At 44.2% G+C, this 144,179-nt stretch overlaps 1 protein-coding gene across 4 annotated transcripts; it reads right to left on the reverse strand.

Annotated features, from left to right (window-relative positions):
* Window positions 1-1,692: 1,692 nt before the first annotated feature.
* On the reverse strand, window positions 1,693-86,344 carry CAB39 (calcium binding protein 39). 4 transcript variants are annotated; one of them, XM_064286567.1, is made up of 9 exons: window positions 86,252-86,344; window positions 46,165-46,322; window positions 26,086-26,250; window positions 23,417-23,535; window positions 18,001-18,169; window positions 10,355-10,414; window positions 6,141-6,206; window positions 5,052-5,195; window positions 1,693-4,232 (listed from the first exon to the last, which is right to left on the reverse strand). In XM_064286567.1, the coding sequence occupies exons 2-9, from the start codon at window positions 46,276-46,278 to the stop codon at window positions 4,044-4,046; spliced, it is 1,026 nt and encodes a 341-aa protein (XP_064142637.1). In that variant the 5' UTR covers window positions 46,279-46,322; window positions 86,252-86,344; the 3' UTR covers window positions 1,693-4,043. The 4 variants fall into 4 exon arrangements, with proteins under 4 accessions (XP_064142637.1, XP_003417966.1, XP_023413537.1 ...); XM_003417918.4 differs by lacking the exon at window positions 86,252-86,344 and adding an exon at window positions 85,710-85,925; XM_023557769.2 differs by lacking the exon at window positions 86,252-86,344 and adding an exon at window positions 85,407-85,688.
* Between the last annotated feature and the right edge of the window lie 57,835 nt (window positions 86,345-144,179).

Here is a 144,179-nt window from a genome sequence, read left to right on the forward strand (position 1 = left end):
TCCAAGGTACAATCATTGGTCTCTATTTGCCTGGAGAAACAGAGGAAGGAGAGGCAGGAATAGGAGGAAGAAATGGACTGTGTGACTCATTGCTTCCATGAACACTTACCTCCTTTGCCATGAGACCAGAGACCAGAGCTGGATGGTACCCAGCTACCCTTATGTTTTGCTCAAAGATTCTATAGAAGAATCCTGATCAAAAGGGGGAAAATGCAGAATAGAATTCAAGTTCTCTTGGAATCCAGATTTTCTGGAGCCATGGAGGCTGCATGAATCCCCACAGCTTTTACCCTGAGATAATCTTTCAACCTTAAACCAAAAATATCTCCTGAAGCCTTCTTAAAGCCAAATAATAGTTGAGCTTAATTAGTAAAGAATGTCTGCCTTGAGCACTATGATCTTCTAAGAACTACCTATATGGGATCAAATTGATAACAACTCGAAAAATGAGATAGGAAGCTTAGGGGGCAGTGAGTTTATGTTAACGGAGGAAGAACAATTAGTAAAAGGAGGATGGGAATAGTTGCCCAACTTGAAGAATGTAATCAATGTTGCCAAATTGTACATGTAGAAATCGTTAAACTGGTGTATGTTCTACCGTGTATATTTTCGACAACAACTAAAAAAATATATATTTATTTTTACCAGGGAACAAAGCTCATCTACAAAAGCTGTCCATCTTGTGAATGCTGAAAAGGTAAACCTTTCCCCAAAGTCTCCGGTGCCTGTCTTACTGTCTAGAAAAAACATTGAACACATTCCAGAGGACACGACCTCCTGCACAGAGGGCTCAAGGTCACCTGCACATGGAGCTTTGAGCTCTCAGGACAGCTCCAGGCTCTGGCCCTCAGTGTCTGCACCGAGTCTGTCCCACAGGGAAGGGCCCAGGGCTGCTCACGGTTTGCAATTCTCAACTTGATGACCACCTGGGGAACTGCACGTTAGTGAGGCTCCAGGGGTCCCTGTGAACAAGCACACAAGATGAAGCCTCAAGCGGACTGGGGGGTGGCAGGGCATTGGTGACCGCTACCTTTGGTCAGCGTGAACACTGGGAGATGGGGACCCCGATGAGGGTCTGAAATCTTAAGGTCCCTGTTAACTATTCTTTTGGATTGTAAGTGGTTAGAATTTCCGGTTGATACAAATGGTTAATGTGCTCGACCAGTAAACAAAAGGTTGGAGGGTTGCATCCACTCACAGGTGCCTCGGAAGAAAGGCCTGGTGATCTCCTTCCAAAACTCTTCACATTGAAAACCCTATGGAGCAGTTTACTCTGACACACGTGGGGCTGCCGTGAGTCAGAATCGATTTGCGGGCAACTGGTTTGGTTAACTTATAAATACTCCTGCCCAAGTACTTACTCTAGTTTTACCTTCTGTTAGTGGTAAGAGGTCACAGAACCACAGAGAAAGGATCTAGACCCTAGATGGTACAGTCTAAAAAGTGATGCTGTGAAGAGGTGTGATTAACACCCAACTGTGAAACATGGGTGCGTGAGCAACTCATGAGCAAGGTGGAAAGATAAATAAGCAGCGAAAGCCTTAGAAACCCGGACAGGGACCGAGACTTGGAGAGGCGTGTACGACAGCTTCCTGTCTCAGTCTGTGCCGAGAATCACGCCCGTGTCTGCTGTGGGGGCGCTCCTCAGGGATGCACATGCAACCATTTACGAGACATCACAAACACGGACCATGCTGTTTCTCCAAAATTTTATTTTAATTTAAATTACAGGGCCAGCCAGATTTTCTGAAAAGAAACTCACTTTTCCTTAGGGGAAACGAATGGCATTGTTACAACTGAATACATCTCCACTTTTTTTTTTAAGGGTTAAAAAATCACATGAGATAACTGCCTTCTGTAAAATTAAACCTTTCTAACAGGAAAAGAAACCACTTCCAGTATAACAGTTTTGGTACTATGAATATATTCAACGATCTTAACCTCAAACGCAACTTCTCAACACTGAATGTTTTCACATTGTTTTGTTTAAAAACAAAAGGCCCTAACTGTCGGTTCGAAGCCACAGTACCTAGTCACTGTTTTCTTTGACACACTGCGCCCTCCCTGTCTTCATATAAATGGCTCTAGAGCCAGAGAGGAAGCTATTCTGTTGTTTAAAAGTTCTAAGAACCTAGCTTGGCAAGGAAACATTTCTTCCACTCGGTGTCATTAATGTTCACTGAATCCAAATACACAGCATCAGGCCACCAAAACCAGGACGTGCACTGTGACCAAGCCTGCCTTTCTAAACGTCTTAGGTGTTTTCTTCCCACGGAGATTAAACTGCTTTCCCTACTTCCAACAGAAAAACAGGAATTACTTTACACAGATTCTTGTGAAGACAGCCTCAGGAAAACCAGCTGTAATGCAGGCTGCCATTTTAATCAAGTAGGACAACACAGCCGTATTTTCTGGAGCTATTTTTGTAACTGGAGTTCCTCGAAGGAGGCTTTAAAACCTGCCGAAACATCACTTGGGAGTCTCATTTTACTGGCTGATAAGTAATTCAATTAGTAAGAGAGGCTAGCAAAGAATAATCATATCAATTTCTTAATCAGCTACAGCCATGCTGAATTCGAACAGGCAAACTCTGATCTGTAAGTTGTTAGTTGTGATCTTAGTATCGCTGGATGAACAGATACCATCCTGAGGCCTTCACACAGGTATGTTCTAGGAGATGCTGCTCTGCCGTGGTCACAGTAACATGAAAGTGGTGCAAGATCAGTTACTGTATAAATACTGACGGTTTGCAGCAGTGAGGAAAGGGACGTTAAAAAAAATAAATTTCCCCATAGGGCACCTGTGACTAGGAACGCTTCTTTCTTCTAAGAGGAGTCAAAATTTTAATCAGTTTTACAACTATTGTGCTGGATTACTTAATCTAGGAAAGACAAGGGGCTCTGCAGAGGTCTCTCCACACACACACAGTCAGCAGTGATGCAGCACAGTCTGTCCCAGGCATTGATCTGGCGAAGTCACGACTGACCATAAATGGATCAGGCCAATGTCACGCAGGCAAAAGGAGCGGGCTGAGTTCCAGGGCTGTAGCTCAGCCTGTGAATGGCACCCCATTGGTTCCTTTTTTTTTCTTTTAATGCTGCGATACTTAAATGTTAAATCAGCATTTTCATGTGATCTGAAGTATTTCAATTACATATGAGCATTCATTTTTCTTTTTTTTTGCAAAAACTCAATATTAGGTAATAGTTACATACTAATACAATAACATCCCTCTGCTGTACAAATTAAATCATTTAAAAGAAATGAGCATTCTAAGAATTATATACAAAAGAAACCTGTAGGCATCGTTGAAACGAAATGCGAGGTGGCGTCGCTAGCTCTACCGTTTTAAAATACCTTCAAAAAGTAAAACGAACAAATACCCTTCAACATATCCAAGTTTACAAGTCAAGTCTCAAGAAAATCAAATGTCAAAAAATTCTAGAAAGCTGTGAAAAGCATATATACATTTTCCTTATGACCTCATGAAGCTTCACACTTTTGAGAAGTTGCTAAGTTTCAGTATCAATTTATATGCGTGTCAACTTTATCCCCCCCAAAGCTCCCATCTTGGATCCAGCCCCCCTCTGATTTCCCACAAAGCTCTGCGTGATCTTCCTCGCACGACGGCGGACAATCTCACCGAGAAGGCCAGGTGTGCTCGGGTCTTTAACAAAGGTGAACGCAAACACAGAGGTTCAGTCCCCTCCTGCCAGCGCCCTCTCCCCTAAACCACACTATCATCTATTTGTTTGCCTCCGCGAACCTAGCCGTTTTCAGAACTCCTATAGCAAACAGAGTCTTTGAATTCTGAAATGACACAAAATCAAGAAAAAGTCCACGTGTGCTCTAGAGTGCAAGAAAGCAGCAGCTACGTTCTCCAACTTGGACTAAAAAAACGAAAAAGGTAAAATGAAAAACCGTTCACTTAACAGCAGACTAGCAGTAATGTTCCTCATGAATCGGTAAGAGCGCCTGATGCCGAGGAGCGAACAGCGAGCGAACGCTGAATGCGGATTTAACGTTTAGGTGTTTATCGGGGATCAGGCTTCCTGCTGGGCTGGTCTCTTCAAATCCCTGATCTGTTTCACTAAATAGGTCTTCTCATCGTTAAACTGTTCATCCTCGGTCCTGTCATTCTGAAACTTGCTGAGGAACTCGATGAGTTTGGCCTGGTTCTTCAGGAGGATATCTAAGATGGGCTGTGTCTTGTTGGGGTTGGCCACAAACACCTGCGTGCAGAGAGAGCCACATCAGTCCGCAGCGACGCAAGAAGACCCAGCGACATGTGCACCACAGCCACCACCACATACCAAGAACACACCCAGTGCCTTCCCGGGGGTCTGGCGCGTCAGGGACATTAGCTCAGATGTTTGTGTTAGAAGATTCTCTGCTTTTACAATTTGGAAAAGGAATTAGATTAATTACATGTCTGAGCACAAAAAGGACTGAATCTCATTCTGCCAGCCCTGAAACACAACAGTTACCATTTGATTTTAGAATAAAATGGGCAGAAAGTATTTCTGGGCACAGGCGGTCTGACTGAATTTTAAGAACAAAAACGTCACGGGAAGCATTAAGAAAGTGGATTATCTTTCACTCTGTGATCAAAAATCTTCTATGCCAAAGAGCCCTGGTGGCACAGTGGTTAAGAGCTATGGCAAGCTACAGCTGCTAACCAAAAGGTCAGCAGTTTGAATCCCCCAGCTGCTCCTTGGAAACTCTCTGTGCAATTCCACTTTGTCCTACAGGGTCAATGTGAGTCAGAATGGACTTGATGGCAGTGCGTTTGGCCTTTTTTTTTTTTTTTGGTATGCCAAAGAAAAATGACCATTCTCCATAAACAAGTGTTTCTTGTCCCCAAATTTCAATGGGTACACCCTATTTCCAGGTCTTTCTGTTGAAATGTTCTGCCACATGAATAGGAAAACTGAACTGAATTCAACCTTTTGGATTATTACAAAGAGGTTAAAACCTTTCAGTAACTTGTAAACGGAACGAGATGAACTACTCTGGAGGAAATGTCGTTGTATGTGACTTTCGTACTCTACCTTAAAAACGTGAAAGGCCTCAAACTGGATGTTGCGGCTTTTGTCTCGTAGAAGGTTCATCATTAACTTGAGGTTCTCAGGTTTACTGATGTACTTTGTCATAATTGTGAAGTTGTGTCTATCTAATAGCAGCTCACCGAGAAGCTGAGAAGACAAACAGTCACTCTTATGTATCATTAGGATTTAAGGAAAAACCAAAGTTTTAGAAAGAATTCATGTGATAATATAATGATCACTGTTAAGCACAGGATATTAACAAGCATCCAGAAGACTGAGGAACTGAGCTGAATTATGACCTAAAAGCTGTCAAGGTCCTACAGGTCACGCCACTTGCTATGTGAACGCCCACTTTTCCCTCAGGAGTTGAACACCTGCAGTAAGCCTGGCCGCGCCTTCTGAAGGAGACACTCAAGGCCTGAGACAGCCAGAGCCTACTCTGTAAACGTGCATTCGTGTTATCTCTGGACATAAACACGTGGAAAATTTGAAGTCTTGCATAGGGAATACAAATTTGCTGATAAAATACAGTACAACATAAACTCCAATACGACAGCAAAAAAACTGCACGTTAAAAATCCATCTTTAGAGTATCGCTGGGCCTCAAAACTGCTCCGTGTGTTCACGAGCCAGTCCGCGTGGGCCAGTGCTAGAATAATCTGCAGAGACGCGTGATGTGCGTCACAGCCATCACAGGTCTTACAAGTGGCAGTCTTATTCTTCCTTCGCAAGTTGGCAACTCTGAAGTGGCAAGAGGGGGGTCTCTACAGCCTTATCCAAGCAGTGTGAGGGTCCAGAACTTGGTCAAATGCTATTAATTTGCCAATAAAAAAAAGTTTTTCCTGTGAAGAGGTACTGGCCCCAGGTCATCCTGCCCACCCGCCCACATTTGTGTAACACTGGGGAAAGGAGTCCATCCTTGACCTCAGCAAGAGACTCCTGGCATAGGACCACTTCTCTTCAAGGGTCACAGGGAAGACCCCTCACCCCAAAGTCTATGACCCATACCAGCAAATCTCCCTTTTCCCAGTTCCCAATTTCAAACCCAGGGTGAAGAGAAATAAACCACACAGAACAAGTAAACTGTCGTACCTTGAGTGACTGTCTTTTTGTCACATAATTTTCTGAATGAAGTAACTTCTCATATTCACTGAAGAACTAAGAGACAAGAAAACACCTATTAGGGTTACTTTAGAGAAGACTGGCAGAATCACGTTATAGAGCTTGAGTATGAATTTCTAACTCCACAGAGGCAACAGTCGCCCAAGCTTTCCTCTTCTCCTGTGTCTGCCTGATACGCTCAAGGGCCTCCCCAGCTGACACATCACAGCATCACCTGTCCTCGCTACCTCCAAGGGGCCCCTCCCCGCTCTGGCCAGGCCCACACACCGTTCAAATCTGGTCCTCTCCTGCCACCCCAAACTCCATACATACAAAACATAACTCTACTTCCCCCTCTGTTGTCAGTTTTCACTTCCTGGGGTTCGATTAGAAAAGTCATAGTTTTTACTGATGAAAACTCCACTAGTTTGAAGGACACCCATGAAAAGACCAGTTATCTGTCCTTTCAATGTATCAAGCAAGAAACAGAAGTTAAGAGTGGAGAAACTAAGCACTGTGTTAAACATTAGATGTCCTACAGAAGGGGGGACTGAGGCTCCAACTTGAAGGATGGGACGGAGTTGGTTTAGAAAGGGGAAGAGAAAAGATATTCTCGGGGCATAAAGAGGGTAGGACACAGCCTGAGAGAGACCTAGAGAGAATGAGAAATGGCACAGATTTGAGAACTGACAAGTGTCCCCTAGATTTACAAAGTGGTTGGTCCCTGACAAGAACAGTGTCACTGCAGTGGTCGGAGTAGAAGCCAGATCAAAGTAGGGAGGAGCAAATGGGCAATGAGGGACACGAAAAGGCCAAGGCTATGCTTTCTCAAAGTGTGAGGGTGAGAAGGGAGGGAAAGCCAGTTAGCTTTATACTGGTTTATGTTTTAACAATGGAAGGCTGAAAACCTCCCCGGACTCTGCAGTGTGAGCTGGCTGTGCTGGCTCCTGGCGCGCTCCTGAGACTTTCTACCGGCTGTGCTGGATCCTGGAGGACGCGTGCTACTATGATCTGTGCCTGTGCTCTGTGACTGGCCCTCGTCAGCTTCGTCTGTGGCTGAGAGCAGGCTCGGCCAAATCCCGCCTGCTGTCTGTTTTCGTAAGTGAAGTTTTACTGGAACACAGTCACACTCACTCATTTATGGATTGTCTATGGCTGTTTTTGCGCGAAAACAAGAGACCACGTGGACTGTAAAGTCTCAAATATTTACAATCTGGCTCTTGATAGGAAAGCCTGCAACCCTCCCCTTAGGTCAAAGCCAGAGCTGCTCAAGGCAGAGGTGGATGGTCATCTGCTTAGTAAGCAAGCAGGCTAGGCTTCTCTCTCTTCAGAAATGCCTGTTAACCCTAGCTTCTCCCCAAATGGTCATCAAACTGATCATCAAAACAACTGGCTAGGACTGTGTTCAGTAACCCAGAATATTTACACCTCAACTTCTTGGCAGAAAGTAAAATCCTTGTCACGGAGAGCTGCCTGCAGAGCATGCTATAGCTGGTGAGGTCCTCGGGGAGGTCCTCCGTGGCGTCAGGCTTTACCCTGGATTGGGACAGAGGATGAGGGCAGAGGACAGGCCACACACCCAAGGCCTCTGTGTGGCTCCTCAAAGACGTGCTTTAGGGAACTGCACTTTAGTTCAGCACTCCGTTCACTGAGGGGCCACCCCGAGGACAGCGGTCACACTACACGGTGGTGGAACTCTCCCTTAAGGATGCCAACGGTTATCTCTGGTCCCAGGGCTAGAAAAGGCTATGTTTCTTTTGAGCAGCTAGCATATATTTTACTTTATAGATACTGTGATCCTTTAATTGATTGTTTCCCTTTATGCTTTGGCTGTGAGAAAGCTCAGAGCCCATGAACAACTGGACCATGGCTGCCTACCATGACTGGACATTTTGATCAAAGATTCCATACAAGAACCCTGATCAAAATGGGGACAATACAGATCAGAATTTCAAATTCTCATGGAATCCCAAATATACCCTGAGGTCTTCTGAAAACCCAATAACAGGGTAGCTTAACTGATAAAGAAGGCCTGCCTTGAGCATCATGCTGTCTTCAAAACTAGCTATATGGGATCAAACTGACAACAGCAACTTGAAAGATGAGATAGGAACCTCAGGGGGCAGTGAGTTTATGTTAATGGAAGAGGAACAACTCAGAGAAGGAGGGTGAGAAGAGTTGTACAACTTGAAGAATGTGGTCAATGTCACTGAATTGTACATGTAGGAACTGGTGAATTGGAGTGTGTTTCGCTGTGTATATTCTCGACAATAAAATTAATGAAGATTTAAAAAGAAAAAAAAAAAAAGCTCAGAGCCAAAATGTACAAGATTTTAGAGCACAAAATCAAAACTTTTTACTTTGTGTAGTAACCTCGCCCTTGGCTTTATTGAAATTATTCCATCTTCCTTGCCCCTCCCCAAGATTTAATGGCACTGTATGCGCTTCTGTTAGATGCCTCTTGTAAATTTCCCTGAACTTCGGTTAACCAATATCATCAGTTAATAACATGGAAGAGAAAGGTAGGAAAATATAGCAAAATTAAACAGATTCTACTCCCCATAGTCAATTTCTTGGAAATCAGTTAGTCTGCCATTTCTGGTCTGACTTAAATGAAGACATTAATATGTTGAAAATGTTTGAAACCATGTGGCAATAATAGCCAACGTTTATTAAAGGCTTACTACGTTGCACGCTTCACACACACTTTACACACACGTTCTCATTTAATCCTCACAACAACCCTTGCAGCAAGTGCTCTCATGAGTCCCTTTAGGACCGAGGATGCCAAGGCGCAGAGAGAATGAAGGCACCTGCCCCAGCTTTGTTAGCACGTGGGGGGACTGCAGGAAGCCAGACTCCAGGCAGGCTGGTGCCAAAGCCTGAGGTCCTAACTACTGTACAAAGGCACTGAAGAGAACGGCAGTGCTGCCACGTTAAAACTACAAACACAAAAACGGAAACAGACTCATGTCCAACTATGCATGGGTGGAAATAAATGACCAGCAATGGTTAAGCTGGAGCCCTGATGGCACAGTGGTTAAGGGCTCGGCTACTAACCAAAAGGTCAGCAGTTCGAATCCACCAGCCACTGCTTGGGAAACCCTTTGGGGCAGCTCTACTCTGTCCTATAGGGTTGCTGAGTCAGGATCGACTCGATGTCAAGGGGTTTCGTTCGGTTTAATGGTTAAGCCATCTATGAGGCAGTTTATGAGGGATTTACTACGTACGCAGCATTGTGTCACGGTGTTATTGGGAATGGAGGGGAAAACAGGGAAAAAGGAACACCAAAGAATTACAAGGCATAGATTTTGCCTCCATGAATCTTATAATCTCGTTGAACAGCAAAGTGAAGAATGAAGTATTAACGATACGTAGGACTTCAAAAATTTAAACAATTAAAACCTAAGCCAAATTTTGTGGGATAGATCGGGATTTTAAGTACATTTTTATCATCACAAGTTCTCTAACAGCATCCATCAAATCTTGGACAACTTGTAAATTAAGCCGCTGTGGCACAAAAGAGCTCTTGTGGGCATCCTAGGAACCTTCCTGAAGGTTGTTATGAGGATCAATGGGAGCCACGTCTGTCAGCACACTCAGGGTCATCGACAACTCTCTGGGGCATCGCCATCACCACGAAGTCCAACATCGACTCAGTGCTGGAAGGGACCTTACCATGAGCTAGTCCAATTCCCTCATCTTACAAATAAGGACTGACTTCTAAGTCCCCAAGCGGTTAACTGCCTTGGTCATGGCCACAAGGAGTTAGCAGCAGAGCAGGAGCAGGACCCGGAGTCCTGCCTCCTCTAGTCTAGAGGGCTTCTCATCCTATCAGCTGCTGCCTCCCTTTCTCTCTACTGTAAGCAGCAGGAATGTGGAGCAACTGATGGAAAAGGAAGGAAAAGTTACACGTCAGATAAGAAGTTTCCTTTTATCTTAACTATTATCTATCATTCAGCAGCAAAAATGCCCATTTTATGCTTCTCAAGTAAGAAAAGGTGCAAAGATGCAAAGGGCAACATGTCATCACAAAGACCCAATTCCTCTTCTGACTAACGCTCTGTATGCTGTTCCAGTAGGAAAGCAACTACACCGTTATAAACGGTACACACACAAAATAAATACTCTGCTATGGAATTTAAATCTTTCATTTCTGCTAACAAAAAACTGTGCGGTGTTTGGATAATATCTCATATACTTACCCTATCATAATGCTGCTCCAAAAATTCTGCACTGAGCAATTTGTGCCTCGTAAGTAAATCCTACGGCGAGAAAAGTTTCATAGTTATTCTCAAGTTTTTTTTTCCAAAAAAGAGAATTCTACAATATTCCACTCCATTTTACCTGATAAAAACTGCTGTTAAAATGACTATCCTTAAAAAAAAGTGGGCATGAATTTTACTCAAATATTGGTTCTATATAAGAGTAAACAAAATTATTAATAATTTCAAATTGTGATTTTAATGCTGCATGATTAGCCACAGGTCTATAGCTCATAAAACCAAAAATGAAAAACAAAACAAATGACACCAGACATACAAGGCAATGGAGATTCACACTTAAAAGAAGGGGATGAAGACGTAAAAAGAAATGCAAGTCAATGATGGTGGGAAAACGTCAACTAGAATACTGCGCCCATTCAGTGCTCCTGGTGGAGAAAGAGGAAATTTCTTTGGGTAGAAAAAGCACTGGAGGTTTCATTTTCTTCTTCCTAAATAAAGTTACAATTAGTATCATATCTAATGCAACTTTTTTTCGGATGTAAAACATTTTTCAAAAGCCCCACCATATTATAAACACCGGCTCCTAAGTAAGCAGGATAATGCTGCAAAAACGTGGAATTCCACATTACTTTGACCCGCAAGCAAATTCTGCACCCCTTTCTGCACCCCTAGAAGTAGGGCTTACGCCTCATCTGCGGCCTCCCGAGAGAACAACTCAAAGACCATTCGTTCAGAGAGCACCTACTATGTGCCAGGAAAAGTTTTAGTGTTGGGGCTACGAAGACAAAAATGTATGGTCCCTGCTTTCAAGGACCCAGAAGTTGGCAATGGCCTTGCCTTGCTCTCAATAGATGGGGAAGAGAATGGGAACACGTGACAGCAGGAACGGCCGGTCAGTATTCGGCAAATGAATGAATGAAGCCCCCTCTAGGCCACTTACTAGAGAGGTGGACGAATCAACCCCTTTCTCTAAAGAAAAAAAAAAAAAAATTTTTTTTTTTTCTGAACCAGCTCTGCTTCAGGTTACAATGAATTCATGTTTCCTGAAGTGTGTGCCAGTGTAACACTGGCCTGGAGAAACGCTCCAAGCAAGGTTCTGTGGGCATATGGATGTGGAAAGCCACAGCGCGAGTTGCCTCTCTCAGAGCCACCAGGTATCTGAGCAGTTCTGCATGGAGCTCTTTTGTCACCTGTCTTCTGGTAACATCCTTCCGGAAAGCCTTTCACGAGGACTCTCCTCTCTGCCTAACTCCTACGGCTCACCCTTCAGATCTCCACACAGCGTCACGGCACAGGGAACCCTTCTGACTGGCCACCCGCATCAAAGCACTGGTCACAGCTGTGGCTCTGTGGGATCATTTGAATAATGTCTCTCTCTCACTGGCCTGAAGTCCCGTAAATGCAAGGGTTGTATCCATTTTTACTCCCTTTGAATCCTCAGCACCTGTGCAGTGCCCAGCACATGGTAAGAGCCTGATGAACAGCAAGTAAACGAGGGAGCCAATAAAAGTCAGAGACACGTTTGGAAAACATCACACTAACCAATCTTCAAAGTCTGCCTTTAAGAAAGCTTGTCACCTCATCTCAAAGATTTACAGTTACTCAAACTGCTGGATGGGGTATGTACCGTATTTCCTGATTATAACAGGAATAGCCAGGCAGGACACTGCCAATTTTTTCAAAATTCCATTTGGGGACTCAACAGGCAAACTTAGAAAACCTGGAGTTTATTTTAAGTACCCTTAAGAATTTGGCAAGGCGTAGCTACAAGGTTTCCCCATATGGAAAAAGAGATGGAAGTGGTAGAAGAACAGATATTATCCTAGCATACTGGTACGTTTTCAGTCGCCACGTATCCATGTGACAGATGGAGAGCGAATAAGGAAGACCGAAGAAGAACGGACACCTTTGAATTGTGGTGTTGGCGAAGAATATTGAATGCACCATGGACTATCAGAGGAATGAACAGGTCTGTCTGGGAAGAAGTACAACCAGAATGCTCCTCAGAGGCAAGAATGGTGAGACTATGTCTCACATACTTTGGACATGTTGTCAGGAGGGATCAGTCCCTGGGGAAAGACATCATGCTTGGTAAAGTAGAGGGTCAGCGGAAAAGAGGGACGCGCTCAACGAGATGGACTGACACAGTGGCTCTGACAGTGGGCTCAAGCACAGCACTGATTCTGAGGGTGATGCAGAATCGGGCAGTGTTTTGTTCTGCTGTACACAGAGCTGCCATGAGTCGGAACCAACTCGAGGGCACCGAACAGCAACAATATTGGTTTATGGAGTCAGATGCAAAAAAGAGAGAAACACAAGAACTTTAAGGTGAGTAATTTGGCCCAGAAGGCACTTAGTGCATGTTTGTTAAAGAGTATGTAACACCTCGTAACGCGCTGCCGTTGTACGTCTGCGGCTGGCCGCCCCATGTGAGGCCACAGCCAGGACTTGTGTGCATGGACCACTGCTGTGTCCCAGCACATAAGGACAGTGCCTGACACCGGGCAGGCACTCAGACTTGTTGACTGAATTGAATGAACGAGTTATGGGATGAATGTGTCAGGATCCATGGGAAACTGAATGTCACGTCTACTTTTTGTGGCTAAATTGCCCTGGAGGCCAACATGAGTAAGTACGGGGAAAGAAAGAAATCCCTCACTCTCTGCTCTGATGAACGAGAATGCCAATGGAGAGGGCTCTTGGAGATGCTGGCTCTCGGCTGTGGTCAGTGACTGGGGCTGGAGGCGGGATCCACTCTATAAAGCAAGAGCTCTGCAGGCATAAACAGTTTTCAGCAGAACTTTGCTGAAGGTTTGTGTAAGGTGACTATTTTCTCTGAAGGATGTATCACAAGCAGGAGGAAAGAAGCTAGTTAGACTGTCTGTAAAAGGGGGATCCCCCCATCTGGGGGGTAAGGTTCTATTTGTTATCACCTGGTTTACGGAGACCAGGAACCTCAGGACACAGTTGTCAGTTTAGATGCTTGGGTCCAAGAATCAACTGTCAGTGGCCTGGGGACAGCAGTTGAAGTAGGAGACAGATCCCAGTGCGGATTCCAGGGCATGAGGGGATGAGAGTCCTTTGTTAGGAAGGGCCCTTCTAGGGCCTAAAGGGAGGAGGCAAAACACGAGCAGAAAAGGAGAAGCTGGAAGAAGGAGCATGGGAAAAAGGGCTGGCAAGAAGCTGGGAAAGGAAGGAGGTGGGGGTATGGGTATGACTCCTGAGAGAGGAGAGGGAACTTTAGCCCACGAACTGAAGCTAAAAGTTTTGGGGCACTCAAACCAGAATTAACTCAGTGGGATAGAAAGGGACAAGTAGTCAGTGCCTGTCCAGCACCCAGCACCTTGGGTACATGTGGGCCCAGACCAGCAGAGGTGCTAGAGGAGCCAGCAGAGGGAAGAAAAAAAGGATTTCTCATCTCCCACCCACCTGGATCCCAGTGATCCAAGGCCCTGATATAACCTGGAGAAATACCAGGGCCCATATCCCAAGTCCAGCAGATTAAATAGCCAAAATTTAGGGAGGGCTGAATTAAAAAAAAAAAAAAAAACCCTGAAAGGTATATAAGTTTGGGCTCTAAACATCAAGTACAAAGACAGCCCTGAAATCCCTGAAGAAATACTGCTAACCCAGGGGGCTTATTTTCATAGAGTCTTGTCAAGTTTGACTTTTTGGCCCAATTTCTTACTTGATGATTGACTATGTCTAAGGACAAGGAACTCGATTCTTGCAACTGTGGTTTACTTATGGAGCTGTTAGAGTTCGAGTGTTCTCCTGATGCTAAAGTCAAAACCTATCCCCAGGTAATTTCCAGAAACCATCAGAGCCAACAGAAAGTTTAATCCAGTGTCTACAGGACCCCATTCCAGATCCAAGCAGAGCCCTCTAATCAAGTCCCTACTGAGTCCTCTCTCCTCCAGCTCCTTTAAGCACTCCTCCAGTGACCAGGCTCTGAGCCCCTCATTGTCTACTGTCTTCTGAAAGTCATTCCTGTGTCTACGTGCCTCTCAGAGCGTAGTGCCTGGAACAAAACACATTCATGTGCTGTCACCTGATAGCTTACAGTCGAGTGAGACCATCATTGAGCTCCTAGGTCACATGCTACCTGCTCACATGTGGCTTCGGGGGCAGCAGCATCATACAGTTTAACTTTACTGGATGAATACAGCCTTTTGCTTACTCAGGATGGGCTCTGTAGTCAGACTGCCTGGGTTCAAATTCTGGCTCTCCCATTTATTGTCTGACTTTTATGCAACATCTCTAGGCTTCAGTTTCCTCATCTGTAAAGGAGATAATAACATACCTCCTTCATAGGGTTGAGTAAGCATGACACAGAATTACTTGTGTCTCAAAAATTATTACACTGGTAACCATTAAATTTAGTAATTATTAACTTTTATTATTATGCCTTATTCCCCTGATCTCATATTTATACAGGTGTGTCCTCAAGAGGAAGACTTCAGTTATCTACACTTAATCTCATCCTGTTATACTCTGGCCTCTCTGGGTCTTTATGGATCCTTATTTTTATATCCACTGTTACCTGCTATCTTTCCTATCATGGCTATTAGCTATCAATTTGAGAAGTATGCCTTGTCACCCTTTATCTAAGTTGCTAATGAAAATGTTCAAAAGGACAGGGCTGAGCGGGGGCCTAATGGACACTTCTTTCCAGGGTGACAGCAATCCATCCGCCAGCACTTTGTGGATACAGCATTCAAACAGTCGTGTGTCTACTATACCGAAACTCCATCTAGCTCATCTTTTTCTGTTGTTTCCATGAGGATATATCTGTGTAAGTATTCAATGTCTAGCATAGTCTCATCGTCACAAAAGGGTAATTTTAATAGTTATTCACTGCACACACATACTGTGCAGAGGCACAATAATCCTGACAGACTAGCATTATTACCCCCATTTTACAGGTGAGGAAACTGAGGCTACAAATCACTGGCTGAGCTGGGATATGAACCCAGGCAGCCACACTCTTACCCACCCTGATCTATTGGCATCTATGAGATTAATAGGGCTGAACTTACTCTTAATGAATCCATGTTAGCTGTGGGTACACAGCTTCCTTTCCAAAACGCTCAGAAATCATCTCTTTAGAAATACTTTCTAGAACCTTACATGGGAGTAACATCAAGCTCTAAGCTCCACTAGCCTCTCTGGGAAGTCTACCTTCTTTTACACTGGAAGATTGGAAATATACATGTTGGCCTTCTGATGCCCCTCCCCATCTACTTAATTCTTCAAAAAAGAAAAAAAAAAAAATCACTAACGATACCTGGCCCTTTTTTATCTCAGTACCCATTCCTTCATGCCAAGACTATTAGAGATACTCAGAGCAGGTAGCTTTAATTTCCCTTAAGACTCAGCACCTGTTCTGGGGCTTTCACTCCAGGGCTATGGCTGAGCTGCATTTGTCTGAAAATGTCTGTGTGCAGAGTGCATTTTCTGGGGAGATGGCTCTTGTCACATTCTTAAAGGAGAGCAGCACCACACAGCCAGTCTCTTTTTCCATGACACAGATGTCATTCTCTGCCACGTGATGGAATCCAACCAGGAGACGAGCTGCTCTCCGTCCTCCACGTGGGCACCTTTGGCGTGCAGCGGTGAAAGCTGGGGGCTAGCCTCTGGTCCTTCTCCTGGCTCTGACTGCAGTTCCTTTCACAGAGGAGGAGGAAAGCAGCTTCAGGTGGGTCTGGTAGGTTAGCCATCCAGAGATGACGATGGTAGGTCTGTACCTCTTTCACATATATGGTCTTCCTTATGGGAGTGACTTCGTTTTATCTCTGGGACAGCTCTCTGTTCAGGTGCCTCTTTAAATAGCTCTCCCCTTTCTATGTAATCACGATCCCCTGGGATACACAATCCAAGTTAGCTTCTTAAGACTCTCCCTTCTATAGCTCATGCACAGAACCCTAAGTGGCTTTGTGAAGTCTCCCTTCTTCAAGTAGACACTACCTGCCTGGCTCTGGCCGTCCTTCCCTTCCTGGCAACCATGACCTGACAGGGTTGCTTTTCCTATAATTACTCCCTCGTGATCATCATCTCCTTGGTGAGAATTTAATTCAAAGAAGCCATCTGAATTGAGATGAAATTATCAGCAAGGCCAATCAAGACTTTGTCCCATATTGTGACTTATATGACCGGCGTATCTCACCTCTTGGCGAATCTTGCCATCTGTGCTAGGAGTGTATCATCCATGCCCTCTGTGTGGCTGGGGGCTGGGTGCATTCTCCCCACACCACAGCCGCTCCTCTCTCCCTCCTGTGCCCCTGTGTTCCCCCCTCAGGCACATGGCTTTCCTTCCACACAGGTCTATCTTCTTGACACACGGTGCTACTACACCTTCCACCCTAACAGGTCTGCTGCTTTTGAATGGGGGACACCCTTCCATCTGTGTATTCTTTCTAATCATGAGTCCTATCCCATCAATTTCAAAGATACCTAAGCCATCATATTTTCCACTCTATGTTATAATCTCAATTCACTTCGTTTTGCTTTGCGTGCTGACATATAAATATCTGAGGTCTTACCTAATGCTTCTGACACCCTTTTTAATTGTTTTGGGACAGAAATCACTGGGCACCTCCTACACCTTATTCTCGTTTAATGTGAAACCCTCATGACCAGGTCCCCCAGGCTTTCACCCCATCTTAGGCTTTCACCCCATCTTAAGGGCTGAGGCATGTATTTTCCCAGAGGCTCTTTATAAATATAAAACTGAGTCGTCACAAGAAAAGCGGCCACTTCTCACTGTCAGAGTGTTCATGGTTTTGAGCATGGTAGTCTATGTGTTAGTACACTGAATTCTGATTATATTAAAATAATAGCTCTCAATATTCACTTATGAAGTCTGTGAAGATCAGGCATTTCATATAAGGAACATAGCATATAAAGGCTTGTCCCCACCGTGAAAACAATAAAGAGTACCGCTTTATTTATATACTTTAAACAGCATAGAACCTTGCAATTAAAAACAAAAATGTGCATGTTATACAATAGAGTTGCATCATATGTTCCTATAATTTATACAACCGTCTAACAAGGGAGGTGAGGTGGGCGGGGGGAGGGGGTAGAGGATTTGAGTAGCGCAGCTGGTTCTGCCTCCCACGGTAATAAATGTGCTCTGGCGTGAGCATGAGATGAGAGAGGGAGCCCGCTGCTCCCTCAGTCGGTCACAATGTGGACACCTCTGTCCTAAATGTGCTTGCATTTGAACACGTGTATTTCAAACCAGGATGGCCCCTGAACAGAAGCGAACGTCTTCATCTGGTGCTTAACCAAAGGCACTGCTGCAGTATGTTGTTGTTAGACTTGCTGTATAGCTGTATAACCTGTACCCTGTACTTAACAGGTAATTTTAAAGTATCATTTTGACCACACAGGACTGTTGCCTGTAAGACAGACTTTAGAATCTAACTTCTCCACCCCTTTTAGGATGTGACGCCCTGCGTAAACCTGAGCCACACAAACACATGTAAACTCTATCTTCTCTCTTCCCACTAGAGGGCAGCTGTGTGTAAACCAGGAGGGCAGAACTGGCTTAGGAAAAGCAGCATGCCTGGATATCTGACTTGCAAGTCTGTTTGGAATTGTACCGTTTTGATAAACGTTACCTTGAACGTGGCAAATGCATCTGAAGCTATGTCAAATGTTGACATTTCCACATATCTGAAGAAATCATAAAACTGTTCTGACCACAAAATGATTTTTGCAAGCGGTTCATGTCTGATGCATTCTCTTAACATGATTCCACAATTTAGAGCTATTTCTGGAGACTCATACCTGCAAAAAGAAAAAACAAGTGTGACTGCTCCAACACGGGCCACTCTGAATCTTTTGAACAGAAGTTTTCAGACACGCATCCCGACTAAGCAGCCACGTGAAACAGCAGTTACAATGGGCATTTTTCTCTCAGAGAGGAACACACACTCAGGAGAGTTTACACTACAGTGTACACACACACTCTAGTTGGTGATGACTGCTTCATCCCAAAGGAAGCAACAGCCAATGACCACACATACAAACACAGAGTGACGGTGTAACAACAGCTCACTGTTTAAGCTAAAAGATCTGAAAAGTAATAATGAGGTCACACCACCACACGTAGGGGTTAGTTTTACATGTGGTGTTCTCAACTAAAAGCTGAATCAAAATATAAAACAAACAAACAAAGCCCGATTTTGTTCTAAATTTATAAACATTTAAAAAGATGAACCCAAATTCAGAAAGTCACAGTATCTCAACAGGCCTATTCAAGCACACAGCATCTCTGCTTTGCTTTGATCCAGTACCCAGAATGCTATTTCCAAGACTCTCAGCAACATGCTGCTGTTGTTCTTAGCTATATTAATTGAAAAAAGTAATTGTACATGGTTTGGAGGTACTGTACTGGATAGCACAGTTCTATGCCTTCCTTTATCTACTCCGTATCTTCCCATTTCAGTGTCGCCATCAAGTGGTGCTTTGAAACATCTTATGTTCATTTTCTCTCTCCCTTCCACAGCTGCATCGATTCGCACCCAGAACCATGCAATGGCCTCCTAGTCAGCGTCTTTGTTCAAGTTCTGCCTTAACAAATGCACCCTACACACAAGCCTAGCAATAGCGCTTCCCACTCTGAGCTTAAGACTCTGCCTCTCGCTAATCAAATAAAGGCAAACCCCTGGGCTGGCTGTCCAGCCTTCCCCTCATCAGACCTACTCCTCTGGGACAATGCCATCTCCCACTGTCATAAAGCTTCCGGATGTTCTCCTTATTGTGGCCAATCACACTGTAACCACTCCTGCCCCTGTGCCTTTGTCCTCAGTGACGTGCCAGTAGGATGTCTTCTCTCTTTTTCTGTCTCTGCAAATTCCAAAACCCACCCATTGCTGTCGAGTCGATTCCGACTCATAGCGACCCTACAGGACAGAGTAGAACTGCCCCACAGAGTTTCCAAGGAGCGCCTGGTGGATTTGAACTGCTGACCTCTTGGTTAGCAGCCGTAGCACTTAACCACTATGCCACCAGGGTTTTCCTGCAAATTCTAAACCATCTTAAGCCCCATCTCTTTCGCTAACCTTTGTCCTACCCACCAAACCTGCACGTTTCCCTGTGAAGTCCTGTAGGACTCACTCACTATCTTTGGTTGTGCCCATGCTCATCAGAGAGCAACATTCTTTTGCATCACTATGGCTTGGAACCTAGACGCTGACTGGCTCTTGGGTGGATCAGAATGTTTGTCACAAAATGGCCAATCTTTAGTAGGCAGGAGACGAGAAGGACAAGGGGAAAGACAGTTTGGTATAACAAGCTGGGCAGGTTTCGATGAAGGCTTGTCAAGCTTGCCTTAAATGAGTAAACCATAAACCAGTGAGTACAAGGCAAATGGTTATGCTCTACAATCTATTAGCACTAGAGTAGAAAGCACATTAACATTTAAATTGCCAGTAAAAAAACCTCAAAAAACACACTATTGCCTCCAAATGCAGTGTAACACCAGCAACAAGATTACATATTTTTAAATGCATACTAAAATTTGGCTGTATAACAAAAAACCAAACCCACTGCCCTCAAGTCGATTCTGACTCACAGCAATGCTACAGGACAGAACAGAACTGCCCCACAGGGTTTCCAAGGCTGTAATCTTTCCGGAAGCTGACTGCCACGTCTTCCTCCCATGGAGTGGCTTGGCTGGTGGGTTTGAATTATCTGCTGTGGCTATAACTACTTTCATGTTAAATATTTTGGGGGAGCTATACTGGAAACCCTGGTAGCGTAGTGGTTAAGAGGTTCAGCTGCTAACCAAAAGGTCAGCAGTTCGAATCCACCAGGCACTCCTTGGAAACTCTGAGGCAGCTCTACTCTGTCTTACGGTGTCACCATGAGTCGGAATCGACTTGACAGTGGGTTTGGTTTTGGTTTTATACTGCTTTCAGTTAGGAGCTGAGTGCCCTTAACCACTGCTCCACCAAGGCTACTCATTGGCAGTACAAAACTCAAAACCAAACCCATGCCATCAACTTGATTCTGATTCATAGTGACCCTACAGGACAGAGTAGAACTGCCCCACAGGGTTCCCAAGGCTGTAAATCTTTATGGGAGCAGACTGCCACATCTTTCTCCCAGGGAGCAGCTAGTAGGTTTGAATCCCTGACCTTTTGGTTAGCAGCTAGGCACTTTAACCACTACTCCACGAGGACTCCTACTGGCAGTATTTAAAACAAAATAAAACAAAACAAAACAAAACAAAACAAAGCACATCAAACCTGTCGCTCTTGAGTTGATTCCAACTCATAATGACCCTATAAGACAGAGTAGAACTACCCAGTAGGGTTTCCAAGGCTGTAAGTCTGTATGGAAGCAGACTGCCACATCTTTCTCCCATGACTGGTGGGTTTGAACCACTGACCTTTTGGTTGGCAGCTGAGTGCTTAACCATCACCATCAGGGCTCCCAAAATATCTAACATCAAAGTATTTATAGCCTAAGCAGATGATTACATTGTATGGAAGTAGTCTAAACTAATTAATCAACTGAAGTACAAAATGTCAAAAGGCTCTTTGACCTGTTCCAGGTCTGAGGCAGTAAGAGTACAAAATGAACAAGGGACACCTTGAGCCAGAAAGTAAGGAAGCTAGTAAAGACTAATGGAGTTCTGACAAAAGGACACGGGAACCACCCTGAAGAAGCTCCCACTGGCCTACCTAAGGGACGATTCGGACATGAACTTCAGTTCACAGTGATGCTTGAAACAATAGCATACTCGTTAAAGTCAAAATTGATAAAGGGAAAGAATCAAGCATTTATTCTATCTTTTTCACACTGCTTGTCTTTTGGGATAACTAAGTCATTGGTGAAGAAAGGTTCCCATCAACCTGTCACCTGCTGACTTCACTATCCATTGAGGGTCCTCACCTGGATTCAGAATCTCCTAATGCTCTCATCCTTTCCCCATGTGTTAAATGTGTCAGCAGGTGACAGGCTAATGGGAAACTGTATAATGGACAGGCCAGACTGACAGCACCTGAACCCACCGATCACTCTCCTCGCTACAATGGGACCACCAGTGTCGCCCGATAGGGAGTACACAGCATGGACACATGAAGCGCAGTATACGAAGATCTAGATCTAATCACAAATTTGAAGAAATAAGGGGATAGAGGAGCATGTTAAACGAAACCTCAGGGATGCTAATCCAAAATAGGGGCTTTTTCTACCAAATGACCCAGCTGCTTCAACCAATGGCAAAAATGAAAAAAAAAAAAAAAAAAAAGTGTTGGGGGGTGGGGAGAGAAGGCAGGCAGGTAGTTATTATAGACGAAAAGAGAGCTAAGGGTCATATCAATCCAATTCAGCTTGTAGGCCTTCTTTGGAATCTGAACTAAATGAAACAAATTGTTAAATGACCTTTTTGTGGACATCAAGGAAATGTAAAAAGTGACTGGGCATTAGATACTGTCGGGTTTGTAGCTGGTGCTGTGACTACGTTAAGAAAAAATCCTGATAGGTACTGTGTGTTAGGGAGGCACACTGAAGTGGTGTTACATGTGGGTGACAACACAAGGAAGCAAGGAACAGGTGAAACAAGGATAAGAGAATGTTAACAATGTTGGAGCTGGGTGACGACTGTATTATTCCCTCTCGTTTGATGTGTATTTTCCACCATAAAGGCTAAAGGGGGAGGGGAAAGCTCCCACTGGATCCCACACCAGTTGCATCTCCATGTTTCTCCTCCTCTCTTCCCTGGCTGAGTGCTCTGGCTAGCTCAGATGAGAGCTGAAAACTTTTTCTTTAAATTGTATCTCAATTTGCATTTTAAAATGTTCGTATGGTGCTTCCGGCTAAAGTAAACTCTAAAGAAAAACTCTAAAGGAAATTGCGGTAGTGTTGACTAATTTATGGAATTTTAATAAACATTGGCTTCTATGGAAAAAGCAATACTGGCTTTAAAAACACACCAAGTCATGTGAAAGCCGCTCTGAGAGCACCAACATTGCAGACTCCCCACTACCTGTTCACACATGCAACGCTGGATTGATACAGCAAACACTCGGACGCCAAAAGCGCCATATACCACCATCTGAAGCAGCAGCACCACGGAGGCTTAGAAACCGAATACCTGAAAGCAGCACGTACACCGACTCATGCTTTGCCTAAACAAGCCTGAACCTGGGGGAGTGTTAAACCGCAGAGATAGGGATCAGAATGAGGCAAGCTATAAAGCGAGGGGTAGGAGAGCAAGCTGATTCACGTCAGAGCTCATGCCAGTCACATGTCTGCCCACCAATTTAACAGAACAACCCAAATGCTCGGACAAAGGGACAAAGGGACGCACACCATCCCCAGCGTGTGAACCGCAGGTGATTACTCTCCAATCAGGGAGGCTCAGTGACGAGGAAGAAGAATTGTGTTTTCAAAGTTTTAGTTTTTAGGCTTTTTTGGTTTTGTTTGTTTTTTAAACTGACAGACTACTCAAACGTAAATGTCTGCTTAGGCCAATACTAGCTCCAGGAAGATGCGCTGTGAATTACCAAATTAAGTGGGTCTAGTAAATGGCCACACACAGTTATCAGCAAAGGCTGTGGCCTCATCAACACAGCCTGGGTTGACTTAACAAAGGGAAGCTAGCTGGCCCTCAGGCTTCCTCTCCTAGGCAGCTCTTATCTCCTTTACAGTGTGCACCAACACCCAGGGAGGCCTTTAAACACACGGTTTAACTGACATTTTAACAAAATTCAAATGTTTTATCTTCCAGAATAGAAATAAGACCACAGACACCTTGTTTTCTTTCTTCAGTCATGTTTGATTCGTGAATTCTAAGGCCCAGAAATCACCTAACATAAAACTTCCATTAGTTGGGCATTTTCAGATTCAATTTAGCTCAGAGGTTGAATTCTAAGGAGATGAGTTTATTCACGATTTGTGAAAAATGAGCTGACCAAACCACAGACAACAATGCTTCCCCCACATTCACCCCCTGGCTTTGATCAAGGTAATCTTTCTTTTATTTTTGAACTAAGAATATAAATTTTATTACATGGTACATACCCTTTCAATAACATGAACAAAATATTCTGTTGGGTGCAGATGTATTCAACTGTAGGAGTTCTTGTACCAATTTGTCTTCTGAGAATATTGTTGAAAATTTGAGCCACGTCTTTTTTGCCCTATTAGGAACACAATCATTAAAATATTTATCTGACTAAACATAAAAACACCCACCTGCCCTCCCAAATACACTCAAATCAAGGCATTGTATATTTATAGCTGTCACTGAATATCTGACTTTAACACATTCATAAACATTATTTTCTTGTTTTATCTCTTTATTTACAATTCCAAATTCTAAGTTTTAATAGCTGACTATTTTTAACAAGAACAATGTGTTGACAAAGTGAAATCTCACTACATTCCATGTATTATTTTAACATGTCTAACTCAGAATAATGCTGACTCAGATACCAACAACAAAACCCTGCTACAGGCTCACAACGTACAGGGACCTGAATCCTTCCTAAAGGAACCAGCAGCTTCTACCAGGATGATGCTCACGTGGTAACCACTACTTTCCTTTTACATGATGGAGGGAGAGGGAAGGGAACTGCACCCTGCTAGTAACACAGAAGACGTTCTGTCAGCAGCTTAGCTTTAATGGCAGGTAGACACCTCCTGCCCCCCTAGACTAGGTCTCCTTAGGAAAAACTTTATGCGGATTAATAAGGAAGGTGCGAAGTATCGCAGGATCAGAACTTAATTACTTCACTGTATTTTATTAAGCAAACAGATGGATACTGTTGCCATCTGTGGAACCTTACAAACAAAAAGCTGCGTGAGAAGTTAATAAACGGGAAACTGAGCTCTAAGAGGTGCTCTGGAATGGCTGACCAGCCTGCAGGGAAGCGAGCAATGTGCCAGCTTTCCGGCACCCAGCCTGAAGCGCACACAGAGAGATCACCTCGGGGCATCACGTCAGGACCAGAGATGAAATCTCTAAGAACTGGTCTCAAGGGCACACGCTTTTTTTTTTTAGATTGATGTCTCCAAAGTTCCAAATGAATATTAAATTCTGTGTCCAGGTTGGGAAGCAAGGTGGGTAGAGGCTGACAAAGGAGGAACTAGGTGTTTCAGCCGGTGCCCAGCTTCTCAGAGGAAATAAAAACTGTTAGAATTTGATGCACTATTAATAATACATGAAATCAGCTATGTACACTGAAATAACCTAGTTCTTCTATTTGCTCTACAGTAGGATAGAAATAAAACTTTACCTTCTCTCGATAAAAAAATTTTGTTATTAATATTATATTTGTTATTAACAGTATATTATATTCTAATAATCTATGAACCACACCCTCCCACCCCTCCTCAAAATTTAATCTGGTTACTTGTCTATCATTTTCTCCCCTGAAACATCTGTACAGACACGTAGTCACTCAGGCTGATAAACTCTGGGGCTTAAAAGAAAGCACACCCACAACAAAGAGGCAGAGGGAAGATTGTACCTCACCATGCCAGACCCCGCAGTACCACATATGCCCCCTGACTGAGCTAGCGCCTTCATTCAGACCATTATTCTCACGGTTAAATTCACCGTTATTTAACATGGCATGACCCAGCTGTGAAAGCTTAAGCAACAATCCCAAATGCCTCCCAGGGCCAGGCAAGAAACGCACAGGGGTTCGCCGGCCCCTCGGGAGAAAGCAAGCTGTGCTGTCTGTGGAGGCCCCGTGTGGAGGCTGGCTGCTGCTGGGCTCCGTGAGGGGCCACAGAGGACTACAGGCCCACCGTTGCCTGAGACAAAGAAATGAGAAACTGAGAACTGCATATAAAATCTGCTCTTTAAATGTTATATGAATTAAAAAATCTGAAAGCACTGCTGAGCAAACAAAACCCATGTGAGGCAAAGGTTTATGGTCTCTGCTATAAAATAAATAGATATAGCAAATCTGCAAAAGCTGGAACCTGTGGAAGGAGGAAGCCTGTGAGATAAGGAAAACTCACATATTTTCCACTAAATGTGACAGGAAAGTGTTAAAACTGCACCCGGTCGAAGGCAGAAAACTTGCAAGACCCATAAAAACACGGCAGCTCCATCCAGTTCCAACTCTCACAATTTCTACTGTGTAACTAACTGGACTTTCTCTAAGAGCTCATCTACCTCTAAAATTCTAACTTTCTATGATCTTCTTTAGATTATTTATTTTTTAAGAGCCAGGGGCAAATGAATTATATGCAATCCAGTATAAAAACCAAATAACCCACACCCACTGCCACTGGGTCGATTCTGACTCAAAGCGACCCTAGAGGACTGAGTAGAACTGCCCTATAGAGTTTCCCAGGAGCGCCTGGTGGATTCAAACTGCCCACCTTTCAGTTAGCAGCCACAGCACTTAACCACTACGCCACGAGGATTTCCGCAATCCGCTATAGTGCTCCAAGATTTAACAGCTGTTTCTTAAATATAGCCTAAATAAAAGGGCACGGTGACTACCTAAGGAACTTCATATACGATGTGGTGAAATAGGGGGTAGAAGCCTTGGGACGGGCCTGAAACCCCCATGGGTCCCTGCCCTGGTTCTGCGAACAAGGCAGGCAGCCAAGCAGGCATCCAGAGGGCAGGAACCCCTGTGCCGAGGGCTCACCAGGAACCCGAAGAAGCTTCCAAGGAGAGAACACATGGAAAAAGATTGTTTTTGAAAAGTAAGAAACTGACTTCCCACCTCAAAGTCGATGAGCGGTAAGTCGGCAACCAGGGTGCTGAGAAGGCCGCTGTTATAAAGCTCCTGAGCAAGCTGTGCCACTGCCTCCGTCTGTGGCTCCTTCTCGTTTGTGCCGTACAGGATTTCCTTCATGGCAACCAGGTTTTTGGAAACTTCTTCTGTAGCCTGGTTTTGAAGGGGTGGGGGGGAAGAGGAGAAAAAAAACATTCTAAAAACCATCCTACATGCCTCCCTCTGTTAAATACCTCCTGTCTCTATTCTCACCTACAGAACTACCCAAGGGCAGGCACACCCCGACCCTACCCTCAGGAGCATGTGTGGAGCCCACACGCATGCTCCGCAGGGAAGGCCGACGTATAGGCAACACGTACACTGAAACCCTGACAGACACAGGACAGGGAGAAAAGGCTCAACCAGGGACTTCAATTCCTCTTTGAATGGGGGGATGTCACGGAAGAGGGGATCGAGCAGACCCTGAGAACGGAGAGACTCTGACAAAATATTGGGGAAAAGGTGATTCGGGGGAAAGGAACGCATGAACCAGGGATAAGCGAGAGAGAGAAGAACAGCGTGTGGCAGAGGAGAGATGTGGACAGAGGAAGGGAGAGAGTGGAAAATGAAGCTGAAAAGGCTTTGACTACAAAGCTAAGGTGCCAGTGTCATGGACTGACCTGTGTCCCCCCCAAAAATGTGTGTATCAATTTGGCTGGGTGATGGTTCCCAGTGTCCTGTGATTTTTCTACCTGTTGTAAATCCTGCCTCTATGATGTTAATGCAGGAGGATGGGTGGCAGTTGTGTTAGCGAAGCAGGACTCAATCTACAAGATTGGATCGTGCCTTAAGGCAACCTCTTGAGATATAAAAGAAAGAAGTGAGCAGAGAGAGACAGGGACCTCATACCACCAAGAAAGCAGTGTGGGGAGCAGAGCACACATCCTTTGGACCTGAGGTCTCCGTGCTGAGATGCTCCCAGACCAAGGGAAGACTGATGCATCCATCACAAGGACCTTCCTCCAGAGCTGACAGAGAGAGAAAGACTGCCCCTGGAGCTGATACCCTAAATTTGGACTTTCAGCCTATTTTACTGTGAGGAAATAAATTTCTCTTTGTTAAAGCCACGCACTTGAGGTATTTTTGTTACAGCAGCACTAGATGACTAAGACAATCAGCATTAAAGAGCTTCCACTCTGGCCAAGATGGAGGAATAGGAAGCAGCGTGACTTCCCCACTCCCTCCAAAAAGACTAAAAATAGGATAAAATATATGAAACAATGACTTTTAGACACTGGACTTAAGGCAGTTCAGGACAGCGATTCCTGAGAGAAGGCAAACAAATGAGGCGGTCCTCACACCTGCCCTAGCTTACTGTCTGCAGGCCACAGCACAGAGAGGGAAGGCCAGGCAGAGCCGGTGGTCTCCGTAAGTTGAGGAGACCGTGAGTCTATTTTCTTCTTTAAATACTTAGAAATCATCCTCCTAATAATCCCACTGGGAAACCTTACTCAGAATCAATGTTAAGCAGAGTTTTTCTTTACCCTTTGCGGTCTACCGTTACTATCTTATTCTCTGTAATGCCTCAGAGATTTCTGACAGCAGCTTATCACCCCATATTCAAATTTAAGTACCCAAGAATGTAAATTTTCCGGGCCAGAAGATTAAAAGTTTAGCTGCAGTGTTTTCTTATAATCTAATTAGAAGTGTTGCTTTTTCAGCTCTCCTTTATTAATTCTTAAGAGGATTCTCTTTGACAGGGAAGAACATGACACTTAGTAAGTAGTCAGTAAATGTTTTCTGAGTGTGTTATCTGTTGATTTTACACCAGTGGCCCTGAATAGTAGGTCTCAGCAACCTCTACTCCTCTGGCTGAACTGAAGTTTTGAAATTCCTCAGCAACTTTTCACACACCTCACTCAGTTTATGCTCTTCTGTGAAGCCATTACGTGATTCTGAATCTGGATTCAAACCCTACTCTATGCTCTCTTCTGACAGCGAAAGGTGCATGAGGAAGAAGGAAGGAGAAATGCACGGAGATAATCAGAAAGCTATTTATTGTTTTCTGGGCTGAATGGCAACTTGTAACGTCCCCTCCTTTCCTTTCAACATGGAGGGAAATTCCATCACCTGCTACCCATATACTCATTTACCCATATTAATCCTCTACTTCCTTTTGGATCCCAGCTGTCCTACCTTCTCAGGAACTTATGTCATCTGTTATCTCCTCATATATTCAATTTTTCCTCCCAACTGATTTTTTCCCTATCAGTTTTTAAGCAGGACCAAGAATCCCATGAACAAAGTCAAATAAGCTCTCTCTCAACTAGTACCCACTCCATAATTAAACCTCTCAAAACACCTGCCTACATCTGCTCTTTCCTCTTGCTTTTCAGTCACCCCCTTGCCCCCTAAACTTGGCTTCCACACCTAGTATTTTACCGGCTTTTGGCTAGTCACCAACGACCTATATGCCACTAAATACAATTTTCAGTCTTTATTACATGTGAGCACTCAGTGGCATGCGACATTGTTGACTACGCCCTCCTTTTAAAACCTCTCTTTCCTTGTCCTCTGTGATCATCACCACCTTAATTTCCCCTCTTATCTCTCTGGTAGAAGCAGCCCTGGTGGTGTGTGGTTAAAGCGCTTGGCTGCCAACCAAAAGGTCGGAGGTTTGAACCCACCAGCCACTCCGTGGGAGAAAGGTGTGACAATCTGCTTCAGTATAAATTTACTGCCTTGAAAACCCTATGGGGCAGTTTTACCTTGTCCTGTAGAGTTGGTATGGGTCAGAATCGACTCCCCAGTAGTGGGTTTGGTTTTGGGTTCTCTCTCTGTTTGTTTCTTCTCCGTCTCCTTTTTGGCACATCCTCTTCAACTAGCCTATTTAAATACTGGGAATTCCTCAAGGCAGGGTACTGGGCCTTCTCCTCATTCTGTAATCTCTAAGTGATCTCACTCACACTCACTCTTTAATTACTACCTAAATGCAGATCCCTCTCAGACTTCTATCTCTAATCCAGGTCCATACCAGTATTCATTATTCAACTGCTGACCTGAAACATCTCCACTTGGATGTCTCAAGGCACCTGAAAACTAGCGCGTCTAAAAACAGAGCTCAGGGTCTTGCCCCAATCATTCTCCTGTACCCCACTGTTGATGCTATTACACGTGAGAAACTTTAGTATCCTCAACTTTTCCTTCTAATTCTATCACCAAGTCTCCCAAATCCATCCATTTATCCCCCTTCTCTACCATCGCCGGAAACCCTGGTAAGACAGTAGTTAAGAGTTCGGCTGCTAACCAAAAGGTTGGCAGTTCGAATCCACCAGGTGCTCCTTGGAAACTCTACGGGGGCAGTTCTACTCTGTCCTATATGGTCGCTATGAGTCGGAATTGACTCGATGGTAATGGGTTTGGTTTGGTTTTCTAGCATTACCACCCAAGTAAAAGTTCCCATTAACCCTTGCCTGGATTACTATACAGGCTATTGAATGGTTTCCTTGTAACCACTTCTGACCCCCTCCAATCCATTTTCCACAGAGCTCAACTAAAATGGTCTTTTGGCAACACAAATATGATTCAGACACTTCCCTTGCTTAAAATCCTCCAATAGTTGCCCATTACTTTTAGGATAGAGTAAAGTCCTTCTTAATATGGCCTACACAGCCCTGCATGACCTGGTCCTATCTTTCTAACCTTACCCTAAGCTATCTATACTCCACCGTCCCAGCCACACGGGTCTTCCTTCAGGGTCCCTGCACACGGGGTTTCCTATTCCGAGAATGCTCTCTGCACTCACACCCCCCCTCTACCTCCTGGCCTACTCCCACCCTTCCATCACTGCTCAGCTCAACGGTCACTTCCTCAGAGAAGTCTTTCTAGGTAAATTCTATCATATATTCTCCTACTGCCACGTTCTTCATCATAGTATTTCTCATGGTTGTATATGATTCTATTTTTCCCTGTGATTTCTCAGTTAAGCTCTATTTTCTTCTGTCTCTGCTGGGAGCCCAAGTGCTGGCAAGTGCTCCAAACACGCTTGGTGAATGGCCAAACAGAAGCATACTTATCACCGGGATACAAAATGCCTATCAAGACTGGATATAGGGAGGGGTGATGGTATCCTACCATAAAGTCAAGGAATTCCTAAAAGATGTAGTGTGGACACAGGAACCTGAAAGGAAAGACAACTTTGCAACATCTCACCAAGAAAGCTGAAAGGGAAAAAACAAACAAACAAAAACAACCTCAGCAGAAACCCAGAAGGAGGCCTCGTTACACCAAGCAGAGCCCGTGCAACCACCCCTTACTCTGGCCAGAAAAGGGCACTGCCACCTGGTCCACTCCTGGCAACCACACACAAGTGGGAAAAGAAACGCCCAACTCTTATTCCCTTCTCCTGGCTTCCCTCAGGCTGCTGGGTCAGAGAATAGGCAAAGCAAGACCACAATTGCTCTCAGCTTCTAGCCACTGACAAAGAAAAAGGGGGAAAATGTTAGAATTAGGAATCAAAATATCTGTCCAGCAATGGATAAGAACAGACTTCTCTCTAAGAATAGGCAAAGAAACAAATCACCTGAGATGTGAACAATTAAGTATAGTTCAAAGGAAGGGGGCCAACTAATGAATTACAGCAAATGTCTACCTGACAAAGAGTTAACGGTGGGAAGCTAGGAAAGAGCCCAACTGATTGATTTCATAATGCTGACCATTTTAATTCATGAGCATATGCCCTGGGCTTGGGTCCTGGCAAGCATGTACCACTCAAAGTGTGGACACCTCCCCAAGCTGAGCCCAGTGGAAGCCAACAACTGCATCTGGCGTTCACCTGAAGAAAGAGCAGTCTGCTTCACTGCTGGAGGAAATACAGCTGTGTTCAGTCTCAAACACAGTATGCCTACATTATATACTGTTCTGTATGGTCAATTTTGGAAACCCTAGTGGTGTAGTGGTTAAGTGCTATGGCTGCTAACCAAAGGGTTGGCAGTTCAAATCCGCCAGGCACTCCTTGGAAACTCTATGGGGCAGTTCTACTCTGTCCTATAGGGTCGCTATGAGTCGGAATCGACTCGACGGCACTGGGTTTGTTTTTTCTTTTTGGTTTATGGTCAATTTAGGGGTTTCCAAAAGCAAATTCGGTTGTGATTTTCCCTATGCTGAATTTACAACCTAACTCACAGTGATTTTACACTTATTCCTATGGAAAGGAATAAGGAAGGGCAGTTTTAGTCTGTATTTGTCTATTTCAGACTTGTTTGGATGTTTTTACAATCCATATTTTACATTTGTTTTTAAAAAAAGGGCAAGAAAAAAAGCAAAAAAATACAGGGGGATGAGATAAATACATCAAAATGTTCTCTGTGCTGATACCAACTGGTTTATCTCCTCATTTCTGCCTCTTTCTCCCTTTAACCCTTCTCCACAAGACATCCTTGCCCCTGCAAATTTTAAGAGTGATTTCTAACTACGTGATTCTGATGCAGGTGGGTCTCCCAAGCACACTTTGAAAACCAGTGCCACAAACAAGACCAAGTACAAACCTGAAGAATGGAGGTGTGACATTTATAAGGGATAATCTCTGCTACTCAGAAGCAGACAATGGCATTGACGGGTAAGAGCCTTCCAGACTCCTCTAGTTCTTTTTTCTGGGCATTTCCATGATCATTACCATCTACACAGAATAATCACCAGTATGAAATAAAAAAACTGAACTTCATCAGCTTTATTATTTGTTAGAGTTCTGAAAAATGAGAGAGGTTAAGTTCCCATTTCAATTGATGACTTTTAGTTCTACATATATTTCACCTATTTGTGATTTCTGTCTGTTCCCCATTACACGGACAATTACAAGTTGATAAAACAAAGTTTTTTGTTAGGAAAAAAGTCCAAGTAGTACCTAAAGATGACCGGCAACGCTTAAGAAGTATGTCACAAGAAATGAGGCCCTTTCAGCTGAGATTCATTCAGCAAGAACTACTGCGGACACCACACATGGAACAAGTACACTTGGTTGGTCTTGTTTAGACTTGACTTGGTTTCCCCTCCCTCAACATCCACATTAAACAACTATGCCCGGACCCCATCTCTGCTCTGCCTGCACTTTGTCAACCACATCCTCCTCTCTGCCACCTCCCTGTCCCCTCCCACCTTCTGAGTAATCTATTCACACTTCCAGGTCCTCAAACACTGTACACGCTCTTTTCAACCTGCTGAAACCATCACATTTTACCCCCTTCGCTGGCTCCTTCACGACTATGCTACCTGCTTTTGACGGCACAGGTCAAAGTCTTCTGGGAAGGCTCAAAGTCTCTTGCTCCTGGAAACCATCTTATGTGTCCTTTACTGAGAACTTGCCCTACCTTCAGCTCCCAGGGTTTTGAGCACTGCAGAAAAAGTGACAGAACCTGTGCACACTTGCCTTACTAAAACGTCATGCTGCTCCACTGCCCTCGACCCAGGTCAGAGACATTCCTTCAAACAGGGCTAATTTCCAACCAGTAACTCCTAGCAGCCAATATTTCAAAGCGTCTCCACATTCCTTAGGGCACTTGAATCTCCTTTCCTCTACTCTGCACCTGAGCATCCAGCTTCACTCCTTCTGGGTGAGACAAGACTTTCCAATTAAAACATCCTCAGTCCCCTCATTCTACCCTAATGTCTCAAGCCTCCTGCAGCCTTCTGCCTCAACCTTATTGCCACACTAGAATCACCTGGGGAGCTTTTTAGAAAGATGCCTACTCTCCTGAAAATATTTATGAATGACAAGAGGAAACACAGTACTTTTACAGTGGAGACACCACCTTAACCAAGAGATCAAAGGGACATGGCTGGTAATGAGACACACGGACATCATGTGCCTCCTGGCACGACGCAGTGAAAAGACACGGCATTAGTTCTGTGGTATTCTTGCTGAAAGTCCATAACCTGAATTCAATCATGATAACTGCCCAGTACTTTTCCAAAGTGTTAAGATCGTAAAAGTCAAAGACAGACAGAAAAGGCCACATAAACCAGAGACTACTTCAGCCTGAGACCAGAAGAGCTAGATGGTGCTAGGCTATAACCTATGACTGCCCTGACAGGCAACACAACAGAGAATCCCTGAGAGAGCAGGAGAAGAGTGGGATGCAGACCTCAAATTCTCATAAAAAGACCAGACTTAAGGTCTCACTGAGACTAGAAGGACCCCAGAGGTCATGGTCCCCAGACCTGCTAGCCCAAGACTGGAACCATTCCCAAAGCCAACTCTTCAGATAGGGATTGGACTGGGCTATAAGACAGAAAATGATGCTGGTAAGGAGTGAACTTCTTGGCTCAAGTAGACACATGAGACTGTGTGGGCAGCTCCTGTCTGGAGGGGAGATGAGAAGGCAGAGGGGGCCAGGAGCTAGCTGAATGGACATGAGGAATACAGGGTGGAGAAGAGGAGTGTGCTGTCTTATTAGGGGGAGAGCAACTAGACGTACATAGTGAGGTGTACACAAATTTTTGTATGACAGACTGACTTGATTTGTAAACTTTCACTTAAAGCACCATTAAAAAAAAAAAAAGTCAAAGACTGAGAAAGTGTCCCAGATTAAAGGAGACATGACAACTAAATGCAGTGTGTTATCTTGAACTGGATTCTGGTCCAGAAAAAAGACTGGGACAATTGATGAAATTTGACAAAAAGTCTATAGATTAGTTAATAGTATTGTATCAATGCTGTTTTCCATCATGTAAGATGCAAACATCTGGGGATGTTCTTTGCAACCATTCTCTAAGTCTGTAAAAGTTCACCAGTCCTCTTTCTTTGCCTTATCCTTTCGAGAAGAGGCTTTCCTCCTCAGCGCCAAGGCTAACACTTCTCTCTCTGTGTGTTGAGAAGGGCCTCTAAGCTACAAGTCCTCGGCCTTGCTCACATCTCTCTGCAATTCACCAGTTGTGTGACCCTACAGAAATCATGTGGGTCTTACTGGACCATCAGGTAACTAATGGTGCTGGGCCTGATGACTGCTGAAATCCATTCTAATTCTTAGGATCTCAACTTCCAAATAAAGGTCTTCCAATTCTCGTTGCCCTGTCATCTGGCCTCACTCTCTCGCCTTGGGCATTTCTGTCTTCGCTCAAACCAACCTTAAAGTCTGAAGGCTCACAATTCTGATCTCCACTCTCAGAGCGCCTGCGTCCATGAAAGCTTCCCTCACTCTTTGGCTCTCTCCTGCCCTGATGGCCTACAGTGTTGTTGCCCTGCTTCAGTCCCTTGCCTTGTAGTGTTACAGCTTCATATGTATCTCTCATCTCCCCGAGGCGTATTTAAAGGCTTTGGAAAGGGTTTACACTTCTCTGTAACACTCACACTCTGATGCCTACGATGGTGATTTATACATGGCATGACTTCACTATCGAGTTAACTGGCTGAACTGTCTGGGAAGTTTTTGTCAGTTGAACATGGTGTTCCAAGACATAGGAGCTACACTTAAATGGCCCAGTAAGCCTCATATTATGTTTCATGGGCACATGCTGCTTTATTAACAGGAGCCAACTGTTTTATAGATACATGGTCATAAAAAGAAGCATGTGAGAGAACAGTCCCCTCATGACAAGTCCACTCGCTTGACTGGAAAATGATGTGGATTGTGCCTTACTGACTAGCTCACTGCTTCATGTCTGGGTGAGAGGTATAGAATTTTGTTTAAGTTCTAATTAGTTTTTCTTGTGGCTTTTGAAAAGTCATTCACCCTATGTAATTCTTCTAAGCAGCCATCAGCAATGGGAGTGTGGAGACATCCCAGTGGAGCAGAGTCAGAGGCCTGCAGCTTGGGAGAGCTGCTCAGCATCAAGGCCCCCATTGAGAAGCTCAGTCCTGAGCTGCCAGGGGGGCCAGGCATATTAACCTTACTCTATGGAGGCTAACTGACTTCCCACATATAAGGTTGAAAACAACTTTATTTTTAATTGAAACCTGAAAAAAAAACAAAACAAAACATTTTTTTAATTAAAATATTTAAGCTACAGGATAAACTAAGCAGTAACCAATGTTCCGAAGTCCACGCCCAATGCTCATCTCCACCAGTAATATATCAGAATACCTTCCCTTGTCCCAGGGTGAGGAGGCAGGTAACTTCAATTCTAATTTTTAAGTGTAGTATCTATAATAACCTCCCTAAGTAGAAGTCTGTGAGACTTTCTACTCCCAGCTTTCCCATTTAAAAATAAAATGAGATGGAAAAATAAGCAATGAGCATGCCAAATACTGGTACAAATGGCATATTTCAAGACTTCCCCAAAAACGCAGTTTTTGTGTTAAATATCTTGCCTTAAATCCAATATTTTCACAGTACTTAACAGTGTAGTACTGTACTGTGGCAGAGATCATCACTTGGATGCAAAGCAGTGATGCAGAACTTTAATTTTAGAAGACTAGAGGAAGCTGGTGAAGAATAGTGAATATGCCATGGACTGTCAGAAGAATGAACAAATCTGTCCTGGGAGAAATACAGCCAGAATGCTCCTTAGAAGGGAGGATGGCGAGACTTCGTTTTATGTACTTTGGACATGTCATCAGGAGGGACCAGTCCCTGGAGAAGTTTGTCATGCTTAGTAGAGGGTCAGCAAAAAAGAGGAAGAACCTCAACAAGATGGATCGACACAGTAGCTGCAACAGTGGGCTCAAACACAGCAACAATTGTGAGAAAGGCACCAGACCGGGCAGTGTTTCATTCCGTTGTGCACGGTTGCTATGAGTCAGAACCGACTTGATGGCACCTAACAACAACAACAGAGGAAGCAGCTCACTTACCCATTAGGGCTTCCAGACCAGGTCCCTGAAGTACTCATAGCCCTTCCATTCATGCCTCCTCCAGATCCAACAAGGTCCATCTACTCCATAGATCTAAACTAGCCTCGTGTCAGAAAATGAAGGCTGACAAGTGGCTACTCAGATGGAGGATGGTACAGGGCTTTATCTGTCAGGGCACAAGGCCAGGGCTACCTTCTTTCTCACCCCCTATTTTTAAATAGTTATAAATTACAACTAGCCTTAATATATAAACTGCTCTTCAAAGAAAAATACCCCAAGAGTAAAATGAGCAATATATACAAAACCAAAACCAAACCCACTGCTGTCAATTCAATTCCGACTCGCAGCGACCCTACAGGACAGAGCAGAACTACCCCATAGCGTTTCCAAGGAGCGCCTGGAGGATTTGAACTGCTGACCCTTTGGTTAGCAGCCAATAGCACTTAACCACTATGCCACCAGGATTTCCCAGCAATGTATAGAAATGGCTAATTTATAAAAAAATTACACTTCATCATCACCATAATAAAACTAAAATGATAAAAAAATTTTTCCCTCCTATCAGAGGCAGACTAAAAAGAAGATACACTGCTGGTGGGAATATAAATTGGTCCAACTTTACTGTAGGGCAATTTGGCAAAATGCATCAAAAACCTTTAAAAGGTAAAATCCCCCTGACTTACCCATTCTACTCCGAGGCTTTTACCCTAGGCAACTAGACAAATGCACGAAGTCGTAAGTACAAGCAGTGTCATTTACAATAGTAAAGACTCAGACGGTCTTTCACTGAACTGATTAAACCATGGTATTCCCATAAAATGCAATACCATGGCAAGCTGTGAAAATAACAAGTATCTATGCTAACATGCAACGATGTTAATGCTACAACTAAAAAACAAACCAGGTTACAGAATAGGCTAACGACTCCCACAGTCATTTACTTATTTGTCTCAGAGAGAGGGAAACAGCTAGAATATGAATGGGAATCTGTAAGGATATCCCACCGGGTTACAAGTAGTCATTACATGCAGTAATGTAATTAAGGATGAGGTTTATTTTTTCTTTAAATTACATTCCCTTTCCCAGCTTCTAACCAAAATAGAATCCCTGCTACAACCTATCTTATCAGAAGTATCTATCTGGTTTTTCTACACCATGAGGTGGCAAACTTGGAGGCCATGCTGTCTCTGTTGCAAACACTCACCTCTGCCACTGTCCTGGGAAAGCAGCCACAGATCATATGTAAATCGATGGGCATGCCATGTTCCAATAAAACTTTATTTACAAAAGCAGGTGGGGACTTCTGCTCTGGACTACTATTTTTTGTTCAGTCCATTAAATATGGGAAATGTTTGGTGGGTGGAAGACGCTGAGCAAAGAGGAATGTGAACTTGGATTTAATTGTGAACCACTAAATCTTCAGTTCTCCCTCAGAAATCTAGTCTCATAACGTGTTTCTCTTCCTTATCCCTAATCTTTCCTTGTCACCAGAAACCCTGGTGGCAGAGTAGTTAAGAGCTATGGCTGCTTACCAAAAGGTCAGCAGTTTGAGTCTGCCAGGTGCTCCTTGGAAACCCTACGGGGCAGCTCTACTCTGTTCTACAGGGTCGCTATGGGCTGGAATTGACTCAATGGCAGTGGACCAGAATTCTGTCGTCAAATTCATCTTCCGTTATTACTTCCCATTATCTTCTCAAACACATATTTACACTCACCCCACCCCTGATTAAAAGACTTTCTTTATGGGAATATAAAATGGTATAGCCACTCTGGAGAAAAGTTCAGCAATTTCTTAGAAAACCGAGGCTACCTTTACCACGTACCGCAGCACTTGTACTTTTGGGAATTTACACTAGAGGAAGGAAAACTTACATTCACACAAAAACCTGTACAAAAATGTTCACAGCAGCTTTATCTGTAACAGCTAAAAGTTGGAAATGGTTAAATACACTGTGGTCCACTCCTGCATTGGAATACTACTCAGCAATCCAGAGAAATAAACTGCTGATACACACAACTACCAGGCATGGATCCCACAGGAATTACGTTGAGTGAGAAACAAAGCCAATCTATGGTATAACATTCCTGAAATAACAAAATTATAGTTAGAGAACAGATCAGTAATTGCCAGGGGTTAGAGACAAGAGGGGAAGAGAGGAGGTAGATATGACTATAACGGACAGCACGAGGGGACTTTGTGATGGAACAGTTCTGTTTCTTGATTGTGGTGGCGGTTACACAAAGCTACCCGTGATAAAACTGCATAGGCCCTACACACACACACACACACACACTCTCTCTCTCTCTCTCTCTCACGCGAATGCATAGATCAATGTCAATTTCTTGGTTTTGATATTTTATGTAATTACATGAGATGTTACCACTGGAGGAAATCGGGTGGTAGGTTTACGGGATCTCCCTGTATACTTTTTGTAACTTTCTGTAAATCAATAATTATTTCAAAACAAACATTTAAAACAAAGCAAAACAACAAAGGCCCTCTTCAGCATCCTCAGTCTATCCTTAAATTGTATATAAGTCCTTTTTCAACCTACCACAACCTTTATCTCTTGCCTCACCTCCCACTGGCCCCTCTCCCTCCACCCCTATAAAGTCACACTAAGCTGGCCCCTCTACCTCCACCCCTATAAAGTCACACTAAGCTGGCCCCTCTATCTCCACCCCTATAAAGTCACACTAAGCTGACCCCTCTATCTCCACCCCTATAAAGTCACACTAAGCTGACCCCTCTACCTCCACCCCTATAAAGTCACACTAAGCTGGCCCCTCTACCTCCACCCCTATAAAGTCACACTAAGCTGGCCCCTCTACCTCCACCCCTATAAAGTCACACTAAGCTGGCCCCTCTACCTCCACCCCTATAAAGTCACACTAAGCTGGCCCCTCTACCTCCACCCCTATAAAGTCACACTAAGCTGGCCCCTCTATCTCCACCCCTATAAAGTCACACTAAGCTGACCCCTCTATCTCCATCCCTATAAAGTCACACTAAGCTGGCCCCTCTACCTCCACCCCTATAAAGTCACACTAAGCTGGCCCCTCTATCTCCACCCCTATAAAGTCACACTAAGCTGACCCCTATAAGGTCACTCTGAGCTTGCCACTATTTTCCGAGCACGCCATCCCTGAGGCTGTTTCACACCTCGTTCCCTCACTCTTTGCTCGCCAATCACCTTCGAAACCAGCTCAAACGCCACTTCAAACCTAGTACCATCTCTGCGCACGTCTCTGACAGAGACGGCAATGCTTTATCCCCTCGGTTCCCACAGAGTTTCAGACTCCCAAGCACCTCTACCTTGTATTATTTACATGTCCATTTCCTCTGTAAGCACATCCACACAGGGACACGGTCTGATACGGATTCAACAAAGTTGGGAATCTTTTGCAAGTGCATGTGACCACGAAGGTAATGACAGTAGATGGTGCAACCCTGTCCTGCCAACTTCTGTGTACGTGAAACAATTCAGATGGGATCACTGTTTATAAGTCATCTTTTTTAGGAACAATTTCAAAATTATTAAGTAGAATTTTCCATGATTCTGTTTGCTGTTGGCTTACATAATCGAATTTATTATAATTTACATATACCTAGTTATTATCATTCAGAAATGCTCCAAAGAACCTGGATTGTTGTTTTGGAGGGAGGGTTACATAATGTATTGTTTTGTCTTGTATTTTTCTTTTTCTGAGTTTCTTTAAACCCACTCTTTAGCAAAAGAATCATTTTAAATAAAACAAGCGTCCTCTAAATATATATCCATTTATATTTACTGCCTTAATTTTCAGTTCATTCTCAAAAAAGGATTTACTGAATGACGTCATTGAAAAAAGGAAATTCTTAAATCAAAGTAAATGAAGAAAAACGATGTGAGAGGGGATCTAAAACAGTAAACTGACAAATATTGATGATGCCCAATATCTGATGATGAGTACAGTTCCACTGTGTTGCATAAATGTTTTTTTAAATCCCCCCACCCCTCTACTAAAGAAAATGTCTGAGTCTTCTAGGCTGTAAGATCATGGACTAAGAAAAACCTATTAATAACCTTCCGTGTCAAAGATTACTCTAAGCAAGTTTAGTAGCCATGAATCACTGCTGCAAGGCCACGCTATATGAAAAGGCTTCTCCTCCCCTCCCTCTTAAACATGTCAGCAAGCTTACTCCTCTCATGAAATGAGTGAACACAGCTATTCACCACCATGAACACATGCATTCACAGAGATGAAGGAGTCAAGCACAAGCTGTGCGAGGCAGCCAGACCTTCTTTATAGAGCAGGTAGTGAGCAAAGAGTGTGTAAACAGTCAGAGCGGAAACCTGATCTGTGTGGCTGTTCACAATGAAAGAACAAATCTCTTCTTCCCCCATCCTTAGTTCCCTAAAAATAAGGATGGTAATATTATCCACATTTTTAAGGTCTATGGAAAACAGTTTTGTACAAATTCTTTTAAAGGGTGTGGCATAGTTTCTAAGGGAGTAATCTATTTGTAGCGTAACAATTCTCAACAAGTAAAAATATCAATACATCATAAGTAAAGGAATAAATATTCAAATGTTTGTATTTATAATTCTGTCTAAAAGATCACAAGACCTGAAACAGAAAATGCCCATGGATACAATGAACAAAGCAGAACTAGGTGTGCTTTTACCACGTGTTTGGTGGATCGAGGTGTGAATTTCACCAACTCAACTACAATAGGGTACCTGGGACTAGGATAAATCACCCACAGCTTTCCTCATCTGGATCATGAGAATAACAACAGGAAACTATCCTACCTCAAAATAAGATGAAGGCTTATCCTCTATGAAGACATTTTGCAAAGTATGATGTTTTATCAACACATGGCTGGGTCAACCTGGCAAAGCTTGAATTGCTTCCACCACACCTACCTAGTGGTCTCCTTATCCTGCCGACCCATCTCCACACATCTACCAAGAAAGCCAACTTCCACCCATTATTTTTTCTAATATCAAGCAAAATTGGACTCCCTGTTTTTCTTCCACTCACAGGTCTTCTTTCTATTCCCTGGCACTGTCTGGAACAGGCCTAACCCTTTCCTCACATTAGATGGGCCCCTAAAAACATTTCACTAAGCACTTTAGTGCTTCTCTCCCTGTTACCGCAGTTGTGTGACATTGGGTCCGTTCCAAGGCACGGCAACCCTATGGGATAGAAGAGAACCACCCCAAGTTCTTCTATAAGCCTGTTACCTTTACAGTAGCAGATTGTCAGGTCTTTTCTTCCACAGAGCAGCTGGTGGGTTCTAATTGCCGACCTTCTGGTTAGCAGCTGAGCGTTTAACCACTGTGCCACCAGGGCTCCTATTCCCTAATATCACTCTGCTGAAATCTTTTTCTCTTTGTGCTTCACATCTCTAGTTACTTGTCTGTTCCCCAGCGCAGAGTTTTGTGTTTCTGTGTGAGCTGGTCACTCCTGTCAACACACTCGTTTCTCTACACCCTCACATGAAGACTTGCCCACACAGAGCTGGTGATCATCACTTTGAAGTGACATACTATACATATTTGCAACCTAGGCTCAATAGCCCTTCTGGGTGCTATATTAGACAGTCTATTCTCAGGGCATACATTTTGGTTTTTAAGCCACAGCCGTCCCAGCTGGTATATGGGTAGGTCTTTTTTCTTAAATTTATACACTCTTAAGTTTTGACATATAGGTACACACCTGTGAAATTACCACCACAACCGAGACAGGGAACATATCCATCACCACCAAAAGTCCCCTAGTGTCCCGCTGCAGTCCCTTCCCTCCTGCCACTGTCTCCATGGCAAAGCTACCCCCTACCTGCTTTCTGTCACTACGAATTAGTTGCATTTGACAGTCCTATATAAATACCCTCAGACATTACAGTCTGGCTTCTTTCACTCAGCGTGATTATTTTGGGATCCGTTTGTGCTGCTGTACGCACCGATAGTTCACTCTTTCCTCACCGCTGAGTAGCATTCTGTCTTGGAGATGTACCGCCATTAGTTCACCCATACACCTGGGCTGTTTCCTGTTTTGGAATATCACAGGTAAAGCTTCTATGATATTCCAAAACAGGAAACAGCCCAGGTACATGGGTAAACTAACGGCGGTACATCTATAAGACAGAAAGGCTGGCTCAAGTGGTAGATGTTAGGCTTAACGTTCTGAGAAACTCCAAACTGTTTTCCAAAGTGACTGTATTATCTTAGATTGCAAGCCGCGGTTTCAGGTGCTCTGCATCCTTGGTGACATTTGGTATAGTCAGTATTTCCAATTTTAGCCATTCTAATAGGCAGTGTCTCACTGTGGTTTTACTTTGCAATTCCCTAATGACCAATGATTCAAATCTTCTTAAATGCTTATTTGCCATGTATATATCTTCTTTAGTAAAGTACTCAAATCTCTTGCTCATTTTTTATTGGATTGTTTTTGCTGTTGTTGAGTGTTTTTTTTTTTTTTTTAATATATTTTGGGTGTGATCTTTGATAAGATACATGCTTTACAAAGAATTTCTCCCAGTATGTGGCTTGTTTTCATTCTCTTTTGAAGAATGAAAAGCTTTAATTCTGAAGAAGCATAATATCAATTAATTTTTTTATGGAGTAAGCTTTTGATGTCATTATCTAAAAAATTTTTACCTAGCCCAAGGTCACAAAGATGTTTTTCCTGTTTTCTTCCAGAAGTTTTGTCGTTTTAGGTTTTACACTTAATTTTATGATCCATTTTGAGTTAATTTTTATATCTCATATGAGGTATGGATCCAAATTTCATTTTATTTTTTGCATGTGGATATCCAATTATTTTAGCATCAGTTGTTAAAATGACTATACCCTTTCTTCACTGAACTTCATTTAAGCCTTTGTCAAAAATTAGTTTTCTATATATGTGTAGATTTAGTTCTGGATGCTCTATTCTGCTCCATTCATCTATCTGTCTACCTTTATGTCAATATCATACTATTTTGAGTACTAGCTTTAAAAATAACCCTCGAAATTAGATAACGTGAGCCTTCCAACTTTATTCTTGTTCAGAGTTTAGGCCATTCTAGGTCCTTTGCATTTCCATACAAATTTTAGAATCAGCCTGTCAATTTCTATAAAAGAGCCTGCTGGGATTTTCGTTGGGACTGCACTGAATCTATAGATCAATTAATGTACCATGAATAAGGTATATCTCCCCATCTACTTTGGTCTTTAATTTCTCTTAGCAATATTTCCCACAGAAGAGAGAATGGTGAGACTTTGTCTCACATACTTTGGACATGGTATCAGGAGGGACCAGTCCCTGGAGAAGGGCATCATGCTTGGTGAAGTAGAGGGTCAGGAAAAAAGAGGATGACCTTCAAGGAGATGGGCTGACACATGGCTCCAACAATGGGCTCAAACATAGCAACGACTGTGAGGATGCTGCAGGGCCGGGTAGTGTTTCATTCTGTTGTACATGGGGTCTCTGAGTCGGAACTGACTCAACAGCACCTACCTATTACAATAACACAACATTTTGTGGTTTTCAGTGGATATGTCTTTTACTTCCTTTGTCAAATCTGTCCCTAAGTATTTCATATCTTTTGATGCTATTGTGAATGGTATTTTTTAAAGTTTTCATTTCTGATTATCCATTGCTACTATATAGAAATACAATGGATTTTTTAATGCTGATCTTGTAACCTGCAATCTTAAGTTTATCACTTCTTTTTGTAGATTCCTTCAGCTTTTCTACGTGGATGATCCTGTTGTCTACAAATGACACACTTCTACTTCTTCCTTTCCAACACGGATGCCTTCTATTTCTTTTCGTTGCCTGACAGCACTGGGTAGAACCTCCAGTACAAAGCTGAATGCAAGTGGTGAAAGCAGACATCCCTGTCTTCTCAATATTAGAAGTAAATGACTGTCTTTCACTACTTTTCACCCTTTTACTTTTAATCTATTTGTGTCGTTATCTTTAACACGAGAGTGTAAAAAGAATTCATATTTTTTAAACACCACTCTAACTTTGTAGCTATCTATTTTTAACTCCAGAAATTGAGAATTGTTTTCTGTCAAGTTCCAAAGATTCTGCTGTGATTTTAAATGCTGTTGTTGTTGTTAGGTGTCTTCGAGTTGGTTCCCACACACAGCAACCCTATGCACAAAGGAAAAAAACACTGCGCCATCCTGCACCATCCTTATAATCGCTGTTATGCTTGAGCCCATTGTTGCAGCCGCTGTGTCAATCCATCTCGCTGAGGGTCTTCCTCTTTTTCTCTGACCCTCTACTTTAGTAAGCACAATATCCTTCTCCAAGGACTGATCCCTTCTGATAACATGTCCAAAGTATGTGAGACGAAGTCTCACCATCCTTGTTTCAAAGGAACATTCTGGCTATACTTCTTCCAAGACACATTTGTTCATTCTCTTGGCAGTCCCTGGTATATTCAATTTTCTTTTCCAACACCGTATTTCAAATGCATAGATTCTTCTTCAGTCTTCCTTATGCATTGTCCAGCTTTTGCATGCATATGAGGCAACTGAAAACACCATGGCTTGAGTCAGGCATACCTTAGTCTGCAAGGTGACATCTTTGCTTTTTAACACTTTAAAGGGATCCTGATTATAAATGGCATGGCTTTATTCTTAAAAATTAACTTGGGAAGAAATGGCATCTTAACTATATTTCATCTTTCCATCTGATAACACGGGCCAAGTTTTCTGTGCCTCAGGATAAAGCTGTACAGTGTTCTTCACATAGGCTCTGCACTTGAACGGACATCTTATACTTTATACCTGTTTTGTGGCTATTGTGAATGAGATTTTTTTTTTTAATTACACTTTCTAGCTAGTTAGTTGGTGTTTATGGAAGCTGTGAATTTTCTACTTATCTAGGCACACTAATAAACTCTCGTTTTCCCACTGATTCTCTTGGGTTGTGCAAACATATATCAATATCTGAATGCTGCAGTTTTCCCTCTTACTTGCAATAGGTGTTTTTATTTTTGAACCATTGCTTTATACACTGGCTAGAATTTTCAGAACAATGCTAAATAACAGGTCACAGCAAGCACCCCAGTTTAACAGGACTACCTTTTTTATGATGTTAAATTTGTTCTTCATAGCTTTTAATTTAGTGATCAGATTTTTCATTTTTCCACTGTTTTTAGATCTCAGTTCCTTCTTCACTGTTTGCATTAGCTGCACACATGCTACTTCCTTTTGAACCTTGAACGTGAATCAAATATCAGGGCCCCCCCACCCCACTTAAAATCTATTTCAGAATAAGTAATCTGCATGGATTGTTCTTCAGAGTTGTTCCCTTTCTTTCAACTGAGATTTTTCACAAATTCAGCTATTTTTCTGTTTTGTTAATTCTTACAGCGGGAGGTCTATTCTTGCTTGGTGTTGGTTTAGCCCACGAATTTCAACTTCGGTATTACTGACGCTAACAGACAATTCTCTGTTGTGGGGGGTTGTCCCATGCAATGTAGGACGCTTAGCAGCATCCCTGGCCTCTACCCACTAGATGTCAGTAGCAGCTCTTCCATCAGTGTGACACCAAAACTATCTCCTGGTGTTGCCAAAATGCTCCCGTGGAGGGCAAAATCACCTCTGGTTAGAAACCCCTGATTTACAAGTGGACGACACATGTGTTCCACCTGAGCCTGTGCCCTGTGAGGCGTCTCCTGCTAGGTGGTGCTGGACTGATTTCTCCTACTCTAAATGGCCCTAGATTCTGCGTTTACGGGCCACTGTTTCTGTTCTGTCTACATTTAACTCTGCTAAGGTCCCTAATAAAGACTACAAGGATCTTCTACAAGTAGGAATGGGGGACAGCATCAATTCTGTCAGGGAGCAGAATACAGCGTTTAGTGAAAGATGACGTTGGAGAGACAGGTGGGCAGGAAAAGCCTGGGATGAACGTCAGGTTTGGACTGTTGTGGCTGGGGTGGTGGAGGAACTAGTCGTGGATACGGTGGACACAGGAAGAAGACCGGGGGAGGCTCCCTCCCAGGAAGACTGCCAGTGGAAAAACTGATTTTAAGAAGTCAGATAAACCACTCCAAAGAATGAAGGAAAAAAAGAAATTAATGTAAAAACCTCAATTAAAATAACAGAAAAAATTAGAAAGTTTGCCAGATGGTAGCTCAAGGGAAACTTGCGGCGTTTCATTAGCAGCAACTGCCACTCCAGGACTATATTTTAAAAACCCCAAATAAACCCAAATTTGGGTTTGATTTTTTAAAAATCACTTCATAATTTGTTTTACTTTTGCTTCTAATCAAGTTTTTAAAATATAAAATAAAGCCAAATACATACTTTTTCTGCTTTCTTGTCGGAAATGTCTTGTTTTTCCAGAACAGCCATGCTCTCCTTCAGGTTCTTCACGATGTCTGCTGGTGATTTATGTGACTTCCCGAAGGGGAACGGCATGACGGCGGACGGCAGAGACCTTGGCTGCGCTCTGCCTGTTTCACCTGGGAACACAGCACAAGGCTTCGTGAGAACAAAGGAGGGGGTGTCAAGAGACATACTTTCTAAATTCTAATCTGGGGGGAAAAACAGTGTTTGAGAAAGTCATTTTTCATGACTTTCAAAATCAGTGGGAACTGGGGATCCATCAATAAACGTGAGACATGATTATAGGGAGATATCCTAGAATTATAGAACACTTTGTATTTTTCAAAATGCTTTATTTTTTCATCTGTTCCCCTAACCACCCTTGTGAGGAAGACGTGGAGGAAGATGCTGATGATGAAGGTGACAGCAGTTACCACTTACAGGGCAACCACTACTGCCAGGCTTGATGCTAAGTGCTTCAATTCATCACCTCATGGGATCTTTTCAAATGACTCCTCGAGGGGCATGATCCCTCCCCCTTACAGGTGAGGTCTGGAGATGAACTGGCTCAGGGTGCTTAAGTGGTAAAACAAGCTCAGGTTGGCCTCGATCCAAAATGCCCTTCAACATCACATTATACCACCAGGTGACAGGCATCTCTATGTTACAGTTGAGGAAACCAAAGCCAAAAGTTAGGTAAGAAGCTCAGCCACTCAGCCCCAGCCACAGGCCTACTATCTAGTCTCTCCAGAGGCCCTTTTCCAGTGTGCATGTTGCTCCTTCCAAGGACCCAGTGGGCCACACTGACTACCTTCCACTTCCTGGGCACACCTGTTCCGTTCCGTCAGCCGCAGGGTTTCAGGGCTGGAGAGAACGGGGATGGAACCCTGAACAAATCTCCCATCAGAGCCTCCACTCCCTTAGGTAACAGCTCCAAGATGGACTTTTCTGCCTGGTTGTGGCCATCTCCTACGAAAGAACTCACTGGATAAAAGCCCTGGGGATAATTAACTTCTACAAGTTCTTCATTTTTTTGTGGGTATCAGAAAACAACATTTCAACCACATAAGCCAGAATATTACAATATTGAAAATGGGGACATGCAACTATTCCAAGCCACCATGAAAAAATAAAGTTAAGGCAAACAATGGAAGTGACTTGGGAGTGTGTCAGAAATTACAAAGGAAGCCGTTTCTTTCACAAAATAACCTCAGAGAAGTTATAGGTATTACACAGTCACACACAGGACACCAGAAGATAAGCCTTCTGAGAGGAACCTTACAGCTCACTCAGATTAGTAGTTTTCAAACTGAGTTCCAGCCTGCCCCCAAAGGGGGGAAAGGTGGGTTTCACGTACCTCGACACTACTTCGATTTTTTTCCCCATGGAAACATAAAAATATCTTTATTGCATAGTATCTTAACTCTTTGAACTCTGCCTAAGATTTCATTTGAAGAAAGAATTAGAAAGTTTTCCCTCTACGGCTTGGGATACAGTGACCTAGACGTCTGTTTACGAAGGAAAAACATTTGGGTGAAAGAGCAGGCTAATGTTCCGTCTACAAGAGAATCAGAATCAGGCCTGTCATTTCTCAATGTGTTCTAATGTGAGCTGTTCTGACCAATCTCTAACCCCAAACACCACCTACCTATTTCACCTTATGTCAGCTTGTAAATCCTTTTTTGGTCAAATTGAAACCACATTTTCATTAACCAAAGGGAAACAGCCTAATACATGACCTCAACCATGGACTCTCAAAATTCTAAATTTTTTTTTTTATGACAAGTCTGGATCAATTATAGGTGAGTTACTCCCAAGTGGCTCCTAACATTATTTCTCTGATTACCTGGCTGGATGGACACAAATCCCAGACCATTCTTTTCCATTACTTTTGGGGGAAGGAGCATGCAGGTTGCAGCTGCATAAACACAGTGGGTCTCACACTTAGTCCTCAGAAGATATCATCTTTCCTATTTGTTCTCTCGAGGGCACTGGGTTTAATGGGTATTTGTTCTCTGCACATACTAGCAGTGATGCTGTATGTCAATGCTGGGTGGAGGGGGGAGCTTTTAATGGTATTTTGCAGGAAGTACTGTGGTCCTATTCAATGGAGATGCTTTCAGTTTTGGCTCAATAGTGGAAGACGTGACTTTTTGGGAAAGGGGGTTAAAAGTCCTACCACACGTCAACTGCGGCTCACAGCAGAAAAGAGTACTGCTCCACAGAGGACACATATGTAGAATGCTTCAGTCAGGGAATGCAGAGTTATGGCACAATCATTCCTCTTATTAGCATACCAATAGCCAACATTTTGTAGAACATACAAACTAATAAGCCTGTACTTTGAGGAAATACATAGCAGTTAGAAATGAGTGCCTGAAGCAAGAAATAGACACTCCTGAGCAAGATTCAAGGAGCCCTGGTGGGGCAGTGGTTAAAGCAATTAACCGCTAACTGAAAGGCTGGCAGCCCCTCCATGGGAGAAAGATGTGGCGGTCTGCTTCTGTAGAGATTTACAGCCTTGGAAATCCTATGGGGTCTCTGTGAGTTGCAATCGACTCAATGGCAGTGGGTGGGAGCAGGACGCAATTACACCGGTGAAGTTATTCATGACGCACTCATATTCATATTCTCTCTCTCTGCTGGTCAGTCTCTCACGCACAATTAAATTATAATTAATTAAAAGTATATAGTTCTTAAAGTGCAGTAATTCTCAAGGAGTCCTTTTACTTCCTTCACTAAGTCCTCAGATTCACCAACTCTTAACACGATACTACTGTCAAGATTTTGGTGTCCAAAGTGAGCAAAAACAACTACATAATACCCCTTAAAACTTCCAGAGAATCTCTATTTCTTATACCTAGGTTTGCTATGCATAAGCTTAAATATCTCATACTAATGTCATATGCCACCCAGTGACCTAAAAAAATTAACTGAAAATATTATAGAAAAGACTAAAATTCATGAATGGCTTCCTAAGTGATGAACAGGTAGTAAGTAGGCAATACATGTGCCTAGAACATGGCTAAAAAGTTAAGTAATGCTTTAAGAAACTTCTTAAATGGCAAATAAAGCTCGTAATTAACTTGTTAGATAAATATGCAGAGCTACTAAGTATTGTTCCTGAATCTACAGTGAATATAATAAGGAAAATTAAAGCAGCCTTTAAGCAGATGTAACCAGTAATGTGGTAAAATCACAGATGTGTTATTCACATTTAAAGTTCACGGAAGAGGTGGAGACAGAGACCAAAGAATCAGCCGGGACAGTTAAAAGGTGTTACCTCTGGGCAGCAGGAAAAGGGGGGGTGGGGGGGGGCTGGTATTTTTCCTTACACTTTTTTTTGTAACTATGTAACTCCTTCAATTGCATACATGTATAACTTTTTTTTTTTTTAACAGAGACACATATTCATTTATTTATTGATGATTTTCTCTGTGGTTCCTGAATATGCCAACCACAGTCAACCCTCATTATTTGTAGACTCCAGATCTGTCCATTCACCTGCTCGCTAAAACTTATTTGTAACCCCCAAATCAATACCCGGGAGCCTTCCCGGCCATCTGAGGAGACGGGCAACGGTGAAACGGGTAGAGTCGGCCTATAAGCATGTGCCAGCTGAGGTGGAGTGGGCGGCGCTCTGCCTCATTTCAGCTCTCACACTGTAAACAAACGGCCTTTTCGCCATCTATTTAGCGCCACGTCTCTTTTGCATTTGTCTTGGCTACTTTGCTGTTTAAAATGGCCCCCAGGGTAGTGCTGAAGTGCTTCTCCTAAACACAAGAAGTCTGTGATGTGCCTTGTGGAGAAAATACACCTGTCAGACAGCAAGCTCCCTTCAGGCGTGAGTTACAGCGCTGTTGGCCGTGAGTTCCATGTTAATCAATCGTCCAGAAAAAGGAAGAAGAGATTCGTCAATCTGTGTGGGAGACTGAGTGCTAACATAACACCTATAGTGCACAACGAAACCCAGTGCCCTCAAGAAAGCCATATAAAAGATGGAAAAGGGGCTAAATTTGTGGATTCATCAGATGAAGACTGATTAAAAAAAGTGTAGTAGACAGCAACGTTTTGAGACTGAAAGCCAAAGAAATTTATGGTCACGTTACACAGGGTCAGGGAAATGTTAAACCCTTCCTCACTACTGTTTTATGATAAAGAAATACTGCATATTTGTAAGAAATGTATATTAAACAAGGTGTCTTTAAACAGAAACATATATAAACAAGGTTCTGTATTGATCGACTGACAAAAATGTTGTGTCCAGGGGCTTGTAGGAGCCTAACCCTGAGATTCTGCCAGGAGCAGGGATGCAGTATTCACTAACTCAGTGTTTGCTGCAACTTCATAGAACACAACGACTTCAAATAATGAGAATCAGCTGTACTTCTAAGTCAGAGTACCAGACTGGCAAATATGGTAGAACCTCAACAATTTTTTAATCTAAATGGTGGGTGCATAGGTTTTCATTGTTACTCAATCTTTCTGCATATTAAAATATGTTCTTAATATTAGTTTGAAACTGCTTAAACTGTTTTGGACTTAATTTGAGTTCATGAAGGAAATGAACAGAAATTTATATTATTATTGAAAAATTCATTTAGTTTTCAAATACAACTAATTTCCTCCTGTCCCTTCAAACAACTGGCTCATAATAAACTCCGGCAGGGTTGCTTGGGCTTAGCCAAAAGGTATTACCTAATGCAGGTGGGACAAAGTGACTCACTGTTCGGACTCTGAAGGGGGACTGTGGAAATCCACCCCTCCACGTCTCAAACTGGGGTAGGCTTTGCTTCTGAAGGTATCAGTGGTCTATGCTTGAATCCCATGGATAAACAAAGAAGCCCTGGAGGGGAAATTTAGCTTGAAAATTTGCAGAAGGAGTAACTTAACACACCACTTTTATATTGGAAATATTTATGAAATTACATGCTAAATCTGCGTGAAGAGAATTTTCATTTAGCACCGCTCACCCCTAAGCTTTCATGCACGGCTCTCCCTTAGCTGTTCTCTTGTCTGTCCAAATGCCCTTTCCTCCTGAGTTTGATTCAATGACTCATCTTACGCCAGTGGTGACGTCCTTCAAGGTTCTACCCTTGGCTGTCTCCTTATGCTATATCCTCTCTGGGTGATCTCATCTACCCATAGTTTCAACAACCTGATAATTCTGAAATCTATCTCCGACTCCAATCATTCTGCTTCTTCTGAAAGATGCCCTCCAGGCAGTTCAAACCTCACCCCCAAGTAAGTCTTAACTCTTTTTCTATGCTCCCCTTCATTGTAAGTGGATCTGTTGCTTACCCAATACCATACCAGACTCCTAACTTCCATATATAATCAGATCTCAATTTTAGTCAAGTCTATTTTCTAAAATTCTCTATCCATTCAGATATCAACTGTAGACCCTTATTCTCCATCTAGGCTAGTGGCTGTCAATGGGGCCAATATCACCACTACAGGATGTTTTGGAAAATCTGGTTGTTACAATAACTGGGACATTTACTGACCTTGACCTTGATTGAAATCATTAAAAAAAAAAAAAAAAGTCTTGCTTTTTTTTTTTTTTTTTTCTGCTGTTCATATAAGCATACTTCTGCTAGCTTCTATATCCTTGTGGGGGAGGGTACAGAATAATGAACCTTTATGAGTCTTTTTATCTACTTCTGTGTCTTAAGCCCACCACTGAAACTTAACTTTTTAGCTTTAAAAAATAGTTACATTGTTCATCATGCAAAACATCAAACATTAAAGGATTACATAACATAAAAAAAAAAAATAGAAAGTAAAAATCACCTACAGAGACAGCCATCATTAACAGTTTGGTATATATTCTCGTTTTATCTCTTGCTCTATATTTGTGATCTTTTGCACAGGGACTACGTCTACTCTCCAAAACAGATGAGGTGCGGACGATACCAGAAATGACTACTTCCATCTTACAAAGCTCGAGGACTTCAAATAACTGCTGTTATATTAGTAATCCCAAGAGTACAAAGCTCCACCCCAATAGGTGCTGGAGAACAACATCCCACTGAGGGAAAAAGGCCTAATGTCATTAAAGTTAGGACTCTCAGGTGCTGCCCTTCTTAGGCAACCTGACTGCTGTCTGGCTTGTGCAACACATTCCCAAAGCAAACTTTATCTCACCTATGTATTGAAAAATACGGAAAACCAGTCAATTGGTCCATAAGCCAGTCACTAGGTCACTCATTTATTCAAATACTAATTGTGCACTTACCATGTGACACAAACTTAAGGCATTAAGAATGACTGCTCTCAAGAAGACAACATTCTGGCACGTGTGGACACAGCTGTACGTGTTTGGAGACAATGGTGAAAAAGCTGCTGAATGACAATACATTCCTGGACAGGTGAGTTCATAAAACTCTAGACTGGCATATGTGTCAGACTTAACTCAAGAACTTGACGGCCAAGTGCAAAAACAAAACCACCACCAAAAAACGCTCACACGGTAGTAAGGTTGTTGCTTACAAGGACTGTTACAGCACTTGATTGAGCAGTTATGGGAGTGTGAAATGGAGTACATGGATGAACCCATGGTGGAACGGGCTCTAAGACCCAATCTCTTGCTTCCAGGGTTAATGTCACTTAATTCAAACAATTCCTGAATGTCTACAACATACCAGATATTGTATTAGGTGCAAGACTATCCATATAGCAGGGCAAGTCAGTTATATAACACATAGTAATTAATTACATGGACTTTAAAGACAGCCGTGCATTATCTGACAGCCTTTCCAAGCCTCCCTTCTTCATCTGTAGAGTGGAAAAACAACAGTTAGACTACTTAAATGTGTTTTAAGTGCTTAGCACAGCATCTGCATATGGTAAAATCTGAGTAGACAGTAGCAGGGAATAAATTTTTTTTTGGTCTCTAAAATCTGATTCATGATGAGTATTTCCAGAGTCAAAAGGAGTAGATGAGACACCTATACAGGCCGCAAAGCACACCCATATCTCCTCTAGAGTGAAAACATATCAGATGCTAAGTTTCATGTACGGTATAAGCCTATGTGTGATCTATACACAGGCCGTCCCCAGGCTAGGAACATCCGGCTTACCGACAATTCGTACCTAAGAACAGACTGCCATAAAACCTCTTAAAAATCTGAGTTAAACACAACAGTTCGCAATAACAAATGCACGCGCTGCTTTGTAATGAAAACATTGCTCGGTTTGGTAGTGTCTTACGTGCACAGAAAGGGAAAATACATATACAACATACACTAACACAAATATTTGACTAACTGAAGCTAAACGAGACCCCTATGTACCTGGTCCGACTTACCTACAAATTCAACTTAAAGACAGACTTAGGAACAGATCTCAATGGCAACCCAGAGACTGCCCGTATGCCAAAAAACCTCTACAGGAGCCAACGTGAAAAGGCTCCCACCGGCCTAAGATGGCTCAAGGTGGGCATTAAAAAAAAGCACACTATACTGATATCCAAATACATTAAAATCATGAATATTCACATAATACAAAAAAATTACATTGGTCACCTCTGGAGATTGCAAGGGCAATAATTTAATACTCCGAGAATTGGTGAATAAAAGAATGACACATTTACTCTGCCTTTCCTGGGCATCCTGCATTTCAGAGTAACCAAACAGCTGATAAAGGAAAATTCTTTAGAGAAGATTCATAGCTAATAAATGCAGGAAAAAAAAAAATGATCATTTTGTAATCCTTGATGAAATAATGGATCTAGGCAACAATGGCCAATGGCCACTAAATCCATTAGGCGAAAAGTTGATGGGGAACTTCACAGTGGATAGATTAGGCTGACAACACTGAACACACTCATCTGTCACTAAAAATAGGATAACTGGACACCAACGTGTCTCATGATGTGATGCAACAGAAAGTAAAAAGTATCACCTATAAAATAATGCTTTTGCTCCCAGCACCCCCCCTCCCCAAATCCAAACAAACCTTAACTAATCAAGCTTCTAATCTAATTACCGGTCTGCAGAAACATAGGGGATGGAGAAACAAGTTAAACAACATCAGAAGGAAACAGTAAGTCAAATCTAGAACATGGGACACTTGACAAGACAAATATTGGGTTTCTCCCACAAATCAAATGGCACGAGAGAGGGGGGAAAAGGCAGCATTAAATAACGAAAAGACTCATGAGACGTAGTTAAATACAATTCATGGAACTTCTCTGGACCCTGATTCAAATAAACCAGCTGAGAAAAAGATATATAGGCAATCAGGGAAAGCATACACTGGGTGCTGATGATCAGGGAATTTCTGCTCATTTTTTTAGGTGATATAATGGAATATAGTAGACACGTAAAAAATCATTTCTCATCAGTTAGCTATACATGCTGAAACACGAGGGAAATGACAGGACGTCTGGAATTAGCTTTAAATTACTCCAGCAAATTCCCAAAACAAACAAAAAGAGCCAACAGAAATGACTGATGCATAGATAACCTGGAGCGCAGTAGAAAACTTTAGTCTCAAACCCAGCCAGAATGGGGTTAGGGCCCAGAACCTAGACGGTCCTGGACAGCAAATGGACAGAAAATCTAGGACACGGTCTATCTATTGATATGTCTAAAGCTGGACCCATACTTGGCTGAGCAACTCAAATCTACCTACCTCTATAGTCTGCGCCATGAATATAAAAATGGTTAAACTCTGACTGACGTGTGATAGACTTGTATAATTAAGATGGAATACTGAAAGTGTTGATCTGTGTTGCCTAGGATTCAGGGCCATATTCTATTTTTTTGCATTATTTGTCCTGACATCTTACAGACAGACCAAGTAAGATATTACTTCGTTAAAAATATATGACTATATTAAAAGTATGTAACAGAAACATGATTTAATTATCAAACATAGTAACAACAGATAAATGCTTGCTGAATGACTTTTAAAAAAATACTGATTTTTAAAATCCTGATCAAATAGGCAAAAGCAAACTTCTAAGATTATTATGAGTTAAATAAATATGAAAAACAAAAAAAACCTGAATGCCCTCCCTCCCCTCCAAAAAAAAAAAAAGGCCAAGAAATAAAACTAATCCTTGGCCTATACCTCTGCTTCAACGCCTTTTCCGAAGATTTTTATTGTTCATCATTGACACCCTGTCTTAGTTGTCTAGTGCTGCTGTAACAGAAATACCACAAGTAGATGGCTTTAACAAACGGAAATTTATTCTCTCAGTTTAGGAGGCTGGAAGTCTGAATTCAGGGCACCGAAGGCACCGGCTCTAGGGGAAGGCTCTTTCTGCCCTTTCTGTGCAAAGTTCCTTACCTCTTTTCAGCTCTTTTCCTAGGCTCCTTGGTGATCATGTGACTTGTATCTTCCCCTTTATTTGTGCCTGCCTGCTTAATCTGTGGTTTTATATCTCAAAAGAGATTGACTTAAAACATCCTACACTAATACTGCCTCATTAACATAACAAAGAAAACTCACTCCCAAATGTGACTATAACCACAGGTATAAACCAAAAAGCCAAATCCATTGCCATCGAGTCGATTCTGACTCATAGCAACCCTACAACAGGACACAGCAGAACTGCCTCATAGGGTTTCCAAGGAGTGGCTGGTAGATTTGAGCTGTCAATCTTTTGGTTAGCAGATGAGCTCTTAACCCCTGTGCCACCATGGTTTTCCAACACATATTTTGGGGGCCACAGTTCAATCCATAATACAACTCAAACCCCTCCTCTATTAAATCTCAGAAATGCACCACATAGCACTGCACAGAGAGCTAGGCTAGGAATGTTGTATCCTACTTCCGGATCCCAACCACGTCTCTGAACACATACACAGCTCTGAGTGTGCCCGAGCCTCTCCAACCACTCATCCTTTAAGGGAATTCTGTCTTAACTAAAACCAAGTTCCTTTAGGCATATGCCTACATTCTTTTCAGAACGTTTTTAAAAAACATTCTCCATGATCCTAAAGCTAATCTTCTTATTATGCATGCCATATAGCTCATTAATTCCATTTCTGTGAAGTGTTAAATAATAATTAAACTCATCTATCTTTAATAATTATCTTTAATAGTATTCCCACAAGTTTAATTTTCAGAAAAAAATTCTACTTTAAATTAATAACTTTTGACAGAATGAGTGCCTAATGAAATGGGCCGAGTAAACAGAATATTAATAATTTCATTTTGTATTTCTCTAAAAAGGGCTTCTGTTAATCCTTGGAAGTTTCTTTTACTCATGCTAAACATGTGAATGCTTATGAAATACACTCTAATGGTAAGGTCCATTCTTTTTTAAAATTTTTATTTAGTTTTTTGTTGAGAATACACACAGCAAAACATATGCCAATTCAACCAATTCTACACGCACAATTCAGTGACACGGATTCCGTTCTCCAAGTTGTGCCGCCATCCTCACCCCGCTTCTCTGAGTTGTTCCTCCCCCATTAACACAAACTCGCTGCTCCCTAAGGCTCCCATCTCATCCTCTGAGTTGCTGTTGTCAATTTGATCCCATATACACAGTTCTTAAAAGAGCATAATGCTCAAGGCAGGTATTTTTTACTAGTTAAACCATTGTTTGGTTTTAAGGAGACTTCAGGGGAAGTCAAATTCATTCTTTATTCAAACAACAAAGCAAGAGATACCTGCTTATACGAAAGAGAAGGCTTTATGCTTTAGTAGCTTATTTTTAGAGAAAAACATTTTACAAGGATTTTTAAAAGCACTAGCCCTTGTAAAAAGCTACGTGTTAATTTTACAAACAGGAACCTCACGTTAAACCTTCAAACACTTATTGAGAGAACCACACCAGTGGTGTTAGGTTTTACTGTGGTGATTTCAGGGCACCATGCAGTCACTATGAATGTCATAGACCAAGGTTATAATAATTAAGTACAACAGACTATTCCAAGCTGCCTTAAACCCTTCTGGAACCAGGTGGGGCTTCTGGAACCAGGTGGGGCATCTGTAAACAGCCGCTTCAAGAGTTCTAGAATTCACTCAAAGGTACGGGTGGAAGGAATTGAACCAAAGTGAACATAGCTAAGTAACTCTTAGGAGTTAAGAATATATCCTGTATCAGCTCTGTGACTTCATTTAAAAATATATATGTATATATTTATATATGTGTGTGTATATATATACATATCTCTAACCAAAAGATTGGCAGTTCAAATCCACCAGGTGCTCCCTGGAAACTCTATGGCGCAGATCTATTCTGTCATATAGGGTCACTATGAGTCAGAATCGACTCAACAGCAGTGGGTTTTGGGTACATATATATACACACAGACACACACACATATACATATATATGTGTGTACATATAGAGAAAGAGCGAGCCCTGGTGGCACAGTGGTTAAACATTCGGCTACTAACCAAAAAGTCAGCAGTTTGAATCCACCAGCCAATCCTTGGAAACCACACATGTATATATACATATACATATACATATACATATACATATACATATACATATACATATACATATACATATACATATACATATACATATACACACACCAAACCAAAACCCATTGCCATACAGTTGATTTTGACTCATAGAGACCCTGTAGGACAGAGTAGAACAGCTCCACAGAGTTTCCAAGCAACGGCTGGTGGATTTGAACTGTTGACCTTTTGGTCAACAGCCAAGCTCTTAACCACTGCGTCACCAGGGCTCTATATATATATATATATATATATATATATATATATATATATATATATATATGTATCAACTCAATTTGGCTTCTGTGAAAAAAGTTGCTCTGTTTTATTTTTTGGCTCCAGTTACCAGAAGTACCTCCAGTTTTCAATCTTTTGTTATTTAAAAGAAAGGCAGTTTTCTAAGAACTGAAAAAAGATGCCATCGATTGAAGATACTTTTTTAAATGATTTTTTTTTTAGTTGTGACTAAATGAATACCAAGTTCTAAACTGGTCCTAATAATATTAGAAAACTAAGTATAGAGTTCAAAAAATTAAGGTCTACGTCCTTATGTTTCAATTTTCTGTGCTGATCGAGCTTGGCAAAGCTTCCAATATTTTACATCAACAATTCCACATAAAAATACCTTTAATACTTTTAAATTCATTACAAAAGTATACACACTTTTCTTTATAGTTCAAATTTCTGGAGCAACACAGCTTTCTTCTGTGTTGGTCCAACAATTTTCTGAGTCTGCTCGAGGACATCCCAGCAATTCTCCAAAGGGCAGTCTGTTGTGTAACTACTTCTGCAAAGACTCGGGCTTTTGGTCTTGTATCTCAAGTCTACTCTATGACCCTGCCCTCCTGTACATGACCTACTCTGTCTTAAAGGGCCAGCCCGGTTGTCCCTGGAGTTGATATAGCATGAGTGAGGGAAAAGGAACTGCAATCCCCTACCCTTCCCTCTACTAGCCAGACCTACCTGACTCAGGACAGTTACTAGTCACCGTACTCGTGTCAGTTTCCTCACCTTAATAAAACCTGAGGGCATGATCCCTGACCTGCCCACGTTAGAAGGCTATTTCTTCATAAGGAATGACTAAACAAAGGGCTGTACTGGCCACAAAAAGATCATACGATGTTCTTCTGTGCAGTTCTGGACGCCAGATATCAGAGTAAAATGAAGCAAAGGAATTCATTCAATTCTGAGAGGGACTCACAGAAGGTGGCAGTCTGAGAGTCAGAACAAGATTCTTAATGCTGAAGTTCAAGGAGAAAGTGCATTCGTTAAGTCATGATGACTACAGTAAAAATGGACTGCTATCGCTATTAGAATAATAAAATAACGTTTGCTGCAAAAATTTTCAAACATTGTAATAGGATATATTTAACAATTTTCTTCTTGATTTCCAAACTGTTGACAAAGTTTCCGTATTTTCAATATTACTGAAAGGAGCATTCTAACACACAAATACCTTAGAAGACTTTCAGTACTTTTCAGGGCACATTCCTAAAAGCAAAAATGGCAGTCAAAGGGTATGTACACGTTCAGTGTAGACAGCCACTGCCAGGCTCCTCTGCTAGAAGGTTATGCCACTTTACACTGCCACCAACAGTGCACAGGGCAGCAATTTCCTCACCAGCTAGCCAACACTAGCATTAGTAATAATTTTTATTTTTGCCAATCTGTCAGATAAAAAACGATATTTTCTTGACCACCTCCCTCTTCCCATCCCCTAGAGAACACAATTCTTTTGATTTGAATTCCTGCTCATCAGTGACAGCGAACAAATTTTCATGTCTATCTGTATTTCCTTAGTAAAATTGCATGTGCATCTCGACTGCCCGTTAGTCTGACTTTGGAGTCCGTCATTCCCTTATCAATTCGTAGGGTATTGAATCATTATAAACACTATCTCACTGTATGCTCTCCTAGCTTGCCATTTGCCTTTGAGTCAATTCCAACTCACAGTGACCCTGGAAGACAGAAGAGAACTGCCCCATAGGGTTTACAAGGCAATAATCTTTACTAGAGAAGACTGCTACACCTTTCTCCCATGGGGCAGCTGGTGGGTTTGAACCACTGACCTTTAGGTTTGCAGCTGATCACTTAACCACTGCACAACCAGAGCTCCTTCACTTTGTTTATAGGGTCCCAAAATCATTTTCATATAGCTTTACCTGTAAATAAACAATGGGCATCACCACAAATCGCAATCAACTCGATCAGAGCCAACAACAACATCTTTTTCTGAAATAAGCAATTCTAGAGAATCTCACTGTATCATCCATTTTAACGAAAGGTGGCTCCTTTGACTCTAGCACTACTTAGTTATGGGGAAAAAAGTCAATCAAGAATTCACTACAACATGAATTATTTTTTTGAGAGAGGTATGGTATATTCTCCATCAAGCATCTGTGAGCTTGTCATACTGTGGTGGCTTTAGTGTTACTGTAATGTTGGAAGCTATGCCCCAGTATTTCAAATACCAGCAGGGTCACCCATGGTGGGCAGATTTCGGCAGAGCTTCCAGGATAAGAAAGAATAGGAAGAAGGACCTGGCGATCGACTTCTGAAAAAACTGGCCAGTGAAAATCTTACAGATAGCAGTGGAACACTGTCTGATACAGTGCCAGAAAATGAGCACCTCAGCTCCTCAAAATAAAGCTGATAAATACGGGTGGAGTAAAGCTTTTGGGACCTTTGTTTGCTGATGTGACACAACACAAAATGAGAAGAAACAGCTGCAAACATCCATTAATAATCGGAAAGTGGAATATACAAAGTATGAATCTAGGAAAACTGGAAATCATCAAAAATGAAATGGCACGCTTGCAGCTAGCTAGCCAAGGCATTAGTGAACTGAAATGGACCGGTACTGGCCATTCTAAATTGGGCAATCATATGGTCTACTCTGCTGGGAATGACAAATTAAAGAGGAATGGCATCACGTTTGTCATCAAAAAGAACATTTCAAGATTTATCCTGAAGTACAATGCTGTCAGTAATAGGATAATATCCATACACCTACAAAGAAGACCAGTTAATAAGACTATTATTCGAATTTATGCACCAACCACTAAGGCCAAAGATGAAGAAACTGAAGATTTTACCAACTTCTGCAGTCTGAAATTGATCAAACACACAATCAAGATGCGTTGATAATTACTGGGTGGTTGGAATGCGAAAGCTGGAAACAAAGAAGAAGGATCAATAGTTGGAAAATATGGCCGTGGTGATAGAAATGACACCGGAGATCAAATGATAGAATTTTGCAAGACCAATAACTTCTTCATTGCACATACCTTTTTTCAAAAACATAAACGGCAACTATAAGCGGACCTTGACAAATGGAATACACAGGAATCAAATCAATTACATCTGTGGAAAGAGACGATGGAAAGACTCAATATCATTCAGAACAAGCCAGGGGCCCATTGAAAAACACACCATCAATTGCTCATATGCAAGTCCAAGTTGAAGCTGAAGAAAACTAAAACAAGTTTCATGAGAGACAAAGTAAACCTTCAGTATATCCCACCTGAATTTAGAGACCATCTCAAGAAAAGACTTGATGCACTGAATACTAATGACTGAAGACAGATGAGTTGTGGGATGAAATCTAGGATATCATACATGAAGAAAGCAAAAGGTCATTAAAAGACAGGAAAGAAAAGACCAAAATGGATGTCCGAAGGGACTCTGAAACTTGCTCTTGAACAAAGAGTAGCTAAAGGTAATGGAAGAAATGATGAAGTAAAAGAGCTGAACAGATTTCAAAGAGCAGCTCCAGAAGACAAAGTATTATAATGAAATGTGCAAAGACCTGGAGTTAGAAAACCAAACGGGAAGAGCACACTTGGCATTTCTCAAACTGAAGGAATGAAGAAAAAATTCAAGCCTTGGGTTGTAATACTGAAGGGTCCTAGGGGCAAAATACTGCACGACGCAGGAAGCATCAAAAGAAGACTGAAGGAATACACAGAGTCACTGCACCAAAGATAACTGATCGATGCTCAACCACTTCGGGAGGCAGCACGTGATCAGGAACTGATGGTATTGAAGGAAGAAGTCCAAGCTGCACTGAAGGCACTGGCAAAAAACAAGGCCCCAGGGACTAACAGGATACCAACTGAGATGTTTCAACAAACGGATCCAACTCACTTGTCTATGCCAAGAAATTTGAAAGGCAGCTTCCCGGCCAATCTACAGGAAGATATCCATATTGAAGCCAATTCCAAAGAAAGGTGATCCAACTGAATGTGGAAATTATCAAACGATATTATTAATATGACATGCAAGTAAAATTTTACTGAAGATAATTAAAACCGGTTGCAGCAGTACATCAATTGAGAACTGCCAGGAATTCAAAGTGGATTCAGAAGAGGGCGTGCATTGAGGTATATCACTGCTGAAGCCAGATGGATCCTGGATGAAAGCAGACAATACCAGAAAGATGTTTACCTGTGTTTCATTGACTATGCAAAGGCATTCGACCGTGTGGATCATAACAAATTATGGACGACATTGTGAACAATGGGAATTCCCGAACACTTAATTATGTTCACACAGAACCTGTACCTAGGCCAAGAGGCAGTCTTTCTAACAGAACAAGGGAAAACCACGTGGTTTAAAATCGGGAAAAGTGTGTGTCGGGGTTGTATCCTTTCTCCATACTTATCCAATCTGTATGCTGAGCAAATAATCCGAAAAACTGGACTATATGAAGAAGAACAGGGCATCAGGATTGAAGGAAGACTCGTTCACAACCTAGATAAGTGGATGACACAATCTTGCTTGCTGAAAAAAAGAGTACTTGAAGCATTTACTGATGAAGATCAAAGACCACAGCCTTCAGTATGGATTACACCTCAACATGAGAAAACAAAAATCCTCACAACTTGACCAACAAGCAACATCATCATAAACAGAGAAAAGATTGAAGTTGTCAAGGATTTCATTTTAATTGGATCCACAATCAACACCCATGGAAGCAGGAGTCCAGAAACCAAAGACACATTGCATTGGGCAAATCTGCTGCAAAAGACCTCTTTAAAGTGTTGAAAAGCAAAGATGTCACCTTGCCAGACTAAGGTGTGCCTGACCCAAGTCATGGTCTTTTCAATCGCCCCATAGGCATAAGAAAGCTAGAAGATGCATAAGGAAGATCAAAAAAGAACTGACGCCTTTGAATTGTGGTGTTGGCACGGAATATTGAATACAGCATAGACTGCCAAAAGAGTGAACAAATATGTCTTGGAAGAAGTACAACCAGAATGCTCCTTAGAAGCAAGGATGGCAAGACTATGTCTCACATACTCTGGACATGTTTTAAGGAGGGATCAGTTCCTGGAGGAGGACATCATGCTTGGTAAAGTACAGGGTCAGCGAAAAAGAAGAACACCCCCAACGAGATGGACACAGTGGCTGCAACAATGGGCTCAAGCATAATAATGATTGTGAGGATGGCACAGGACTGGGCAGTGTTTCGTTCTGTTGTACACAGGATTGCTATGAGTTGGAACCGACTGGATGGCACCTAACAACAACAATGGTACATTCTTTATATCTATCAACTATGCTTAAATAGGAGTCCCTGGGTATCACAAATGGTTAAGCACTCAGCTACTAATCAAAAGTTTGCGGTTTGAATCTACCCAGAGGTGCCCTGGAAGAAAGGCCTGGCAATCTACATTGAAAGATCACAGCCACTGAAAGCCCCACGGAGAAAAGCTTTGCTTTACTTTACTCTGAAATACATGGGAGTCACCATGAAGCAGAATTGAACTGATGCCAAAAAAAAAAAAAAACTTAAACACATGTTAAATAACTATAACGTTAAACAAACTTATTTAATTTAGGAGCCCTGGTAGCACAATGTTTAAGAGTTCAGCTGCTAACAAAATGGTCAAATCCACCAGCTGCTCCTTGGAAACCCTATAGAACAGCTCTACTCTGTCCTACAGGGTTGCTATGAATAGGAATCGATGGCAACACGTTTTTGTTTTTTTTTTTCTTTTTTTCATTTAAATTTATTCCGTTAAAAAAAATTATTGGCCTATGATTTGAGGGTATTTAAAAAACTGAATTTCTAGATACGCCTTTTAGAAATGGATTCCAACTGATAGCTGTGATAGAACTCCTAACTCCACGCCAAGTCAGAGGCAAATGCTAGGATTAGAAGTAAATTGACAATTGATACCCATCAAACCTGGGCAGCAATTTCAGTGGGCATCAGGTAGGACTATGTTGAGGTAGGCTTGTAGCCTGATGTCCTAAGCACCGAGGCATCCAGGACTGGGGGAAATGGACAGCTGGGAGATGCTATGTATAAAGAACTCAAAGCACTGTAACCAGGCTAATCAGATATATTAATACATAAATTACCACCTCCAAACTAGCCTCTGAGCTGTCTGGGAGCCAGAGCCATACACTCACACTCAATCTGCACCACACTGAGCAGAGCTGACACCTAAGTGCCTGTAGAACTTATCCAGCTGTGATCTGGGCATTTCAGCTTGTCACCATTTAGGAGTGCATGGTGTTTCAAACTGGACCCTATACTCCGCTATAATCTGACCAGCTAAGGCCACCAGCCTGTTGTAATTTCATAAATATAGTCTTCAATTTCATTAATATTTTTTACAGTGATACTACACTGCTGCTTTATATTGAACAATTTCAATTGTCTCAAGCCTTTTCCCCATGTTCCACAGTGAGCCCCCCCTTTTTACTACTGCATTTTGGGATATAACTGCAGGACTGAACAACTATTCCTATTAAATTGCTTCTGATTTAGATTTAGTATACAGTATGGCATTTAAAAAATTTGCTTTGATCTTGATTCTGTTACCCAGCCTACTGCTCGCTTTCCCTGCCAGGTTCCCGCCAATGGCAAATTTGATCAGCAAGTCACAGAGGTCTTCCTTTACTCACTGGTCAGGGAAGATGTAGTAAGTACTAGGGCATTCCAAATAAAGGCTGCCATCAGTATGTATTTTGTGTACAGACATTTAAACAACCACAAGGCCACCTAATTGCATTACCATGACCCACGGTGGCTCACAGATTTGTCTGAACTCATGACACACATATATTCATACGTTAAAAAAAAAAAAAAGTATCACCAAACAGCACTTACCCTTACTGTATAAAATTACACTGATGTTCTCTCTATTCTATTTTATTCTGTTTTAGTCCCCGACCCCTTTCTCCCTTTTTAAATGCTGGTCTCAAGCTACTAAGTTGATTTTGCAACCCAGCAAAAGGATGGGACCTGTAGTTTGTAAAATACAGATTTAAAATGAGTCCAAGTGGCTTGGTTACCAATGATAGCTATCTTATCTACAACGTTGGATCTCTCAAGTTATCACAAAGATTTAATCACTTTAAGACTTTTGAAATTATAATTATATATTACAAATCATTATTTAGAAATATCTGTAATACATGACTAATGAATTGATTGCTATGAATATGTTAAAGGTCTTTAACAATTAACAATCAATATGGATTTGCCATTTTTAGTTGTATCAACACAGCTTCATTCAGACATTTTTAAGAACTAAGAGCTACATTATCATGTTTGAGAATCACCTTCAGAAAATGTAAACTTCAACTACATCTACTTAAATTAGGATTGCATTTTAACAGTAAGAAGAGTTAATTGATATACACAATTTCAAATGTGAAGATATCAATGCTTCAAGGGTGAAACTGTAAATCCACTTTTCTTCTGGTTAAATTTGCTACTCCCTTTGCCACAAGGTTGTGTAAACACAGTCCATAGGATCATGGCTAAACGTAAGGGCCTCACCCACAGTTTGGTAAATAAGAAAAGCAAACAGCCAGTACTGCTTTTTTAAAAAGATAACCCCTTAAAAAGAATGTATAATTCAAAGCTTGAATTTCAAGTGAAAAAGTTCAAATATGAAAAGAAAAAAAAAAAAAACTTTTAGAAAATTATTTTTGTGCAAAGGAATTAAGGTATACTGAAAAAGGAAGAAAACGCTGTGGCTCTAGAGAGCTATGCCTGAGAGTAGTGAGATAATTATTATTTTTTCCTTTTAGTTATTTTGATGAAAAACAATGTTTTGAAGAAAAGCTGTTTTTTTTTCCTTCTTAATTTACAACCTTAAACTTATTTCTACAGGATCATATGTAAACCTGGAAAGTTACTCTCCTTCAAGGTCCAAGCACTGCTATTTCTGTTCTGGCCAAATGCCCACGAAAGCACAAACATGCCACAAAACCAGCCTGAGCTGAACCACCACAGTTGGAGATTTGAAGGTCTGTTTTCTTTTAAAACTGCCCAAAGGCTGCCGTACGGTGGTATTAGTGTAAACAGAGTTTTTCCAGCAGAAGTATTTAGAGTCACAGAATGCCCATGACGTGGCCCTTCAGAGGATCACGGAGAACGTTCTACCCAAGGATGATTTCTCTAAGAATTCTCCTAACAGTCAACATACACTTTCCACTCGTCCATAACCACACATTAACTAGCATAAGGAGGCTTGATTCAGAGTTGAGAAAAGAATTCTAGATGAAATCATGAGCCTAAAAAACATTTCAGAGGAAGTAACTGAACCTTGTTTGTCCACTGATTGGCATGACCAAATATAAAAGCACTTGCTTGTTCTTTTGGAAGAAAAATGAATGTTCTCAACATTACAGCCAAAACTCAGCTCTGGACCAAGAGATGAGAACTTAATGGCACATAAGTACAGTAAGAAGCAAAGTCCAAGTTCACTAGGTGTGGTGCCAGGGTGGGGAAAGCAGCTGGGAAGGCAAGGCCCACATACAGGAAGACTTGCCTAAAGTGCGGGAAGATGAACACATGCCATGCTACCGACCCTGTAGGAGAAATCTCCCACGGAAGTGATATGGGTATAAGTTCTGAGGATAGAAAGGGCACTGTGTGTTAAAAGTCTCAGACCCCAAAACTGGAGATACGCCTCTTGAGCTGGGTCTTATAAAATGGATAAATGTGGATAAGAGTCAGAAAATGTATTACAATTGACTAGAGAGCTTTATGCAACTGCCTGAATTATGATAAAAAAAATAAGGAAACAAAAATTATTTTGTAATTTCACCAAGCTCTGTTGTGTAATAAAGTATCAAATAAAAAGGAAGTCAAAAGGTGAAAGAGTCCCTGTAAACCCAAGCGCTGTTTACAGAACAACCACATGCCTTCTTTTACTGCTCCAAGAACATTCCACACTTCACGGAGTGGTGCTTTCCAGGTTAGTGCTGACATCGCAATACACTCACCTGGGAAAAATCGCTTTTTGACTTGAAAGCTGCATCCAAAATGGACAACAAAAGCATTTGATATCCACAAGTGTAAGAAGTTACATTTTAGGTGAAAAAAAAAAAAAAGAGGCCCCAAAATATTCAAGAAGAGCTACAATGGATATATTTATTTACCATTAAAAACTTGTTTCACTCTCTAAAAAAATTTGAATGTAGAATTTTTTTCTTTACTATTTCAGCACAAGAATGCTATAGGTCAAGTGACTGATGACTAATTAAAACACTTGTGAGAGTAGTACTCTGTAACCTGAAACACGCATACAAATAGATTATCATTCCTGGGCAGGCCTCGAAAATCTACCGTCTTGGTTTCTATGTACCTTCTAAGTTTTTAACTCAGTCTCCCAAATATTGATTGGGGTTACTGCTAGCCATATTGGCAACCTGCTAGAATCACAGTGGTTCAAATAGAAGTTATGTTGCTTAAAATTAGGTGTTCTTTGGGGGGCGGTAGACAGGGTGAGTTTGCTCCTTAACAGTGTGGGTTGGTGATCCTGGCTTTGAAAATTTTCAGACTAAAACGACTGGCCTGACAGTGGCTTTTAAACCTTCCCTAAGGTCTGAACAGGTGAGGGTCCACCTCCTCCCAACCCAAACATCTCACTCCTGTTAAGTTTTATACACTGGGATTCTATCTCAGAAATTTAACAAATTTTTAAAAACCACAACTCTATGGACGTAACACATGGTCCATTAAACTTATATGCATGTTGGACAGAACTAGTTTCTGAGGAAAACACTGGCCCTGCGTCCAAGTCAACTTATATACATAAATTCAAAATCAAGTCCTGGTTAAGCTCTTCAATGTTCACAGGTGGATTATCAGCACTGTCTGCCAGCTCAGCTAATTGTTAAAGCAAGTGGTTACCAGAGACACTAACCTTGAATTCGCTGGTACCCAATTTAATAGCAAGTTCAGCAGTATGAATAATTAGAGGGCTGCTTCCATAGCTGCAGAGCATCAGAAAACTAACGATTTCATTAAACTGACTCTGCCTAATACTATCCTTCACGCTTTGTACTAAGATACCTTAAGACATGAACTCAGATACTTCACTGTTACAACCACTGCAGAGATTTGAGGGCAGTGTACTGAGAGTCCGGAGCCCATGCTAATAAAGGATCCACAGGGTCTCAGTTCCTGGAAATATTACGCTTCTTCTAAACGGCTGGCTAGTTTTTACAGTCTTAGAAATGACCCTGTTTCCTTCTTCTGGTTACTCGAACCTCAATGCCAAATTTGTGGCCCCCAACTAGCTACTGTAAAAGACTTTAAGGCAAGCATTTGTTTGTGTACTAACCCGATCCCAGACATCACTGCATTTGTCTTTCCTTATTTTTCCTTTGCTCCTTATCTAATTCTTTGGAGTAAGGAGGGGGATGGGGCAGGAGGGGGAAAAAAAGAGAAGGAAACATGCTTCTGATTTTCTCCATTTCCCTAAAATGGAAGGCAAAGAACATGAAAAATAACTAGCTAATTTTAGCTTTAGGGTGTGGCTATTAACCCTGCCAGTGCCATCTGTCAAGTCGATTCCGACTCACAGCAACCCTATGTAACAGAGAACTGCCCCCATGGGGTTCCTGGGCTGTAATACTTACAGCAGCTGATCCGGGAGTCACTGGTGGGTTTAAACCAACGACCTTTCAGTTAGTAGCTGAGCGCTTTAACCACTGCACATAAATTCTTTAACTATTGCAAGATCTAGTGTGTCACTCTTCTGGCTGAGGTGGAAATAGGTAACACTTCTAAGTGGTCACCCTATCTGGGGAGATAATACTAAATTGAGGTAAACAGGGGAAGTGTTTCAAGGAAATCAATATTATATGTTGTACAGCAAAATAAGATACATTTCTTCAAATAACTTGTATCTGTGACCAAAGGTGGCCCAGCCCTCCTTTGTAATGTGGAAATTTGTAATGCAGAAAGGTTGTCCTCACAGCTCTTCAGTCTCTCACAGAGCCCCTACTCAGGGCACAAGGTCTGTTTAGTTCCTGTTATTCTTCTCCTTTCTGATAAGAATAAATAAAAAGTACTTCCAAGTTTATTGTACACATTTTTAAGCTCCTATTGTAGTGCAGTGAATTACTTAACATGCCTTTCTAGCCACAGTCTTTGTAGCTCCCACCAAATGACTGGGTGGGGCTATGCAAATGAGATGCTTGTTGCCCGCCATGTAAATAAAGTACACAGCACCCTAATGAGGGGACTGGTCAGTTTTGCTACCCCATTAGGCTTAAAAGAGAGCCTGTCCCAGAGCAGAGGGGGACCTGTCTACCACCAGGAAAAGATGGTAGTGGAGTACATCCTTTGGACCCAGGACCCCTGCACTGAGATAGAGGGAGCTGTAACATGAAGACAGCAAGATGCAGTGGCAGCGAAGCAGAGGTAGCAGAACCAGACCAGCAGGAGACAGCAGGGTCGGATTCTTGCCCCTGGAAAGAGAGCTGAGCACCTTCAGGCCAACCCTTCTGGCAGAGTGGGGTGCCCCCAGGCACTTACTGGTGGAGCTAGAGAGCTCTGTAACACTCGCTCAAGCAGGGCAGAGGCTGGGGAGAGGGGCCGAGGGCCAGATAGAGACCTGCCTGGGAGCACAACTGAGAAGTGGCTATCCCGGTGGAAGAACTGTATCTTGAATTGTAACGGTTCCTTCCTAATAAACCCCCATAACCGTGAGTGTGGTCTGTGAGTTCTGTGTGGCCACTGCAAAGAATCATCAAACCCAGCAGAGAAGCAGAGAGCTATGTGAGGGACAGACAGCATCCACACTGGGGAAAAGGCTGGATGGCGGAAGTGCCTCATAATCAGCCTTGGGCTGTTGATGCTGATAACGTGACCTTAGAGGACGTGAGTGAGATACTGCCCCCACACCGTTTTTACAACTACTGAGTATGAGGCATTACAGACGTTAAGGTCTACATAGCTACCAGGATAGAAAAAGTATTTTTTAACCAGCTGTTTGATCCCAATTTCTTTAAGGAAGAATTAAGGAGAGCAATAAGAACATAACGGGGGTGGGGAGGAGAGCAGTGGAGGCAGGCAACAGGGTGATAGGGAAAGAGCACATGTAAAGGCAAAGTAAACTGAATATTATGAGATAAACCAAAATGCTGGGCAATCAACAATTACTGGCGGCACAGGCCTAAAGACTAGCAAAGCAGGATAACATTCCACCCTGGGAAGTAAACATTCCAGTCCCTCTTTCTGTAGAAGCTATGACCTGGGAGAGTTAGTGAAGAAAAGAGCCAAGGATGGGGTTTCTTTGGAATCTTGTGGCCTAGTCCTTTACCAACCAACTCTCCTGGGCCTTGAACTTGCGGCCATAGGACTAAAACAGGACCTGCATTTAAGGTTAAAATGAGAGAGAGAAAGGACAAAATAAGAAAAAGATAAACACGGCTTTGAGGCAAATAACCAAGAACTCCCTTAGGACCTATATCTCAGTGACCTACACAAGTGGGAATAAAAGGGTGAGAGAACCCCAACAATCCTCACAGTGGGAAGGTCACAGGGTTGCTGCACATTACCCCCAGGCCCCATCCCTACACATCATTCCCACAGCTCTAGTGGGGGGTAGCAATGAATCTACCTCTGGATGGCCCCAGCAATGTAACCTGGAGGGGCAGGCTAGACTTGTAATCGAGAGGTCAGTCTCTCTCTAGGGGCTGAAGCTCCAAGACAGCACATTTATGAAATGCAGGCGGTCACGTTTTCCATCAGGTAGAGAAAGCTGGTCTGTACAGAGGATGGGGAGGGTCAGCGGGAAACACTGTGGAAAATGGACAGTCCCACAGCTGTTCGTGACACCCAGCTGCATCTCTGCCTTTTCCCACAGCTTGAGTGACTCTTCCTGAAGATAAACTTGCATTAAACCCTAGCTGTGAACAGAGCCCACTTAACACAGGGGCTACCTCCTAGGTGTCACTGCTCCAGTCCCCTGCCCCATAAGGGCAGGGTTCAGCCATTTTTCCTCTTAGCTTCCAGAGCGCCCCGTCAAAACCGGCCTCGCAAAGGCTCTTCCATGTCCTCTGCGTACCTGCCTTTTGGTTTGGAGACCTGAAATGTGTTTTTAGGTGGTAGAGCAAGAAATGTGAAAAGTTAAAATATGAAAATAAAGTTCTTCAAGATTATATAAGCAAATGTAAATCAAATGCAATTGTTTTTCCTGGTATCCTAATCTCAACTCTCAAGATAGAGCTGGGAAAACCTTTGCTGAGATCAAAGGCACTTTCCTCCCAAGTAAAAGGCAAATTTTCTCTTGGATACTTTTGCTCTTCCCCACGTGTCTGTCAGTATGTTGTACTGTGGGGGCTTGCGTGTTGCTGTGATGCTGGAAGCTATGCCACCAGTATTCAGATACCAGCAGGGTCATCCCTGGAGGACAGGTTTCAGCTGAGCTTCCAGACTAGGACAGACCAGGAAGGAGGAACCGGCAGTCTACTTCTGAAAAGCATTAGCCAATGAAAACCTTATGAACAGCAGCGGAACATTGTCTGATATAGTGCTGGAAGATAAGCCCCCCAGGTTGGAAGGCACTCAAAAGCCATGAGCTCAAGCATAACAACAATTGTGAGGATGGCTCAAGACTGGGCAGTATTTCATTCTGTTGTGCATAGGGTCACAATGAGTCAGAACCAACTGGACGGCACCTAACGGCAACAACAACTAACGCTTTTGTTCTAAAACATGGAAGAGCTATGGCAAAGAAGTATCAAGAATTAAATACTTAAGTACATGAATATTAGTCCATCTCTTTCAACAGTCCTTTCTAAGAGTTACATGGCATTCTCTTTCTTCCAGAGTTCCTGAGAAACTATGGATGTAAGAGTTGGAGAAAGGTAGGAAGAGGAGGTAATTTGGGAGTGAAAGAGACTCTCTTCTTTCAAGTTTCTGACTTGAGGTGAACAGAACACTGTAGAATGAGAAGTGCTATTAACATCGCAGCTCTCATCAACAGGCAAAGTCAAGACATCTACTGAAAACCCTTTTGGTTCCAAAGAAGGACTGGGAAGCTGTTATGGTCCCAGTTAGCTACTCAAAATCAGACCACATGAGAAGGAGACACCCTGAGGATACAACGGACAGTGTTGCACCTTCGGCATCAAGAAAATGAGAGGCAAAAGAGAATGCAATCAAGAAAATAGCTACTTTTGTGATTGTTAAATGGTAAGACGACAATTTATCATCCAAACCAGGACAATTTGGGGAGTGAAAGGGGACACAATGAGTAATTTTGTGGGGGCAGCAGACATAAACCAGGACTCTCCCTGGCTAACCAGGACATATGGTCACCCCACTAAATGACAACTACCTTGTCTCTTCTATGACCAAAGGGCAAACAGCCAACCTTCTTTCTCATGTAAATGACTTTATTTCTCCTTGACCTTGCAAGGGCAAAGCACCTTCCATTTAAAGCAGGGCCTGTCAGGGTCACCTGCACACAAATGTTTGTTAGTGGTGATGAGAATAAGTCTGTCTTGGCAATAGCTGGTATTTCAAATTAGTAACACCCTACAATTCACTAGGTTTATGGAGGAAAATGTGTTTTGCAGCCCATGTCATGAAATGGCTGCAATTCTTCAACTTCCCACTAACCACTCCTTGCTCCAGGCCAGGTGGTCAACTAGCTGTCAGCTCCCCTACAACACACAGTTCAATATTACCATGATTCCTCCAGCCTGTTCCCATCGCCTAAGGGATCAGAGCTCTGCTGATATAATTCTCCCAAGAGCCCAATATCTCAGTGGAAAGTCCCTCCCGCCCTGCCACTGAAGCTTTGTGCTACTTTACCCTGGCAGCCTTGCATTTGGAAATTATATAAAATGCATTTTCTGCATTCTCTACAGAGCAGGGACCATGTTCATGTACTCTTCACAAGGTGGGAGAGTAAATGAAAATCAACAGCACACATGATCTTTAACTAAAGATGAAGTGGAAGTCGTCTCCTAAAACCTAAACATGTGGTCTTAAGGTTGACTTTGACAAACCTGGAACTAAGAAACTTCTGAACTCTCCTGTTGAGACTTTGCTGGGCTACCAGCAATCTCTCCTTTGACCACTAAGAGATTCTCAGCACCAGCCCCGCCTTCTTTAGGTTTTCAGACACTGGATTAGATGGGGTGTATCAAGAATATCCTGGCGGCATAAATTGAGAGACGCTAACTTGTTTGGACATCTTTAATAATCCAAAGGTTCAGAAAGCAAACTATTTTATTCTTCTACCCAACAGCTAAAATAGCTAGATATTTTTTAATAATAGCTTTGCTGAGCTATAATTCACATTATCACACTGAATTAAATTGTACAATTCAATGCCTTTTTGTGTATTGACAGAGTTGTGCAACCATCACCACAATCAATGAAAGAGCTAGATTTTTTTAAGACACTAGAGATCACATATAACCCGCTGCCGTCAAGTAGATTGCAACTCATAGCAACCCTACAGGACAGAGTAGAACTACCCCATAAGGTGTCCAAGGAGCAGCTGGTGGATTTGGACTGCCGACCATTTGAGGTTTAACCACTGTGCCACCAGGGCTCCAGACATCACTTATAATAAGGAAGAAAAAATAAATATATATTTTCAATTTTCCCCTGGCTTAAACAGAATGAACATCTTAAGAATTGAGATGCATATTGTACCATACTACTTTCCAAAAAAAAAAAAAAAAAAAAAACCCTACCTCAAACAAAACCAACAATCATGACGATGGCGCAGGACCAGGGGCAACACGTAGTTGTTATATATAAGACCACCATGAGTCGGAGCAACTAACAACAAGAGTCTATGAAATTGCCTTGTCTCACATCTCCTCACAACGGGAAGAACTGTTAAAAAGAGATATTAAAAAGAGATAGAAGCACAGCAATGGTTGTGAAGATGGAGCAGGACCTGGCAGTGTTTTGTTCTATTGTATTCAGGGTCGCTATGAGTCAGAATCAACTGAACATCACCTAACAACAACATCTCTCTGGTCACTTTCTTCTAGATACACTCATACGTCTTGTTCCTCTTCCCTCCGCTATCCTCCCCTAAAAAAAAAAAAAAAAAATGTGTAAAAGACAGTCTTGCCCTTTCCAAAGATCTACCGGGTATCCTATGCTAAGCATGCTCATCCCTCCGGTCTTTCTTTTCACTACGTTTAATTTAAAAAGTGCGAGGAGGGGGACAGGAAAACCCAACCCCCCCATCACAACCAGTTTTTAGCTTCTGTGAAGAAGGAGCCCAATCTCCCAGTCATCCAGCCCTCATTCCATCAACTCAGCTTCTAATCACTCTTCATATAGTCTTCGAGGGTAAGACCAAAATCAGCTCTTAAGAAAACCAACGGCTTTCTCTTCGAGAACAGGGACGAATGATTTTAATACAAAACTAGGAAGTATTTACTTTGCTGTGTGCACACACAGTAAGACGTTAACAGCTCCTAGCTCCTCCCTGGCTTCTCGGAAAGGCAAGGCACAGGGATGTGGGGCACCGTATTGGTGGCTAATGTGCCATACTCAGCTTGGGAAAACGTATCAGATAGCTATATTCTAAAAGGTCCCTAGGTCTGCACTCGATTGCTGACCTAAAGGTTGGCAGTTGGAACCCACCCAGTGGTACCGTGGAAGAAAAGCCCTGGCAATCTGCTTCCATTATGACTATAGCCAAGAAAATCCAATGGAGCAGTTCCACTCTGTAAACATGGAGTCGCTACGAGTTGGAATCCACTCAACGGCAACTAACAGTGAAATACGCTAATAAAATGAGCACAAGTCGAATGATCTGTGAAAACATCAGAATAACTTTCGCGCACCAGAAATACTCCAATTTACATTGGACGACTTAACGTTTTTAAGATAATCTGAAATACAAACAAAATCATAAATCCCTGTGGATATCCATTTCCTGCCTACATCCTTATCCAAGACAGTTACCAGAATCTATTAGGAAAGAGAATAGTTAGTAAACAGGTAGTAGCTTCTGGAAAGGTTGCCTGGATGGCCGAACAGTTAAGTGCTCAACTACAAGCCAAAGGCTGGTGGTTTGAACCCGCGCAGAGGTACCTTGGAAGACAGGGCTGGCGATCCGCGTCTGAAAGGCCACAGGCTTAAAAACCCTACAGCGCAGTTCTACTCTGCACACATGGAGTGGCCCTAAGTGGGAACCGACTCGACTGGCAACTGCAACAATTACAGCTTCCAAAAATCAACACTTAGCAGCTAGGGACTCACTCCCTTTTGCATAGCAAATAACATCAAGTTCAGTCCCTAAGACTCAGAAGCTCCATCTTTTCTTTTTTTTGGAAAACCAGTACATTCACTTCCCTACTCTTTCTGCACCAGGTCCTCAAAGATCACTGACAGCAACTCAGCAACATGAAAGCCGTCAGAGCCCTGGGAATCATACACCCTGACCAGGAGAAAGCATCTGTTTCTGTAGCCGAAGTTTCCTACGCTCCAGGATCCCTATATCACAGTAGCACGTGGAGGAGACGGCAGAGGATGACGGGTTATGAGTCCAGGCTCTGCAATCAGGGTGTCACAACCAGGGCTCCTTTCTGGGTGTGTGACTTCACACGAGTTACTTAGCATCTCCTACGTTTAATCCTGAAAACGCGAGGATGAAAATGGGATTGTTAATAGGATTAAATAAGGTAAATATAAGCAGAAGTCTTAGGATAATCTACTAGCAGCTAACCTATGTGTGCCCTGTTAGCAATTATTTACTCTTTTTCTACCCCATCCCTCCTGCTTACACAAGCAGGGGATATTGATGCTACTTTCACACTGCATTGGTACGCCCCAGTGACACTGTTGGGATGGCGCATTTCAGCAACTTCCGGCCACGATGAGGACAAGTGGGCAATAAAAGAAGCAAATAGAGAAATGTTTCATTTAGGGCTAGAAAACTCAAATGCCTCAGTAGGTAACATAAACGTATGAAGTATCCAGCTATGTTCAGGACAACAGGGGATAGCCTACTAGCTGGATTTGGCCCCCACCATGGTCAATCTCCTCTAAATGTCCTTCTTCTTAGATCAAGACACAAAATTAAAACCCCTAATTGCAGTATGAAATATTGATGGGGGAATTTTTGAAAAACCTGCAGAAACGTGAATAAAACAGGAAATGACACCTTGTTCTTTTAGTGAATTCAAACTACAGTAAAACTTACAAAAGCTGTGTGAGGTGGGAACCTGTCAGAGAAAGAAAACTCAAGTATGTTCCACTGCTAGAGAGCAACAGAAAAATGGTAAGACCGCACCTGTCAAAGGTGGAAAACTCGTGAGCCTTGGAGAAACAAGGCCGTCTCGCTGAGGTCAAACTCTCACAGGTACAATGCTAAATTAATTACTGATGTAGGTATGCACGTATTTGCATCTAATTACATACTATAAAGAAAGATTATTTTGAATTGAAGATATTGTTAAAAGAGAATAGTTTAAAAAATATATATAGCAATATAGCATAAAGCTCAGCAACTATGAAGCAAAAGGACTTTAAGTGGTCCCTTTTGGCAAATTTTTTAAAACTTAACTATTTCAGAGGGTTGATACCATAACAAATGATACACCCAGCTACAGAGGAGATGCATCCAGGTTCACCTGCAAGCGCTTCAACACTTTCGAAGTCTTAACGTATTTTTGAAAGTGAGGATGGTGCCGCAGAAAGAATTTTGGAGTTTCAGTGATCAGAAAAGCTAAAATGTATCAGGCACTTAGCATATACCAGACTCACAGTGTAAAAATATTTCTCACTGAATTCTCACGACCACGTTCTGTGCAGGTTCTAGCGTTGCTATTTTACAGGTGAGAAAGCTGCGGCAGGGTGGGCATTAAACACCCTGCCCAAGGGTAGAAACCAGGATCGTAACCAGAGAATTCTGAGACCAGAGCCCTTCCTCTCAGCTCCACGCTGTGGTTAGTCTTCTCACTTATAAAGCAGTCTCTACGGAATCTTCCCACTCTAACATTTTATGAGTTCAGAAATTCCTGTAACTTCACAGTGTTTCTCAAACTGCACAGTGAATTACTTTTGTAGTTCTAACAAGCATTTAAAAAAAAAGATAGGCATACAAAGTGTTAGAATGCATCATATATAATAAGGCTACGTATTTTTTCATTAAACTACTTTTTCAGTTTGGGAGTTTGTGTGTGTGTCTCTGTGTGTGCTGGGTCACTGGTCACAAATGTAATTTCTCACTGTGGGCTGAAGTTTAAAAAAAAAAAAAAAAAATGCTGAAAAGGCCACTGAGTAAAGTGTCATTCTTTTCTTTAACAAAACGGAAATAAATTATTCCAATTTTAGTTGAATTCCACACCTGATAAAAGTAATCACCCCAATCAGAGAGTAAATGCTTTGAATTCTGCACTAAAAACTCTGTAGTGATATACGAATATGGGGGTTTTCCATCCTTCAAGATGTTTGTCAGTGTTTCTTGGGGAGAGGAGGGTATACTTGTAATCAAATACACCTGGCAAACTGAAAAATATTACATACTGTATTTCCTTCCTGGACACTCACAACGTACCCTATTAAAAGCTCTGACAAGCCCTGCAGAAAAACAGTAATACAATCATCATCAAAAATAAAAATCTGATTAATTATGTTTAGCCCAGTATTTCCTAAACTTGTGTGACTATGGAACCTTTCCCAGCTACTGACCTCTCGTAAGACTAGTGTTCTGTAAAACACAGTCTGGGACACACTGCTTTATGTGGAACTTACCCGGGAAAAGAGGGAGGAACCCTAATACACTTCAGCTGTTAGAGTATTAGAGCCCTGGTAGCACAGTGGTTATGAGCTCAGCTGCTGACCAACAGGCCGACAGTTCAAATTCACCAGCCACTCCCTGGAAACCCTACAGGGCAGTTCTACTCTGTCCAAGAGGGTCGCAATGAGCTGGAATCGACAGCAAAGGGTCTGGCTTTTGGTTTTGGTATTAGAATATTACTGTCTTTCAAATAAGCACAAACAGAGCAGTAATGAATAGGAAACACAAAAAAGTGTATTTTGGTTAAGAATTTCATCTCTGCTGAGCAGGCATTTTACCAGATTATCACACAGTTGTATCATTTAATAAATATTTAGAGAAACACTGCATTATACTCCGAAAACAAGAGGTAAGGGCAACAGAAAGAAGAGAGAAATGAAAAAAAAAGGTTTAAAAAAAAAAACCCCACAATTCAAATAAATTACAATCTAGATAAACAACTTATATATGTAGGAAAACCTTGTAATTCATGCCTGAACCAAGGCTGAAGAAAGGTTAAGCCATTATTGTAAAAAAAGAGACAGGAGCCAAAAGAAGATCCACTTGGTATCATGTTAATGGCCTGAGTTTCTGCCTTCCTGATGGAGAATCCAGAAGATGATGAACTGGCTGATAAGAGGCCATCCAGGGGGAAGAGCTGTTGCCCCAGACTGAGCACTCCTGGAGGCCTGCATCTAGAACAGGACCCCACACAACAGGCAATAAAAACGGCCTGAGGAATAAATTAATAGATGTTTGAGGAGTTATGAACATTCATGGGTGGTGACTGTCATCCTTTTCCCTTAGGTGTGATAGAAGCCTTGGCTAGAAATGACCCTGTGATGTAAGCCAACACACCATCTTTATGTAGGTAGAGGACTGGTAGCAACCAGAGCCAAAGAATTTTAAAGTGCTGAAAAGCAAGAATGTCACTTTGCCAACTACGGTGCACCTGACCCAAACCATGGTATTTTCAGTTACCTCATATGCAGGTGATACCTGGACAATGAATAAGGAAGACTGAAGAACTGATGCTTCTGAATTACAGTATTGGCAAAGAATACTGACTATATCATGGACTGCCAGAAGAATGAACAAGTCCGTCTTGGAAGAACTACAGCCAGAATGCTCCTTAGAGGCAAGATGGCGAGACTTTGTCTCATGTACTTTGGACATGTTATCAGGAGGGACCAGTCCCTGGAGAAGGAAATCACGTGTGGTAAAGCGGAGGGTCAGCAAAAAAGAGGAAGACCCTCCACGAGATGGACTGACACAGTGGCTGCAGCAATGGGCTCCACCAGCAATGATTGTGAGGATGGCACAGGACCGGGTAATGTTTCTCCCTCTTGTACATGGGGTCACTATGAGTCAGAACCGACCTGATGGCACCTAACAACAACAACAATAGCCAAAGAATAACAGAAGATTGCTACTTCACCATGTTCTTCACATCCTCAAATTTGATTCTACATTTGTGGTCCTTTCTTTTCCACCCTCATCGCCTTTGGTTAATGTTTTTCCTTTCCCCAAAACAAACAGCTCATAGAGCTTTACAACACACCTGACAATGAAACAGACGTGAGGCTTGAGGATTCGTTAATCATTAACCTGACTTACTAAATCTGACTTTACAAGCATAACATCTAGTTCTTAAGCATTTATCATAAGTACAAAAGTCAAAAAAGTGAAAATACACATTTTGATGATATTCACATTTCCCTAAGCAAATAAGTACGCACAGTACTGTGAATTATAACACCAAGCATCTGACCAACTGGGAGAAAAACATGTTAAAGAACGGTCACACGCTGTAAAGTTCTTATAAAAAAAATTGACTTCAAGACCAAGATCAAAATGAAATAGCAGGAGAAGCACCTAGGACAGGGAACAAAGCAAGTCTGAAGCCTACACACAGGATTGCTGAAAAATAAAGAGAAGAGACGGGGGTGGGGCGGGGGAGCTGGTCCCCTCAGTATAATAATGGGGTGGCTGAGCCCAGAGAGGTGGAGTGACTTGCCCAGAGTGACAATATGATTAGTCATCGAGTCAGGACCCAACCCAGTTCTTCCCATTCCCAGGCTTCTGCATTTTCCACTGTAACACAGGCCTCCAATCTTCTCTACAGAAGACTGAAAGGAAAAGTAAATACCACCTACCTGTTACTGGGCTAAACTAAAACTATAAACCCACTAATCAAATCATGACTCTATACAACTAAAATATTTTGGATAAACCATCTAATTTTGGATTCTAACTTGTGGTTACTGGTTGGAAACCTATTAAAATCCTCATTAGGCCGTATTTATAAACCTTCATTATAAAATACTGAATCATAAGTGGTCAGCTAAGAATCACAATCTTATGTAAGAAATGAAAACTATTTCATATAAATCAGTCATACTCCTTCCCAGGCAGCACACGTTTTGAAGTGAGGCAGACCTGGGTTCAAATCCCAGCTCAACTGTGTGATGTTTATATGACCATGGACAAGTCCTTCAGATTTGGTTTCCCATTTGTAACGAAAGGGACAATACCACTTATCTCAGAAGTTTGCCCAACACTGAATGGTATCTCCTTCCCCATCTAGGAATTTTTGTCCATTTCCCTTGGCTCTTTGTCTATTTCGACCTTTAGCTTCATACAAACCAAACCCATTACAGCAGCCCCTCCAACCGCAAAAAAACCCTGCCAGCTATGTCACCAATATTATGAACATTATTGTGTTAAACACCATGCCCTTATAAAAAAAAAAAAAAAAAAAAGGGTGGGGGGATTATGTACCAAAAGAACATTTAAAATATATTGTGAATGCAATCTTTGTAAACGCCAGTGAAAAGGCTCAAAGTAGGCATTACTGCATGAAGTATAAAACTTAATTTATTTCAAACAAACTGGTTTAAAAATGAAGACAGTGAGGCTCCAGATGCAGTCATGCCACTAATAAGCTGAGAAACCTTAGGCAAGTGACTTCACCTCCCAGAAAGTTCCACCTGTTGCTGCTCAAAGTTAACCAAACACTATTTGGCAGTGTGTTTACTAAAAGTTCTAGTTACTGTGGGCTGCAGTGTTCCCGTCTGCAGAAAGAACAATTCTGACTAAATTGTTTTTAAAGTTTCTTCCACCTATCGCCAGTACCATCACAAACTTATTCTATGTGAGGCTCTTGGTATGTGCAGAGCCCTGTTCTAAGCCCCCGAATTACAGTAATTCAGTTAATCCTCCAGCAACCCCCCAAGGTTGCTCTTGTGTGCTGCTGAGTTGATTCCTACTTATAGTGACCCTACAGGACAGATCAGAACTGCCCCACAGGGTCTGGTGGCACAGTGATTAAGCACTCAGCTGCTAACAGAAAGGTCGGCACTTTGAACCCCCAGCTGCTCTGCAAAAGAAAGATGTGGCAGTCTGTTCCTGTACAGACTACATCCTTGGAAGCCCTATGGGGCAGTTCTACTCTGTCCTACAGGGTCGCTATGAGTTGGAATCACTTGATGGCAATAGGTTTGGTTTTTGGAATCTTTATGGAAGCAGACTGCCACATCTTTTTCCTGAAGAGCGGCTAGAGGGTTTCAGTTAGCAGCTGAGTGCTAAACTGATGCACCACTGGGACTCCTTTAAGGTAGGGTCTATTATTATTGCCATCTCTCACATCAGCAATCTAAGGTACAGAGAAGTTAAGGAACTTGCCCAAGGTTATAGAGCCTAGAGATTAAAGAGCAAGGGTTCAAATACAAATGGTTTGGCCCTAGAGCCTATGTTTTTAAACACCAGATAATACTGCCTCTCAGCATAACTACAAGAGTGGACTTGAACTACAGACAGAACTGTATGAATACTTTTTCTTCCTTGTGCCTAAACACAGCTGATATATAATCTACCTGGTAGGAGAGAACAGTGACTAACATGCCCTACCTGGTAGGAGAGAACAGTGACTAACATGCTAACAGTACCCTGCAAAAGGGCAAGCTATGGTTCATTAGACAAGGTTATAAAGTAGCAACATAATTAAGATCAAACTACAAAATGTATATTTTGTTCCTCAGACATTTGATCCAAATCAAACTGTTGTAAGGTTTTAACATTATCATACTTCCTTACCCAAACTCACTGCTACAGAGTCCATCCCGACCCATTCTGACTCTACAGGACAGAGCAGAACCACCCACAGGGTTTCCATGGCTGTGATCTTTACGGAAGCAGATCGCCACATCTTTCTCCCGCAGAGCGGCTGGTGGGTTTGAACTGCCAACGTTTTGGTTAGCAGCCAAGCTCTTTAACAACTGCGCCACCAGGGCTACTCGCACTTCCTTAGTTTCAACAATTTAACGTCTGGATAATGTTCCCAAGGAATAAACATCATACGAATAAACATCTTTGTAACCAGGCATATGAAAATGCATATACACATACATAAAAGCAAACACAGACCTCAGCTCAAGCCACCATATTCTGAGTCTGAGTATCAAGATCTAAAGTTAGATACAATCTACTGAGGATTATACAAATAGGTATGTTCCCAACACTGCCAACATAAACGGCCAGGACAGGCTTTACCACCTCCTTCGGGGCCACTTCACACCTGACTGAAATCTTGCCATTCTCTGAATGCCATTCTTCCTTCCTCCACACACCCACAGCACCAAAAACAAAATGCTGATGGTAACAAGCTGTTACCCTTATTTCCTCATCATCAGCCTATCACCCACCACCCCGTCCTGCAATAACTCTTCTCATAATCCTTGGAGGGCCCAAGAAACAAGCAGAGCACACATGCCGAGTTTATTCCCAGTTCTGTCTACTCCAGAAACATTGGTTGTAGAAATACTTGCCTCACTTTGCTCTGCACCCATACCCTGGGCTGACAAAAGGCAGTGATTCGGTTCTACTTGGATGGTCATTGAACCCTGGTGACACAGTGTTTAAGAGTTTTGGTTGGCAGTTCTAATCCACCAGCCATTCCTTGGAAACCCTACAGGGCAGTTCTACTCTGTCCTGTAGGGTTGCCATGAGTCAGAATCAGCTCGACAGCAATGGGCAACAGCTTGGACGGTCATTAAGAGTGGTGAGATACACCAAGTAAGAACTCTCACTGAACTCAAGTCCTTCTTTAGTTAAGGAAGTCTCCATTTACCAGTCTTCTCTCCAATAAAAGCCAAAAGATAGACTAATGGTTTTTATGCAATTTTCAGGGTACTTGCTTTGAACTGGAAACCCTGGTGGCGTAGTGGTTAACTGCTACGGCTGCTAACCAAAGGGTTGGCAGTTCAAATCTGCCAAGCGCTCCTTGGAAACTCTACGGGGCAGTTCTACTCTGTTCTGTAGGGTCGCTATGAGTCGTAATCGACTCGATGGCACTGGGTTTTGGTTTTGCTTTGAACTGTACTCACACAAATACATGATCTTTATACCTCAATAGTTAAAAAATTAAACAAGTCACAAGCAATCTAACCTAGGGGGTTCACAGAGATTTGATCTCCTTTCCCGCAATTTTACCACACAACAACATTTTACCAACATTTTGCCGTTATCTAATTAATCCACCTATCACATTCCCATTTCTGTAATATCTGACGACATCCATAAAATCAAATTCCTAATTAAAAATGTCCATGGAAAAGAGGAAAATGAATTTTTAAAATGGAGCTAAAACAGAAATGTAACCAGAAGACACCACCTGAAATGAAATTCTGCCTTACTATCGGATTTTATTTTCATGTGTGTGCGGGGGGATCAACTTACTGGAAAAAAGGCTCTGGGAAAAGTGTGGCAGTGGCTACAGAAATCTATAATCCCACAAAAGTTGATCACAAGAAAAACTTTTAGTAAATATTCAAAGTAAAAAAGGACGCTGTGTGGTATCCACATTTGCAATACACAAATAACGGAAAGATTCAAATGAAACCAAACCTCATACTTAAACCACTTCTGCAGGAAAATTTACAGTCTAACTTAGAAGCTTACTTTATGTGTCATTAGAAACAAAAGCAGAGACCTTATTAATACATTTTAGGACGTATTAATAAGTGGGGTGGGGCTGATTTAGTACAAGAACCTGCAGTCTGAAATGCTAAGGAACTAAAATGACCTGCCCCGAAAACAAGAAAGAGTCCATTTTTGTTATAGCAGCAATTATTTCATCACAATTCCTGTATTTTATTTAAAAGGAATACCAACAGAAATATTAAACACATCTAGTCCAAATCTCTGTGATGTCAAGGTCAGAAAGATGTTAACTTATATGGATAGCCCCAGTATAAAGACTTTTATGGGGGGGGAGGGGGGAGCTGCATCACAGTATGTATATGGGAGATATTATACCAGCCACGAAAGTCATTGTTTTACAGCGCTCCTTATTAAAGTACACCCACTCATATACCAGTGATCTGTGTGCGCTATACCACACCCCATGGCAACATGTATCCCAGTACTAAGAGCTTTCTTTATTCGACAAGCAATAGGATTCAAATCGCATGGAGAAGTTAAGAGATAAATATACTTCAAACAAGCAGCCTTTAGAAAAAGTTCTGCTCACAGCAGCAGTTATTAACTACTGCCTTTCATCTGCAGTGAGTAATGCTACCTTGTCATTAAAAAAAAATAATAATAATACACTTAAGGCTTCCTTTGCTTAGGTAAAAATATTTTTATGTGAAAATATTTAACAAACCAAAAAAAAGGGCAATAAAAGAAGTTAAAATAAAGATGTGTGTGCATGTGTGTGTGCACAGTATATTTGATTATGTAAAGAAAAAACACAGAAAAAGACTGCAAATATGCAAAAAATGTTAGCAGTAACCAAATTGAGGTGGTAAAATTACTTAAGAATTATTAAGGTAATTCTTGCTTTATTTTCCAGTACTTCCTGCATTCTCAAGGTTTTTACAAAGATTATGTATTACTTTGATAATCAGAAAGTTTTTTTTCTCCAACTAAAAAAAGTAAGCTGGCATCCCATTGTCATGTAAGCAAGTAAGTGCTTACAAAGCTAACACAGGTTGTAAGATGGCTCCAAAAAAATATAGATCATATAATCTGGGCTTCAAATACAGCTGCTAAATTATTTGCTGAGTAATTTGAAAAAAACTGTACAAAATGAAGGTAAAAACTTTCACTCTGGCTCTCACATATTTTCATAACTAAAAACTAATAAATCTTACCTAGCTACAAAAAAGTTCTATGTCCAAATTTCTATGCCAGAATATCAGTAACAATCCAACTTTTAAAAGTCATAAATCCAGATTATTTTACACAGTTGCCATCTCAAAGAAGCAAATTACATACGGCACAGTAATTCCAAATGTACATGCCTAACACACAGTGTAAGGAGTTCTGATGCATTTTAGTGAACACACCAACAGAAACGCCCTATGTGCAGATGAGCTTAATTTTACACACATCTTTCCATTCCGCTTTTAAGGGCCTGAAGCTTTTTGCAAAAGGTACTTTGCTTAGCCTGGACAAGGAGTTCCTTGAATATCCGGGAACCTGTCAAAATCGATCTCAAACTGCATTATACTCAAGGCACAGAATGTCATCTCCTGCCTGGGCCTCTCTCGCTCCCTTTACATCCCCTAGCCTACATTTCCGGGCTCATGAGTCACTGAGAAATGAGCTCTAAGTTTTCCTTAGAACGCCACTCACACAGCTCCTCTACAGCACACAAGGATCGGGCCCCAAAATACCTCTCTAGTCCCCCCCCCCCACCTCCCATGGCCCTAGGCAACAAACTGCATTATCCACTATTTTTAGAATAGTCTTTTTTACCTTTGTTCTCTAGCTTTGCTGCCCTTCCACATACGGTCTCTTCTGCAACTCTCCTCTCCTAAATCCCTTCGGGCCTCAAGACCCTGCTCTGGCACCGCCTCGTCAAGGAAGCCCTCCAGATTTCTCCTGGGTGGAAGTGATCGACCGGTCCCCTCTTCCCTAGGTGCCTTTCTAGCACTCTGTACTTCCTTCACAGGAGTTATCACCTCCTTCCTGGTATCGTGGTTTTTTGTGTACCCGTCTTATCTCCTACACACCAGAGCGTCAGCTCCTAGCGGGAGGGGACTGCGGGGCCCGCTTCACCTTTGAATCCCTCCGGCGCGGGCCGATCCCGGCACCTGCACGCAGTTGGCGCCCGGCTGGTCCAACCGAACTCGGGAACGCTCCGACCGCACAATTCCTAGCCAGAAACCAGTTAGGCGCTTCCCTGCAAGGACGACTACAAAGGCGGTCTCAGCCTCCCGGCAACAGGAAGTTGACCCGGGCCGGGCCCCGGGCGCGCTGGGAGTGACAGTTGGCCCGGCCCGCACGCCCGACTCCGGCCGGGGACGCCCCCGAGCTCCAGGCCGGCGGGAGAGCCGCGGAGGCGGGCGGACGGGGCCGCGGGGCTGCCAGAGCCCCGGCCTGCAGGCCCCGGGGCGCCGCGCGCCGGCGGAGGCGAGGAGGAGGCTGCGGGAGGGCGCCGGCCGGGCCGCGGGGCCCGCGGGCGAGGGAGGCGAGGCCGGCGCGGCCGCTCCCGCCTTCTGGGCTGCGGAGACCCGAGAAAATGGAGGCAGCCCGGGGCCGGGCCGGCGGAAGCCTGGGGCGCCCGCGCCGCGAGCACGGCCGGGCGGGGGGTCACTCACGGGGCTGGGCGGACCGGGCGGCTCCCTCTCCGCCTCCGCGTCGTCGCCGTCCCCGTCCTCGGCCGCCGCCGCCGCCTCGGGCTGCGCGCTCGGTCCCCGCGGCGCGGCTCGGGCGCTCGGCCCCTCCGTTGTCTTCCGCCTGCTCCGGCTCCCGGCGGCGGGCTCCGGCAGCGGCGGCGCGGGCGGACGGCGGTCCCGGGCTCCCGCGCCGCGCTGCTGCGCTTGCTCGCTCCTCGGGCCGCGGCTGCTGCTGCGGGGCCGGCGCCGCCTTCTCCTCCGCCTCCGCCTTCGCCCGGCTCCTGTGCGGTCGGTCGCTCCCAGGCCGCGCCGCTCCCCGCTCCGGCCCGAGCCCGGCTTTGACGTGCTCACTGCGCAGCCGCCAAGGGCGCGACGTCGGGCGGCGCCGCAGTGCCCCCGTCTCCCGCGGGCGCCCCCGGGCGGACGGGCGGACTCAGCGCGGAAGGCGCGCCGCGGGGAGTGGGCGCCAGGCCGAAGAGGGAGGAGGGAACGCAGAGAAAAGCAGGAGCCCAGGGCGAGGAGTCCTCTTTTTTCATCTGCTCCTTAAATGTTGTTGTTGCCCAGTGCTCAGCCCCTTTTTGTTTCTCTAAGCACTCTTTCTGGAGGAATCTCACCCCAGTTTCAACTACCACTTCCTCAGCTCTTAACCAAGCTTCATTTCTGCTAAAGGCCAGGAGCCGACTTTATGTAGAGACATTCTTTCATGCTTGGAAGGAATGCATAGGTCATTTTAGCATCCTCTGGCGAAATGTTGCACATTAATAGGATTCAAACAGCCTGGGTTTAAATCCCAGCTCCACGAGTTAGTATCGGGGACTGTTTCATGTCCTCTGCCTCGCTTCCCTCACACGTACAAAAAGTACAGTTAATACCGCCATAGGCTTACGAGGGTGAACAAGATAATGCGTTGCAAAGCTCTGACAACATAAAAATGCCGTACGTATTTACTTTTGTCTCTTTGTTTTGTTTTGAATTTATAACAAGCATTGGAGGAAACCCTGGTGGCCTTGTGGTTAAGAGCTACGACTGCTAACCCAAAGGTCGGCAGCTGGAATCCACCAGGTGCTCCTTGGAAGCTCTATGGGGCAGTTCTGCTCTGTCCTATAGGGTGGCTATGAGTCGGACTGGTCTCAGTGGCATAAAACAAGGCAACACTGTGTGCCAGGTACTATTCTAGGTGGTGGAGTGTTGAACAGAACAGTCCCTACACCTGAGAGAAACAATAAACAAACAAACCAACACATGTAACATTGGGTGGTGTTAAGCGAGAAACCCTAGTAGCGTAGTGGTTAAGAGCTACCGCTGCTTAACCAGAAGGTTGGTAGTTCGAATTCACCAGGCGCTCCTCGGAAACTCTATGGGACAGTTTTACTCTATCTTATAGGGTCACTATGAGTTGGAATCAACCGGACAGCAGTGGGTTTTTTTTTTTTTTTTTTTTAGTGTTAAGTGCTATGGGGGAGAGAGCTGTTGTTGCTGTTATTTACCATGGAGTCACCTCTGATCTTTAATACAAACAAAATGAGACTTTATCCCGTCCTGCGCCATCTTCGTGATGGCTGGTATGTTCGAGTCCTTTGCTGAGGCTACAATGTCAACCCAACTCACTGAAGGTCTCCCTCACTTTTCTCTGACCCTCTACCAAACATGATCTCCTTTTCGAGCAACTGGTTTTTCCTGGTGATGTGTCTAAAATGAGTGAGTCAAAGTCTCTAGCTTTTAAGGAACATTCTAGTTGTTTTTCTTCTAAGATTTGTTTGCTCTTTTGGCAGTCCATATATTCGGTATTCTTTACCCACACCAACGCCACAGTTTGAAGGGGTCAATTCTTCTCTTTCATTATCCAACTTTCACAAGCATATAGATTAAAAACACATGTAAATATGCAAATAAGGTGATTGAAAAGACCATGGCTTGGATCAGAGTCACCTTAGTCATCAAAGTGACATCTTTGCTTTTTAAAACGTTAGAGTCTTTTGCAGCAGATTTTCCCCATGCAGTACATCATTTGATTGGTTGACTGCTGCTTCCTTGGACATTGATTGTTGATCTAAGCAGAATGGAATAATTGACAACTTCAGTTTCTTCCCTATTTATCATGATGGAGGAGACAGTGCAGATATTATTTTATTTATAGTGCTTCTACAGGGAGCAATGTAGGGAGTGAGCCCTGTGTATGGAAGGGCAGAGGGATCAGCAAGGACCAAGATTCTGAGCTGGGACCGTGCTTGGTGAGCTTGAGGAACAGCATGGAGGCCAACAAAGTGAGAGCACTGAGAGAGGAGAGAGGGCAGGAGACGAGGAGTGAGTGGGGGCTGTACAGATGATCTAGATCTGTGATAGAAAGTGAGGACGTTGGTTTTTACTCTGAAGGAGTCGGGAAGCTGTTTTTGGGAGCGTTTAGGGCAGAAAAGGGATGTGGTCTGACATTTTGAAAGGATTACCCTGACTGTGATGTCAAGACTGTAGGGGCCAAGGGCTTAAGCAGGAGACCAGTTAGAAGGTTTGAGAGATGACAGGGCTCGGTCCAGGGTGGTAGCAGTAGACATGTAAAGAAGTGGTCCAGTTCCAGATAAATTTATAAGCCAGAACTGACAAGAATTTTGCTGATTTCTAAGGTTTCTTGCTCAAGCAACTGGAAGAATACAATCTGATAAAATGGAGAAGACATAAGCAGGAACAGGTGTGAAGGGATGAAGTTAGGAATTCATTTCGAGGCATATTTAGTTCAAGTTGCCTGTTAGACACCCAAGTAGAAAGCTGGATATAGAAGTCTGGGGCTCAGGGGAGAGGTCCAGGCTGGAGATATAAAGGTTAAAGGTAGTAAAATCTCAGCGGGACTCAATGACGTCATTTATGGAGTAAGTGTTAATAAAACAGGAAGGCCAAGGATGAAGCCTGAAGCTCCCAATAGTGAGAAGTCAAGGAGATGGCAAGGAGCCAACAAATGTTTCTGAGGAGGAGAAACCAGCGTGACAGGAGACCCAGGGGAGCATTGTGCTGGAAGACCAAGATGCCTTTCAAGGAGGAGGAGGATGGCTCAATTCTGCCAAACGCAGCTAATAGTTTAAGTAAGGTTAGTGTTGGTAGCTGGGCATTGGTTTAGGCACAACAGAGATAACAGGCGACTTTGCTAAGAGCTGTTTCATTGGAGAGGTGGGGAGGCAAGTCTGATTGGAATGAACTTTAGAATGAATGAGACCTAGCAATATCTCTAGAAATAATATGGCTCTTTAAAGAGAGGCCATGAGTGTAGACACCTGTTTTACAAAGTTTTTTTCTAACGGGGAGCAGAGAAATGGAGGAGAATATAAGGTCAAAACCAATTTTTTGTTTTGTTTTTAGGATGGGAAATACTACAACATGCTTAGCCATTGGTGGAAAGGATACGGTAGTGAGGGGGAATTTGGCAATGCAGGCAGTGGGGGTGAAGGAAGGTATTTCCTGGAGAGGTGTCCTTGAGAGAATGCAAAGAGAAGGGCACAGTGCACACATGGAGGCACTGGCCTTGGATGGCGCCCAGGTGTTCCCGCCCAGTAGTAACAGGCTGAGCATGGGCACAGGGCCAGAGAAGCAGGTAGACATGGTGCCAGGAACATGTGCAAGTTCCCTTCTGAGGGTATCTATTTTCTCCATGAAACAGGAAGCAAGATCATCAGCTCAGAGTGTGGAGGGTGTGGAGGTGCTGGAAGTCTGAGAACCTAGGTGTAATGAAGGGCCAGTCAGCTGGCCTAGTATGTGGTTTTCATCAGCTACCTTTTGCTGGGAAGGTCCAGACACAGGAAGGTGGGGAGTTGGATTCAACCAGGGTTATTTTTGCTAGATAATTCCATGGAAGGAGAGACGGGAAAATAAGTTGGGGGTATACACAAGGAAGTAGTAATAGTGATGGACTGACTGTTGAATCTAAGCCTGGTGGGGAGGATAGTGAGGAAATGGGGGTGGGGGCAGAGCAGTGAGAGGGGAGAGGGGAGAAGCCCTGTAGAAGTGATAGTATCAATGGAATGCAATGGAGCTAAAAACCCAAACCCAAACCCATTGCCACTGAGTGGATTCTGACTCATAGGGACCCTATAGGACAGAGTAGAACTGTTCTGTAGGGTTTCCAAGGAGTGGCTGGTGGATTCGAACTGCAGACCTTTTGGTCTTAACCACTTCATCACCAGGGCTCCAATGGAGCCAAAGAATGCTTAAGGTCAGCGCAGTGGAGGAATAGGCTGGAAAGAAATACGTGGTAGTTAGAGAGCAGGATGCTAGACACTGAGAATATAGATGATTTACTACTTGCTGTCAAGTCAATTCTGACTCATGGTAACCGCCTATGTGTCAAAGTAGAATTAATCTCCGTGGGGTTTTCAATGGCTGATTGTTATGGATTGAATTATGTCCCCCCAAAATAAGTTGTAAATCCTAAACTCTATGTCTATTGTTATAATCCCATTTGGGAATGGATTGTCTTTGTTATGTTAATGAGGCAAGACTAGTGTAGGGTGTATCTTGAGTCAATGTCTTTGGAGATATAAAAGAGATTAAACAGAGGAGCAGAGGAGAGGTGGGCGATGGAGAGGGGGAGATGCCAAGCACATGAAGATTTGCCCAGGAGATAAAACTGGGAAGAGACAAGGATCTTCCTCCAGAGCCGACGAGAGAGGGCCTTCCCCTGGAGGCTGGTGCCCTGAATTCTCCTAAACTGTGAGGAAATAAATTTTTCTTTGCTAAAACCATCCACTTGTGGTATTTCTGTTACAGCAGCACTAGGTGACTAAGACACTGATTTTTCAGAAGCCTCTCACCAGATCTTTCCTCTGAGGCACCTCGGGTAGACTTGAAACTCCAACCTTTTGGTTAGCAGCTGAGCACATTAATCATTTGTACCACCCAAGGACTTCGTTCTGTTGTACGCAGGGTCGCTATGAGTCAGAACTGACTTGATGGCACCTAACAAGAGAGCAACAGGGATTCTGAGGTGATAGAAGAAGCATGGCTTTCAGTAATGGCAAGGCCTGGGGCCGTTCCTTACACCGTGATGGGCACAGGCATCACCAGGGCATCTTGCTGAAATACAGGTATTGATTCTGTCGGTCTGGGCTGGGACCCAAGAGTCTGCATTTCTAATGAGTTTACAGGTAATGCCACTTATTCTTATTCTTACTCTTATTATTGCCATGATACCAAACACTCAATAAATGCACCACAAAATAGAAAATTAGATTAATCTGGCTCATGAGTATACATATGAAAAACCTAAATAAAGAAAAAAAAAAAAAAAGAAATACAAGTTAAATATCACCACATAAAAGAAAAGACCTTCCCAGCCAAGCACAGTTTATCTGAAATGTGTAAGAGGCCATACTAGAAAAACCAGCCAGTCTCTCGCTGAGGCTGGCAGACCTGCCTGTCCGGGCTCAGAGAGAAATCAGTGGTGAAAAGGTCCGAGCGGTATGGGGGCTCTGGAAGGTGCTGCTTCCCAAAGCTGTCTCCTGCTTCTCTCTCTGCTTAACACCAAAAGGAGGTACCCAGCCCTCTCAAGTCAGCCTACTGCAAGTGTTATCAAATTTTGAAACTTTGTTCAGTGAGGACTTTACCCCCACAGCCTGTCCTTGAAAAGATGAGAGTTCTTTTTAACTATAGTCCCAAAGGGAACTCTTTATTTTACCGACATTCCAAGAAAACAAGTCAGGATCCAATTCCACCCAATTGAAGGAACGCATGGGAGTGGACGATGCCATATACAGAGTCTACATTCCTCCCCTTTTTGGGTCAGAGCAGGATGCCATATAAATCTCCTAACCATGATAAGTCCACTGCAGCTGAGAATTATAACCACAAGACTGTAGAAATTTCTGGAGCAGGGTGGGAGACAAATTCTAAAATCAAACTGGAAGAAACCATGTCATTCGATCACTTGAATTTACACAGAGGAGACACCTTCTAAACCCTTCTATTGAGCTCTCTGAAAAGCCCTTTCTATGAATGCTATACTTCTTTATAGGCACAACATCCTTCTGGAAAATTCCTTCACTTCATTACTTCAAAACCCCCTGAAATGGAGGGTCTTCATTCCCCCCACGCCCATAGACCTCAAGGTCATAAGGCAGGGTCATTATTCAGGGTCCTTATTGGTCCTGGTAAATCTTCCATCGCTTACATTTCCCTTCCTCTCCTCCTTTGAAGCAGGCCCTTAGGATGAAGGCACCACCCTGCCTTAATCAGACCATCTGTGAAAGAACTTTAGAGCATGACTCACAGCTTCCCTCCCCAACTCCACCCCGTGCCTGACTTCTCCTGGGCAACGTAAGTGTCACTCATCCAATATATCAGGTCATTATTTCCTTATATTCTCTGCCCCAGTGACCTTCACTTCCACTCCACTTGCTTAGCCTCACCCTGGACATTGCAGTCACCAGAACTACTCCACCTTCGAAGCCTAGACCCCCTGTTTAACTACCCCTCCCACCCAATCATCCTTTCCACAATCTCATACTCACAGAACCTGTGCTAAATCTCATGAAACTTTGTTTACACAACAAATACTTTTTAAGCACAAGTAATTACTGAGCACTAACAGTGGGATGAGATATTGAACAATACATGGTCCGTGCCCTCAATGAGTTTGTAGTCTGGCAAAGACACATAAGTACATAGGAAATTACAGAACAGTGAGACATGACACATAAATAGGATTTAGCCAGCTGAAGATGGGAAAGCGGTGCAGGTGGGGTTTGTTCAAGGTACAAGTTCAAGGAAAAGCATGCAGATAGCACCAAGAGCAGGAATCCCTGGTAATATTGGGGGAGTGCATATGAGTAGTTGAGTATGTAGAGCTTGGAGTTTCAGGAGGGGAATTGGTGCCAGATAAGGCTGGAGAGATGATCAAGGCTCCGATCATGATGAACCGTGTCGCCCATGCTACGGCGAATGGGCTTCAACAGGGCAGTGGGTATGGGTTGGGTGGAGTGGGTATGGAAACTATAAGATACGGAGTGACAAGCTCAGATGTGTACTTGAGCTCTAGAAGGACTGCTCTGATCCTGGTGTGCACTACAGATGGGAGAAAGGCCAGATGTAAGGCAATGATACCAAGAGGAGTCTAGTCCCATTCTGGAAGGAGCTAATGGTGACCTGAGCTAAGGTTATGGCAGTAGCATGGATAAAAGTGCATCGGTTAGCAAAAAACCTTTAGAAAGCAGTTTTGATTTTGGCATAATCTGGATAGAGGGCATCTCTATTTGAGATCTTGTTTTCCCAGGGAGATACGTGAGTTGGCTGCTCCCTAGGATAGTGCTAGTTGCAGGAATCTAGATGAAGCTCCATGTCCAGGTATCCAAGCAAGGGCGAGCCAAAGGCTTCTAGTTAGGGGAGACCAGGAGCAGTGGAGCATCCAGCAGGGGTTACGGATGGTAGTCAAGAAGCTCAGTGGATATGATCTTGACAATGGTGGTGCACTCTAATAGCAGAGACCCATCAGTGCTGCCTGTCATATTGATGTGGGCCAGAGTTCAGAACGCTCCTTGATACCCTGTCATTTGTTGTGACAAAGGTCATGGTTACCTGCAATTCCACATGTAACCAGATCCTTCCTTTCCTGGGCCTTAGGGCAGAGGGTTGGGTCTTGATTCCTGGTGAATGGTGTCATTTACTGGGGCCTGGGAGAGTAGAACCAGAAATGAACATCTATTCAGTTGAGGATTGTGCCATGGTTCCCTTGGGCGGTTTGCCCATTCAGCTGGTGGAAGTTCATGGGTGTGTGTGTGTGTGTGTATGCGCGCAGGTGAACAAGTATGTGTGGAAGTGAGCACAAATGTGCATAAATGCAAGGGAGTGCAGCAGGGGGGTGGCCTGTAATGCACAGGAAGCCTACCAACCCACTCCAGACTGTACATGCTGCACCCATCAGGAAGGTCAGAAGATGGAGAGGTGGCACCTCCCACTCAGTTTATTCTTTACTGAAAATATGGGTTGATTCTCCAGGTGGGACAAGTCCCAGTACAGGCATTCCTGACCTCCCACTGAAGGGCAACCAGTGACCTCTGCCAGCATGAGCACTGGCGCACCTTCTAGAGAAGAAGAAGGATTCAGGGCTTAGGGCCATCCATGGAATGGGATGGAGCCCACACTCAAGCAGCAGCCTTGCCTGGAATCCGGCCTTCTCAAGCTTCTGCTGCAGCGGGAGAGAGAGACTGGGGAAGCTGCCAGTCACTGTGGTTTAGTCCCACTGCTTCCGGAAAGGATTGTGCTGCCCCTTCTGGAGTGGTTGCAGAAGACTGGCTCTTCTCAGTCCAGGCCTAGCTTGGGAGACGGCACAAAATGGCAGATACCCTGTTTGGTGCAGCTAGGAGGCAGCTGATGAACTTGGCAACCGGCCTCGACTTGCCAGCGGGGCCTGCAAGAAGGAGCTGCAATATCCCCAGCTATTTTAGGATTGTTGCAGAAAGCATTGTATTGCCATAGTGTCTGAGGAACAGTACATGAAGGTACACAGCAGTGTGCTGGAGATGGCCTGGATCACATCCACCAAACTTGATTTCTTCCAGGCCGAGAGGCCACATGCACAGTCACAATCCCAGCAGCAGGGCTGCCTCTAAAACACGGTGGATCCGTCCATATCCATCCCACATTCACAGGACATGTGACTGGCCACCCAGGATCACTAAAATAAATGTCCAGCCAGTTGCTGACCCAGCCCAGGGATAGAAACTGACTATGCAATAAAGAAGTTTCAAATTAAAAAAGATAGCAATTACTTTCAAAATGTATAAAGTACCCACAATATAACATTCTTCATTAAATGAGACCGTAGTCTGCTTGTAGATCTCAGTTGATTATGGGTGTTCGATGACCCATGTTTTATGATGATCACACTACAAACCCCACCAAGCACAAAGCAAGGTTATGGGTAGGTGAGATACCTCTAAAAATATAAAATCCCATCGAATTCACCATTAATCATTTTATGCCCCAGATTAAAATTACCGAACAAATTAACCCTAGTGTCATGCAAAGTTACTAATTAAAATTACATGAAAACAGCCCAATGTATAGTTCAGCATTTCAAGTATAAGTTCCATTACTGACTGCTTTAACAAACATTATCGATAAAGAAAATTCGTCTTGATTAAACTAAAGGACAAATTACGTCAGAGAAAATATTTATAAACATACTGCTATATGCCAAGTTGTCATCAGATCAAAAATACTGTTCTGTATTTTCTTATCTCTGTCTTCTGGATATAAATCTGTTATACAATTTCATAGTTTTATTTAGCAGACTTGGCTACACTTATACCATCTGATCTTGAATTATGTACAAAAATGAACATTTTCACATCTGCTCTGTTCTGCTATAAAGGTAACATAACAACTGGCAATTCTAATCGTGAAGTAAGAAGCCCCGATGGTACAATGGCTAAGCACTCTGCTGCTAACTCAATGGCTGGTGTTTTGAACCTACCCAGCTGCTCCACAGGACAAAGACCTAGTGATCTACTCCTGTAGAGATTGTTGCTGTTGTTAGGTGCCATCAAGTCGGTTCTGACCCACAGCAACCCTATGTACGACAGAAGAAACCCTGCCTGGTCCTGTGCCACCCTCAGAATCATTGCCATGTTTGAGCCCATTGTTGCAGCCTCCGTGTCAATCCATTTCACTGAAGGTCTTCCTCTTTTTCTCTGACCTTCTATCTAACCAAGTATGATGTCCTTCTCCAGGGCCTGGTCCCTCCTGATAACATGTCCAAAGTACACGAGGCGAAGTCTCGCCATCCTCACTTCTAAGGAGCACTCTGGCTGCCTTCTCCCAAGACAAACTCATTTGTTCTTCTGGCAGTCCATGGTATGTATATTCAATATTCTTCGCCAACACCATAATTCAAAGGCATCAATTCTTCTTCGGTCTTCCTTATTCATTGTCAAGCTTTCACATGCATATGAGGTGATTGAAAACAACATGGCTTGGGTCAGGCGCACCTTAGTTCTCAAAGTGACGTCTTTACTTTTCAATACTTTAAAGAGGTCTTTTGCATCCCCATAAAGATTAAAAAATAAAAAAATAATTACAGCCTAGAAAACCTTCTGGGGCAGTTCTGCTCTGTCACAGGGGGTCACTATGAGTTAAAATCCACTCGACTGCATCTAACAACAACCGCTAAAGTAACTCATTATTAACTCCCTCCCCCTAAAAACAATGGACGTCTTGAGTCACTACTTACCCAAGGTTGTTTGTAGGCTTTCTTTCTTTTTTTTTTTTATCATGATGTTTTTAACGTCCTTCCCTGATTCTTATGCTTGGGGCCTGCAAAACCATAAACATTTGCCATCTGTCAGAACTTCTCCAGATCGATACAGATTAAACCTTGATTTCACTCTGTAAGAATTACCCCGTTCCATTACGTAACGAAATCCTTTTATAAAAACCATTTCAAAAACCATGTTAAAGTTAAATATTCCAATATAAAATCAAGCACAAAAACCCAGATATTCACACACTAACCAAATTCTGATAAGGAGCCCTGGTGGCACAGTGGTTAAAGTGCTCAGCTGCTAACCGAAAGGTGGATGGTTTGAACCCACCGGCAGCTCTGCGGAAGAAAGATACGGCAGTCTGCTCCCATAAAGATTATAGCCTTGGAAACCCATGGCAGTCAGTTAATGAGATTCTAACACAGTTGGTACAATTCAATTTGAGCAAATCACTCATGATAGCGGAACAGGAGGTGGTGGGGGGGTCTGGGCCCCATGCCCAAAGGTAAATTTAGGCTTTTCTTTCCAGATCTTCTCCCATGTACCTAACAGTATTCCTTTCCTTCTTCAAAAATCAACAGGGAGATTTGCAACAAACTACGATCTCTATCTTTCCAACAAAAAGGAGTAAAAAAGAAAGAAAAATTTATGTTCATAACTTTTAACTTTACAATAAAGTTCCTGGTTTCTCAACTCTTTCAGGTCTCTGGTTCTTTGAGGCTGAGGGAAAATGGTCTTTCTTTGGGATGCTCTTTTTGGCTTTTTGCTGAGTCATTTTTAAGACCAGTCTCTTCATTTGGGCTCAGCTGCTTATTCCCAGGTTTGGAAACCAGCATTTCCATTGCCATTGTAAAGTTCCAATGAACTGATTGAATGCTATTTTATCTTTAATTGTTCCTCCTGCTACCCCCTGCCTTTCTCTCTCTCTTTCTGTCTCTTTTGGCTCCATCTTCCAGCCTTTATTCTAGTACCACCTGTGAAGTAAGACCACTACTCCCAGCAAGTCTGGCAAGGTATCTCCTAGGCTCTGGGCATAAGGGCAGTTTTATAGAGTCTGCGGATAGAAAGCAAACAATTCACAAAAATTGTGAGGACTTCTAAATGTCTTGAAGTGTTATTGCTGTTGTTAACTGCTGTGACTCATGGAGACCTCACGCGTGCAGAGTAGAACTGCTCCATTGGGTTTTGGCTGATTTTTCCGAAGCAGATCACCAGGCTTGTCTTCTGGGCACCTCTGGGTTGGTTTGAGCCCTTAACCGCTTGCAGCTAGTAGGTGAGCGCCTAATGGCTTGTACCACCCAGGGACCCCCGATATCTTGAAGTAATAGAATGACAATAGTAACTTACTTTGAGAATCTACTATGTGCAGACCCTATTCTAGGGGATTTTATCTACACTATTGCTGATCCTAAAACAAAAGGGAAATGCTATATTTCATCAAATCTCAGACACCATTTATTGCATCTTGGAAGAAGTACAGCCAGAATGCTCCTTAGAAGTAAGGATGGCAAGACTTCGTCTCACATACTTTAATGTATTAACAGGAGGTTCTAGTCCCTGAAGAAGGACGTCATGCTTGGTGAAGCAGAGAGTCAGTAGAAAAGAGGAAGACCCTCAACAAGATGGGTTGACACAGTGGCTGCAACAATGGGCTCAAGCATAGAGAAGATTTTGAGGATGGCTCAGGACCGGGCAGTGTTTTGTTCTGTTGTGCATGGGATCACTGAGTCTGAACTGACTCAATGGCACTTAACAACAACAGCAGCATTGATTGTAAGATCACTATTATTTTATGTAAATTAGGAAAAAACCCTGCCAACTATCTTGTAATCTGCCATCGATTGCAAGTTGCATTCTAATTTTAAAGATGTTAAGATGCAAAAAAAAAACATGCATCATAGAATTGATGAAATGTAGGTATTATTGTCCCTCTTTGCTGATGAGAAAGAGGGTCTGGTGGCATAATGGTCAAGTGCTTGTCTGTTAACCAAAAGAGCAGTGGCTCAAATGCACCAGCTGCTCCTTGGGAGAAAAGGCCTGGCAATCAACTTTCATAAGGATTACAGTCTAGGACACCCTATGGGGCAGTTTTACTCTGTCCTATAGGGTCACTATGAGTTGGAATTGACTCGAGGGCCATGAGTTTGATTTGGGTTTTTATGAAACGACTCGAAGGCATACAACAACAACAACACAGATGAGAGGACTCCTTGAGTGGTGCAAACCGTTAACACGTGTGGCTGCTAACTGAAAGGTTAGAGGTTCAAGCCCACCCAGAGGCATCTGGGAAAGAAAAATTATCCATTGAAAGTCCTGTGGAGCACAATCAACTCGACAGTAACTGGTCCAGTTACTGGTGCTGGTTACAGACAAGGAAACTGAAGCTCAGCAAAGCTGGGTAATGGTCAGAACCACCAAGCTTGTTAGAAGCAGAGCCAGGTTTAGATTATTCCAGGGTCCACTGCCTTTTCTAGAAGTTAGAAGACTTGTTTTCCTGAGTATTTTCTTCTGCCTTGGCTGCCTGTTTTCAGGAGCCAATTTATAAACCATCTACTCTAGAAATCATGTTCTTCCCTCTAAGTCACTGCTAACCAGAGCCTTTTTGAGACTGCTTCTTCCATTCACTAATTATAGTGACTGTCCACTCTGCTGTTGCTACATTATTTTTGGCATTGGTGGGGTTGGAGGGGAAGGAGTGGGTGTTGGCAATGGCTACCAAACCTTCCTCTTCTTCCCCACAGCTCCTCATGTCTCCTCTTCTTGCCCCTGAGGCAGCCCAGGGAGAACTACAGCAATTCAGGATCTAGAATCTCCTTGCTTGGGCTCAAACCACTAACATTTTGGGGCTGGAAAAATCTGCCAGGCTCTCTTCATCTGGTCTTGCTCTTCTCTGTCAAGATTACCTGCCTCTCTGATCTCTAACTCAACTTCATCCTTTAGACTTTGGCTTTTTGTTCCCCTCTAAAGTGACGTTCTGTGTCTTCTGAAGTGAACTCCCAATAGCTGAGCCCTCTGCCTGTGTGTTCATTTTATTCATTTAATGATTTAATCAAGGTTTACTGAACACCTGCTACATACAGGTACTCTATGAGGCTCTGAAGATAAATGATGAGCCAACCCACACACAGTTCCTGCTGTATGGAGCTTAGAGCTTAGTGAGAAAGATGAGAAAAAACAAAAACCAGTTGCCATTGAGTTGATTCCAACTCATGGAGACCCCATATGTGGCAAAGTAAAACAGTGCTCCATAGGGTTTTCAGTGGCTGAATTTTCAAAAGTAGACCACTGGGCATTTCTTCTGAGGCACCTCTGGGTGGGCTCAAACCAGCAACCTTTTGGTTAGCAGCCCAGGTTAATCATCTGTGCCACTCAGTGAGAAAGACAGACGTCATCAAAGAAGCTTATAAATAATGTAAAGTAATAACTGCGATGAGTGGTTCTAAGGAAAAGCTGCAGTAGAAGGTAACCCCAGGTGTCTCTTGGTATTCCTTGGCCTAGAGATGTTATCTTCAAGTGATGTCTTCCCCTGAGCGCAGTTCTGTCTCCATGTCTGTTCTCCCCTTTTATAAAATGCTCAGAAAGGATTAGGACCCACCCTACTCTGCTACCACCTGGTTAATTTAGCTGATAACGTCTGTAAAGAAAAATTCTATTTCCCCAAATAAGGTCACAGTCACAGGTACAGGGTTGTCGCTGTTGTCATTAGGTGCCACTCAGTCGGTTCCGACTCATAACAACCCTATGTGCACATCTGGCTTGGGTCAGGCACATCTTAGTCCTCAAAGTGACATCTTTGCTTTTTAACACTTTAAACAGGTCTTTTGCAGCAGATTTGCCCAATGCAATATGTCGTTTGATTTCTTGACTGCTGCTTCCACGGGTGTTGATTTATGGATCCAAGTAAGATGAAATCCTTGACAACTTCAATCTCTTCTCCATTTTTTATGATGTTGCTTATTGGTCCAGTTGTGAGGATTTTTGATTTCTTTATGTTGAGGTGTAATCCATACTGAGGGCTGTAGTCTTTGATCTTTATCAGTGAGTGTTCCAAGTCCTCTTCACTTTCAGCAAGCAAGGTTGTGTCATCTGCATAACACAGTTTTGTTAATGAGACTTTCTCCAATCCTGATGCCATGTTCTTCTTCATACAGTCCAGCTTCTCAGATTATTTGCTCAGCATACAGAATGAATAGGGATGCTGAAAGGATACAACCCTGACACACATCTTTCCTGACTTTAAACCACGCAGCATCCCTCTGTTCTGTTCGAACAACTGCCTCTTGGTCTATGTACAGGTTCTTCATGAGGACAATTAAGTGTTCTGGAATTCCCATTCTTCGAAATGTTATCTATAATTCGTTATGATCCACACAGTTGAATGACTTTGCATAGTCAATAAAACACAGGTAAACATCTTTCTTGGATTCTCTGCTTTCAGGCAAGATCCATCTGACATCAGCAATGATATCCCTTGTTACGTGTCCTCTTCTGAATACAGCTTGAATTTCTGGCACTTCCCTGTTGATGTACTGGTGCAATCATTTTTGAATGATCTTCAACAAAATTTTACTTGCATGTGATATTAAAGATCTCATTTGATAATTCCTGCATTCTGTTAGATCACCTTTCTTTGGATGGGCACAAATATGCACCTCTTCTAGTCGGTTGGCCATGTAGCTCTCTTCCAAATTTCTATGCATAGACAAGTGAGGGAAACCCTCGTGGTGTAGTGGTTGACGGCACTGGGAACTGGGAGACAAGTGAACGTTTCCAGCATTGCATCTGTTTGTTGAAACATATCAGTTGGTATTCTGTCAATTCCTGGAGGCTTGTTTTTGCCAATGCCTTCAGTGCAGCTTGGTACAGGGTTAAAAAAGAAAAGAAAAAACATTGCTGTCAAGTTGATTCCGACTCATAGCAACCCGATAGGACAGAGTAGAACTGCCCCATAGGGTTTCCAAGGATCTGCTGGTGGATTCGAACCACTGACCTTTTGGTTAGCAGCAGTAGCTATTAACCACTCTGGTAGGGTTAACCAAAAAAAACCAAACCCATTGCCGTCGAGTTGATTCCAACTCATAGCAACCCTATAGGACAGAGTAGAACTGTCCCAGAGAGTTTCCAAGGAGCTCCTGGCGGATTTGAACTGCAGACCTTTTTGTTAGCAGCCATAGCACTTAACCACTATGCCACCAGGGTTTCCCCGATAGGGTTAGGACATCATTATATCTTTCTTGGGGACACAGTTCAATCTATAATATCACTCCACAGCAATCTAGTTCTGTGCCTACCACCTCGGAGTAAAACCAAAACTAAACCCATTCCAACTCTTGGTAACCCCATGTGTTGCAGAGTAGAACTGTTCTATAGGGTTTTCTTGACTGTAGTCACTACAGAAGCAGATCGCTAGGCCTTTCTTCCATGAAGCTGCTGGGTGGATTTGAACCACCAACCTTTAGGTTAGCAACCAATTGCAAACCACTTATGCCACCCAGCCCTTCCACCTCATTGTAACTATTTATAAAAGTCTCCAGTGATTCCCAGATTATCACACCCATTGGATACATCTCAGTAAGGGTGTATCTATGTTGCATTTGCCATGGTAAGCACACTGTCATGCCTGAACCTGCAGGCTTTCTTGGCTTTCAAGACAGCTCCTCTCCTGGCTCTCCTCCTGCTCATCCACCAATTCTCTGAGACTGCCCTGTGGTGACTTGGGGTGTGGAGACCTGGCTCCTTTGGTTTCTGGCTCATCCTAGGGGTCTTCTCTCTCACCCCCTCTGCCCATCAGTTCTCATTAAGTTTAGAATTTCTAACAACTCCATGCTGCAAATGCTCTCACATAGATCCGCAGCCCTGATACTGCTTCTAAGTTTTAAAAAATGACTCAGGGTTGTATCTCTAACTGCCACGTGGATGACCACCAAGTCCAAGTTCCTGAGGATGACACAGGTGCCCTCGGGCCTAGGCTCATGCTCCTCCTTCAGCCTTATTCCCCATCTAGTCATTCCACACTCATAGGACTTCCTGACACACGTCATGAAACACCCTTCCGCTCCTTTCTTCTCTGTCTCCTTCTTCTTTTTTTTAATTGTGGTGAAAACATACATAATAAAACATATGCCATCTCGACAATTTCTACACGTACAACTCAGTGACATTGATTACATTCTTCAAGTTGTACACCCATTCTCTCTAACCTTTTCCAAATCATTCCACTGTCATTAACATAAACTCAATGCCTTCTCAGCAAAAACTCCTCCTTTCCTCCTCCCTCCTGCTTCTGGTAACCACTAATAATCTTTAGTTTCTATATATTTGCTTATTTCATATAAATGAGACCATACAGTATTTGTTTTTTGCTCAGCATGATGTTTTCAAGGTTCACCCATGTTGTGGCATACATCAGGACTTCATTTATTTTATGGCTGAGTAGTATTCCATTGTATGGACATACCACATTTTGTTTTTTTTATTCATCTGTTGATGCACATTTTGGTTGCTTCCACTTTTTGGCTATTGTGAAAAGTGCTGCAATGAACACCGGCGTACAGGTTTCTGTTTGCGTTCCTGCCTTTATTTCTTCTGGGTATATACCTAGGATTGGGCTTGCTTCTGCACCCTTCTTACTCATCCTTCAGCACTCACCTTGGGCATCGTTCTACTAGGAAGTTTTCCTGTCTGCTGTCCTCAGGCAGAGCCACGTGCCCCTCTTCTGGGCGTGCCTCGATCACTCTGCTTGCCCATGATCTCAAAGGCATCTGTTTAAGTTTCTTTCTTCCTCAATATTGTCCTTGAGGCCAAAGACCATATGCTGCTCATTGGGTATCTCAAGTCCCTATTGCAGTGCCTGGAGAGAAGGGGACAGGAGCTACCTCCCTTGGGACTCCTTCTTATGGCAATGCAATGTATTTCCTTATTGTTTAGCCAATTCCTAACTGATGCACTTAACGAACGTATCTACACCAAACAGCTTTCTGTAATCTTAACGTATTTGAAGACAGATTTCCTGCTTTCTGAGTTGATATCCCTCCATGCTAAACTTTCCATTTCCCTCCAAGTTCTTCTTTTCATTCAAATGAACAAATGAGTGTTTGTCTAGTTGAATTGAATTTGTAGGTCTCAGATGAGGAACTTGGCGCTCACTCTGCAGTCAAGCCTATTCCTTCCTCTTGAATGTTGACCAAGATCCCTTGGTTGGGAGATGGGTGCACATTGTGTTCTTAAAAGGTGACCATCTACAGCAGTCATCTGGGTGTTACTAAAGGGGCAAACTCCTGGGCCTAACCCCGAATCATTGTATTTGAATCTTTGGAGCCAGGCTCAGTCCTCTGCATTTTTCCAAGAATCCTAGGAAATTCAAGTGAGCAGTAAAGTTAGAGAATTGCTTCTGGAAAGAAATAAGGATGAGGCTCATATGTCTCTGACTCTCCACGAGCTCTGTTCCTATGCTTGACCTCTGTGTTCTTGATCTCTGTTCCACCCTCTTCATCTTACAAATAATGACATTACTGGCACCTCCTGCCTTTTGAGGTTCAAATGGCATAACACGAAGACATTTACACAGTACAACCTAATCTTTGCATGCCATCTGTTGTTATTGCTGTAATGCCAGCTCCGTGAGGATGAGGATTGTTTTGTTTTGTTTGGCTTATTTTCGTCCACTTATGTGCTTTAAGAGCCGGACTAGTGAGTGCCTAGTACACACAGGTGCTCAATAAATATTTGTTGAATGAATGAATTCTTGATGGCTGTATTCTCAGAACTTAGAACAACATGTGGTACATGGTGGGTGCTTAATAAATATCTGTTGAATGAACGCAGGCCAACACCCCTCATTATATTTCCTGGTTATAGCATTTTGGACTGAAGGCTGACACTAACAGGAGGTGTAGATAGGTAGGTAGGTAGACAGACAGATATTTTAAGGAATTGGCTCACATGATTAAGTTCTTAAATCTGTAGGGCAGGCAGCAGGCTGGAAATCCAAGCAGGATGTCTATGTTAGTCTTGACGCAGAATCCTTCTCTCTTGAGAAACCTCAGTTTTCGCTCTTGGGTGAGGCCAACCCACATTGTGGAGGGCAATCTGCTGTAGTTAAGGCCAATGGATTTAAATGTTATTCACATGTAAATACCTTCATAGCAATATCTAGACTAGCATTTGACCAAACCACTGGGCACCATAGCCTAGCCAAGTTGACCCGTACAATTAGCCATCACACCTGTGTTGGGCCCCAGGGTAGGATCAAGAGGGGGATCATGGCGAGTGGCAGTCTCTTCCTGTACTTGGACAACTAAGCCCTCTGCAGGTCAATCACACTGGCCCACAGAGACCAGCTGTCATTTGGGGGCTCAGTCTGTTAAGAGGAGGGGGCTTCGGATCTTGGCAAGCAGAGAGACAGAGGGGCCAGGGCCTAGTGGCATGCATTCCAGATGGGACTGGGTTCCAAGGGTCAGGGGTATGGTGAATGGATGGCCAGTCCCACTACTGGTTTTGGCTGCCTTTGCTTCTGTCCCCTCCACATGGAGTTGCTGTGGGGAAAGAGTCCTGTGGAGAAGAAGGGCTGCTTGTTCTGTGCTGGGACGATGCCCTTCCTGGCCTGCTTTTAGCACAGTCTTTCAGAGGAACCCGCCCTAGCTTCCCAAGGTATGAATGCTTGGTTTACACTCTCTAGCTCAGCAGCGGCCTCTGAGGGCCACTCCCTGGGGAGCTGGGTCTGTCCACAGCCTGAGCCCTACATTCGAAACCTCAGTGTTGAGCCTGGGCCCCAAGTCCTGCCGTCACCTTTGCTCATGTAAGTTTCCCTCTGAGGCCCTTGCTGCCATCAGTCCTCACTTTGGATTATCTCAGGTCATCAGAGATGTTCTTACGGTGTCAAGGGCCCAAGGGCCAAGATCTGGGTTGCTTTAGTTTTGGGAGGCTCCTTGGCCCCAGTGCAGATGTGCCCACCTCTACGCAAGGGCCAGCTCTACAGAGCAAGGGGACAGGGTGCCGATGTTGAAGGCTGTGGCTGCTGCCCCCCAGGAGGGAGTCTGTGCTGTGGCAATGCACGCCTGGGGCCGAAGACCCCTCTGAGGTCTGGCTGGAATTTGCATTTGCTTTTTTTTCCTACCTTAATGCTTCACTCTGCACCCTAACTTCCTGCTAGGATGGCCTCCTCTGGCCAGCTTCCCATCTGGACTCTCAGCTACTTCAGTCTGGCCTCTACCCCAGGCCTAGTGTGGCTCAGCAGATCTCACCTGCAAGCTGACTTCTGCCTCACTGAGAAGCACCTTCTTATTGGCGCTGACGTGGCTGCATCCTAGGTGGGTATAAGGTAGCCTCCAGGCCACCTTCCCCAGAGGGCCTGAGAAGGGAATAAGGGTGGGGTAGGGTGGTATGGGGTGGAAAGAGGAAGCGTCCCCCACTACCCTCCATATTGCTCTGGTTCCATCCTACGTGCCTTTCACTAAGTGGGAAATCCATCGGATTGCTTTGCCCTCTCTCTGGGTCTCTGGGTGGTGCAAATGGTTTATGTTTGACTACTAACCTAAAGGCTGGCAGTTCAAACCCACCCAGGGGCTCTGTGGAAGAAAGGCCTGGCAACCTGCTTCCATAAAGATTACAGCCAAGAAAATCCTATGGAGCGTTTCTACTCTGTAATGCGCAGAATCTCCATGAGTTGAAATTGGCTGAATGGCAATGGGTTTGAGCTTTTTTTTCCCTCTCTCTGCCTTGGGTTGCTTACAATTTCCTGGGACTGGACAGGGGTCAGCTCTTCTCCTGCTTCCCTACAGCCTCAGGGGAGCGCATGTTAAACAGTTAATTTGGGAGGGAGGAAATAAAAATAATTTAGGATACTTTTTATTCAAGACGATAGCCTGGCCTGTGAGGCTTTTTAGTTTTTTGCTGTTTAACCTTATTTTGCGCACGAGAAGCTGAATAGCACCTAGATTTTTCTTCTTACTGTGACTTCTGTAGCCAGTTTTACATTTCCCCAGGCAGGTGGAGCACAGACAGGCTAGGACAGAAGTTCAAGGTCTCATTAATATTTTTCAAACGTATTACACCCTTTTTTTCCTCATCCATTCCCCATGTACAAGTACAAAGTATTTGCTCAAAAAAAAAAAAAAAGTTTGTGTTTGGCCATTTGAGTGGGAAGGAGGTCGTCTTTGTTTTCTCCTTCATATTTTCTGGATCGTGAATGATGAAAAGGAAACTCTTTCTGCCTTCTCCCTTCTCAGGTTCCCCCAGGCCCGCTCCGTTTCTGGCTGCCCTGTAACCCACACAGCTGTTCTGCTTATTGCGGAAGATGTGGGGCAGGTACCTCTGGTCACCTGCTGTGGAAAAACCTCACCCCGGAGAGATGAGGCCAGGGTCTCGGGACACAACCTGAGCAGCGAGTGCTCGCCTCACACAGTTGTTCCGAGGTTGCCCCAGAAAGGTCAAGAGGAAACAAATGGGGCGGGGGGGGGGGGGTTTGTCTGTGGCATTTCCCGGAGCCCTGCGATCTGGACATGTGCTGGGAGGGGGGGATGGGGAAAGGAGGAGTAGCAAGTCGCATTTCTTCATACCTGACTCTTTTCACTGAGTGTTTGTGGTGCACCTGTTGTGTGAGGTCTGAGGAGAAGGCGACAAAAGGAAACGAAGTCACTGTGGGGAAGTACGAAGGTCGCACACCGTGGCAAAACTGACTGAACGGCTCAGTCCACAGGGGCCCTAATCATCTCTCCCAAACCCCATCCACCCCATTCTGCATGGGAGCTACAAACCCCTAGGCCACGCAGGCCTCCTGGACCCCACAGCCCATCTCTGGCCCCCTAGTGGTCAAAGTCTGGGACTTGGCTTCTGAGCGACCAGTTCAGATTCTCCCTCTGCTACTTAGGGTACTAGTTGTGACTTGAGTTACTGTCTCTGAGCCTCAGCTTCCTTGTCTATAAAATGGGAATTATGCTAATATGTCATAGGTTTTGTGAAGATTACATGAGATCGTGTTTGTAATATGTCTAGCTTAATGCCTGGCATAGCAAGAATTACGGATTCTGCGAGTCTGATATTTACCAGACTGGGGTCAATCAACAGTCGGCTGAGAGCTCGGTGCCATAATGGAAAGAAGACGGTCTTGGGCTCTGGCTGGGAACTAAGACTAAGCCACTGGGGGAAAGTAGCGGACAAATTAAGAGCTAAACTGCAATACTGGCCACAAACAAATTAGGAATTTACATAAGAAGAAAAGCTAGGCTGACTTGGGTGGCTGAGGAAGGCTTCTCAGAGAAGTTACAGTTGGGGCCCCAAGAGACCAGAGCCATTGTCTTCTGGTTGAGAGAAATCTATTGTTTCGAGGCTGAGTTATAGCAGATTCAGGCTGAGCCAGTCTTGTGCAGACCCAGATGGTGAGCCCTGAAACTTTATACAACCCCAAAGGTAGATTTTGAGCTTGAATTTATTAAACACCTACTATGCGATATGTGAGGAGCCCTGGTGGCATAGTGGTTAAGAGCTTGCCTGCTAACCAAAAAGTCGGCAGTTTGAATCTACTAGCCACGTCTTGGAAACCTTATGGGGGCAGCTCTGCTCTGGCCTATAGGGTCACTGTGAGTTGGAATTGACTCAGTAGCAATGGTTTTTTTTTTTTTTTTTTTTTAATGTGGTAGGTGAAGTCCCTGTGTGGTGTGAATGGTTAATGTACTCCCTGCTAACCAAAAGGTTGGAGGTTCAAGTCCGCTCAGAGGCTCCTCGGAAGTAAGGACCTCTAATTCTGAAAGAATCAGTCGCTGAAAGCCCTGTGGAGCACAGTTCTTGTCTGACACACACGGGGTTGCCGTGGGTTGTAGCTGACTCCACGGCACCTGGTAGAATGTGACAGGTACAAGCTGACAGAACAGCTCCCGTCTCATCAAAACATCATTTTGGGAAGTATAAATACATGACGTGGAAACTGGCTGTTAAATCTGTATCTAGAGGCTTCCTGGGTAGATGCTTGGCAGAGCTGAAAAGCTTCCTTGTTTTTCTGTGATGACATCTCAATTTAGACGTTTTTCAGAACAAATCTAGGCTTGGTTTTGTATGGTTTTACTCTGTAATTCCTTATTTTTTCAGTCATGCAAAGCTTCTTTATTTAGAAAAAAAAAATTAGTTACAATTTTTTTTTTTTTTTTTAACTCAAAACCCACTAAACTTGGTTTTGTGGTTAGGTAGAATGTCTGGAGAATTCTTAGGAGACACAGATGAACCATTGAGGGATGAAGCGTCGTGGTGTCTGCAACATACTCTCAAATGTTTCTAACACGGACAGCTGATGGGTAGATAGAAAAAAACTAGTTTTTGTCAAGTCGATTTTGACTCAAGGCGACCCCATGTGTGTCAGAGTAAAACTATGCTCAATAGAGTTTCCAATAGCTGATTTTTTGGAAGTCGATCTCCAGGCCTTTCTTCCAAGGCACCTCTGGGGGGACTCTAACTTCCAACCCTTTGGTTAGCAGCAGAGCATGTAACCGTTTGCACTGCCCAGGGGACTCCAGATAGATAGATGGATAATAGAGAATAAAGCTAAACGCTAACAATTGTTGAATATAGAGGGTTATGAATTGTACAATTCTTTCCATTTTTGTATATGTTTGAAAACAGTTAAAAAAAAAAAAAAAAAGAAGCCCAAAACCTGTTTTGCTATTAAAAAAAAAAAAAAACAACCAAAAAATCCATTGCCATTGAGTCAATTCTAACTCATAGCAATCCTACAGAACAGAGTAAGAACTGCTCCATAGAATTTCCAAGGAGCAGTTGGTAGATTCAAACTGCTGACCTTTTGGTTAGCAGCCTTAGCTCTTATTTTACTGTAGAGGGAAAAATGAGGTAAGAGGAAAAGTCTTCACCTCCTGGTTGGTCTTTCTGACTCTAGCTTAGGGCACTTCTCTTTTTGTGCTTGGAGCTGGGGAGTCCCTCCTCCTCCCCCTTTACTTGTTATTTGCACACTTCAGGGTTCTTCAGAGCTCCAGCACTCAGCTGGTCAAAAAGTCTCACATTTCTGCTTCCTGTCTCGGGGTCCTCTCTCTGCCTCCTGCTGACTTCCGTTCCCTCCGCTTCCTGGACTGTCCAAGGTTTGGCCAGACCCTATCCTGGCTGCCAGGGCGCCAGGAGAATGGTGCCTCAACGAGGCTGAGAGGGGTATGACAAGCATTTTACCTTCAGGTTTTTGTAGATGCGGATTCTTTGAGGGGCAAGTTGCATAAACTGAGGTTCCCTGAGCAAGCACCTGTCAGTGCCACATCCTGGGTGAGGCTGCAGGGGCCAGGAGAGGGGGCCAGGTGCCTCTCTTCAGGTAGATGGCAGGTGGGGTTGGGGAGGAAGTCTAGCGGAGTAGGCAAGCCTTGGGAAGCAAATACAGTTGTGCCACCTTATTGAGAGACTGTGTCAGACCCAGTGGGCTGCCTTCCCGATGAATTCTTTGCGGTAATATCAACTGTGAGCTCTTTTAAGCTTAATTGCCAACTTTAGATCTAACCTCCATGTAACCTACGATGCCACCGTACATAATAAAGTGCTCATTCATGCATTCATTCCACCAGGGCTTATTTTGGGCCCAGCACTATGCCAGGCTGGGAACACAGCTCTGCGGTGGCTGTCCCCCTGCAGCTGCTCGGGTGCTGGGGGAAGGGAGAGCTCTCTTTGGTGAGGTGGTGGTCAGAGCAGGTTCCTGGGGGTGGCAGGACTGGGGCAGCTAAAAGAGGGATTTAGATTGGACAGAGCAGGCACTTTCTTGGGGGGCAGGCTTGGCCGGCCACTGTGAGTGAAGGAGCCATCTGATCACTGCACATTCTCTGGGCAGATGGAGATTAGTGGGCCTTGGTCAGGCTGGGAAAATCCTAAAATTAGCCTGGCCAGCTGGGCCTGGGCTCAATGGGACCCCCCCTTTGCACCCCGGCCTCCTCAGGTTTCATAAAGCACGAGTGTGTGCAGGAATGGGTGCCTTGCCTGGGTCATGGCGGGCAGAGCAGGGCACTTGGGGCCAGGCTGATCAGGGCTGCTGCTCTCAGTAGGGCCTTGTCTCCCATTGGGGGGCGGGGGGAGGTCCCCAATCCTGCAGGGCTTGGCAAGAGGGAAAGGGGAGTCCCTGCCTTTCCCCTCTCCTTGTTGACACTACTTCTTTTGCTTCCCCACCCCCTTCCAGGTCTGCAGGACTCAGCTCCTCATGGGAGGTTGCAGCCCTGGCAGCCCGTGGAGGGCAGAGGACTGGCAGGCCAGCAAGCCCAAGACTGCAGCAGGCAAGCCTGACCAGGAGGCAAAGGCCCAGACAGGCCACTTCCTGGGCCCTCAGGGAGGAGCCACCACCACCCAGCCTCCTTCCCCCCTGCCTCCCGCCTCCCTTCTGACCTTGCCTGAAATTCCCTCCGTTAGTCACCACCACCCAAACCGCAAAAAGCCATGTTGTCATCAAGCCTTGGGAGTTGTTGAGAAGTTAATCTTGCCTTAGAAGGTGCTAGAGCTAGCTTGAAGTAGGTAAGAGCAGTGGTGGGTGGTGTACTGTGGGTAGATGGGCCAGGAGGTGGGAAGGCTCTTAGTGGTGGTGGCAGTGGGGGCTGGGCAGCCTCTTCAGTGTCCCCCCACCCCTTTGCCCAAGCAGAGTTCACCCTACCTCCATCACATACAGCCTGATTCCTCTCCCCAGAATATCTAGTCTGGTACTCTCCACCTCTCTCTCCTTTCTCCTGAGTCACCATCTTAGTTTCCTATTGCTGCAGTAACAGAAAACCCACAAGTGGGTGGCCCGAAGGAACAGAAATTTATTTTCTTTCTATCCTGGAGGCTAAAACTCCAGATCAGGGTCTGGGCCCTATTGATTTCTTCTGTGAGCATCTCTCCTAGTTTCTGGTGTCTGCTGGTGTTCTTTTGCTTAGAGATGACCCTCACATGTTATCTGCTTTCTGCTGTGTATATATGCTTGCCTCTGTGTCTACGCTGCCCTTTGTATAGCCCAGAAGTGATTAGGTTTTGGATCCACCCTATACTGGCAGAACCTCAACTGATTGATTACCTTATGTTAGATTGCATTATGGGAGGTGATTACATTAGATAAAATCACAGGTCTAGAGTAAGGATTTCAACACATATTTTGGTGGGGGGCACAATCCAATCCATAACAGCCACCCACCCCAGCTTTCACACATCTCTAAGATGATTCGCAAATGGCACCTCTGGCCCACTTTACCTGCAGCTGTGCTGGAAAATTCTAGAGAATGAAGCATTGCTGAGTTTTGGCAGGAGAGCCTAGGAAAACTTCCTAAGAAGGGGTGACAAGAGTGAGCCGAGGAGCAGAGCCCCTGGGATGGGAATGAGCTGTGGTGCTGAGCTAAGGTCAACACTAGCTATCATTTACAGGGTCTCATCACCTTCCAGGCACTGGGTGACACATTCCCCAGAATCTACTGAAATATTAACTTGAGTTTCCCCTCCCCACACATCTCCCTTTACCCCATTTCCAGTGAAACACCACGCTTTGCGAGTCATTGCCTTAGGGAACCTGGGCACGGCAGAAACCCAGGTAGTCTTGAATGATCTGTTTTTGGTCAAAAGTCTTCAAACACAAGTGGGCCAGGAACGCATTCACTGGGGCCACACAGGACTTTTAACCCTTTTAACCCTGTTGAATTAGTTGCTAATGTTTTGAAATCAGGAGATTTCACATAAAATCAGAATTTTCTGGCCTCTCTTGAAAAGCAACAGATGGGCACACGTTTAGGGTGACCAACTCTCTAAGTCTGAGCACAGAAAGTCCCACATTCCAGAAGACCTTGGTCTCCGTAGGTGAGTCCTGCAAAGCAACCAGGAGCTGGAAGAGAAGAGTTTGCTTCCCTGGATTGGCCCACCCACCCAGGAGCCCACCCTCACTCTCCAGGGCTCACCCTAACTCTTAGAGGGCCACCCGTGCTCCCCAGGGCTCACTGGCCCCCACCACTCCCTGTGGTTTGATGGAGTCATACATTCCCCAGTCCTGCCTGGTCCCTGAAGGCATTTGTGTTTTCACCTTCAATAAATCCCTTAGTGAGATTAAGCCAGGTGTTGATGAGATCATTCCAGGTGTCCTGAGGGGGGAGGTGGAAGAGAGATTGCCCTAGAAAGCGTTAGATCCCGGGCAGATTTATCCAATAGGCAAGGTAAGCAGGATGCTTACCTTGCTTCCCAGATCATCTGTAATGAACAGTTCCACAGTTTTTCACCGCATCAAAGATTCTGCCACTAGGTATGGCTGGGATCTATCTGTCTCTCTCCCAGCCCCACAGCACCTTCCTACAGAATCAAAGCCTCTTTTCAAATTTACAGTCCCTAAATGGGACAGATGACCCAGTAAGCAAGGTAAACCAAAAAAACAAACCTGTTGCCAGCGAGTCAATTCTGACTCATAGAGACCCTAGAGAACAGAGTAGAGCTGCCCCATAGGGTTTTCCAGGAGCAGCTAGTGGTGAAACCCATGTAAAATTGTTCACTACCGATTGCTAAGTAAACACAAGTAAGTTTGTGCTTGCTTTACTTACTGGGTCATCCTGCCCTGATGAGTCCGCAGGCCTCAGAGGAGACCCTGAAGAGGGTCCCTGAGCAGCAAGGACTCCAGTACCCTTACAGCACCAAGAGGAAGTGACCGGGCCTGAGGGGAGGCTTGGAGGGGCACAGCCTTGGCAGGCAGATCCTCTATGAGTGGAGGCAGAGGCACTGGGCCTTGCACAATCCCGCACAGTGAGCTTGGACGGCAAAGAAGCCCGTGGTAATCTTGATGTACAAATGGTCAGGACCCTTTCCCCTTTTCAAGGCATCTGGACCTCTCAGGTCCTGGTGGAAGGGAGAAGAGGTCCCAGTGGTGTTGGCAGACGGGTTGGTGGAAATGGAAATGTAGGCCAGCCCTTGGCTCTGTCTAGAACTCAGTTGATTTAAGGGCAATAAAGGAAGGGTGTTGTTTATTCCCATTATACAGATAAGAAGCCTGAAGCTGGAGCAGCAAAGTCTCCCAAGTTCACGCTGAAGTTCTTCATTAAAGATCTTTTGACCCAAGGTCAAATTTCTTGTCTAATGCCAGAGTGGGTGAGGGTTCAAAGCCCTATGATTCTGATGTGCTTGCCTCAGAATAATAATAAATTACCTCCTCAAGGTCTTTGCTCAAGCGTTGCCTCAATGAGGTCTACCCTGGCCATGCTATTAAAAATCTCAACCCCTATCTTCTATTTCCCCTTATGCTATGGATTGAATTGAATTGTGTCCCTCAAAAAGATATGTCAAAGTCCTAACCCTTGGTAACTTTGAATGTGACCTTGTTGGAAACAGGGTCTTTGAAGCTTTTATCAGGTAGGTTAACATGAGGTCATAGTCGAGTAGGATTGGTCCTAAACCTAGAAGACTAGTGTCTTTATAAGAGAGGAAATGAGACATATAAACAGAGATACAAAGGAAGGATGCCAGGTGACACTGTAACAGCAAGCCAAGGGACACGTGGAGCTACCAGAAGCTAGGAGAAAGGCATGGAGCAACTTCTTTCTTGGAATCAGCATGGCTGATGCCCTGATTTGAACTCCTAGCCACAGAACTGAGACAGTGTATTTCTGTCCTGAAATCACCCAGTTTGTGGTATAGTATTTTGTTACAGCGGCCCTTAGAAACTAATACACCTTACTCTATTTCTTCTTCACAGCACTGATCACCTTCCAGCATACTATAATTTACTTTTTATTATATTTCACCAAGAAAATATGGCTTTGGTGACAGAAATGATGATAGAAATTGCATGACAGAATTTTGCAAGACCAGTGACTTCTTCATTGCAAATACCTTCTTTCACCACCTAAGCGGCGACTACACGTGTGGACCATGCCAGATGGAATACAGAGGAATCAAATCAACTACATCTGTGGAAAGAGACAATGGAAAAGCTCAATGTCATCCTTCAGAACAAGGCCAGGGGCTGACTGTGGAACAGACCATCAACTGCTCATATGAAAGTTCATGTTGAAACTGAATAAAATTAGAACAAGTCCACGAAAGCCAAAGTATGACCTTGAGTATATCTTGCCTGAATTTAGAGATCATCTCAAGAATAGATTTGACGTGTTTTGAACACTGATAACTGAAGACCAGACGAGTTGTGGAATGACATCAAGGACATCATCCATGAAGAAAGCAAGAGGTCATTAAAAAGACAAGAAAGAAAGAAAAGACCAAAATGGATGAGAGAAGAGACTCTGAAACTTGCTCTTGAACGTAGAGTAGCTAAAGCGAAAGGAAGAAATGAAGAAGTAAAAGAACTGAACAGAAGATTTCAAAGGGCAGGCAGCTTGGGAAGACAAAGTAAGGTATTATGATGACATGTGCAAAGAGCTAGAGATAGAAAACCAAAAGGGAAGAACGTACTCAGCATTTCTTAAGCTGAAAGAACTGAAGAAAAAATTCAAGCCTCGAGTTGCAACAGTGAAGGATTCCTTGGGGAAATTATTAAATATGTAAGAAGCATCAAAAGAAGATGGAAAGAATACACAAAGTCATTATACCAAAAAGAATTGGTTGACATTCAGCCATCTGAAGAGGTAGAATAAGATCAGGAGCTGGTGGTACTGAAGGAAGAAGTCCAAGCTGCACTGAAGGCATTGGGGAAAAACAAGGCTCCAGGAACTGATGGAATATCAACTGAGGTGTTTCAAAAAATGGATGCAGTGCTGGAAGCGCTCACTCCTCTATGCCAAGAAATTTGGAAGACAGCTACCTGGCCAACTGACTGGAAGGGATCCATATTTATGCCTATTCCCAAGAAATGTAATCTGACCAAATGCAGAAATTACCAAATGATATCATTAACATCATGTGCAAGAAAAATTTTGCTGAAGATCATTCAAAAGCAGCTGCAGCAGTATATTGACAGGGAACTGCCAGAAATTCAGGCCAGATTCAGAAGAGGAAATGGAACCAGGAATACCATTGCTGATGTCAGATGGATCCTGGCTGAAAGCAAACAATACCAGAAAGACGTTTACCTGTATTTTACTGACTATGCAAAAGCATTCAACTGTGTAGATCATAACAAATTATGAATAACATCGTGAAGAAAGGGAATTCCAGAACGCTTAATTGTGCTCATGAGGAACCTGTACATAGATTAAGACGCAGTTGTTTGAACAGTACAAGGGGATACTGCATGCTTTCAAGTCAAGAAGGGTGTGCGTCAGGGTTTTATCCTTTCACCATACCTATTCAGTCTGTATTCTGAGCAAACAAACCAAGAAGCTGGACTGTATGAAGAAGAATGGGGCATCAAGATTGGAGGAAGACTCATTAACAACTTGCATTATGCAGATGACACAACCTTGCTTGCTGAAAGTGAAGAGGACTTGGAGCACTTACTGATAAAGACCAAAGACTACAGCCTTCAGTATGGATTACACCTCACCATAAAGAAAACAAAAATCCTCACAACTGGACTAATAAGCACCATCATGACAAATGGAGAAAAGATTGAAGTTGTCAAGGATTTCATTTTCCTTGGATTCACTATCAACAGCCATGGAAGCAGCAGTCAAGAAATCAGAAGATGCATGGCACTGGGCAAATCTGCCATGAAAGAACTCCTTAAAGTGTTGAAAAGAAAAGATGTCACCTGAAGACTAAGGTGCCCCTGACCCAAGCCATGGTATTTTTTAATCGCATCATATGCATGCAAAAGCTGGACAAGGAGAGAGGAAGACAGAAGAAGGATTGATGTCTTTGAATTGTGGTGTTGGCAAAGAATACTGAATATACCATGGACTGCCAAAAGAAAGAACAAATCTGTCTTGGAAGGAGTACAGCCAGAATGTTCCTTAGAAGCAAGGATGGCAAGACTACGTCTTAAATACTTTGGACATGTTATCAGGCGGGATCAGTCCCTAGAGAAGGACATCATGCTTGGTAAAGTAGAGGGTCAGCAAAAAAGAGGAAGATCCTCAACGAGATGGACTGACACAGTGGCTGCAACAAGTGGGCTCAAGTATAACAATGACTGCGAGGTTGGCACAGGGCCAAGCACATAGTACATAGAGTCGCTGTGAGTCAGAACCAACTCAACGGCACCTAACAACAACAACATGTCTGCTGTATGATGTCTGTCACTATCCTTTCCCCACTCCCCTCTGGATATAAGCCTCACAAGGACAAGGATCTTGGCCTGCGTTGCTCACAAATGTCCGGGGGCCTAGAATTATGCTGACATAAAGAATGTGTTGGACTGAATTACGTAGCAATGTTTCCTGAGCACCAACTGTGCCTGGCACTGTTTGAACGGTTTTACTTCAAAGGTTGTTTCATTTGGACCTAACCATAACCCTAAGAGGTAGGCACTCATTTTTCAGATGCCAAAACTGAGCCCCAGGAATTAACAATGAGGGAGTTCTGGGGAAAGGCTAGATTTTGGGGTATTAGATCTCATGGACTGGGGGGAAGGCCTTGGTTGCCTGACCCTCTCTCCACCCTGGGTTCTTTCGTTATCTGGAGCCCAGTGGGCAATCAGGCTTGTCCTCCATCTACTCCACTCCCAGCTCTACCTGACGTGGACCCTGTGTTGGACCCCTCCCCATGCCAACCAGGTGTACCTGTATTTCCATGCAGAGGCCGGTGATCTGAGATGCTGTCTGGCATTGCATGAAAGAATGGATCTCTGGTGCAATTTGAGACACTGGGGCCAACTCGGATGCTGGGGAGGGTTAGGAGGGGGAGTAAGACACATTTGGGCAGGAATCACTACTTCAGTGTCCCTTGAAGCATTTAATTCCTGTGCAGTGAATGACCCCCAGACCTGTCCAGAGAGGCAGATTATCCAAGATGATGGTGTGGGGAGTCCACTGGTTCTTTAGCTCCCGTTCATACCCAAGATGGTAGTTGGCATTGTTGTTGATTCCGACTGATGGTGGCCTCCTGTGTGCAGAGCAGAACCGATCCATAGGGTTTTCAAGGCTGTGACCTTTTGGAAATAGATTGCCAGGCCTGTCTTCTGAGGCAGCCTCTGGGTGGATTCGAATTGCCAACCTTTCAGGTAGTGGTTGAGTGCTTAACAGTTTGTGCCACCTGGGACTTCTAAGGTGATCGTAGGTGCTGATATTTATTAAGGTCCTACTAGGTGCCTGGCCCTGTCCTAAGTACATTTTACAGCAATTCTGCAAGAAGCTGGGTTGCTAATATTATCACCATTGTACAGATGAGGAGACTGAAGCTTACAGAGCTCAAGCAGCTCCACCACTCAGCTAGTAAGTGTCCGACTCCAGTGTTGGCTCTCTTAACCATTAACCTACACCTGCTGTATACCATGCTGCCTTAGACTGTATTGGTTGGGCGTGTTCCCCAAACCCTTTGCACTGGGCAGAGAATCAGGAAGGAAGCTGTGGGGAAGAGGACAGAAACTGCCAACCAGTGTGACAAAGATCTGAAGTCTTAAGCCCACAGTCTTTAACCCTCCTCCTTCCTTTTCTCCCTCCCCCACCAGGTCATCTCTACTCAGGAGTTGAGATGGTACCTCTCTTTGACTCTTTTCCACTTCAAGACCACCCATGTTAATTTCAGTCAGTTTCCTCTGGAATTCTGAGAGTAGGGGGTGGGTAGGTGCCCACTACCACCAACTCTGTGTAAGCTGTACCTGATTGGGAAACACCTTCGTGAGTGCACACCAGAGTAAGGAGAGAGAATTTCCCTGGAGCTGAAGTGTCCAGGGAGGCCCTGAGGTTGAGAAATGACAGCCTAGAGACCAAGTCCGGAGTCCCTGGGGAGTACAAGTGGTTAATGCACTTGGCTGCTGACTGAAAGGTTGGAGATTCAGGTCTACCCAGAGGTGCCTTGGAAGAAAGGCCTGGTAATCTAATTCTGGAAAATCTGCCATTGAAACCCCCGTGGTACAGTTCTACTCTGACACACATGGGACTTAGAGATCAAATCTGAATCGAGGCCTGTGGGTACAGGGTTGTGAACCATCTGACCCCAGAGGGCAGCCATCCGGGCACACTTGCTAGCCTCTTTGGCGACAGCATGGGGCCTTTTCCTTTTCTTGCAGAGACAGCATGAAGGAGGGGACCTTCTGACCATCCCTATGGGTGTTCTGCTATGGAGTCTAGCTGAGACCCTTTTCCTGTTACAGTGCCGGCTCATAGACTGGGTCAGAATTTGGGTGAAGGTGAACCTGGGAAGGCCTCCCCAAGCCCTCTTCAGGGCCAGAGGGCAACCAATGGACTCAGGCCTTTCATGGTGTGAGTGAGACTGAGTCTAGTGGGGTGGCGTCCTCCGTGTGTGTGGGGATAGTCATGCCTGGGGCCTGACTCTGTGTCTTTTAGCCAGTTGCAGCCTTTGGGTGGCTGACCGGAAGGTGCGCAGCACAGAAAGAGGGCTGTGGTATCAACACGTCAGGCACTGAGGCAGGTGGACTGGGTGGTTTTGGCCTGAAGCCAGAGGGCATGATGAGGCGGCACAAGGTCACGCCCACTCCCTGAGCCTGAGGAAGTGGCCGGGCTCCAGCACCAGGTACCTTCAGCCCCTGTGCTAGGTGGGGGGTGCTGGCTGCACAACTGGAACCCCTCAACTGCCGCCTGGGAGGGGGGCAAGGGCTTGGCACAGGCTGGTGGGGAGGGTGGCAGTGAAGGGGGTGTTCCTGCGGAGTTCAGCCACCCTGGAAGGGCTCTCGCTTGCAAACCACAATGTACCCGATGTCGTAGGCTGGTGTGTGGCCTCTTCTTTAGAATCGTGAGGGTAACCGCCTTTCCCTCTGACCCTCCCATGACCTGCAGCCCCTTGAAGCCACTGTCTCCACTTATCAGACACCCAGTGCCCTGCTTCTCATTTTCTGGGTGACTTTGCAGTTCTTGAAAGTAGAACCTACTGTGTTCTGAGAAGGCGCTTTCTCTCTCCTCCCCTGGGAAGCGGGAGATGCATAACTCAGGACTCCACGGGCACCTTGGGAGACTTGTAGCTGAAAGGGGTAGAACTGAGGGCCCAGAACCAGAACCGGACTCGCTAGGCAGGTTTGGGAGTGCCGAGGCAATGGCAGGGGGCTGAGAGAAAGCCAGGTAGGCAGGCAAAGTAGGGAGTGGAATGGGTCAGGCCTGGGGTGGGGGGTTCTGGTGGGGGGTCAGGTCTAGGTTTGGCAGAGTGAAAGGCCAGCCCAGTGCAGTGCTGTCTGCTCTGGTCCAGGCTGTTCCTGGGATTCCCCCAAGGCCTAGTAGGACACAGGTGGTCACCCTTTCTCTGCTGAGCATGTGTGCAGGTTGGGTGGATCAGAGATGGGGACGGCACTTTCTCTTGGAAGAGTTTGAAGGGCATTGTCCTTCAATGGGGAGACTCCGAGGCTGTGACCAGGGCACTACACACAAGGAGGCTGGTGCCCAAAGGAAGGATGTCTAGTCTTTGTGGGATAGTCTGCTGTTTGGTCACTGCAGGGCTGTGGTCTCAGACACCAAGGCCACTAAGAGGCCAGCTGCCCTAGTTTGGGGAGCAGAGGCTACCACTCCTCCCGTCCTGCAGGGGTTGCACAAGGGCAGCCCCACCCAGCCATGGGGCTTGTTTGTCTCCATTATGCCGCAGTTCCTGATGAATGCCCACAAGAGACTGACCTGTGCAAGGTATGGTGGAGAGAAAGGTGAGCAGGCAGAATCCCAGGTTCAAGCCCAACACACAGCAGAGTGGACTGCATACCCCAAAGCAGAAGGCTGAAAATGTGGGCATCAGAGGAGGGGACATCAGGATGGCCCGGGGGCCACAGAGAAAGGGTCCCCTGAGACTAGGCCTTGGGCAATGTGAGGGCTCAGGGGGCTCAAGGGAAGAGGTCATGGGGGGTAGGAATGATCTGATGAGAATCACAGTGAAAATGACAATAACTAACAGTTAGTAATTAGCCAAAACAAACAGACAAAAAAAAACCCCAAACCCATTGCCGTCCAGTTGATTCCAACTCATAGTGACCCCACAGGACAGAGTTGAACTGCTCCATAGGGTTTCCGAGGATGGCCTGGTAGATTCAAACTGCCGACCTTTTGGTTAGCAGCCATAGCTCTTAACGAGTACACCATCAGGGTTTCCAGTTAGTAATTAGGGATTACTAAGTGTACCTCCAGTCACTATGAACATGAAAAGAGTCAATCCACAGTACAGGCCCAAGGCCTGACCCTGAGGGCCCCCAGCAAACTGGGAAAAGGGGCCAGAGTTTTGAGTGCCTGCTTATTTTGGAGCCAATCTCAGTGCCCTTAAAATATATGTATAGACCCTGGGTAGTGCAAATGGTTAACACCCTTGGCTACTAACTAAAAGGATGGAGGCTTGAGTCCACCCTTGGAAAAAGGCCTGGTGATCTACTTCCGAAAAATCAGCCATTGAAAACCCTTTGGAGCACAGTTCTACTCGGACACACATGGGGTCGCCAGGAGCCAATGGCAGTTTGTGTTAGTCAGCTCTGACTCGTAGAGACCCACAGGGTTTTCAATGGCTGATTTTTTTTTTTCCTGGAAGTAGATCGCCAGGCCTTTCTTCAAGGAGAAACTGGGTAGACTCGGCTCTACAATCTTTCGGTTAGCAGCTGAGAATGTTAATCATTTTCACCTCCCAGGGTCTCACTCTCTGTATATATGCAAATGTACTTTTTTGAGATGAAATTTATATGCCATCAAATGAACCTTTTGAAAGCGAACAATTAAGGGCATTTAGCACATTCAGGATACGGTAAAACCACCCTCTATCTAGCGCCAAAACATTTCCATCATCCAAACCTCTTACCCATTGTGCGCCTTTTTTCCCAGTCCCCTCTCCACCCAGCCCCTGGCAACCCCCAATCTTCTTTCTGTCTCTATTGATTTATCTATTCTGAGTATTTCATATAAATGGACTCATACAATATATAAACATTTGTATCTGGCTTCTTTCACTTTGGGTCATGTTTTTGCAGGTTCATCTACCTTGTAGCACATATCAGTAAGTCATTCCTTTTTTATAGCTGAGTAATATTCCATTAAGGAGCCCTGGTGGTGCAGTGATTAAGTGCTTGGCTGCTAACTGAAGGGTCAGTGGTTCGGACCCACCAGCCTCTGCTCTATGGGAGAAAGACGCGGTAGCCTGCTTCTGTAAAAATTTCAACCTCGGAAACCCTACGGGGCAGTTCTGCTGTGTCCTGCAGCATCACGGGCAGTTCTACTCTGTCCTACAGGGTCACTGTGAATTGGAATCAATTTGACAGTAATGGGTTTGTTTGGTTAATACTCCATTTTATGCCTTTTTGCACCTTTTCTGCCCTTCAACTTCTTCCCTGCCCCCATCATCAGAGCTGGGCCCCATGTGTGGGCCCAGCCCCCCCACAGCTCAGTCCTTCAGAGCTGGGCCCCGTGTCGGTGTGGCAGCCCCACTCCCTCTTACAGCTCCATCTCTCAATGACACCACTACACTGGTGGACACCATTCCCTGCTCTGTCAGAGTTCCTCTGGCCAGTTCTACCAGGACTCAACCAGCACATTTGACACTGTTCTGTGGTACTTGGGTGGGCTGGAGAAGACAGGCTCCCTTGGAACATGGGGGCTCCTCCAGGGCCTCTGGAAAGAAGCTTTCATCCGGCGGGGGCGGGAGGCGGTGCTGTGGTGTCCTTTCCGTTACTTAGGGAGCAGTCCCGAGGTATTTTGAAGAGTGTTTCAGACCCCAGAGGAAAGAATACCATGCCAACTCCCATCCAGAGAAGCTGGGGTATGTTTGAAACAATTGCACCTCAAACCTGCTCCTTGGCTGGAGGCATGGCCCCCCGACTGACCCGCTGCTAATCTCCTCACCCTCTGCTGTGATCCCACACACATATGCAGCTGACCACTGGCTCATTCAGACTCTCCTAGACATCTCCCAAATCTGGACTCCCTTCCCACCCCTAGGCCTTCCTCTCCTCTCACCATTACAGCTTTAGTCTCTCAAAGGCTGCCTCTCCCAGGCCTTCCTCTAGCAGGTCTTCCCTATTGAGCTACACTGGGATCCTCTAGAAATGTAAATCTCGCCTCAAAATCCCCTAGAAGGTATTCAGTTATCTTCAAGATAGAACTCAAATTCCTCAGCCACAATGGCCCTCCTCTTGCTTGAGCTACTCTCACTCCTGACCCGTCGGCCTCTAAGGCCTGGGGTCCGGGCCCTTCTGGCTCATCCCAAGGCCCCAGAACTTGCTCTCTTGGAGCCCCGCCCCTTTGTATCTGCAACTCCCTCTGCCTGGAACACCTCCCCTCCTCTAACCTTTTTTCCCCTAACTCTTTTCATCTCCAATTTTATTTTCAGTATTTACCTTGGAAACCCTGTGGGGAAGTTCTACTCTGTCCTGTAGAGTTGCTAGGAATCGGATTCAACTCGACTACAATGGGTTTGGTTTTTTGGTATTGTTTGCTGACTATAGGGGTAACACGATTGCTTGGCTCAGCCTCTGGATGCCTTCCTCCTCCCCCTCCCTGTCCAGGGTGCCCTTCCCCCTGGCTCTCTCCCACTATGGATGAGCACCCTGTCACAGCCCACCGGCTCTGTGTCACTATCTGCTCATGTGTCTGTCCCTCCCTACCCCACACTCTGCCATCCTTGACAGCGTGCTTTTCAACGTCTTGCCCTCAGGGCCCAGCACAATTCCTGAATTATGTTGTTGCTGCGGGGTGCCAGCGAATTGATTCCGACTATCGGCGATCTCACGTATTAGAGTAGAACTTCTCCACACTGTTTTCTTGGCAGTTAGCTTTACAGAAGCAGATCGCCAGGTGTTTCCTCCATGGTGCCTCTTGGTGGGTTTGAACCGCCAATCTCTAGGTTGGTAGCTGAGAGCAAACCATTTGTGCCATCCAGGGACCTTGCCTGAATTATATTAGGTGCTTAATACGCGTGTAGCAGCAAACGAGAGTTCAAAGCCATAGATGTAAGTGTGCAACTCAAAAAGGAACTTAGTTACCGTATTCTGTAACTCAGCTAAATCTCTGTGAGATCCCTTTCTGCCTCCTGGCAGATACTGTAGCCAGTTCCAGGCAATCCTTCACGTTGGAAGTCCTCCCTTTCACTCAATCTAATTTATAGTCAATTTATTCCATTTTCTCCCTCTTCACTTCTGTAGCTGAATCCAAATTGGGCCTCTCCGAGGAGCTGCCTGGGCACTGGGGGAAGAAGCAGGTCCTTGGAGAGCATTACTGAGCCTCGCAGGCATCTGCTCTGTCGTCCTCCCCCTTTGTTCTGAGGTCAGCATCTGGCCCTGCCAGCCGTGGCTGAAATGTGTTCTTAGCCTCATCTCAAAAAGCAGAAGGGAACGGTCACCGGGTGGAGGGGCTGGCAGCATCATTCACAACAAAGGGCTCCTTTCCCTTGCAGATCCCAAACCTCAGGTTCCTCCTGGGAGAAGCATGGCCTTAGAGAAGGAGGTAGTGAGTATGCAATAATGTATCCACCCAACTCCTTCCCCAAAGGACCGGTGGGGAGCAGCCGAAAAGAGAGGGTGAGATCCCAGCCATTAACTCACCAAAAGCAAACCAAACCCAGTGCGGTCGAGTCAATTTCAACTCATAGGGACCCTATAGGACAGAGTAGAACTGCCCCACAGAGTGTCCAAGGAGCTGCCGACCCTTTGAATTTGCAAAACAGCCCCTGGGTTGGTGGTAAGCAGAAAGGGGGCAGAATTTCTCTGCATAATAAAGCGGGGGGGGGGCGGGGGGAGGATGGTTCCTGGGGGGGGTGTAAGGGCATCAGCAAGGGCGGGCGTGTGTGGGAGGCTGGCAGAATGGCCAGAGGGTTTTGCAAGAATTTACCAACAGTCGCTGTGGAGTCAGTTCTGACTCACAGTGACCCCATGTGTGTCAAAGTTGACCTGAGCTCCACAGGGTTTCAGTGGCTGATTTCCCAGAAGTAGGTCCCCAGGCCTTTCTTCGGAGGTGCCTCTAGGTTAGCAGCTGATGCCTAATTTGCCACTGCGATAGGTGGACCCCGTCTGTCTCCCCAAACTTTCAATAAAGTAGGCTACAGCCAAGTTGGAGGTCTCACCCTGTAAAAGGGAGTGCGCTTTCCGTCCCATGTTCAACCTCACCCTTCCTGTGCCCTTGGTGGGGGTGAGGAGGGTAAGGGTGGGGTAGGAGGCGAGTCTGGGAGAGGAAGCTGCACTCGCTCTGGAGACTTCGATCCTGGTGTGATCATGAACTCCTCCTGGTAAGACAGGGAACAGAGGGGCCCCCAAATCTGCAATTCACATAAACAAATCAAAGTAACAGAATAACAGGAAATGGGCCAGGGAGCAGAAACAAAGCCATTCCTCAGAACAATGGCGCAGGGTATCAGAAAACAGCCACAAATTTCTCTAAAGTTGTCCTTCAGAAGCAGCTGGATAAAACGCGTAGAACATCCACCTGTGACCGCTGTGTGACCTTCCACCAGGGACAGTGAGGGGCTGCAGCTGCAGCAGGGGAATCGAACTTGGGGAGTGAGAGACTGCACAGGCATGACACCCCATAATAAGTCCCGCTACGAATCCCAGAGGCCTCCGGGGCAGGAGCCATCTTAGAAAGCTGCTGTGAACACACCATAGTTAACATATCCCTGCCCATGTCTATGAATAAACATGAATCTTTTCCCACCCCAAAACTTTTAAAAAACCCAGGCAAGTCTTTCATTCTGTGAGCCGAGGGTAAGCATAGCTTAGGTCCTCCTCGTCTCTGCTTGCAAGCCTCTACAATAAAGCTTTGCTCGTGTGGAAAACTCTTTGTGTCTTACCTGCTCATTCCTGACCAGTGAGAGGCAAGAACCTTATTCAATTCTGGCAACAGTGGGGCAGACAGTTCTGGGAAGGGGTCAGCTTTGAGGATACCTGTGGTCACCTGGACAAAGGGGTATGGAGGAGTCAGCTCCCCACCCTCCTCTACACACACACACACACACACACACGCATACACGCACTCACGGATGCACGTACGCCTGGTCAGCTCTTTCAGTAAGCACCCTGGTGGTTTTTGTGTAGACCAACAATCGCTGAGAGGAAGATTGTCCCCAGACTGGTCTGGCAGAGCCCAGAGTTCAAGCCCAACATACAGTAGTACATTTTTGAATGATGTAGTTAACAACTTCCTTCTGGTATGAAATATTCTGATGAACTTTAATGCAATTAAGACTTGTTTTGGAAAGCCAGTATTCCACCCACTCAGCTGCCTTGAAGAATGAAGGGGTAAGTGGACACGCTTGTGTATAAATAGCTCTTTCCCAGCTCCTTCCACAAAGAAGGCTATCACACAAAAACATGTCCTGAAATAACAGTAAAATGAAAAAGCGCCTTCCTTCATCCAAGCTGAGATGCAGACAGAAGTAGGCAGGCGGGAAAGCCACATGCTGAGGGATGAGGGAACACCACACCATGAGTGTGATCCTGGGTTTCCTTGTCCAGGCAGGTGATCGTTTCTCTGCTTCCCTCACAGGGGGTGGTAATCGAGAGAGGCAAGGATTAGTTGGGAAAATCCTCGGAAAAGCAGAAGACAGCATGCTAATTGGGCATTATTATTCCTGCCACCAGATTCAGAGGCAGTCTGCCCACACCAGGAAAGCTCCGGGTTCGCCAGGAAAGCTCCAGATTCGGGTTCTGCGCTGGTCTTTCTACAAAAGACCTCAATTCCATGCACACAGCTCCTCAGGCTCCAGGTTCAATGCAGCTCACGCTCTGCATTTTCTCAGTTGCCTGCGCCTGCTGCCCCTGTGAAGCAGCTCTGAAGAGCATGGTTTCTTTCCTCCCTGCAACGTCTTCCTGACTCTCCTCCTCCCACCCAGGCTCCCCAACATTCTGGAGCATAGGTGCTCTCTGCCACCACTGAGTTGTCTTCAGCAAAGCCGAGTCCACAGGAGCTGGCATTACCTACAAGAGCCACTCTCCTTCCCTGCCCTGTGCAGTTTCTGCCCAGCCTCTCCCCACCCCCAGCACAGACTCACGTCTGTTTGTCTGCTGATTATGAGAAAGCTCATGGCTGTTAGGTCTGCTTGAATAAGCTCTTTTGTGCCCGAGAATTTTCCCATGTCAAACATTTAGTCTGCTGTGTTACGGGTCAGTGAGCAAGGAGATAAGTCTGTGAATTCTTAAACAACCTTGTGAACATAAGACATCTGCCTGAAAGGTAATCAAACAACATCAGTGACGCTCTCCCCAACTTCCAAGACCCCTTCTTAAAAAAAAAAAAAATCATTATAGTATGCTTTAGATTCTAAGGAAATACATTTTCTTTGAAAAATGAGAGTATTACAGGAATACTTTGAAAGATCAAGTCTGTACCCCTCCCCCAAAGAACAATTGGTAATAGCTTGGTGTATATTCCTCAGGTTTTGTTTGGTTGTACCTACCAACGTAGATATTATTATTATCATTTGTCCTTATTATCATTATTGCCATAGATAATGTTTTGCGACTTGCCTTCTTAACGTATCTTGAACTTTTTTCCCTCTTAGGAGCTCATGCTTTTGGCAGTTGTAAAACGTTTCATCCTGTCCAAGAATAATCATTTAATGAGTTCCCTATTGATAAAACCAAAAACACCCGTTGCCTTCCAGTCTATCCCGACTCATAGTGACCCTGCAGGACAGAGTAGCACTGCCCAGGGCGTTTCCAAGGCTGTAAATCTTTACGGAAGCAGACTACCACATCTTTGTCCGGCAGAGCAGATAGTGAACTCAAATCACTGACCTTTCGGTTAGCAGCTGAGCACTTTAATTTGGGGCCACCTGGGCTCCTCCCTACTGAGAGATCTTTGGCATTCTCCTCTCTGGTTTTTCTATTTATAAACAATGTTGCAATGGCTACCCTTGAATATATACTTTTGTATCCTTGTGAGAGTGTTCCTTTGAGTGTAGGATACATTTCTAGAAGCAGAAATGCTGTGTCAAAAGTATAAATGTTTAAAATTCAGTAGGCATTGTGGAATTGACTAGATAAGCTTAGTTACGGCTCTGACTGTAATTCCTCCAAGGTGGAAATGCCCTAGCAGCTAGAAGAGGGGCTGGTACCAGCAAGGATAAAAAAACGGGGGTTCATCTTGGGGACATGGGAGAGCCTCCCTGCTGCCTTCAAGACGGGAGGCCTGCTTTCCGCGTGAGGACGAAACTGGGAGAGAACAAAGACACAAATTGTCCAGCCTAGAAAGGACAAAAGTCATCAGTTCAGTGAATCTCAGGAAAGGTGGGCCCTAAATGATACGAATTCTCTGAGATTAACTGTTCAGCACCCACCTGTCTTCTGGAACAGTACCCCCTTTGGGGGGAGACCTCTTCCTACCCCCAACTTCAATCGTGTGGTGCTAGTGGGAGCTGTTTATGCTAGCATTTCACCAACCTAAAACACAGGTGTCAGTATGTATAACCAAAAGAAAAAAAAAAAAACCCAAACCCAATGCCATCAAGTTGATCCTGACTCACAGCGACCCTATAGGATGGAGTAGAATTGTCCCACAGAATTTCCAAGGAGCAGCTGGTGGATTTGAACTACCCACCTTAGCAGCCAAGCTCTTAACCACTGCGTCACCCGGGCTTCTCAGTATGTATAATCTCTGGCAAATTAGAAGTCGTCCGTGGCATTTTTTGAATGGGAGCTAAAGAAAGAGATGTCTCGCTCCAAGTAGGGGGTTTTCGGGGACCATGGCTCTGCCCTTGTAGAGAAAGGCATTTGGTGAGAACAAAGCTGAATGAAAGTCAGGACAAGAGACAGAGAAAGTCCAGAGCTGAGATAGCATTTAGGGGCCTGATTCTTGCCATCCCCAAAGCCCAGAGGCATCTAGTTCCTTCTTATACTTTTGATATGAGTCTCCCTGAATTACTTTTCCCTGTTTTTGAACTTCATAAAAATGTAATTATACAGTTTGCACTCCTTTGTTCTGGCTTCTTTCACCCACCACACTACGTTAAGGGGATTGATCCATGTTGCCGCCTGTGTTCATGTTCATTATACAATACATACCATTGTATTGTATAAATGCACCGTAATTTCTTGTCCAGGTCACTGTCGGTGGACCTTTGAGTTGTTCCTTATTTATTTACTGTTTTAAAAGTTCCTTTATTTTGTTAATTTGTACTTTAGATGAAGTTTATAGAACAAATTAGTTTCTCATTAAACAATTAATACACATATTGTTTTGTCACATTGGCTGCCAACCCCATGACATGTCAACCCTCTCCCCTTCTCGACCTTGGGTTTGAGCCAGCTTTCCTGTCCCCTCCTGCCTTGTTCTTACCCCTGGGCTGGTGTGCAGATTTGGTCTCCTTTTGTTTTATGGGCCTGTCTAATCTTTGGCTGCAGGGTGAATGTTTCTTATTTTTAGCTGTGTATTTAAATATTGTAAGGATGGCACAGGACCGGGCAGTGTTTCATTCTGTGGTACCTAGGGTCACTATGAGTGGCAGCCAACTCGACGGCACCTAACAACAACAATATATATAAATATATTTCATTATACTTAAATTTATACTTATAAATTTAATTTATACTTAAAAATTATATATATCGATATTCACATGTATTTATAATGAATATTCTTACAGGTGTCTAATACAGTGCTAAGAAACAAATGAACCTGAAGGCAGGCATCACTGCACTTTGTTAGATATACATAGTAAATACATAAATGCAAATCTGTAAAAAAGTCATGGAGAAGGTGGTAGAAGATAAGGCCAAGAGCAAGGAGCCAGGCTGTGTAGGGCCTCGCAGGCCAATAAAGGGCTTAATTTATATTCTGAGTGAAGGACCAATGGTTGTAGGGTTTTGAGAAGAGAATTAAGATAATATGACTTTTAAAATTCACTCTTTTAAGTCAGTGGTTTTGACTTGAATCTATATAGTGGCTTTATTAATAATACTGCAAAACTAGAAACAATCGGAATGCCCTTCAACTAGCGAGTGAAAAAACAAACCGTGGTATGTCCCTACAGTGGAATACTACTCAGCCACGACAAGGAACAAATTGCCAACACATGCAATAACCTGGGTGCATCTCAAATGCATTATGCCAGATTCAAAAGGCTACATACTGCTTATCCTATTTAGAGAACATTCTAGAAAAGGCAAAACTATAGGGATAGAGAAGGTGGGTGGTTGCCAAGGGCCGGGAGTGGGGACAGGGTTGGCTGTAAACAGGCAAGAGGCAATTTCTTTCGAGTAGTGGAACTGTTCTGTATCTTGACGGTGGTGGTGTTTATATGACTGAATGAATTTGTTTAAAGTCTCAAAACCATACACTAAAACAGTTGAATTTTACTATGTGTAAATTACATGTTAATAAAAAAAAATCAAAGTGGTGAGTGAGACTGTTGGAAGCTAGCCTTCCTGCCATAGACCAGCCATGGGATCTCCAAGAGTTGGGGCCAACTGGACGGCAACTAAAACAGTATATAGGGAGGTGATCCCAGGTAACACTGGTAGGGCGAGTAGGGAAGTGTCTTAGTTGTCTAATGCTGCTATAACAGAAATACTACAAGTGGATGGCTTTAACAAAAAGAAATTTATTCTTTCACAGTTTAGGAGGCTAGAAGTCCAAATTCAGGGCACCAGCTCCAGGGGAAGGCTTTCTCTCTCTGTCGGTTCCAGGGGAAGGTCTTTATCATCAATCTTCCCCTGATCTAGGAGAGTCTCCATGCAGGGACTCGGGTTCTAAAGGATGTGCTCCACTCCCAGCTTTGCTATCTTGGTGTTAGGAGGTCCCTATGTCTATCTGCTCACTTCTTTCTTTTATATCTCAAAAGAGATTGACTCAAGACACGCAGTCTAATCACGTAGATTGAGTCTTGCCTCATTAACATCATAGAGGTAGGATTTTCAGTGCATAAGATAATCACATCAGATGACAAAATGGTGGACAACAGCACATTACTGGGAATCATGGCCTGGCACACAATCATTTTGGGGGCACACGATTCAGTGCAAAACAGGAAGTCAGATAGGAAAGGGAAGGAGGCAAAAAAGAATGAAACCATTACCATAAACCAGCTATCCTGACATAGACTCCAACTCACCAACCCCAACTTTATAAGCTCTGCATCATGTACAATTCATACTATTCTGGGGGGCATCGTGAGAGGAAATGGAAAGTTCAAGAGGCAGGAAGAAGCCAGAAGAGTTGTGTGATGCATATCTAGCTTCAGTTACAAGATGTGGTAAACTTGCAGAAGAGAATGGAAAACCCCCTCTGCCTCCTGCCCCCAGCTTTCAGGCAGGAAACTTAGTTATGAGTAAAACCAGAAAACAAGTGTAATTGATTTATTGAATGAACAGAAAAAACAAGCAGCAAAAAACTCTTTCCCCCCATGCCAACTCAAGCCAGATCTTAAAATCATCTTGTCTTTTTCTGGTGTCTTAGTTTGGGTTCCTCCAGCAATAGATCCTGAGATATGAATTTGAGTGCAAGTAGTTTATAGGGTCACCTCCCATCTGTCAGCTTGTCATACCATTGTGGTGGCTTGCATGTTGCTGTGATGCTGGAATCTATGCCACTGGTTTTTCAAAAACCAGCAGGGTCACCCATGGTGGGCAGGTTTCAGGGGAGCTTCTAGACTCCTAGGAAGAAAGGCCAGGTTTCAGTGGAGCTTCTAGACTTCTAGGAAGAAAGGCCTGTTGATTTACTTCTGAAAATTAGCCAATGAAAACCTTATGGATCACAACAGAATATTGTCTGGGATACTGCTGGAAGATGAGTCCTCTAGGTTGGGGGAAAAAAAAAAAAAACCCTTGCTGTCAAGTGGATTTTGACTCATAGCAACCCTATAGGACAGAGTAGAACTGCCCATAGGGCTTCCAAGGAGCACCTGGTGGGTTCAAACTGCCGCTCCTAACCACTATGCCACCAGGGTTTCCTCTAGGTTGGAAGGCACTCCAAATACACAGTGGCCGCAACAATAGACTTGACCATACCAGGGATTGTGAAGATAGTGCAGGATCCTGGGAAGCTTTGTATATTGTACTTGGGGTTGCAATGAGCTGGAGCCAACTCTGGGACAACTAACAACAGTTTATAGGGAGGCAATCCCAGGTAATGTGAGTAGGGGGAGTGGGCAAGTAAGGTAGGAAAGGGAAGGAACCAATAAAGAGTGAATTTTCATGCCAAACCTCACAAGTGGAGCTCAGTCCGACCAGGAATAATATATTCGATTCCTTCCCGAGGGGCGAGGAAGCTGTGGTACTTGGCCAACAACTTCCTGTCTTTCATTGGTTCAGGTACTTGAACTCTCCAGCATTTTTGGTTTGCCTTGCTCATGCATGTTGGGCATGCCCCCCGGCCAGCTCGAAGCCCTCAGCTAGAGTTGCAGATATTGGCAATATGAAACTTTTCTGCATGGGGTGAATGGCATGACGGAGTCCAGTGCTGGTTAAAATCCTGGAAGGGTCCGTTGCTTTTCCAGGTCCTTTTTTGTTTCTTTTAATTTAAAAGCGTGTATTCTTAAAAAAAAATTTTTTTTTAATTTTGTTGCTGTTGTTGAGAAAATACACAGCAAAATATACACGAATTCAACCATTTCTACATGTACAATCCAGTGACACCGATTACAGTTTTTGAGGTGTGCAACCATTCTCACCTTCCTTTTCTCAGTTGTTCCTCCCCCATTAACATAAACGCACTGTCCCTGGTTTTCATCAAATCTTTTGAGTTACTTTGTCACTTTGATCTCATATAGATAGTTCTTAAAAGAGCAGAATGCTCAAGGCAGACATTTTTACTAGTTAAGCTAGACTATTGTTTGGTTTTAAGAAGGTGTCAGGGGTATTTTTGGTTTAAGGTTTAAAAATTATCTCTGGATAATAGTTTCAGGGTTTCTAAGTCGTTTTGGCCACAAGGAAAGACTTCTTTTTAAAACAAAAAAGTCTCATCTGGTCTAATATTAAAAGTTAAATATTTTATCCTGCTTAAATCCTTTCCCTTGCTTGAGCTGGGGCCTGCCTTAGACCAGAGACCAATGGGGAAGGGGTCTGATTGTTTTTTCTTTCTGACTTACTCTCTGTCATCCTTGACTAGAATTAGTTGCTGCCAAGTTGACTCTGACTCATGGTGACCCCATGTGTGTCACAGTAGAACTGTGCTCCATAGGGTTTTTAGTGGCTGATTTTTTGGAATTAGGTCACCAGGCCTTTCTTCCGTGGTGCCTCTGGGTGGACTCCAATCTCCAGCTTTTCAGTTAGCCTCCAAGGGTGTTGAAAGGCTTTGCTTGACCAGTTCAGTTGTAATTTGGTACTGGTGTTCTCTGGATGTGGTAGATACTCAGCTGCCAGATCGCTTTCTTGGGGAGCAGTTTCGGGGGTTCTTCAGGGAGTCTAGCTTTCCTGGGTAACTTGCACCTACAGTTCCCTTGAAGTGGGAAATGTCTCCCCCTGCTGGCCACTGATTCTCATCTGCTTCCCGAGTCACTCCCCTGCTGTTTTTGCATGTGGTCTACTTGGGCAGAGTCTCTCTCAAGGAGACCCTGTCAAGCTCCCTTTGGCAAGCCCACATCTGGCCTATGAGAGAGGAGTGTTCATCCTTAATCCCATCAGGCTTTGGAAGTGCAGGATATTCCCACCATAGCTGCGTCTCTTCCTACGGGTGCAACACAGGGTGAGTTTCAGCAGCCAAAGCCTTCAGCCTGTAAATTCTTCTCTGGGGTTTCAGCCCTGTGTCCTTCATGTCTAGCTGTCTCTCTCGATTGGCTCAGGAGGTCAATACTGTCCTGTGATGCCAACTTGTAAGTAGAAAGCTTTGGGTGGGTTGCAAAAATCCAAATCCAACTGACTTAAACTGTATTGTTAATTGCCATCAAATCAACTCCGTCTCATGGCGACCTTATGTATAATAGAATGAACATTGCCTGGTCCTGTGCCATCTTCACGATTGTTGGTATGTTTGAGTCCATTGTTATGGATACAGAGGGTTTCCTTTTTTTTTTGTTGACCCTCTACTTCACCAAACATGATGTCCTTTTCCAGCTGTTGGTCTTTCCTGATGACATGTCCAAAATAAGACGAAGTCTCACCATTAAGTTTGGTGTGTCTCCGAGAAGACTGATCTGGTGGTTTAAAAGAGATCTGCAAGGGCCCAGGGTCTTTTTGTCTCTCTGCTCTGTTGCTCACCCTGTTGCCTGATCAGAATGCTGGTTCTCTCCTGGTGATAAATTGGCTGCTGCCAGCTATAATCCAGGCTTCATGCTTTGTCGTTCATATCTAGTAGTTCATATCCTTTTGTCCTGCCAATCTAAGTCAGAATGAGTCATCCTGACTAGCCCAGTTTAAGGCAGAAGTCCTTCCCCGAAGCAACGAGAGGATGGAAGGTACTGATTGGCTATGCCAATCAGGGCCCAACCCTGGCCTTGGAGGTAGGCCATTTCCTCTGTCATACATGTGCAGTGTGCAGAAGGGGCAAATACACAGATGAAAATTTGGATTCTGTTAGGAAGAGAGGAATGGCTGCTGGGTAGACAACAAATCTCTGCTTTAAAATCTTCTCAAGGGTTATTTTTGCTCAAAATTGTTTAATTTGATCATGTAACTTTATCTATCATATCCCAAATTAAATTGATCCATTTCTTAAAGCATATCCCCAAAAAAAGGAAGAGGAAAATTGACCCTCTCTGAAGTTAATCAAAAGTATATGTTACCTACCTTGAAGAGAAACTTCAGAGGAGTACCAAAAATATCGTCATCTTGGCAGCATCATTGGAATACAGGTAAAGCCTCCAAAGGCTACTGTTGTGGGCACTTACCACTTGGATGAATTCCTTCTGGTGAGTCTGGTGAGCACACAACCTTGCTTGCTGAAAGTGAAGAGGACTTGACGCACTTACTGATGAAAATCAAAGACTACAGCCTTCAATGTGGATTATACCTCAACATAAACAAAACAAAAATTCTCACAACTGGACCAATAAGCAACATCAAAATAAAAGGAGAAAAGATTGAAGTCGTCAAGGATTTCATTTTACTTGGATCCACATTCAACGTCCATGGAAGCAGCAGTCAAGAAATCAAAGGACACGTTGCATTGGCAAATCTGCTGCAAAAGACCTCTTTAAAGTGCAAAAAAGCAAAGATATCATTTTGAGGACTAAGGTGCACCTGACCCAAGCAATGGTATTTTCAATTGCCTCATGTGCATTCGAAAGCTGGACAATGAATAAGGAAGAAGTATAGATGCCTTTGAATTGTGGTGTTGGTGAAGAATATTAAATATACCATGGACTGCCAGAAGAATGAACAAATCTGTCTTGGAGGAATTACAGCCAGAGTGCTCCTTAGAAGCAAGGATGGCCATACTTCATCTCACATACTTTGGACATGTTATCAGGAGGGATCAGTCCCTGGAGAGGGACATCAAGCTTTGTAAAGTAGAGGGTCAATGAACGAGAGAAAGACCCTCGAGAAGATGGATTGACACAGTGGCTGCAACAATGGGCTCAAACACAGCAATGATTGTGAGGATGGCGCAGGACCAGGAAATGTTTCATTCTGTGATTCTGTGGTACACAGGGTCATTATGAATTGAAACTGGCTGGATGGCACCCAACGACAACAACATAAAGCCGTTAGGAGTCAGAAATGACTCAAGAGCAACAGGCTTGGTTTTTTTGTTTTTTGGTAATCCGTACTGAAGGCTGCAGTCTTTGATCTTCATCAGTAAGTGCTTCAAGTCCTCTTCACTTTCAGCAAGCAAGGTTGTGTCATCTGCATATTGCAGGTTGTTAATGAGTCTTCCTTGAATCCTGATATCCTGTTCTTCTTCATATAGTCCAGGTTCTTGGATCGTTTGCTGAGCATACAGATTGAATAAGTCTATAATAAATAAATAAAAGGATACAATCCTGACGCACACCTTTCCTGACTTTAAACTTACAATCTCCCCTTGTTCTGTTCCAATGACTACCTCTTGGTCTCCACACAGGTTCCTCATGAGCACAATTAAGTGTCCTGGAATTTCCATTCTTCATAATGTTATCCATAATCTGTTATGATCCGCACAGTTGAATGCTTTTGCGTAGTCAATAAAACACAGGTCTTTTTTTTAAACATCTTCCTGACATTCTGTGCTTTCAGCCAGGACCCATCTGACATCAGCAACGATACCCCTGGTTCCACATTATGTTAACTATGTATCAGTGGTTCTGGAGGGAGGGCGTTTTTACCCCTCAGGAGACATTTGGCCACTTTCGGAGACATTTTTTTTGTCAGCCTGGGGATGATGCTGGCATCTAGTGGCCAGAGGTGTTGCTAAACATCCTACAGTGTAGCCAAGGACCATGGAGGTAGGTTTTCCCAGATCAAAAAACTGGACTGGTCCGTATGTTTAGATCTTACCTCTTGGGAGGCAGAAAACTCATGACAGTCTTCCCAGCTTAGCAGAGTCAAAGGTTGTAGGGTATCTTTGGTCTTTCCTCTTCCTATACCAATTTCCACAGGGAGCAGGTTTCCTCCTGGTGCAGGCCCTGGACTGGGATGGCAGGCATGGCATGAGGGCATCAGAGGACTAGTTGCTTTCCTGTATGCACATCTGCCCCAGGGCCTTTTCCTATGTTGTTGATCTCCATGACACATGCTAACAACATGGCTCAAACTTGCAAAGTTCATAAGACATTTAGTGCATCTAGGCATAAACGGTTTATATCTGGTGTGCCCTTTATGATAGGAGACTTTTTGTATCCAAAATATCAGAGAGAGGGAGTCCTCCTTCAGAGTGCTCACTGCTGTTGAAGCCAACGAGGCGCACTGCTGGAAGCTTCTGAGTGGTGGGCAAGGGCATATGATCCACCTTTCCACCACATTGTCCCTCCAGACCAGTGGTCAGACGCTGTGCAACAAATGCTGGAAAATACTTAGGATGCTGTCAGGATGAATCGCCTCCCTACAATGGCACCCACCTCACGTCTCCACTTTAGAGATAACTATCTGCTTTAATTATGCTCACTTTCTAACCCTAGTATCTTTCTGAAGTCTCCCCATGGAGACTCCTCTTGTAGGAAGCAGTCATGGTGTGGGAGAATCTGCAGGGCGAGCTGGCGGAAGCCATCCGGCTCTGTGTTCCAGGTCCCGATAAGTATCCAGGTGCCATTTTGCTTTCCTGAAGTTTTAGCTATCCCGTCTCACTGCTGTGTGCCTTTGGAATCCGGGTGCTTCTGATGGCGAGATGTCTCTTTAGAGCATTTCAGCCTAAGAAGAAAGCCGAGGGGGCAGGGGCTCCTAGGCTCAGTGAAGGTCCCAGGGGCCTGGGAAGATGGACAGCTAATAAAGAGGCTGGAAAAGTGTCAAAGACACAGCACCTCCCTCACAATTTGAACTAAGATTTCTGTATCTAGGCCGTAAGCCCATTTATGAACACATGGACTGCCAAATATGAAAATTATCTCAGGCATCAAGTCTTTCTTTAAGTTATTGCTCCCTTTTTAAGAAGGTAATAATGGCACTTGCAGGGAAGCTCCGGTGGCTCAGTGGTAGAATTCTCCCCTTCCACACAGGAGACTTGGGTTTGATTCCCAGCAAACGCACCTCACGTGCAGACACCCGTGGCGGCTTGTGTGCTGCTGGGATGCTGAGGAGGTTTCAGCGAGCTTCCAGACTAAGACTGGGAAGGAAGGCCTGGTGATCTACTTCTGAAAATCAACCAATGAAAGCCCTGTGGATCACGAACGGTCAAATGCATGGAGTCTCTCAGAGTCCAGTGCAACTCGACAGCAGCTAACAACAATGGCACTTTTAACCTTGATTTTGTTTGAGGGGCTAGAAGTTTGAGAAAAGAGCTGTTTTCCAAGACGAACAACAGGATGAATCCGAGAGGAAAAAGTAACAACCCCTGTTTCTGAAGGAGGAGCCCTGGTGGCGCAGTGGTTAAGCGCCCTGCTGCTAACCAAAAGGCTGGTGGCTCGAACCCGGCGGCAACTCCACGGGAGAAACATGTGGCCGTCTACTTCCATAAAGATTTACAGCCTTGGAAACCCTATGGGGGCAGTTCTACTCTGTCCTATAAAGTTGCTGTGGGTCGAAATCTGCTCAAAGGCAGTGAGTTTGGTTTCTAAAGCGGACTTGCAATACCACATTAGGGCATCAGAGGGCAGGGTAGACTATCTGGAGAAGACGGAGAGGCGCTGAAATTCTCGGGGAGGGAATGGACGGTAAAACGCAAATTTAAAGTAATGGTTTACGCGTCAAAATTAGAATAAAATATAATTCCGGTACCAGGGTCTTTCCTTTCATTCCGCCATGTGGTCCCCGATTGACCAGAACTGACGCCTGCTGAAAGACCCCTCCCTGCACATCAGGTTGCTGATGGGGGCGGGGGTCCTGGGGAAGGAGCGGGGGAGGGTCCGGGTGGCCAGGGCAGCCGGGTGGAGGGAGGCCCTTGAAGGGGCTTGTGGAAGTGGCTGTTTACCAACTAGGTCCGAAGCCTATTAATCCTTTCATGGCGTGTACGGCTTTAATTGGAGCTTCCTGTCTGGCACTGGCCCGCAGCCTCTTGGCTCAGGGCCCAGGCGGGCGAAGGGCGCTGAGGAAGTGAGCAGGTTGGGGCAGGTGACTTCCAGTAAGTGCTCTGGCGCAAGGGCAGAAGGTGAGCCAGGGCTGGCTGAGCGGTCCCGCCCAGTTCCCCACCTGGGACTTGGCCGAGAGGGGAGGGTCAGCCAGAGCCTGGAGCCTGTGTAACCCCCTTTACGCAAGGACTGTTTCTGTGGCTCCACCAGTGTTCCTGAAAGGGCTGCAGTCCCACCCAAGCAGGAGGAGCCCAGGGGGCAGGTACAGCGGGCCCCCCTCCCCTTTTCTGTTAAACCCTTAAATTGAACAGCCCCACCTGGGTGGCACCTGAGTGTAGCTGAATCCAGGAAGCACAGTACCTCAAAGCTTGCTCCCACCTTCGCACAGCCTGCCACCCGGCAATGTTACTGCTGATTAGACACTTGACAACAGCAGAAGGAAAAGCTCAGACGAGGCTCGCAGAAATTTCTGAGAAATTTCTTGTATTTGCCCTGACATCTGCTATTTACAAGACCTCACTCTCTGCTAAGCTGAGAATTTGCCCCCGTTTACTTTTCCATCCCCACTTAACACCCCCCCAACTGTGCCTGTCAGTTCCGACTCATAGCGACCCCATGTGTTACAGAGCAGAACTGCTCCATAGGGTTTTCTTGGCTGTAATCTTTACAGAAGCAGATTGCCAGGACTTTCTTCTGTGGTACAACTGGGCAAGTTTGAATTGCTAACCCTTAGAGTCGTAGTCAAGCGCAAACTGTTTGCGCCACCCAGGACCTTGTCCCAACTTATGCTCAGCTGTATTGTCTGTCCAGGCCCCAAAAATGAAATCATATAAGCCCCTCTGCTATGAGTTGGAATCAGTGTGAAGGCAATGGGTTTGTTTTTTTTAGTTTTCTCCGATTATTAAGCCCATTAAATGTAAAACTAAAGGATCAAAATGAAATCTCCTCTCCTTTGCAGATTAGGGCCCCAAAGAAGTTATAGCCCTGGAGTCCCCTCTGGCTGATGTCCTCACTCCGTGCAGGCTCAACTGCAGAGGCCTGGACGTGGCCCAGATTATCACCTCAGTGGCTGCAACGGCTGAGGCTCCTTGCTCAGGAGGTGACGTGGCTCTTTCAAACACTACCAGCCTGGTTCATTTAACCCCTGACCTCCTAAATATCTCATATTTCCTTTCCAAGAGGCAAGAGGGTCACCAGAACTAATAAGAACACCACAAGTCTAAACCCCCAAATTAAAACAAAGCAAAACAAAACAACAACAAACCAAAAACGTAAGCAAACTCATAGCCAATCTAGCAATGTGTAATCTAAGAGACAAGTACCTGGTCCCAGGTCATGTTCCCCAGAATCCGTATAGCTATTTCCAACCACAGACTGGCAAAGACTGCCTCTTCTCTGGGTGGAGAGAGGACAGATAAAACCACAAAGGAAAGAAGAATCATTGACCAGAGTCCATTGTCGAACTTGTTTTTAACTGGAGATTGCTTCTATCCAAAAGCCAATTGTGGCACTATGTGTTACATATTTTGGGTGAAATCTGCCTATTTGAATATCTTTATTTAAAAAGTGGCATTTGCCATATTGCAAAATTTATAAATGTTCAATGATAGTAACTCCTCTTTCTGGGGCTTCCCTGAGGCTCCTTTCCCGGTGCCCACTCTGGATATTTAAAACCTCGTGATTTCCACTTGTGCTTTGAGCCCTGTGCTCCAACACACCAATGCTGAGTTAGCATTGGACCTGTCCGGTAGCAACCTTCACCTTCCCCCTCCATAACAGCCGACCCCAGCATTCATCTACCTCCCTGGAGTGATTGAAGATCAGGGGGTATAAACAGGGAATGACAAGCTACTGGTTACAACCTGGGCTTTAAGTGAAGGAAGTATCACCAACTTAAACTCACTGTTGATCAGCTGTGCAAAAAATCCACCTTCTGATATTCTTCCTACACGGGCATCTGTGGCGTCACCAGCAAACATCATTTCACAAAGGTCCTCTGGAAATCCAACTCAAATAAAAACATCATGGAGGAACTAGACCAGGAAACCCCCCATGAGGGGAGCTGAGAAATCACAGCTGGACACATTCTGGTGATGAAATGCCGAAATACCCATGAAACCAAAAGTGCCCCACCAGATGCCAATGCCCAAAGGCTGGAATTGGGGGGAAATTCTGGTGGTTGGCACAATATGTTTGGAGAATACATTGGAGGGTGGACTGCCATGAGACATTTTGGGAGCCCAAATGCTGCCTCTTTGGGATTCCTCCTGATGCTACTCTTGGAGGTTCTACCCCAGCATGAGAAGCTATTTGTCAACAGTCTCTGATGGGAGCCCTCCTACTCTGACTACATCAGGGACCCCAGCTACAGCAACAACAGGTAGTTAATGGACTCTGGGAATATAGCAAAGAGCATGGCCTGTCCTGGAAGGGATGCCCAGACAGCTGATCCCAGTACTATTATGAAATCTCTAGACAAAACAGCCGCCAACTCAGGGCCCTCCTTGAACAATAGGAAGAAGAGGGAGAACGCCACGACAGACCCCTGAACAAATGGATCCAAAGAAATCAAAGAGAAATACCAACCTTGGATTTGCTGGCATTGATGTGGGGGACAGGAGAGGGACGCTCACCCTGTGCAGGCTGAGCACTTAGCCACATACAACTAGATGGTCGAAGACCAAGGCATGCCCTTTTGTGCCCAGGACTGGAGATCCTCACCAACTCACATCAGGCTCTGGGAGCCATGGTACTGGACACCGACAGCATCTTAGACTACCTTTTAGCCGTGTGGGAGGGGTGTGCTTCTCCACAGCCTTATCTCTGGCTGGACAATGCCTATCAAGTGAGGGATATAATCCAACACATGCAAGAGGGGAGACAAAATATCACCAAAATTGTCCAACGAGTTATGGAAATCCCAATAAGGGGTATTAGGGATCTTTGTTTTTGGTTAAACCTTGCCATTATTGCCTGTGGCCCTCTGAGAGGAACCATACAGGTGGGCACACCCTGCTCCTCCTGTACTTTGGCCCAAGAACATGCAACGCCATTTTCTACAGCCTCCAGTGGAGGCAAATACCCACCCTGCCCCAATAAAGGCCGAGGGGTGGATTGTGATATGAAATGTTTGCGGCCCTTAATTGGGAATGATATAGAAACACTATGGCCCAGGAAGTGTCTCACAGGGCCTGAAATAATAAATATCACAGACTGCTTATAACAGCTTCTGAGGGTGTGGAGGTTAGAATACCTTGTCCTTGGATAAGCACATGTGGCCTAATCCCAGGGGGTAAAAAAAAAACCCCAAAATATCATTTGTCATTGAGCTGATTCCAATTCAGGATGACCCCCATGTGTGTCAGAGTAGACCTACGCTCCATAGAGCTTTCAGTGGCTGTTTTTCAGGCAGATCGCCAGGCTTTTCTTCTGAGGTAACCCTGAGTGGACTTGAACCTGCAGCCTTTTAGTTAGCAGCCGAGCTCATTAACTGTTTGCACCAGCCAGGAACTCTCCCAAGGGGTGAATACCTCACAAATAACCCGCTTTGCAGAATCACTAAAAGGGACACCTGGCCTTGACCAGGATTGGATTCAGGTATACAAAGAGGTGGCCTCCGGCCCATCTCTGAGAGCCTCTCTTTGGAGGAGCCTCCTGGATAGTTAGCACACTGCCCGGTCATCTTGCTTTGGCTCTGGGTGGTCAACCAACGCCTACTGCCACCCCTTAAATGCTAACAAATGCCATGCAAGTGATAGAGTTGTGGATGTTGTTCTTGCTATTCTCATTCTCAAAACACCCGAGGAGAAGCCCTCCAGTCAGTTGGTGTAGTTGATCATCCCGACAGGGAATTGGCCTGATTGACAAACAGGGACCTGTCCTGGACAGGCACTGCCGATCGTGGGGACCTGCCTTGCAATTCCTATGCCTGGAGCATCAGCCCAGCTGCTGTGATAGGCAGGAAGGAACCAAGCCTCATAGCCTGTGCTTCTTCCCTAGAAACATCTACGAAATCTGTCTCTCACAGGAGGAGAAAGGGGGCAGGGAGGGACCAGTAGTGTCGCGCTGGTAGATGTCCCTCCTCCTGAAAGGAGATGTGGGGAGCTGGGAACAAAAGTTCCCACCTTAAAGGTCTCAAGAACCTGTCTTCGCTCTCCGTCGCGCCATCCACAGCAGGGTACCTCGGCTGTTTATTCTTCAGCCACAGTGGTGCTGCTGCCGCAGCCTACGGTCCATGCAATCTATTTCCTCTTGGTGAGAAACCTCTGGTCTCAGGTCAGTGACTGGAACTGAAGCTGCTCTGTGGTACATTGAGGAACAAGGAATCCTCTGGCCCAAGCTGCTCCCTCCCGTTTCTGAGTTTTCCAGGCCGAATAATCTGAGCTGTCTCTGTGATGGCAGAAATATCACATGTTGTCAGTTCCTTCCCTGCAGGCATGAAAAAGGCCTGTTGTTCCATACTTCCTTCGGTGGTTCCAGTAGGCTCTTTCCAGTTCAGCCTGGACTCTTGGGTTGGCTTTGCTCTGCTCTTCTGTACGTGGGTCCACTGCTGCTTCTGGGAACAGAAAAATCTTTCTTCTTTCCCATCCTTCCTGTTTTGACTGCAAGATCAAAACCTGATTCTTAAATGGATCATGTCTTTCTTCTTTCTTTTTATTCCTTCCAAAGCCTATTCTGTTCACATACTGGATTCTGAAATTTTTTGAAGTTAGCATACTTTCTGCTGCAAGTTGAGAAATACCTTGACTCAGCTTGGCTTAAATGATGAGATTTATTTATCCGTCAAAAGGAAAGTCTAGCAATAGGGCAAGGAGCCCTGGTGGCACAATGGTTAAGAGCTCAGCTGCTAATGGAAAGGTTGGTGGTTCGAACCCACCCAGCAGCTCTGTGGGAAAAAGACCTGGCCATCTGCTCCCGTAAAGATTACAGCCAAGAAAACCTGATGGGGCAGTTCTGCTCTTTCACTACCGGGTCGCTATGAGATGGAATTGACTTGACGCACAACAACAACAGCAGTAGGGCACTGGTTTCAGGGTAGGTTGACTCAGTGACTCAATGACGTCATGAGACGCTTAGGGACTTTCCATCTTTCTGCTCTGAGGCTGCTGCAACACTTCCTTCCTAAGGTTGGTTCCCTTGTGATCAAGAATGGCTACCAGTGGCAACTGGGGGACATGCTGTCTTGTTCAGAGCTATAGAGACAGAAAGACTGGCTGATTTTACACAGAAACTCCTAGAAAATCTCTCCTAGCAACTCACTGGCCCAACTTGGCTTAGTCCTGACTATTCATGAGCTGATAACTAGAAAGTCAGAAGGGTTATCATAACTGGTGTGGATAGATCATTTGAGGCAGAGCAGATATGGCTGAGTCAACCAGAAGGTACTCTTTCTTTGAGCTGAGCGCTCCCAGCATAGATCCTTAAGTCTCCTTAGGCACTTAGGTTTGTGTTCATTCTACTGAGTTTTCCTCTGTCTCAGCTGAGAATCTGGTATCTTCCCTATAGCAGAAAGGTCTTTGTTCCTCTTTATCTGTTTACTAATAGAATCGCCAGAGAGCCCTGGTGTGCTGTGGTTAAAGCGCTTGGCTGCTAACCAGAAGATTGGCAGTTCAAACCCATCGGTGGCTCCCCAGGAGAGAAGACCTGGCAATCTGCTCCCATAAAGACTGAAGCCTAGGAAACCCTATGGGGGAGTTACACTCTGTCCTATAAGGTCAGTGTGAATTGGAATAGATGCTATGGCACACAGCAACAACAGTACACTCACTGCCTTGTCAGGTCTGCAACAACGATTTGGTTCTCCGCAAACTCATGGCTGTAGCTGGGCTTCTCCAAGGTGGAGGACATGGCTTCAGCAGAGAAGGGAAGAAGGGGGCTGACTCAAGGTTCATCTAAAACAGACCTGCCAGAGTTCACTGTTGGAACCCGGATGGAGCTCCAAAGAAGATAAAGACGAATAGAAGCTGAGACAGAGTAGAATTCACTGGAAAAACCTGTTGCTGTTGGGTAGATTTTGGCTCGAAGTGACCTTACAGGATGCAGTAGAACTGCCTATAGGACAGAGTAGAACTGCCCCATAGGGTTTCCAAGGCTGTAATCTTTATGGAAACAGACTGCCATGGAGCAGCTGGTAGTTTCAAACCACCAACTTTTGGTTAGCAGCCAAGTGCTTGACCACTGTACCACCAGGGCTCCATTCCCAGCACTAATTGCCTGCAGACCAAATGAGTGCAGTGTTTCTTAAG

The sequence above is a fragment of the Loxodonta africana genome, chromosome 6 (genome assembly GCF_030014295.1).
Source record: "Loxodonta africana isolate mLoxAfr1 chromosome 6, mLoxAfr1.hap2, whole genome shotgun sequence".
Lineage (NCBI taxonomy): Eukaryota > Metazoa > Chordata > Mammalia > Proboscidea > Elephantidae > Loxodonta > Loxodonta africana.

Excerpts from the sequence above, each read along its gene's own strand:
- CAB39 (XM_064286567.1), bottom strand. The coding sequence starts at position 46,278 with ATGCCGTTCCCCTTCGGGAAGTCACATAAATCACCAGCAGACATCGTG. Across the intron at positions 18,170-23,416 it reads TTGTTCATGTTATTGAAAGG|GTATGAGTCTCCAGAAATAG; the intron begins GTATGTACCATG and ends TTCTTTTTGCAG. Across the intron at positions 5,196-6,140 it reads CAAAAAGACAGTCACTCAAG|CTTCTCGGTGAGCTGCTATT; the intron begins GTACGACAGTTT and ends TTGTCTTCTCAG.